The following is a 143506-nucleotide window of genomic DNA, read 5'->3' on the forward strand; positions in this document are numbered from 1 at the left end:
TGGGGGGGGGGGGCGGGGGACGCATTAAAGAATGTTGGTAACTTATCAATTTTTTCTATATATTGTAAACATTTATCAAATTATGCTCAACCACCTAGTGATAGCTGCTAAACAAAATTGAATCGATGTATTTACATCAAACAATGAAACAACATATGTTAATCCATAACACTAATGTAAGGAAAGATCAATTCAAGAATGAACAAAACTTTTGAATAATATTGTTCGGAGATGCAAAGGAAAGGGTGACATGACAAAAAATCTAGATACCAACAACAAGGATTATTTACCATTTGTTCTATTTAGGTACTGAAAAATGAAAATAAACTTCATTCGGTTTGCATTTCTTCTCTTAAGGCGAAGGGGCAAAGAGCAAAGCAAATATCATTCTTGAGTGCAAAAAATAGTTAATAATAGTAATGGAAAGAAGTAAAGAACTAACACAAGAAGATTAATAACCATTTGTATCTGGTGCAAAAGAATCGAAACACAAGTCGACCTAGCTATTGACGATGTTGGAAAACAGCAAAACACCATAAATATTAAATTAAGTACAGCATATCAAAAGTAGCAGCAGCAAACAAGAATTAAATAGCTGAAACTGCAAAAATCTCACCAAAACAAAAAATTGATAATGTTCATTCTGGTGATAGTAACACAAACACAACTTCTAAATACAGAATAATAGACATGTTACCTCTATCGCCTTGCTTGGCGCAACCCGTATTACATTGACAAGATTCCCTCTAAACAGGCCTTTCCACCCTTCGTTTTGCATGATATTCTGAAACACTTCCGTTGTCGAGTGCCCATAGTTACCCACCATCAAATGCGTCCTTATTGTCTCAAGAGGAGCAACTGCTGTCCTTGAAATTGCGCCCGCAATTGCCCCACTAATCAACCTTCTCAAAGATGGATTCCCAACCTTAATTTTCAACTTAAGACCAATCTTCTTCTTCTTTTTCTTTACCACCCCTTCCTCTTCCACCTCCAATACTTCACCCGAAACTAACTCGGGCAATCCACTCTCCTTAAACCCCATTTCAGGCAGCTTGTACGGACCAAATAAATTTGTGGGAGAAAGATTCAAACCAGTATTGGTGGAGTTTGGTGGATTAGGGGATATCCCATATCCCATTCCCATCTGCCCCACACTTGCAAATAAGCCACCTGGGTGATAACCTTCATCTTGAGGACACCAGAGAAACCCAATTCCAGAATTCAAGAATGGCACCTCCTCATTGTTTCCAGCCCCTTGTAACCTTCTCCTATCCATATCTAAACTAAACCTTTTGTTTTTCTCTCTCTATATATATAAAGGTGCAAAAATCTCTTCAATCTTGGGTAACCAAGACTATATCTTTATATTCCAACTCACTAAAAAAACGAAAGAAAAAATGAATTTCCGGAAATGGGTAATAGTAAAGTTGGCCAAAAATCGAATCTTTTTAACGAGCAAGGATTATATAAACGAAGATTTCAAAAAAAAAGGATTATATAAACGAATAATTTCTTAATCTACGCAAATGGCAAAGAGGATGCAGATTTTCCAGCAACTTTGACTACTGGAGATTAAATAACTCTGCTAAAAAATCAAATCTTTGTCGGATGAAAAGCACAAGAACCTGAAAGGATGAAAAATGAAAAAAACTATGACAACTTAAAACAAACGAACAAACATCTGAGATAAGGAGGAGAACACAAAGATGGGCGGAGATTACCTGGGAGCTTTTTCCTCTTCTTTATCTCTCTTTCCCTGCTTGTTCTCTTCTCCCCTTTCTTCTGGAGAGAAAGGGTTGAAGAGACAAACTAACTATGATTTCTCCTTTGCGTTACCTCGTCGTAAACTAGGCGAAAAAGGAGGCTCTTTCTCAGGGTAGGTGAGACTTGAGAGTTGAGAGAGGGTAGAGATTCGAAGACCTAACAGTCACCACTCACCAAAGTAGAATTTAACAGTGAAAAAAAGTAAATAATAATAATAATACCGAAAAATTATAATTTATGTCCCTCACAAATGTGTTAATTATCAATATTACTTTTGAATTATTAGTGTTGTATTGTTGCCCCTCAATTTTCAAAACGTAACATATATTTCTCTTCTTCTAAATTATTATTGGTGTAAGTGTGGTAAGATGTCATTTTCCTTGTTCAAAGACCACGTTTCTTTTCTTCTAGTTTTCTTTCTTCGTTTCTTCTCATTTCATCGACAACAATGTTTCTCCTTTTTCTTATTAGGGGAGGGCAATATATGTCAGTTTTGAAAATTGAGCTGCAACATTTACACCACTAATAATTCATAAGTAACATTGGTAATTGGCATATTTGTAAGGGCATAAATTATATTTTTCCCTAATAATAATAATAATAATAATAAGCAATTGATAATTAAGTTATTTTCAAATGAACATAAAGTACATTTTGCATTGCAATTCATATGTCTTTTATATTTGATTTTAGACAAAAACTTGTGTTAGACCGTCTCACCGTGTGAAGGGTCGGGTTGGGTCAAGATACAAATGTAATACTTATACGTATAAATGTCATACTTATATACTCAAATGTAATACTAATCAGAAATAAAATTTTTGTTACTTATAAGAATAATGTAATACTTTTGAGGGAAAATACAATACTTTTACATTTCGATTTAAAAGTATTACATTTTTCCTCAAAAGTATTATATTTTCTCTTATAAGTAAGGGACATTTGTCAACATTACTTATTATGAAAAATGTATTACTTTTTCTCTTATATGTAACAAAAATTGTATTCCTGATTAGTATAATATTTGAGCATATAAGTATGACATTTGCACGTTGCTTTGACCTGACCCGACCCGTCTCACAAATAAGGATTCGTGAGACGGTCTCACACAAGTGTGACCCATTAACAATATATCTAATAAAATGAATATAAAATTATTCGAGAGGAACACAAAAGGAAATTTATTAATTTTTGTATGGTATCAAGTATTATACTAAATCAGAAATTAGTAGGTGAGTAATGTTTAATTTTGGTCCGATCAATTTTTAAATTTTTTTAAAAAACTAGTATAGTTATTAAATTTGCTCAATTTTAGGTATAAATCCTAAAAATGGCATTTAACCAGTTTGATTGGCTGGGTGGCCGTGCACTTTGCCCTTTAATTGGGTCGGTCCTGTGCGAAAGATGATTAATCTGAGTGCCTCCTACAGTTAGGGTGTGAACGTGAATCAATATGAGTGCCTCCTACAATTAGAGTTTGTTCAAGACACCTCGTGGCCTTAAAAAAAAAAAGGATATAGTCATGTTATTGATAAAACTAATAAGTTATGATATAATATTATAATTATTAATTTCTTTAATTAAGTTATAATATTATAGTAGTAAAATTTCATTTTATATATTTTAGGAAAAAATTATAATAAGTAAATTAATTAATAATATTTATTATTAAGAATATATATAGATTTCAGCTCAAATACGGTCAAGCCTTAACGTGAGATCGCACCATTACGTATGCAAAAAAGCACCAATAGTGTTAGGAAACACACAACAAAGAAATGCACAAATGCATAAAAAAAATGCGCCATTAGGTACGCATCAACGCAAACGCGCCATTAGTTGCGCATAAACGCACCACACAGTGTTCAGAAACGCACCATTGGGTATGTGTGTGCGTGTGTTTTTTTTTTCTTGGATGTGTGGTGCACTTTTTGGTGCATTTCTTTGTTATGTGTTTTCTAACACTATTGGTGTTTTTCTACATACCTAATGGTGCAACCGCACGTTAAGGCCTGACGACACTGAAATTTGGCCATATATGTGTGTGTGTTCTAAAAAATAAAATATGGGAATTTAATAAAACAAAATACAGTTTTAAATGGGGTCAACTAGTCAATATATGTGGCAATTAAACCTCAAGAGCCAAAATATACCAAAAAAAAAAAAAATGGGACAAGGAGAAGTTAAAATTGACAAGTGTTGGTCGGCAATGATTAAATTTGTTTCAATGTGAATAATTCACCAACCCCTCTGAAACACTATTCTTTGAATTGTTAGGTGGCTTTCGTATCAAAACTACGGACTAAAGCATTAAACATAGATCGAACCAACAGAGCGAATTATAATTCAATAATCATTGGAACGTAGTCACGTGTTGTGTTTTTGATATTCCTTTTTCATAAGTAGCACATTAAACAAAGGGTCACACTTGTGTGAGACCGTCTCACGGATCCTTATTCGTGAGACAGGTCGGGTCGGGTTAAAGCACCATGCGAATGTCATATTTATATGTGCAAATCTCACACTTATATGCTTAAACATAACACTAATCAAAAATACAATTTTTGTTACTTATAAGAGAAAAAGTAATACATTTTTCATAATAAGTAATGTTGACAAATGCCTCTCACTTATAAGGGCAAATATAATACTTTTGAGGAAAAATGTAACACTTTTAAATTGAAATGTAAAAGTATTGTATTTTCCCTTAAAAGTATTACATTTACCCTAATAAGTAACAAAAATTTTATTTTTGATTAGTATTACATTTGAGCATATAAGTATGACATTTGTGCATATAAGTGTTACATTTGCACGTTGACCCGACCCGACCCGACTCGTCTCATGGTGAGACGGTCTCACACAAGTTTTTGCCTTAAACAAAACATAATTGGTGACACTCAAAATAGCATTCGATTTTATTTCATAATGTGTGGATACAAAAATTTAATAGGAAAAACATGTATAAGTTAGAGATATAACTAAGATTGAGACTTATTATCTTTTATTTAGTAATTAATATTCAATTCTTGCGGTAAAAATTTGACATGACGTTGATGATGTGGCAAAGTAAATATGAGATGATAATATTACAATTAATAATGACGCGACAAATGTATGTTGATCATGTTGTTTGACTTGGTAATTATAATATAACAAATTCAGTTCTCAGTGAAATTAAAGAAACATATTGACTCTTTTAAATAATAATAACAATAATACGGAGTATATTATTACATTGGACTCCGTAAGTTGACAGAAGTGTAAAAATAGATCTTTTATGTGAATAGTTAACAACATGGACTGACTAGGAGACTGTTTGAGCGACTTACAATTTACCATCTCTAACGACTCTTATACAGAGATTCTAAGGTTTAGAATTAGTTTAACGCAAGGTAGGAAACTTAAGGTGTAAAATAATAATAAATGATTAAGTAAATGATTCAAAACCTTACCAAGTTTTTTTGAAAGCAAAACCTTACCAAGTTATAAAAATTTGGAGTAATTTTTTAAAGAAAAGTTTCTTTGTATTGACGGCAGTCCCAAGACTCAAATTATTTTCTTGTTAATCCTTTTTTCTTTTTCTTTTAAATGTTGACTGCTATCTTTTCGATATTGCTAAAGGGTACGTGTAACTGTGTATATATATATATCTAAAAATCCTAGTCATTTTCTGTTGGACTCTTGTTTTTCAAGATTTTATGAGTAGTTTGAGTACCTCACAATCTGGATAAAATTGAACCTTATTCTCTTTTGGTCAAGAGACCACATAAAATTATCTTAAACTTTTTAATTTGCTCAACACACCACATTATCGATCCGTCAACTTTCATTTGTCACACACTACCTTTCTCCATCACTCATATAGTTAAACAAGTTGAGCATAATTCTTCATTTTCTACCATACTTTCTACATCTCTTTCTTGTTTCAAATTCAAAGCTGAGATCTCCCACTATTTTTTTATTTTTTTTTTGAAATTGATGGTCAAGGTTTATTCTCATTTCTCATACAAAGTACCATTTTCATGAGATTTTATCCTTTTATAATATATATATATATATATATATATATATATATATATATATATATATATATATAGCCAACTTCTAGTGTGGTCACCATCCGCAACATTAGTTATGCAAAAATGCATCAATAGTGTTAACAAATGCACAACAATGAAATGCACCAATGCACCATACACACACAAAAAAAAAAACTACACCATACCTCACCACACCTAATGGTGCATTTCCGAATACTGTATGGTGCGTTTATGCGTACCTAATAGTGCATTTTGTGGTGCATTAGATTGTTGTATGTTTCCTAACACTATTGGTGCATTTTTGCATACATAATGGTGCGGCATCAACGGCTGTACGTTAAGGTCTGATTGCACTAAAACTTGGTCATATATATGCCAAAGACCTTGTGGTCAAGTGACATCCGGTGTCCCAATTAACACTCTCACATGGATGATGGGAGTGGATTCGAGCCTCAGTAGAGGCAACTGTTGATAGTACTCAAAATATATATATATATATTATTACAAACATAAAAACTAAGTTAACAATTACTCATTTTAATATAAACTATGTGGTTTGCATTACTTATTTATTATTTTTTGAATTATTTTAATATAACCAAAATTTTATTACAAACATAAAAACTAAGTTAATAATTACTCATTTTAATATAAACTATGTGGTTTGCATTACTTATTTATTATTTTTTGAATTATTTTAATATAACCAAAATTTTAATATTAAGTATTAATATTGAACATCATTTACTTTTATGCATGGCGCATATAAATATTAGTTGATATATATGTGTGTGAATGTTTTCCAAACCAAATACACTATTGTCAATCTTGTTGGAGCCATAGAGGTAGCCCAAGCCCTAAAGATTTTGTTTGTTTGTTTGTTTTTTTTTTTAATATATTGTCCAAGCCCAAAAAATAGCAACTTAAAACAAAAGGCTTTTAGAATAACATATAAGTCAAAAGGCTAACAGCGCGCTGAGCAGCCTACTACATGCGATAGGTCACAGTCCAAAGACTATTTGGTTCCTTTAAGTGGATCATTTGATTCGATTCAAATGCTATCTCAAAAGCCTTTTCATTTTATTCTCTTTATCCAAAATTCAGATTCGTATTAGCTAAACTTTTAAAATTCTTTCTACTATTCCTAAATATGACGATACTCATATTTATCTTGAAAAAGGACAGTCCGTCAAAATATTCATCACGTATTCGCCTGTAGAGCTATGAGCTTTATATACGCACAAGCATACACACAACATATCATCCTCGTTCTACATATCTTTTTAGTTTTAATTTTTGTAAGATATATTAAATATAATATATCTAAATATATATATATATATATATATATATATATATATATATATATATATATAAACACACGTATATATAAATGAGAGAAAGAGGAATTGAAGAATGATACTTTGAATTGATGATTAGAACTGAAATGCATACACACTATTTATAGTGAATGGAAGACAACTTAAAAATGCTAAAATTAAGGCATGCTGCATGTTTCCTACAATCAAGGCCACATTCCATGATTTCACGTATTGCATGCATGACCTTTTCTAATTAACATATTAACAACCTAATTAACAAACTAATTACTTGGTTTAATACTATAATAATATTATTATTATAACATTGCCTCCTTTAAACCAAGTTGGATATATTGGTCATCCCAATATCCTTCTTTAATTTGAGAAATGTCTCCGTCTTCAGCGGCTTCGTAAAGATATCAGCAACTTGACATGCACTCGAACAATACTCAATGTTGATTTGCTTTTCAGCAACCAACTCTCTGATTTTGTGATACTTGATATCAATATGTTTGCTGCGACCATGAAAGACAGGATTCTTGGACAACGAAATTGCAGACTTGTTGTCACAAAAAATAGTTGTAGGTGCTTCCTGTCTGTGTTTTAAAAATTCCAAAATTCTTCTTAGCCAAATTGCCTGAGTAGCACAATTTGCTGCTGCAATATATTCTGCTTTTGCGGTTGAAAGTGCTACAATCTGCTGCTTCTTTGAAGACCAAGAAAATATAGCTGAACCAAGATAGAAGGCATATCCTGATGTGCTTTTTCTGGTCTCAACATCTCCAGCCCAATCACTGTCTGTGTATCACCATCCATCTGAACAACCTCAAGGCCAAGAAAGTAACACATAAGGCCCATATCAGTCATTTCAAATCTCTTAATGAGTGCCTCCCTGAATTCTGAGATTAGCTTCAAGTTAGTTCCAGTAAAAACCAAATCATCAACATACAGACAGATTATAACAACATCACCAGAATAAGTGCATTTGACATACAAAGTGTGTTCATGAGGACATCTCATAAAACCACTTTCAACAAAATAAGAGTCAATGCAACCATACCACGCCCTAGGCGCCTGCTTTAAGCCATATAAAGCTTTTCTCAACCTGTAAACTTTAGATTCATCCCCTTTCTTCACAAATCCTGCAGGTTGCTCAACATATATCTCTTCTTCAAGAAAACCATTCAAAAAAGCAGACTTGACATCCATTTGATGCAATTTCCAATTATTTTGAGCAGCAAGAGAAATAACCATTCGAACTGTATCAAGTCTACTTACTGGAGCAAAAACCTCAAAATAATCAATACCTGGTTTCTGCTTGTAGCCCTTTGCTACCAACCGTGCTTTAAAACGGTCAATATCTCCATTTGACTTGTATTTGGTTCTGTAGACCCACTTTACTCCAATTGGCTTCTTTCCAGGAGGTAAATCTGTTAACTCCAGGTACCATTCTTTTCAATGGCACGTATCTCCTCATCCATCGCCTTAAGCCAATGAGTTTCTGTAGCAGCCTCCTCAAAGGATAGAGGGTCACAATCTGCAAAAAGAGCAAATTGAACAATCTCTTCATCAGACAGGTCATTATCATGACCCACAACATAATCCTGCAAGCGAGCTGGTAATTGGCGCTCGCGTTGAGATCGTCGAACAGACGACTCTGGTTGCGAAGGAGACTGGACATTATCTGGAACCGGTTGCTCATCAACAACATTGTCAACAACAGGAACAACAGCGGACCTTTCATCTTTAGCTAACCAATCCCAAGCACTACATTCATCAAAAGTGACATCACGACTTATAACAACCTTTTTAGTTTCAGGGTTGTATAGTTTATAAGCCTTTGAACCATCACTATAACCAATGAATATACACTTCTCTCCTTTATCATCCAACTTCTTTCTCAATTGATCTGGCACATGTGCATATGCCAAACATCCAAAAACCTTGAGATTTCTGATAGAGGGTTTTCTTCCACTCCAAGCTTCTTCAGGTGTCTTATCACGAACACTTTTAGTTGGACACCTGTTCAATACATAGACAGCACAAGCAACAGCCTCTGCCCAAAAAGGCTTAGGCAGATTTTTAGATTTCAGCATGCACCTCACCATATCCATGATTGATCTATTCTTCCTCTCAGCCACTCCATTTTGTTGTGGAGTGTATCTAGCTGTCATCTGGTGCTGAATACCTTTCTCCTTCAAAAAATCATCACAAGCAATATATTCTGTACCTCTATCAGTTCTCAAGATTTTGATATCATAACCCCTTTGTTTTTCAACAAAAGTCTTAAATTGTTTGAAAACATCACATGCATCAGACTTTTGCTTCAGAAAGTAAACCCATGTTTTCCTACTAAAATCATCAATGAAAGTAACAAAGTACTTACAACCTCTATGTGAGGGAACCTCCAACGAACACAGGTCTGAGTGGATAATCTCCAATTGTGTTGTGGCTCTCCTTGACTTGCCCACGGGGAAGGGATATCTGTGCTTCTTCCCAATCAAACAAATCTCACAAATACGATCAGGGACATTCACAACAGGTAAATCAGAAACAAGCTTCTTTTTCGCTAGATAGTTTAATCCAGAGAAATGGAAATGTCCAAATCGCACGTGCCATAACCAATTATCATCACATATTTCAGAATTGAAGCAAGCAAGAAGTGCATGATTGATTTTCAAAGGAAATAGTCGATTTTGGGACATATTTACCTTTGCAATCAAAACTCCCTTAGCATCTACAATGGTACAACACCCCTGAGTAATATTTATCTTATATCCCTTTTCTGACAACTGCCCCATACTCAACAAATTTTGGTGCAGTTCAGGAACATAGAACACATCAGATATAAAATTGTGAGTACCATCTTTCAACTGAATAGAGATTTTACCTTTTCCCAAAATTGGCACTTTTGACTTGTTGCCAAATGTCACTTCAGACCTGACTGATTCATCTAGTTCGGAAAACAACTCTTTCTTCCCACACATATGGTTACTACACCCAGTATCCAAGAACCATATGTTTTCGTCTGCAGAAAAACTATTACTGGCCAAAAGTAAGGTTTCAGAACTCTCACCGGACTTTTCAGCAATATTTGCTTGATTTCCACGATTGTCTTCATTGTACCAGCAATCTGCAATCTTGTGCCCATACTTGCCACAATTATAGTAATGAAATGGAAATTTGCCTTGTTTGGCATTACCTCCACCTCTTCCTTGGTTGGAGTTACCTCGTCCTCCTCCTGTGTTGGAGTTACCACGTCCTCTTCCTCTAGATCCTCCTCTTTCTCTTCCACGACCTCTACCATATCCTCCACCTCTTTGATTAGGGCCAGACATATTCAAAGTGACTTGGCTCTTCAAAGCTTCTTCTGCAAGTGGTTCCGATTTTGACTCAATCCTGTCAATATGACTTTCTATCATACCTTTCAGCTCTGCAACTGATAAGAGCTCGGTTTTGTGTGACTCTGTAATTGAAGCCACCACATGGTCATACTTCATCGGCATAGTTCGAAGAACTTTTTCAACCACTGCACCTTCTTCAATCTTATCTCCATATAACCTCATCTTATTCACCTGATCAATAAGACGAGTGAAATATGCATCTACTGTTTCTGTAGAGGTCATCTCACATCGATCGTACAACCTTCTCAACGACTGCAACTTCGACTTTTGTGCCCGATCAACTCTTTTGTTTGACACCATTAGGATGTCCCAAGCTTGCTTTGCTGTTTGAACCCCAGCTAATTGGCCAAAAATTGAGTAATCAACACCTTGGTGAATTTGTCCCAAGGCTAATTGATCTCGCCGTATAGCGGATGCTTCAGCTCCTTCTTGTAGACCGGGATCAATAAAGCTCCAAAGATTTTGGGCTTTCAAATGAGTGGTCATCATAATTTGCCAATAATTGTAATCGAGTTTCCCGTCTAATTTGGGACCCGACCATACAATATTGAAATTTGTGGCCATATTTCACTACGGACAATATCACGGGGTTGGAAGGTTGACTGGCTCTGATACCAAATGTAAGATATATTAAATATAATATATCTAAATATATATATATATATATATATATATATATATATATAAACACACGTATATATAAATGAGAGAAAGAGGAATTGAAGAATGATACTTTGAATTGGTGATTAGAACTGAAATGCATACACACTATTTATAGTGAATGGAAGACAATTTAAAAATGCTAAAATTAAGGCATGCTGCATGTTTCCTACAATCAAGGCCACATTCCATGATTCCACGTATTGCATGCATGACCTTTTCTAATTAACATATTAACAAGCTAATTAACAAACTAATTAATTGGTTTAATACTATAATAATATTATTATTATAACAATTTTCATAATTAACATTACAATTGGCTTTATTGAAATTATTTATAATTAGACAAGAGTGACTTATCTCTTCTGATCCACTTTGTCAAGTATGCATTGCCATCCACAAGTTCCTTGGTTGATCCGGAATGCGGTTCGTCGTATTCAAGGTTTATTAATTTCGTGGTCTTTATCCATGTCTCATGTCTATCATGATACGAACTAAGTGGCCGATGCTCTAGCTGCTTTTAGTTTAAGCCGGTCTCCGCCTTTTATGTTTTTTGAATTTTTGTCTTCCGGCTTCTTCTGTGCAAGAAGATTTTATGTATGATTTATGGGGATTTGTTGCCTCGTCTTTTAAAACATTAATAAAGCTTCCTTTAGTTTTGATTAAAAAAAAAAAGAGTAAGAACTATGTCTTCGTCTAAAACTATAATTTTTGTTGTTTTCAAATGTAAATTCTCATTTTTCTAAATCTAAATGAAAAGGATGAAACCTCCTTTAATTTGATCGGGATGGGAGATTTAAGAAAAATACAATTAAGCCATCAAACTAAAAGAGTGTATCAAATCAACACTTATATGAATTTCTAAAAATTTTAAAATGATGAATTTTATATCTCTCTAACTTTTATAAACTATATAATATGACAAATATTTACAGACTTTTATTAACTATTAAAAGATTTTTTTCGTATTAAAAAGTTTACAAAAGTCATTAAAAACTTTGAACTGAATACATTTTTACAAACATTTCATAACTTCTATTAATACATTATTTACAATTTTCTTACAAAATTTTTTATATATAATTTTCTTTTATATAAATCATAACTAAATTTATGTGTTGCAAAAGAATCTAAAAAAATTTGATTGCCGCAAAACATGTACTTACAATATAACTATACATTGTTTTCAAAAAAAAAAAAACAACAATATAACTATACATAAAATAAAAAACATATATAATTGTATAAAAATAATTCAAAAGTGTACAAAATTTTGAAAAATAATTTAACTTAATATAACCAAGAAAGTTAAGTAATTTAAGTTAATTTCATTATATATTTTTATTTATTTCTGTTACGAACAGCAGCCTTGAGCTGCCTGTTTGCAAAACCCATGACACCATTCCTAATAATCTTTTTACTTTGCTTTGTTTCTCTCTCACACTTTCTACCATTCTCTGCAATTAAGCTCAAGATGGATCATGGATGATCAAACTGGGGAAGAGTGAAGTTGGCCTGTGCTAGTTGGGCAGGCCTCAACAATGGGTTTCAACTGTACGTGTGCGGCTCATATTGGCAACCTACATGTTCCCTCGTTACGCTAATATGACGGTTATTATATTCATTAATTTTTAAATACTAGTATACTTTTAAAAACTTTTTAAAAGTTTGAATTAAATACTATCAAACTTTAAAAAAATTTTAAAAGTCTATATTGAATTGAATACCACCCGACTCTTAAATCTTTAAAGGTTTTAAAAAGTCTTGATTGAACACACCCTTTTAACTTTCTTAAAAAAAAAATATCTGCATCAGGTTAAATTTAAAATATGATATAGTTTGTGGTCCTAGTCAACATTAACCTAAAACTTATAGGCCGGCAATAACAAGTTAAAAAAGGGTTGATTGTATGCTTTAATTTAAGTGTTTATTTGAAATGACTTAATTGCACTTTTCTTAATAGTTGGAGGGTTTTATTATTATTATTGTTGTTGTTGTTGTTATTGTTATTGTTGTTGACCTTAGTATTCTTTTGACAATTATATCTAATTATGCATACCAATTATATTAAAACTTTTAAAATGCGACAAATTAATATCAAACATCTATATTTTATAACCATTATCATTTTCAATTCAATAAAATATCAAATCTAGCTTGATTTTTTTGGGGATTTTGTGATGTGAAAACAAATGATACAATAGAGGATACTTTCACATATTGATTCAATGGAAGTATCAATCATTACAATTCTAACAGGATTTATGAATATGAAACCTTTTTAGCACGTTTATAGCACCATATATTCATATTCAAGATATGGACAAACTCCTAATAGTATTGCTTTGAGCGAGTGAGGCTCTAGAAAATAAAGGAAGAAGACAACAAATTAAATTAAAGAAGAAATCCCGATTCCTTTTCACATATAATAAAACTATTTATACTAATCAGCTAATGCCTGTAATAATTAAACTATCAAAATTATCACAACTATACAAGATATTAAAGGAAATCGGGCTAGCAGGTTCAAACTTACAACATCAAGCACAACAACACACTAACCTACCAACCAAGCTACTCAATTCTTGTTTATAAAGGCGTGACAGGCTGTATATGTTCACGTGAAGGGCAAAGTGACAAGTAGTGGAATGACACATGTATGACGAGGCCAATAATGAAAAATAACAAAAGTTATACACATCTCAAGCATGTAGAGGGTCATTTGCACTATATAAAGGTCCTGGTGTCTCCCTTTAAACATCATCCAGGCCATTAGCTTACTATAATCATCTTAGTTCAATGATGCTTGGTTTTCACTTTCTACAAGAATACTGGGTTTGATACACAATAACTATGTACAATATTATTTCTAGCTTATTAATACAGCTATAGCTTTTATTATTATTATTATTATTATTATTATTATTATTGTTATTCTTATTCTTTAGACTGTTATCTTCGATATTATACATACTCATTTGGGCCTGGCGCCCATAACAATAATACTACTCTTCTCATATTATCAACAAAAGTAAACCATCAATATCAATATACAACATCAATTAAAGTTTAGTAGAGTAAAATATAAAAATAGCTAGATTGTGATATAAAGAAGCGTAATTAACTAAAACTACCACTAATTAAACAATTCAAAAGATTATTATCACATCATTTGGGTGGACTTCTTTTCAAACTTCGTTTAATTTGTTTTACTCTTGTTTTAGTGCGTGTGTTCTTCTCCAGCTTTTTTGTGCACTAGCTAGATGCATTTCATCTTCAACTCATCGAAGTAGCACTCAAGAATAAAGAACATCTATCCCATAACAGCTAGCTCTCTCAAAAGTGAAGAAAATTCAAACATCACTCACAAGTCACAACTACCATGATTGATTGCTTTAATTTTATGCATTTTATTAGTTTAGTTTTGTATATGAAGACAAGCTTGTGGATCTTACATACTTTTACAAGATTTCTTTCAAACAATCTAAGTCCGTTCAAGAGCACAATAATTTCACTGCAAATCAAATCATCAAAAGATATCTTTATGTTTCGAAATGACTAAAGAGTGGTCGGGTGGGTAGAGCATTGTTTTCATTATTTGAAGATCATTATAGAGTTTGATTTTTGCTAGCAGTCTCTCGGTTAAGCCTATCACACATGATCGTCCTAATGCCTTTTAGCTTTTCTATTTGATTTGATTCCAATTACATCTAAGTGAAATTTATCACGTGTATATATAAAATAATGAATGCAAATTTCTCTCGGTCACAAAAAAAAAAAAAAAAAAAAAAAAAAAAAAAAAGAAAGAAGGGAATACATCTTTATAGTGGATCGATCGAGATCAGCTTAAAGAATGTTTTGTGAAAATCTTTTTCCAAAAACAAAGACCATATTAAACAAATTAAAAATGGGAAAAATCTTAGAATACATCATATGGTGCCGTAAGGGCTATGCCAACTCTGGGCAGCAAATGACAATTATAAGGTTAACTCAAGAGGATAATAATTAGTGCATTCTAATCATATATGTTTATGTAATTATAAGAAAAGAAATTGAGATTCATTAGGTTTTTTAGTTAATTTACGCACACCACATTTAAGGACAAACATACTTTAGTGGTTTACATTTTAGTTTTTAAAATAATAGGAAGTAATGTATAAAAAGAAAATCAAGAGATTGACACTGGGAACTTAGCATAGTTGGTTCGTTGTCATGACTGGAGGTGGCAGATGCTAGACGGTCTGGATTAGATCTCATGTTTTCATATAAAGACTAAGATCAAATCAATTAGCTGATTGCGCAATTCGTGATTTACTTTTGCAGCAACTCTAGGGACAATTTTGTAGGCTTAAGATTAATATAGGGGGTGTTTGGTTATTGGCTTATAAGCCAAATTTTAACTTATTTGACCAAGTTTAGCTGTTTGACCAACCAATAAGCTATTTTGAAGTGTTTGGTAAATGGCTTATTGGCCTTGGCTTATTGGGCCAATAAGCTGAAAATTGAAAAGCTAATGAATGTAGCTTTTTGTATTAGCTTGTTGAAAATAATGAGTATATTGACTATTTTATCATTTGATATCAATGGAATTTACTTTTAAATGGGTGGTGTGTTTGTTATTTTATAATAATAATAATAATAATAATAATAATAACCGGGTGATGAGTTTGTTATTTTTAATAATAATAATAATAATAATAGAAAATAAATATGTAATAAAAATTGTTTTAGAATACTCGTATAATTTAATAAGAGTTAAATAAACAAAAATAATTAACTTATGCCCTTAAAAAAGTATAGATGATATCCAAATTTTATAATTATTTATTAATAAGAATTTATTTTCTTGTTATATTTAAAGTTGAAATAATACAATACACTCATATCCTTAAATGCCATTTTACATTTAATCAGCTACTAGTAAACAGCTAATTTACCAAACAGTTTTTATAAACAACTAATACAACCAGCTGGTCAAACCAGTTAACGCAACCAGTCATCAACTACTAGCTAAACCAACCAGCTATCAGCTATAAGCTATCCGCCGTTTACCAAACACCATATAGTAAAATTGAGATTCCTAAATTTTTTAAAAAAGAACAAGAGATTTCATAGTACTCGGCAAAATCGTGGGTGACGAAAATTCCATGATAAATCAACATAGAATCGTCCTGGACTCTTGGCCATGTGATATGGTTGGTGAAAATGGGGTACAATATAATTAAAAGTGGCCATCCACCAACACCTTTTTTATGGCCACGTGGCAAAACGTCCATGCATGCTCACAGGCCAGCGCAACCTTTTTGGCAAATTTTAACGTGGACCGCGCATCAAAACAACGTCGTTTTGATTAATTAAAACAGACGGATAAAACGGCATCTGTTTCACGTCATTCACTTTCAGTTTATATACACTGCAATTACATTTCAACACAACTGCAGTTACATTTCAACACAACTTTTCGATATAACTGCAATTTCATTCGATATTATACACTCAAATATGTGAACATGTTATTTAGTTTACTTTTAACACAACTACAATTTCTTTTATATACACTGCAATTTCATTTCAACACAACTACAGTTACATTTTGATATAACTACAGTTTTATTTTATAATATAAAAATAAATGTGATGCAGTATCATTTGAAATAAACTATAGTATAATTACGGAGATTTACGACAACCGTTTCTCCCACTTATTGAAACGATGTCGACCATGGTCCATGATATAACGACCGAACCTTTTTGGCCTTTTCTCCCTTCGCTACACCCGTCCGCCGCAAGATCAATTCGATTATGTCTCATAAAATACATATAATTTGCCACTATCAGCAACACCCTTTTTTGATGGTCGATCAATTGGTAAAACGGGCTAACCGGCCGTGCATGCACGGGCCAGCGCCACCATTTTGGGTTTTTCTCCCACCCATCCCACCCACTCAACCCCCACAAACTAAAAGAAGAAGAAAAAGTGCTGAAGTTAGTTTCCAAACAACAAAAAGATAAACTCTCTATGTACTTTTAGATTAGATGGCACAAAATGAGAAAATAAAACCGCAATTGTAAAATATATATATAGGTCCGGTTTAGGTGAGAAGTCATTTTAACGTGAGAATATGCGGATTTCTTTAGTAATGCACAATACGTTCTTAAAAAATGCACAATAACTATATATTTGAGTTCCGTGACTACTACGTACATCAATGCACGGCATCTACTACAACGCTCCAAAAAGCAAAACGAGATAGCAAATAACGTTTTAATGATAGTATGTTTCGCGTGATTCGAACTAACCCTTACCTTTTGTTTTTTTGTGCTTGTTAATTTTTTGAAAATAGTATTTTTGTTGTATCATATCTCCAACAATATATATATACACGCTTAAGTGAGAACAAATGCCCAGGAGAGCATTGAGAAGAAATTGCACCTGTTCATCTATCCAAATCTTACAGACCATATATAATTTAAAAAAAAAAAACGGTGATATTTTTGTAACTAACTCAAACTTTGGTGCAAGTAACATGTATTAAAAGTGTAAGTAACTGGTACAAGTGTGCAAGTAAAATTACTTAAAAATGTAATCATTTTCACTTAATAGTACAAGTAATTTACCTTTTCACATGGTCCAAGTGAGAACCTGTGGACCAATCAAACCATTGATATAGGCATATAACTGACTGGTCCAAATTGAGAATTTCATAAATCAAGCTTGAAACTTTGTAGCTATCAAACCAACAAACCAACAAACTCGACTCTAGGTGTCCCAAATCTAATCAAGCCTAACTAAGATGGAATCATCAGCAGCTATAATTGCACGGAAATACTTGTTCCGTCGCACTTAATTAGGTGCCCACAACGTAACATGCAAAAGCGAGTCGTTGAATCCTCCTCGATCGGCTGAGGTTTTTAGGAATCCCGCCATGGCCGACGACTTTCGGTTCATTTGCGCGGTATCCATCAATATGTCAGAAAAGACCTTGAAAGGTTACATCTTTCTAAATTTTATTTTTTTGAGACGTTGTACGTTGAAAAGTATTTTTAATATTTTATTTGACATGCTTGTTAGTGTACGGTACTAAATTTGACATGCTTGTTAGTGTGCTGAAACTTTGTGGAATCTTTTTGACCTCTAGTGGAATAAAGGAAAATGCATGTTGAGGATAAGATATTTTTATGAAGTATTTAATTAATTTCATTACGTGTTTTTGAACAAGAGAGAAAAGAAAGAAAGAATATAAAAGAAACATGATGCCCTCTAGAAACCAATGAGGCAATGATCAATTGAGTAGACAGTAGGGGTGTGTATTATTGAGATTATCTAAATTAAAATGATAAAATCTAAAATATGAATCGAATATTGAATTTTTGATTGATGCACCTGATAAGTTATTGATTTAAAGGGAGTAGAGGGTGTTTGGAAATTGACTTATCAATTAAAGTTTAGTTTGCTGGATCCGTTACTGAAAAACACTCTGAGTCGTTATTGATATCAACATATTGTATTGTTATTTTAAATGTTGTGTCCGATAGGGGTGTAAACGAATCGAATCGAGTCAAATATCTAGCTATTCGATTCGAATTCGACTATATTTAATCTTATTCGTATTTGTATTCGATTACTATTCCAATCGAAAATGTTATTCGTATTCGATTCGATCACATTATTCGAATATATTCGATTCAACTCGAATATTCGAATTCGAAATGGTTAAATTTTTTTTTTTTCAATTTCTCTGATAAATTATGTTAAAATGTATAAAAATTTAAATTTAAACAGCATAAAAATTTCTATTAATATATACCTAATTATTACAATATATCTCATACTGTAAACCTATAATTGCAAACAATTGCAAGTACTACACCATTAAAATCGGTATCGAATATATTAATACAGACAATCTAAGTCTTTCAACTCCATAAGTCCATAATAGCTTGATTCACTGCTTGTTTATAGTCTTCCAATTTCAACTTGCAACTCGCTTTAAACACCATAATAGCTTGCTTCGAAGAATCATATTCAATGAAATTCACAGCCTGAGTAAATTGAAGGGGAAAAAATGCACAGCAACACATAAGTTACATTCAGGATTGGAATTCTCTGCAACAATAAGCTCAGTTAGAAACAAATCAAGAAAGGCAACTTTGCAATAACATCATACAAAATATCAACAACAAGAAACTAATATATAAAGAGTTCAAAGAAGATAAAAGAAAAAAGTAAGAAACTAAAAGCATTGATTTCAAAAAATAATACAAGGTCCGAAAGAAAATAGTTTACCTTTTGAAGCTCACCGTCGTCGCCAGATCTGTTGTTCCCTCCCAGTCGTCGTCTTCAGATCTGTTGTTCCCCCAGTCGTCGTCGCTAAGTAGTCGCCCGGCAGATGGTCTTCACTCAGAGACAGAAGCGAAGGGATGGGAGAACAGAGAAGGGGAAGAACTGACAAAGATATGGGAGGAGACTGTCAAACCGCCGCCGCTGCTGAAGCTTGTCGCCGTCGTTGGATCTGCTGTGCCCCTAGCTCGTCGCCGGCGAAGGATGAGAATGTCCGAAGATTGAGGATTTGAGGCGCGGAGGTCAGGACTCAGGACTCAGGAGGCGTATAGTTAGGGATTAGGGTTTGACAACTTTGATATAAATATATAAATAAATAAATAAATAATATATATATATATATATATATATATATTTTTTTTTTAATTTTTTTTTGAATATTCGAATAATATTCGAATCGAATACACTCAAATTCGTATTCGTATTCGAAAACAATTCGAATCGAAATACATATTCGAAAACAATTCGAATCGAAATACATATTCGAATTCGCACGAATCGAATTTTTAGTATTTGATTTGTTTACACCCTAGTGTCCGATCATATTTATTCAATTTTTATTTAAATTTATACTTTGAATATCATTAGAACCCGCATAAAGCTCGAATATATATATATATATATATATATATATATATATAATTGTGTTAAACGTTATGTTGAACTATTATTAACAACTTATGTTTATTCTATTTTCATTTGAATTTAGATTTTTAATATTGAATTATTATTAATTACAAAGTATTTCTTAATAATTATAACATTAATAATAATAAATAGAAGTAATTTATCATATACTTTTCTATAACTAGCTAATACTCTTATGGTCAAACAATACCACAATAATTATTATATGTTACAATGTAGTATATATGTTCATATATACTTGCTCAAAATATTGAATTATAAAGAGTTATTGCACCCACTAGGGTTTGAACTCCTATTTGAAGTAGTCACAAATGTGTCATTGAGCTACAAGCTACTTGGCTAAATTTAGTTAATATATGAAGTGATAAAACTAATCCATATCGTACCCAAATCCAAACTACCTCAAAATTAAAAAAGTATAATTATAAATTATATATTAAATATATTTCATAATAATAATATATATTATATTAATTTTTAAAAATATCTGATATAATTTGTTAGTGTTTAATGTTATTTTCAGTTTGATGCCATACAAAAATATTACTACATACTCAAATAATATGAATACTTAAAAAAGGTATACCAAACTCAGTCGTTATACCGTGGACCATGGTCATGACTGATACTGCAGTTGTGTTGAACTGATATTGCAGTTGTGTTGAACTGATACTGCAGTTGTGTTGAAAGGAAACTGCAGATGCACGAAACGGAGGTCATTTCATATGTCTGGAGCTGCAGTACAGTTGTGTTGAACTGATACTGCAGTTGTGTTGAGAGGGGACTGCAGTTACGCGGAACAGGTGTCGTTTAATCCGTCTGTTTTCATTAATCAAAACTACGTCATTTCGGCGCATCAGTAAAATTTGCATACCAAACTAATCCGAAATAAATTCAATGCGATTTTACTTAAACTGATCACATATCAAAATTAAATTATTATTTAGTTTAGATATTAGATCTTACAAATATCACTTAAATTTTTTGAATATTTTTTTTTTTCAAAAAAACCATCAATTTATTAATCTAATAATCAATATATACAACGCTAAGGAGAGTATCGAAGAGAAGTTCACCCAAAATCAACACGTACTTAGATAAAACAAGGATAAACTCCTAGACGTAAGTAAATTAAACCTAGTCTAATAAGAAAATGACATTGCCCAAGAAAATCAAACTAGAACTTTTTTTCGGTTTTGATACATTAAAATTTTCAGTTTACGCTAGATTAAATCTAAGTCTCTAGAATTGCTATCCAAGGGTGTTGGAGGAGGTAAATTGCAAGTTACCTAATCTGATCAGATTATGAGATTCAAAATAAAATTTGATCATCATTATATTCCAATTGAGCTTATGCATGTCCACCGGTACATAAGTTATGAGTAAAGTAGGAGGGTAAGTGTCGGAAAACAAATTCTGGCCATGCATCATCATGCTTCCGTGCAGGGAATTGATACTACTATTCTAATGTCAAAAAAATCCAGTTGCACATTCAATGTTTAATTAATTATTATGGCAATGCATCAGCGGCTTCAAATGTCAAATACAAGGAACCGATACTCTCAATCATGTCTGAAAAAGTCAAATCCAACAGCTCAAACACTCATAAATATGTCTAATAAATGTTAATTTCAAAGTTTATTAGTGTTGTAATAATGATATATATATAATATAATAATAATAACAACGAATATTTCACAACTTTTGGTGATGGATATGCATCACAAACATAATACATGTTCTGTTTTTGTTTTAAATTGAGAGTCAATAAGCATGATATGATGAGTCAGAGCGCATTCATGATAAAATAAAATTGTTAATCTTCGATTTTGGTGGCTCAAATAAAGGAGCATTATTCACTATAGCTTCCCACTTAATGATATAGAGGCCAGGTGATTCTAACATACAACCGATCTGTAAATGATGAGAAGTAATCAAGAATCAAATAAACTTTTTCTATATGTATATTCATTTTTATAATATATTATTAACCGTTTAACCCTCTTCTACAAATATTTAAATAATTTTTTTTATTGATACTTATTTTATTATATTATATATATACTTTTCTTGATGCGTACTCTCATTGCTCAGTTAACGCAAAACACACTATCTAAAGTTCTGAGTTAAGGTGTAGAACAAAACGTCTAACCCTCCTCTAACAATGTTACCATTTCAAAAGCAACACAAACAAGATGATACCAACTATCACAAAGGTAATTTATTTCTTCCACTGCTATGAGGTTAGACTACTCATACTTTATGTATTATTAGGTTTATGTTATTACTCCTTCCGATGTGTCAGCTCAGTTAACGAGACTTGACTGAAGTTATTTTTAATTCAATTTTTCATAATGTTAAGTTTAGTATTAGTATATAAAATTTATACATTTAGAAACTACACTAAAAGTACTACTCTCAATGCCCCATTTTATATATAATACTTATTCATTGGTCAAATCAACTTTTTTTTTTGGTTTATTTTCATTAGTATTTTTTAATAATTTTTAAATTTGATATTTTTGTGTTTAATAGTACTTTTAACATGCTTTCTAAATATATAAATTGAATTTTTAGCACTTTTAGTCCCACGACTATAGTGACTTTTGCAGGATTGGTCAACGACTTTCAAACTTTACAATTTTGGTCCACAACTATTATTTTTGTTGCAAAAATGGTCCTTCCGGCAGCTTTTCAGTCCAATACCTGTTGGAAAATAAAATCCGGCGAATTTTCTGGCAATTTTTCGCCGGAAAAAAAAATCACCAGATTTTCCGTCAATTTCTCCCCGGAAAAAAATTCATCTTTCAAGTAGGATTAAAATGGACATTTCTAAAAATCTAATTAAAGTTAAAACTAATTCGTTTCTATAAACATATGTAGCCAATTTAATTATTTTCATTTTAGTAAACTAATTAAAGTTAAAACTAATTCAGTTCTAAAAACATATGTAGCGAATTTAATCTTAGTAAAATTAAGTACCAATTCAAAATTATTTTTACTTTTTATTTTAAATTTAAATTATTTTTACTTTGTCTGCAAAAATTTTGGTTTAATTTGCTACAGGATTTCTTAAATAATATGCAGTAATTCCAAGGTTTTTAAATTTAATTTTATTGTATACATTTTGTATACAAATTTCTATACAAAATCACATAAAACTATTGGTAAGTCTCGTAAATTGAATTTTAAAATAAAAAGTAAAAATAATTTTGAATTTGTACTTAATTTTATTAAGATTAAATTAGCTACATATGTTTTTAGAAATGAATTAGTTTTAACTTTAATTAGTTTACTAAAATCAAAATAATTAAATTGACTACATATGTTTTTAGAAACGAATTAGTTTTAACTTTAATTAGTTTTTTTAGAAATGTCCATTTTAATCCTACTTAAAAGAGGAATTTTTTTCCGGCGAGAAATTGACGGAAATTCTGGTGGTTTTTTTTTTCCTACGAAAAATTGCCGGAAAATTCGCTGGATTTTATTTTCCGGCAAGTATTGGACTGAAAAGCTACCGGAAAGACTAGTTTTGCAACAAAAATAATAGTCGTAGACCAAAATTGTAAAGTTTGAAAGTCTTTGACCAATCCTGCAAAAGTCACTATAGTCGTGGGACTAAAAGTGCTAAAAATTCTATATAAATAATTGCGTAGCACATTCACATTCAACTATATGCTCTTAATAATAATTGCGAAACGTTTATGATTTTAAACGTTTTTTCTCCAGTGTAAAATAAATTCAAATAAAAAGATCAGACTTTGCTTTGATAGTTACTTCCATACACCATAGTAAGTCCAGGTGTCAATTTGATCTTCACATTTCAAGAGAACATGGCAATGGATTAAAAAGTGAGGTATACTTCTAGAATGAATATGGAAGATATGTGCCAGTCCATTAACATTCGTATCCCAATTTAAATAATACCAACGTGACAAATAAACTCTTATTGCCTTTACACCTTTTTGACAAGATAATAATCAATGCTCTCGAAGCGTTTCGTTGGAGTATCAGAATCCGAATTGAAACTAAAATTGTGACATGAGTCTCTCAAATGGGAGGTCATGAAATCGAATCTTAATGGAGACGGTATTGATTCTTTATTTCTTCAACACTTCAAGAAAGTATAGATGAACATATACTACAATGTAATCGAGTTAGTAGTATAAAAAAAATACTTAATAATCAAAATGAGATTTAGTAAAAGTAGATTTTTATTTGATAATTAATGGATATCAGAATTAGATAGAGAGAGACTCAAATGCAATCGTGGTGCAAATCCCGGATGCACACGTGTGCACCCTATCTAGCACCTATTGCAATCCGAAATATGAACAACATTATATATATATATATATATATATATATATATATATATATGATTGTGTTTAAATGAGAATACTTTCTTAGTTGAGAATGTGTGAACGGTATGAGTGCACAAAATCTATTACAAGGTCTGCAGCGCAATCCAGACATGCCCAAGGAAAAGATTGTGTACACTCATGTAGTAGATTTTGTGCACTCATGCATGTTTGCACATTTTCAGCTAAGGATCGGAACTAAGGAAGTGTTCTCATATGATTCTGAATATATATGTGCGTGCGCGCACATAGTGTTTGCATGGGAGCGAGAGATTTGAAACATGAGCGAATTTTCTTTTTCCTTTATCATTTTCCATTTAAAGAAACAAAAGTAGAATTTCATAAGGAATGACGCTTTTCATTCTTTTATGATTTGAATCCAAATCCAAGATTAAAAAAAATAGTGAAACAAATAAGATGACTGAATTTGAATCTAATATATAGTAGGGTTCAAAACTCATGAACCAAATACCCTCTTAATCTAATTGATAGAGTAAATTATACTAAAATCTATAAGAATACAACATACACGGACGACACACACACAAACATATATGTGTGTGTGAAAATTTTTCAATATATCGTATTTTGGTGCTTTCTACAAAAATTAGAAGGGATGTAGTGTTTTGGTCATATTAAGTAATTTAAGAATAAAGAAAGATTGTTTCTTTCAAAATGACCTAGACGCACATAAACTTTTATGTGTCGCTTACCTAATTATATCAAATGATAGAGGAAGAAATTTGAAAAAGAGACTGTTTCTTTCAAAATTAGTCATCTATTTTCTTTTTTAAAGTAGAAAATATTGAAATCATTCTTTCCACATATATATGCTTTATTATTGATATGCTATTATAATATACTCCGTAATATTTAATTTTATGTCTAATGAAAGAACTACATCCTAGGCGAGGACAACGTTCTACCTTATTGAAAAAGACATCACCATAAAGCTAAGAGAAGTTATTGCCTATCGGTAGGTAATAATAAGTCGGCCAGAAATGAGTGACGCATTGCCTTCATAATTTTTTTTTCTTTTTTCCTGTATACAATCAATTTGTTAAATTATAACTCAATGGCCGACTACATATATATACTTGCTAATGTTGACATATACTGACTATCAAATGCTGTAATTAATAGGGTATGCTAATAGTTGATAAATTCTTTGTGACAAAGGGTAGAATCGCCCAATTCAGCGTCCCACATCTCGGTCCGATAGGATTGTGAAAAGATAATTGACGGTGACTCTATTGATTAACATATGCTAGATTTTTATGCACTTTTTATTTTGAAAGATTGCTCTCACACTATTATTGGTGAGACTCGATCTTTGGTCTCTTGTGACAAATTTCAATTATTTTTGTGACTAACTGAGCTACCATGTAGCCTGCCGACAATAATTGATAAATTCATGTTGGATGATTTTACTGACTGACCTCCCTTGCTCACGAATCACGATGTAAAAATTTCTACTCCATAATTACTTTATAATGATTTTTTTTAGGTTAAACAAAGTAACTTATGATAAATATTACTCCGTATTATAAATTTTACTTGTAAATTAATTGATGATGAGTTAATCAAATAAAATTACATTAAATGGTACTCTATTCGTTCCATTTTATATGTCTATATTAGTTCAGTTAACAAGTCTTGGACTTGAGTCGTAATAAATTGAGACAGATGAAGTATAAGATCAATTATTTGGTGATTTTTATTTTTTATTTTACATCTTATAGATGATCGGAAAATGACATTTCAACATAAATTTGATACAAAACTCTAATATGAGTGGCATATATTGTTCTAAAAACCTATGCCACATCTTATATTATCAATTAATAAGGTTGAATTGTAGTTTCTGTAGATGAAATTTTTGTTGAGTTTGCATATTTGAGGCAATAAACATAAAGTGAGATGATTGATCCTTTGATCTTCATTAAGCGTAATTCTAAATGAGATAGTTTAATTTGGTCCCATGCATAAGAGTGGATATATATATCTATGAAGTATGGAAATTGGAAACGAAGAAACATCATATATATATATATATATATATATATTGCGGTTGTGTAGTTGTTTAAGTGCGAGGTTTTCCTTCTTAAGGTGCGTGGTACTATATACTTAAGGTGCATCAACTAAAGCTTTAGGTGTGTTTTTTTTAAGGTGCACCATTTTAAAACTTTAGGTGAATGGTTTGTGTTCTTAAGTGCTTTGTTTGTGTGCTTAAGGTACGCGGTTTGTGTACTTAAGGTGCGCCATTTTAAAACTTTCAGTGCGAGGTTTGTGTTCTTAAGGTGCTTTGTTTGTGTGCTTAAGGTGCATGATTTGTGTACTTAAAGTGCGCCATTTTAATGCTTAAGATGCATCAACCGCACAACCGCACGGGAAGTTATACCCGCACCTGAACCCTTATATATATATATACACACACACACACACACATACATATAGGATCATATGAGAACAAGTCCTTAGGAGCAAACTAAGAACCAATCTCAACCTTACATGTGAAAAAATCGAATGAACCAGATCAAATTTAAAAAAAATACAGTGAAATTTTCGTAATTATCACTAACTTCATTGTGTAAACTTGAACACTAAAATCTTCATTTCTCATAACTTTTCAAGTTTGCACATTTAGTATTAATATATTGACCAAAAGCATACATAGTTGATGTATCTAGTGCAAAATGACCATTATTGACTATTGATATTTATTAATTTTTATTCCCGACTTTCAATTGTACCATAAATAATATAATCCCTTACCCTTTAATTTGGTTCAAGTTATATAACATAACCAAGGGAATGTGAGATTTGGAATGTCACATTCCCATGTTTGGTTTAAGTTATCTTGTTTATCCAAGCAAATATAACATTCCTTAAGGAATGTAACATTCCATCCACATTGAATTTGAAGATCAGAGGATGTGATTCGCTTACATCTCTTAAGTTTTGTAACATTCCCTTGCATAATTTCTATTTTTGCCCTTTTAATTCTAATTAGTACGTATGAAATATATATTTTATGTTACTTTATTATACGTATCATATTTAATTATATTTATAATTATATATTTTATTTTATTTCTTATTACGTTATGTTAGCTTATGAAGTAATTTTTTTTCGAGTTCAAACTCATAATTATATATTTTTAAATCATGTACTTAATATATGCTACCTTTGTCTTATTTATTTTATTTAATTTTAAAATTTATTGAAATACACGAAAATATGTTAAGGGTATTAAAGGAAAAAAAAACATAACTCCTAAACCAAACATGATTATATCACATAAATCAATTTTAACTAAACACATGAATCTAACATTTAGTAACACTACTACAGAAAACACATTTAACGTCGCCTAAATAACGTCGGTTTTTTAAAAAACCGACGTCAAATATTTACGACGTCGGTTTTACTAAACAACCGACATTAAATAATTTTTAAAAAATTACGATAACTATACGACGTCGGTTTGAAACGGTTTGTTTCAAACCGACGTCGTACATATTTTATTTGTTTTTTTTTTTTTAAACAAAAGGCGTCGGTTGTAGCTACAACCGACGCCGTAGATCTTTTATAAAGTACCGTTCGCACAGCAGATTTTTAGATCTGCGTTTTTCTTTCTATCACTTTTCGTTCTTCTTCTTCGACTAAGGACCGCAGCCACCGGCCGGACTTCCATCCTCGCACAGCCACCGGCCGACGCACCTCCACCGCCGCTCCTCCATTGCCGCAGCTGCACCGCCCACCGCACCTCCACCGAGCCTCGCCATTGCGCAAGCGACCGCCCTTCGCCAACGCCGCCCCGCACGGCCACCGCCTCCCCGCCCAGCCATCACCCAGCTGCCGCTGCCAGCCACCGCCCCTGCCCGTGACTCCCCGGCGATAAGTTTCTTTTTTTATTTTTTTTTATTTTTTTATATTTCGAATTTCAAATTATTTTTTGATACATTATGAATTTTAGAAATTGTTATATATTTTTTTTTTGAGAAAAGAAATTGTTATATATTTTAGGAATAATAATGCATATTAGGGCTTATAAATTAATAATTTCGATTTTTAAGAAATTATTGTCTATTTTAGGAATAATAATGCATATTAGGGCTTATAAATTAATAATTTCGGATTTTAAGAAATTATTGTCTATTTTAGGAATTATAATGCATATTAGGGCTTATAAATTAATAATTTCGAATTTTAAGAAATTATTGTCTATTTTAGGAATTATAATGCATATTAGGGCTTATAAATTAATAATTTCAAATTTTAAGAAATTATTGTCTATTTTAGGAATTATTTATAGTATATTTCGAATTTTAGAAATTATATTGTATTTTAGGGCTTATAAATTAATAATTTTGAATTTTATGAAATTATTGTGTATTTTAGGCTTTATAAATTAATAATTTTGAATTTTAAGAAATTGTTGTGTACTTTAGAAATTATTTATAATATATTTCGAATTTTAAGAATTATAATGTATTTTAGGGCTTAAAAATTAATAATTATGAATTTTAAGAAATTTTTGTGTACTTTAGGAATTATTTATAATATATTTGGAATTTTAGAAATTATAATGTATTTTAGGGCTTATAAATTAATAATTTCGAAATTTATGAAATGAATGTTAATATACTTTGATATTTAGGAATTATTGTTAATGTTGTTTAAATTAATAATGTTTATTGTATTTTAGTATTTTAATAAATTGTAAATTATTTTGAGATTGTTTAGAATAGTAATTTTATAAAATAATATCAATTTACTATACTAATTTACAAATAATACTTGTAGGTAATTAGTTAGATTCGAGATTTGTTTACGGACGTGGATAACTCTGTGGTGAGGTAAGATTTTTTCCTATTTTTATTTATGCTTTGGCTTTATATATTGCATCCGGTGATTAGCCACACCGTGGTCTATGTTCATTTATGTTTTGGCTTTATATATTGCATCCGGTGATTTGCCACACCGTGGTCTATGTTTATTTATGTTTTGACTTTATATATTGCATCCGGTGATTAGCCACACCGTGGTCTATGTTCATTTATGTTTTGGCTTTATATATTGCATCCGGTGATTTGCCACACCGTGGTCTATGTTTATTTATGTTTTGACTTTATATATTGCATCCGGTGATTAGCCACACCGTGGTCTATGTTTATTTATGTTTTGACTTTATATATTGCATCCGGTGATTAGCCACACCGTGGTCTATGTTCATTTATGTTTTGGCTTTATATATTGCATCCGGTGATTTGCCACACCGTGGTCTATGTTTATTTATGTTTTGACTTTATATATTGCATCCGGTGATTAGCCACACCGTGATCTATCTCCATTTATACTTTGGCTTTATATATTGCATCCGGTGAGATTTATGTTAAATACTTGTTGTTTATTAGTGTTATTGAATTGTGAGATTTATGTTGAATATTCAATGTTTTATTAGTTATTGTAGTATACTTTATTAGTTTGATAAGTTGTGATGTTTATTAGCTTTGATTAATTGAGAACTTTATTAGTTTGATCAATAGTGAATTATAAATGTTAATTTGTTACACAGGTTCTGAAACTTATGTGTGAATTGGAAATATACTGTACAGGTTTTAGGCAGAATCGTAAAATATTTTTAATATTTAAAAAATAATAATAAACGACGTCGGTTATTTCATATTAACCGACGTCGTTTATTATTTTTTATTTTTTTTTTAAAGAAACGACGTCGGTTTTTTAAAAACACCGACGTCGTTTCATACTTTTTATTTTTTTTTTTAAAAAAAATAAACGACGTCGATTTTTTAAAAAAACCGACGTCGTTTCATATTTTTTTAAAAAAGAAACGACGTCGGTTTTGTTAAAAAACCGACGTCGTTTCTTCTTCTTTTTTTTTTTTAAATAAACGACGTCGGTTTTTTCAAAAAACCGACGTCGTTTATTTATTTTAAAAAATAAAAAATACATACGGCGTCGGTTTTTACAACCGACGCCATATCATTTATATACAACGTCGGCCAGATCAACGTCGATTTTTAACCGACGTTACAAGTGCTAAAAAACCGACGTTAAAGGTGTTTTCTGTAGTAGTGTAATCTAACATTCCTAGCAATCTAACATTCCCTGAACCAAACGCCCCCTTAAATTTAATGTTTACTAAATTGATATTTAACGGGAGGGTCAAATTTGAAACAAAATCAATAGTCAATGAACACTTATGATCAAAATTAAAAGTTAGAGATGAAAATTAGTAAACATCAATAGTCAATAAAGCATTATGGTCCAATTAAAATTCAGGGATAAAAATTACCAATAATGGATGGATCAATTCTGAAATTAACATACACCATCTATAAAAGAAAGTAAGGATAAAATTTTGGAAGATTAGAGAATCTCCACTTGAGCATGGGGTCCAACGTTGGTTCATAGTTGTGATCCATTTTCGAGCTATCAATTTTGAAGACTTTCTGTTTTGCACTCGAAAATTGCGATTGGAGCAAAACAAAAGGTGTTAGCTTTTTAGCAATGTTGTGGGGTCGCTAAAGCACTAGCAGAGGACACTAATCGCTCAATGGGGCATGTCCTCTATTGAGGTTCACATGTCCAGGGCATACCCATAGTATCGTCCATGGATTATAAACATTAATAGATCAGGTGATTACAGTGAATGATATTCTCTCAATCTTGATCTATCATTGTTAAGTGGACGCTAAGCGTTGAGAATACAATGGATTATATTCCATCAATCTTGATCATGGTTAGGAGGACAATAACGATTGTTTTGGCTGTCAAACTTGTGGTTAAGCCAATATGGAAAAATGCAATGACCTTTTTATAATTATGATAATACATTTATAAACTCTCAAAAGTGCATTCGTGTATAACTTAAAGTACATTTGAAAACTCTTTTCGAAATGTGACTCAAATGAAGCGAGTCTCTGCTAGAGCTGCGATTAGGAGGTCCATTATGAATTTTTTTTTGTAGTCAAACACTAAAGAACCAGGTGATGAATATTATGATGACATGGAAAAAGAAGGTGATGAGAATAAGGTAGTGTCTTTTTGTTCACTCAAAACATTTCCAAATGCATCCACAAATTTCTAAACTCACTGTCAAACATTTCTAAATGCACAATCATAATACAGAAATGCCATTGTGCTTGTTCGTGGTTTTATTTTTTATTTTTTTAATTTTCATCCTTTTGATCATCCTAGATAGCCAAACTTCTCACCTGAAAGTTATTCTCATGTGAACCTGGTCATATATACAATCTGAGTTTTGCGCAACCCGTTATGTTCTCGAAACTAGAGTTAATTCTATTTTTGATCCTAGATTTATAGGTGACAATCCACTTTTAGTCCTTTTTTATTAGAACATTCACTTTTGGTCCTAGTATTATTGTGGCATGACCAATTTTGGTCCTCCAACAACAAAATCGTTGAAATATCATTAAATACAAAGACATTTCAATCTCTTTTATACAAAGTATGTTGAACCGTTATATTTTTTATGTTTATTTTTTTTTGAAAACATTCATAATTGAAGAGCAAAATGTCATTGTATTTAACGATATTTAAACTGATTTGTTGATAAAGGACCAAAATTGGTCATGCTAGAATAATACTAGGACCAAAAGTGGATGTTTTAATAAAAAAGGACTAAAAGTGGATTGTCACCTATAAATCTAGGACAAAAAATGGAAGTAACTCTCGAAACTATTACTAGAGTAAGACCTTCCAATTTCCACCCACCAATGTAATCTCCAATTGGAAAAATTTTGAAGATAGAATTCTATATATACTGTTGCAAATTCACATCTCTTTTATACAATGTAGGATGAGTACACTTTGAGAATTAATTTTTCATTCACATATTATCTATTTTTGAGTATATAATATATCAAATTAAACATCTCACTTAAAAAAACTCGAATTCACTTTAATTTGACTTAACCTAAATTGAGAGTGAATTTCACTGAAAATTATAACGCAAAATTTAATGACTAATTTAAATGTTATTTTAAACAAATTTTTCTAACAATATATATACGTGCCACATCAGTCATTAGGCAGTGAGGACGGGCTTATGGGTCAACTTGGAAACACAAAAATACATAATGCAAAACTATGAAGTGAAAACTATGAAGTGAATCTTAAGATAGGTAAAAGTGAACTTAGGAAACATGCGAAATTATAAAAATGTATTATGCAAACCTATAAAGTGTAAATATCTTTGAATAATAATTTGTTATAATTTTCCATATTATTGGGTGAACTTTTAAATATATAGAATTCACATCGTAGTTTTGTGTGCACACATTTACACCTGAATTTACATTTTCTTCGGATCTGCATCATGTATATAGTCACGGTTTAGTAGTTGGTGAATTTGACTTGAAAGAATGGTAAAACATGAGCTATCACAAGGGTCCAAGTTCGATCCCTAACAATAGTCTATTAATATTCTTGGTTTGAACATGTGAACTATATGGGCAATTTAAACTGATCTATCTCATTGTGATCCTTTGTTAGTTAGAGTCACATGGCGAGATCACTCAATACACCTTCTGAGATAGTAATGACAGATTTCTCTCGTTAAACCAAAAAAGGAAAAACATAAACCTCACATTAATCTCAATTAGGCCATTCCTCTGGCATCAACCTTCACCGACATGTCACAAGACCTTCTAGGGAAACATGAAACATATGCAAACCAAGAAGTAGGTGGCTCCCATGAGTTGTCACCAATTCTCGAAATTATCAGACAAGTTAGCTTTCCTCTAAATATGTTTAAATTACTTTCATTGTTTAATAATAAAACCACAACCATGTGAAAGTGCGATCGATTTAGTTCCAATTCATTTTTATTTTTATTAGTCTATGGATAAAGTTACGGAGAACTAAATCAAGAAAAACTATAGTCCACACTTAAATTGGATATTAATTCTATTTTATATGTAATTAAAAAAAACATATACAAATAGTTATTGAGCATATAATATCAATAATATATGTATGCTGTTTACATAGACTTTTAATTGAGATGAAACATAATATTCAAGTCAAACTAACTCCACTTATTATTTTTTAAATAATTCCTTAAAATTTTTATAATTAACTTTTTCTTTTTAATAAACTCCTAATAACTTAGAAATTGAATTATTATAAAGAATTTGAATGAATTGAAGCATTATTATTCGCGAATAGGACGTACACTGAGGGAGGAATTTGATCTTTATCTCCTTAAATTCACTCTCTGATCTCCATTTAAAAAAAAATCAAATTCCGTTTGGATCAAAGTGTTTGGAAACCAGGAGAATGACTTCTGAAAATTCATTTTCAATATTTAGTTGCATTTCAGAAAACTGTCTTGGTGTGTTTGGTTCATTTTTCAGAAAATTAGTAAAATTGTATAATTAAATATTGATTTCATGTTTTCAAAAAAAAAATATTGATTTCATAAAAAATATTATTTATATAAAAAAATTTAAAAATGAACAATAGTTTCATTAAAAAAAAAAAAAAAACTAGTTTCTCCGCTTCGATCTGGTTTCCATTGAATTTTTCAAAAAACTAGAAGAAGTAATTTTTCAAAAAATTAACTTTGATATTTTTTCCATTGTCAAGAATTGAAAATTTGGAAAATAATTTTGGGTTTCCAAACACACCCAAAATGACAAATCAACCTCAGCTTTAGTTTGGCATTAAAAAATATTTCCGCCAAGGCGAAAGAAGTGAATATCTGTTTGTATTGGGAACCTAATGAAGCTATCTAGCTGTACTATGTTGCAGCCACTGTATTAGTGGAGTATCAATTCAAAGCCCGAAACCTTTGCCTATAAAAAGGCGAGCTTTTCAGGCATCATATCTAACTCAGGTTTTAGAGTATTTAATAACATATATCACCAAAGCTTCATTCCCCGCAGTTCTTTGGTACTCTCCACTCTCCTCCCCCACTCTTTGCATCTCTTTCACTTCCTACGTTAGACACAACAAAGGGTTTGTCCATTATTTTCCATATATACCCACCCATATATATCATTCAATTCATATGTATCTGATCTGCGGAGATTATGTTGACAGTTTATATATATCTTCTTGAATTGTTTCAAAGTATATATAGTTTTAATTTAAGGTTGTCTTTATTTTGTGTTTTGTGTTTTGTTGTGACAGGAGAGCAGGATGAGCTGTGTAGTTGCAGATGCGGTGGACTACCGGGGATTACCGGCTGATAAATCTAAAACTGGTGGCTGGGTGCCGGCTGCTCTTGCACTAGGTTTGTTTTTTCTCCTGCAAATTAAATTATCTCACGAGCCAAAACTCATAATCGTTACGGTCCAATTCTTGTTTTCTCTTTACTAGTATATTAAAAAAGATATAAATTCATGAGCAGAGGTTCTGGTGGCTTAGAGTTAGTCTGACTTAATTTGGAAATTAATATTAAGTGAATAAAGGTGTACAAGACATGTGCAGGCTATGATGCCAAAATTGATGGTTGGGTGTGTGGTGGGGGGCATGTCGCAGGGACACCATAGGTGTGTGTTTGGGGGTGGATAAGAATAGTTGGGTTCATGCAAAACAGCTCTGTATAAGGTGACAAATATAATGAAGGTCCACAAATATTTTTCTTCAGCATGCATAGTACAAACTAATGAACCATGGTGTCAGTGATTCATTATTGGAACACGTTATTCATAAGGGCTTTGCAGCCTTTGCTGGTCTTTGGTCTGCACTAATCAATTTAGAGGAAAATAAATTAATGGTACATATACATCCCTTTAAATTTTGACAAATCATGCTGCATGATTTCTCCGCTTAACTTTAAATTATCATTATACCTCAACAACCAAATATGCTTTATTTCACGTGTGTATAGTACGACGTTTGCATCATTTTCTGTTTGGAATCATTTATGTTAGTAATTAAACCTGACAAATGCAGACCACCAACTTTACTGCTCAAATGAATCTAACTGTATTCTTGTTGAGTAAGATTTCAAGTTTAATTCGAATATTTTGTAAAAAAATAGTAAATTTCGGAAGAATTATTCATCACTATGAAAGATTCCAAGATAATAGTTTGGTCTTATGTTATTTTCAATGTGATTGCTAGATACCTAGAATCATTTGCTAAAGTGCCAAAAAGCCTTTGCTAATATGGAATAATTCTTTGGCATGTACTATGCCCCCAAAAAAAAAAAAAAAAGAGAAAGAAAAGATAGTGACGCGATTGGTATTACGGGAGTAGCAAGGTTTTAAAGAAATTACACGTTACATAAGATTCTTATTTCTAACAAATAAATAATAATAATAGTTATGTTTTAGATTATTTATATAACATGACGTGATTCCTAAATACCCATAATCATTTACTAAAGTTTAAAAAAGAAAAAAAAAACTTTAGTAATAGAGAATGATACTTTGGTGCATGTATACAACTAAAATGGGTAGTGATGCCACTGCTGCTATTTTGGGAGAACAGTTTGCCAATTTACAACAAATAATAAAGATCACTACAATATATATATATATATATATATATATATATATATATATATAATCCCGCTTGTAAAAAAAAAAAGCGAGGACTAATCTCAACCGTCTATTAATGTTCATCAATGGCTGAAGATTTTAGTAAAAAAAAAATAAGAGATCAATTTTATAATTATTGAAATCAGCCGGGTTCATTTTATAATTGTTGCAAACTTGAAAATTTAGTAATGATAAGATCCCAACCTTTGATTTGGAGTGTGTAAATGTGTTCACACTTTTTACAATGAAAAGTGTTCTCACCTAAGCCCTCCCATATATACATATATATATATATATTATGGTGCATAACTACATGTGCCTCTGGTATAAATTCAAAGCCTTCACCATTTATTAAGATGATAGTGGGCATAAGATTTATGAGTGTGAACTTGCACCTTAGAATATATAATAGTAGTACTGTAATATTGCTCTGATCTAATCAATCCTCCTTTTCCATTGTTTTTGGAATGGGGAATCTACTTATCCTACCTTTAAGTGGGATCATATATTAGTGACACAAAGCCGTCCTCCATCATTTCATTAGAAAAAAATTAAAGCATACAAAATTGTCCACATAAATTTACATAAAGTTGATTGTATAATGGTCATTTCATGAGGTGTTGTAACTATGTAAACCGTTAGTTACATAAACTTTTTTTTTTTCAATTATTTATTTTTCTGTTTTTTTTTTGAAAACATAAACTGTTTATTTTTCTGTTGATATAAAACGAATTTAAATTTTGAAGTTGATGGGTGATATATCTGCTTTAAAATTTATTTTTATAGGAATTGAAATAGTTGAGAGGCTTTCTACCATGGGAATAGGAGTGAATCTTGTAACATACTTGGGTGGAACCATGCATCAGCCTAGTTCGACTTCAGCTAACGTTGTTACAGATTTCATGGGAACATCTTTTCTTCTTTGTTTGCTTGGAGGCTTCCTTGCAGATTCTTTCCTTGGCAGATTCAAAACCATTGCAATCTTTTCCACTATACAGGCAGTAGTATGTTTCTTGTCACCCCTCCTACTTCTACAGTTTTACCAAGTTTATCATCCTCAACCAAATCTAAAAATGGAAATGTTATAATTTTCGTATCACGTAATAAATACCAACAATTTATGTATCTCATATGTCACTTTTTTATCACTTTTTTATATATTCGATTGGTTTACTATTAGTTGGTCAAATTATTATTTTTTTCTTATTTTTGGGTCATTTTAAAACACTTATGTCTATACCCAATTTTTTAAAGAAAAATAAAAAAAAAATTATAAAAAGAGGCAAACGGCTTCTCATGTACTCCAAAAAACACTTAAAAAAAAAATCATAATTTTCCTAGCTTACAACTTGTTGGAATATAGCGACAAACTTTTGACCGAACAGGCACTAGCACTAGCACATGTTATCATCTTCTTCACGGAAGATGTTACAGTGTTTGCTAAGTCACTACGATTATACAGTAGAAATTTAACTAGAAGTCCTTAGTGGTGTTTGATTGTTTTGAGGAATATAATACTCATAATACCTTTGAACTACTTTTTGTTTTAGTCCTTTCATATATCTTATATTATACTATGTAAAAACTTGACTTTTAATTTTTTAATGGAGCTGAATATAGAATATTCTAATTAATGATATAATATTACAATTCCCCATGAATTAGGATTGCCTTGCATTGTTGATCTTAATTAAAAAATTATGTCTCACCCAACGAGTTAACATTGCCCCCACTAAGACTCCAACGCTTAACCTCTTTTTGCTTATAATTCATATGCTATCCCCCAAATTCAAATGAATTTGCTAACTCTTTCAGGGCACGGGGATCTTAGCAATAGCTACCAAACTACCACAACTGAGGCCACCACCATGCGAGGCTCACCAAAACTGCGAGCCAGCAAACGGATTTCAGATGGGAATTCTATACTTAGCATTATATCTCATAGCCTTAGGCACCGGCGGTCTAAAATCAAGCGTTTCAGGGTTCGGGACGGACCAATTCGACGAGAAAGACGACAAGGAAAAGGTTCAGATGAACTATTTCTTCCACAGATTCTTCTTCTTTGTTAGCATGGGGACTTTGGCTGCTGTCACGGTGCTTGTGTACATCCAAGACGAAGTTGGGAGAAGCTTGGGCTATGGGATCTGTTCAATTTCCATGGTTGTAGCCATGGTTTTGCTCCTCTCCGGGATTAAGAGGTATAGGTACAAGAAAAGCTTAGGAAGTCCCATTGTCCACATTCTCCAAGTTATCCAGTGTGCCATTAGGAAAAGGAAGATGGCCCTTCCTTATGATGTTACCCAGCTTTTTGACAACACCCCTCCAGCTTTTTCAAGAATCCATCACACTGACCAGTTTCTGTAAGTACCTTTTAGTTTATCTTTCATTTCTTAAATGAATATATTAGGGCAATACCTGTCAATTTGATAACCAGAAGGTTACAAGTTTGACTTTCAGCTAAGCAGTGTATTGGTTTTTTTAGTTTGACGCTGTTTTTGGGTTGAAACCCCTAGTGAATAGTCATAGGTTTATGTGGTGTTTATTTAAATCTTAAATGAATATATTATGGCAATCCGCTGTCGAGTTGATAATCAAAAGGTTACAAGTTCGACTTTCAGCTAGAGCAGTCTATTGATTTTCTTGGTTTGAAGCTGGTTTCTGGGTTAAAATCCATGGCCGGGTGAATAGTCATAGGTTTATGTGGTGTTTATTTAAATCTTAAATGAATATATTATGGCAACCCGCTGTCGATTTGGTAACTAGAAGGTTACAAGTTCGACTTTCAGCTAGAGCGGCCTATTGGTTTTCTTGGCTTGAGGCTGTTTTCTGGGTTGAAACTCCTGGTGAATAGTCATAGGTTTATTATGTGGTGTTTATTTAAAATGTAAGGTGTACTTTACTATATATGTACAGGGCTTTGGACAAGGCAGCTATAGTGGCAGAAGGGGACTTTGAGGAGGATAATAATGGTGGCACTGTTCCTAATCCTTGGAAGCTAAGCACAGTGACAAGAGTGGAGGAAGTGAAAATGATGGTGAGGCTACTTCCAATATGGGCCACCACCATCTTGTTCTGGACAACCTATGCTCAGATGATGACCTATTCAGTGATCCAAGCTTCCACCATGGAAAGATCAGTAGGAAATTTCCAAATTCCTGCAGGTTCCCTCACCGTCTTCTTTGTGGCTGCCATTCTCATTACCTTGGCTGTTTATGATCGTGTTGTCATGCCTATCTGGAAGAAATGGAAAGGAACCCCAGGTAAAAACTAAAATAATCAACAAAAAGTATTCGAAAATAAGGACCAGTACTCCAGTCAGGGCACCTGAATAGACGATTCTACTTTTTTGTCACAAGATAATGAGCAGTACTCCAGGATTGATAAAAGTCTAAACAGTGACAAACACTATTTGGTATGTTCGAAGTCCTATAGGCAACTCAATTAGTATGTTACTGAGAGTTGAGCTGCATATAAGACTTTGAACTAACATAACAATAATACTGCTCCTTATCTTCCAATAAAAAATCACATTTTTTTTCTCGAAATTGTGTATAACCTAACATTCATCGTCATTGACGTAGCAGGTTTCACCAACCTACAAAGAATGGCCATAGGCCTAGCGCTCTCCACCATGGGAATGGGAATAGCAGCAATAACAGAACACAAAAGGCTAAGCGTAGCAAAATCCGAGGGGCGCAACGTTTCAACGTTACACATGAGTGTTTTCAACCTCATCCCACAATTCTTCCTAATCGGTTCAGGCGAGGCCTTCATCTACACGGGCCAGCTCGATTTCTTCATCACCCAATCACCAAAGGGGATGAAAACAATGAGCACCGGCCTCTTCTTAACCACCCTCTCGCTCGGCTTCTTCGTCAGTAGCTTCCTCGTATCAATTGTCAAGAAGGTGACAGGACACGGGAACCAAGGTTGGCTAGCCGACAACATAAACTACGGACGCCTCGATTGCTTCTACGGACTTCTGGCTATCCTTGGCGTGGTCAACTTTGCTCTCTACGTGGTCTCCGCGGTTTGGTTTAAGCGGAAGACGAACAAGAAGGGGGGAATACAAATGGAGAGTATGGGAAATCTGAAAGGTGAGGAGAAGTGCTAGGCAGGTTTGTAAGTTAATAAACATATATATATATATATGTTTGCATGGCCAGCTCAGTTTAGTGTACAAAGGGTGCATGGGTTGGTTAGGTTGTGTTGTTTTGGGCTTTTATTATTGAGTGTCTTTGGAAAATTATGTTTCGTCAGTCCATGCACAGACTACACCAACGTGTAGTCTTGGAATAGTTTCGATTCCATGTGTAATAATGTTCTCAAAATATACTAATAGATTTTTTATGATATTGGGTGACATATATCTGTGCGGTACTATATATACATTAAAAAGAGAGATATATAATTGTTAGGCACTTGATTAGTATTATTTTTAATTCTTGAATATGTTAGTATGAGTGTTTTGACAAACTAATATGGTGCTTAATTGTATTAATTTAATTTTGTGATCGATATAAATCATATAATAAGGGAACATGACTTTATTTCAATTATATATGGAATTAATAACTCCAATGAGTACTCATGATCAATGACTATTTAATTTATGCTTCTAATTGCTTTGCCATGAGATTAAGTTATTCATTATTATATCCATTGTCAATTTACTATTCATAAGCCATGTGTGGAGTCTAAATTAGTTGACTTAGTTATGATGATCCCGATTTAGAAGAGGATAAACGTGAAGAGGGGGAGGGGTGAATATATTTTTAAATATTTTTTAAAAAAGATGATATAGTCATATAGGTACGGTAACGATGGGTTTGATTCTTAGCAAGTCCATTACTAGTCCTTGCTCATTATTTGGACTTTATTATTTATTGTATTTATTTCTTAGGTTGTTATCTTGCAGTTTTTATATCGTGGACCACGGTCCACAATGCATTGTGGACCGTGGTGTCAAAACGACGTCATTTCAGTAAGTGGGAGACGGAGCCCGTAATTGACACTACAGTTCATCTCAAAAGATACTGTCTTACATTTGTTTTGATATTATCGAATGAAACTATAGTTATATCGAAATGTAACTGTAGTTGTTTTGAAATGTAACTGCAGTGTATATGAACTAATACTGAATAACATTTCACATTTGTGTTTTATATTATCGAATGAAACTGTAGTTATATCGAAATGTAACTGTAGTTGTGTTGAAATGTAACTGCAGTGCATATGAACTGATACTGAATAACAGTTTCACATTTGTGTTTTTATATTATCGAATGAACTGTAGTTATATCAAAATGTAACTGCAGTTGTGTTGAAATGTAACTGAAGTTGTGTTGAAATGTAACTGCAGTGTATATGAACTGAAAGTGAGTGGCGCGAATTCATCCATCTGTTTTCATTAATCAAAACGATGTCGTTTTGATGCGCGGTCCACAATGCATTGTGGACCACGGTCCACGATATTATTTGCGATTATCTTGGGGCTTTGTGTACTCTTTTGGACCTAGTATCCAAGCAATATTAATATTAATATTATTTTCTACCCCCATTTCTTACATTTATACTTGATTTATTATGGACTCGGGTTCCATAAAACCATCAAATACTAACTATAGAAAGGTTCAGAAATAAATTCCTAAACTTAAGCCTAAGATCATGATATAATATTCAATAATTTGTTTCTTAATTAATTATTTATTCATGGAGTTTCTAAATAAATTCTTTTTTTTTCTTAGGATTTTATAATTATGTCTTCTAGAAAATATTCATTTGGGTTTGAGAAGCGTAAGAATAAAATAATAATTGAGCAACTAACTTAATCTTAAAAGGGAACTCTTGAAAAATTCATTATAAAAGAAACTCAAATAGATGTGCAAAAAGATAATACCCAGGAAAAATTGTTAGATGCTAATCTTCATTTCGAAGATCAGATGATTGTGAGATTGGAAAAAATTTAAATGATAGTGTGCACAACGATGATAGGTATCATTGTGACATTGAAAATAATAAGAATGTTGATAGTTGTTTAGATGATGCTGGTCACAATGATAAACCAAATGATTCGCTTTTATTTGACATATATGATCCAAGAAATTGGGATACCCTTGATTCTAAATTAATAGATATTCTTATGAAAGATGATCCTAAAAGAGATTTATCAATAAATAAAGGTCCTAAAGATAAATTCTCTAGAAGATTTTTGTCAGCATTTTACACAAAACATTTGCCAAGTGGAGAGAAATGTGATCGAGATTGGCTTGCATATTCAAAAGAACTTGACAAGGTGTTTTGTTTCTGTTGCAAGATTTTTAAAAAAGTATAGAAAAGGTGTTTTGGTCAATGAAGGTTTTAGGTACTGGACACATCTTGGTGTTAGACTTAAAGAGCATGAAACGAGTGAAGATCATATGACTAATATGACAACTTGGATGGAGTTGCGTCTTAGATTACAAAAACATGAGACAATTGATAAATCGGCTCAAGAACAACTGTACTTTTGGAAGAAAAAGAATATTGGAGGAAAGTACTATTTAGGATTATTGCAGCTGCGAAGTATCTTTCTAAATATAACTTGGCATTTCATGGAACAAGTGAGAAATTGTATGAGAATAACAATGGAAATTTTTCGGGTCTAATTGAAATGTTGGCTGAGTTTGATCCAATCATTCAAGAACATGTTTTACGTGCTAGAAATCATGATATTCATCATCATTATCTTGGTCATAGGATTCAAAACGAATTGATACTTATGCTTACTACTGCAGTTAAACCAAAGAATATTATTGCATATCGAATATTATTGACTATCCCAAATACGGTTGCCTTTGCAGAAAGGAGTTTTTTAAAGTTGAAATTGTTGAAATCTTACTTACGATCAAGTATGTTGCAAGAGAGACTCAATAGATTAGCTTTAATCTCTCTATTGAAAATGAGATTTTGGGAGGAGTTGATATCAAAAGTTTAGTGGATGATTTTGCATCTAAATGTATACTACGCATGTCACTTTTTAAATGAAATTTAGATGTATTTTTTTATACAATATTTATATTTTGAATTTTTGGCACAACTTTTAGAAAAACTATTAAATATAAAAATCACTTGAACAAAAGTGTCCAATTTAAGATATTGAACAGGGCCCGAATTTTTATTCGAACGGCCCTGACTGCGGCATCAACATGAATTTGTATGGTGTGTTCGAGAAGTGACCGGCATTAGTAATTTCATTAATTTATTATTTAGACAAAGAATTGTAACATGCACCTAATTGACAAAGTCATGGATCAAACCTATAATTAAAACAAGGTAATAAGATGCGAATATAATTAAAACAAGGCTTGTGAATCTTGCAATATGCGTACCGTCGAGTAACGCAAGTTTAACACAAAATTAAATAAAAATTAATAACATTATCAAAACCCTAGGAAAACTATAGGAAATGATATCTTAATTCAAAATAAAATATTAAAATTATAAAAATTACTACAACTAAGTAAGAGTTGAAAATAATTTAAACACCACTTGGTCCAGCGCCATCATTGGCTCCAAAGCGAGTTTCCATGGCTTGAGATTGTGCCTTCATTATGGAAAACATATTTAATTTCTCCATTACTTGATCACGGAGTGTTTCCATGCGGTGTTTCATGGGTTGTAGCTCAGGCAATTGAAGATCTGAATTGGATGGTCTACCTTTTTTAGCCTCTCTCAGAGCTCGATTGACCAACATTTCTTCATCGATTTGAGCTTCAAGGATGTTGATTTGAGAGGTCATCGCTCTCATTTTTGCCTCCTGGTGAGCACGGATAATAGGTTCAGCGATGTTGGCTTCTGTTGTGGGGATTTCACCAAAGTACTTGGTAAGGACGGTATTCATATCAGCGTTGCTAAAGGTAAAAGGTTTGCCAGATGGTGAGAATACCACCATCGCAATTTCGGTGCCACATAAAGTGGACATCTCACTGGCTTTTTTAAATAAAATAGTGCGCCGTTTTGAAAATGTTACAAGACCATGAACCTCATTTTCTATTCTAGCAAGGGGAACCCTGTGCTGACCTCTTGTCACTCCTCTAGAAGTATTTCTACGAGACATTTTCAAGAAAATTGAATTTACTCATTAGTACGATGAGACAATGTAAATTGATAATGTAGAATGAATGTCGTATTTATAGCCAAGACTTTTCACTCAGCGGAATTTTTATATGGTTAAAAATAAATATAAATCAATTTCTAAATTTATGACTTGGGCTTGGATAGAGATTTTTACAATGTTAGTAAGTAATATCTAGAATTACGAGTAATATCTAGAATTACGAATATTTTAAGAGAAATTTTTTATTTTATCGAATTTGTTTTGTGGCATAAAGAGTAATATGATTTAATTTCCAAATTTACAAAGATTTTGCTGAAACTAGCTTAATACATTACTAAATTTGATTCCCAAAAATTAAAGTGTAAATTTTTATTTTAGAAAATTTGTAAAGGCAAAAGTTCTTGATAATGGAACAAATTTTGCAAAGTTAATAAATGCGTAAATACACAAAAATAGAAGAAATGTCATACCGACAAATGTAGTTTGTCAAAAGATTTAGGTTAAAAGAATGGGCTTTGAACCAGTCGAATAAGTTTGATTGTTACATTGATTGCTTAGAAGATATGACAGAACAAAAGATTCAATTTATATGGAACACTTGGCAACGATGGGAAGAATAAGATGTCTAGGCAAAAGAGTCGAAAGTCAAACTCTTGACATATGTTTGAAGATGTTCACACACATAAAAGACTTCTAATTATAAGAGTTATATCTTCGAAGGGCATTAATCAATAGAAGATAATCTTATAGCATGTTTGGTTCATGGAATATGTCAGGAATAAAATAATATTCTTAGAAATAGACTTATTACATTGTTTGTTTTAACATTTTTTTTCTTGAGATTAGCATTATTCCTAGGAATGAGCTATTCTCTCCTGATAAGTGCAAAAGATGCCATCTTTATAAGGTCATTCTTGGATCATCTAGTGCACAATTCATTGCTTTTATGATTAATTTGGTCCTAAATTGCATTTAAATGCTCTATGTTGTCATCGGACCCCGTTCCACACTTTACCAATCGTTTTGTAGGTAAAAAGGAGTGTTTAAAGACAGGAAATGGCAATATTTTGGAGAAGAATTCACAAGCCAAAGTTGGAGGACGAAATAGGCCTTGGACGCGGGTTGGACACGCGTCCAGGCCGGTGTCCAAAAATCCACCCTCTGAAGATTTGAAAACAGAACAAAGGCCGGTCTTGGACGCACCCATGGACGCGCGTCCAGGCCGGCGTCCAAAATATCCCTCTCTGAAGTTTCCACAGCAGAGCAGACGCTTGTCTTGGACGCGGCATGGACGCGCGTCCAGGCTTGCGTCCAAAAACACCCTCTCTGAAGTTTGCACAATAGAACAGCAGCCTACCTTGGACGCACCTCTGGACGCGAGTCTAAGGTGGCGTCCAAAAATGTACTCTCTGAAGTTTTGAAGACAGAACAGCAGGAGGCCTTGGACACGCCAGTGGACGCGCGTCCATCGCGGGATTTTGGCGGTTATTCACTTGTTTAAAAGGATGAGGGAACCAATTTTCAGGGAGATTCAACACTTCCAATCATAGATCATCACTCCACTTTAGAATATTTCTCTCTCTAGGTTTTAGCTCTCAATTCTCTCCATTCCATAGCTCAGTTTTAGCTCTCAATTCTCTCCATTCCATAGCTCAATTGCAATCCAAATTCATGTTACATAGCTAGATTTAGAGAGGAATTCACACTTCAAGTTTGTATTGATCAAGTTTACTCAAGAATTCTACTTGAAATTCAGAGAGGAATTCACACTTCAAGTTTGTATTTATCAAGTTTACTCAAGAATTCTACTTGAAATTCAAGTAAAGTTTCAATTCCTATTCTTGCATTTCAATTCTTAATTGTTGATTTGATTGCTTTGATTAGTTCAATTGCTTTTTGATTTCAATTCTAGATATGAGTAGCTAGATCTTTTTGAAGATTTGAATCAATTAATCTTGCATAATCTCCCTTGAGTTCTAGAGTTCTTAAACCTAGGATTGGACAATGCTTGTTAGATGTTTGATTGTGGATTGGGATGATTGTTTGGACTCTATGCCAACTAGGATCCGGTTGCCCTAGAGGATTAGGATAAGAACACTCACCTACAAGAGTAGGGAGTGTGCTAACCTCACCATTCACATTTCCCTCTCACCTTTGAGAAAAGGGAGAGTGGAAGGCATGCAAGAGGCACATCAAGTGTTTGATGAATTGCCTCTTCTAGCCTAGCTCTTATGAGAATAAGGCTAAGGCATGGGAGAGAGGCTATTGTCCACGAGAGTGGCCTTGGCACTTGTGATCTTGTCTCATTCGTGTCCAATGACCGTTGCCAAATCCTAGGACCATAGGAAATCGAGGGTGAGCATGCTTGATAAGTGATACGGCACTCAAGCCAAGACCCTAACTCCACCACAAAAGCTAGCTCATGAGTGGAGGTTTGGCCCCAACTTAAGTACCACTCCACAATCTCTTGTGGAGCCGATGTGGGATCGTATCATTGCTCACCCCTTGAGAAGCCGACGTCCGCGGCGGCTTACTCTAGACGGCTCACACTCCGGATTCTTCTCGGCACCAGGTAGCCCTTTTTCCCCTTTGGATGTGAGTACATGCGCAGGCTCCCAAGTAGCATCATCACGACCACCATCGCTCCATTGAACCAACACTTGGTTTTCCATGATGCCATTGCGAAGCACCTGTCTTGAGTCCAACACAGCTACTGGTGTGGAGACTGGTTTCCCTCCCTCAAATTCCTTTGGTAAAGCAGCAATGAATTTATTGTCCATACCTTTAAAGGGTTTAAGTAGAGAAATATGAAAGACAAGGTGTATCTTCGCTTGATCTGGCAGCTGTAATTTATAAGCAACTTTCCCGATGCGTTCCAGTATCTCATAAGGACCATAATAGCGGCGACTGAGTTTGTGATTGGATCGGTGAGCCACCGAATGCTGCCGATACGGTTGAAGGCGCAACAAAACTTTCTCACCCACCTTAAACTCCACATCACGCCGCTTTTTGTTAGCAATCTGGACCATGCGCTGTTGTGCCTCTCTCAAGTTATTGCGTAAAAAGTCAGCAGTACCCTCCGTTCGCTAAGTAATTCATCCACCAAATGCACCTGTGAGGAACCTGCAATATACAAGGGAATATGAGGAGGAACCCTGCCATATAATGCCTGAAACGGGGACATCTTCAACCCCTCATGTACTGCAGTGTTTAGAGAATATTCTGCCCAACATAGATAGAGTCTCCAACGAGAAGGCTTGGCATGGGTGAAAGCACGAAGATATTGCTCCACACCTCTGTTTGTGACCTCAGATTGTCCATCCGTTTGAGGATGATAAGATGTACTTCTTTTAAGCATCGTGCCACTCAAACGAAAAAGCTCCTTCCAGAAGTTGCTTAAAAAAATCTTATCACGGTCTGACACAATTGAAGCAGGAAAACCATGCAATTTGACAACAATATCAATGAATAGAGAAGCTGCCGTTAGAGCATCAAATGAAGGTGGTAGACTGCCTAGGTGAGTGTATTTAGTAAACCTGTCAACCACAACCATGATTACAGTGAAACCGTGCGAGGAAGGAAGACCAGTAATGAAGTCCATAGCAATATGCTCCCACACTTGGGATGGGATCGGCAACGGTTGAAGAGTACCTGCCGGGGGTTGCGTTGAGTACTTCGTAGTTTGACAGGTTGAGCAAGAATTCACAAAGGTTTCCACATCCTTGCGCATTTTAGTCCAAAAAAAATTTGAGCATAATCGAGCTAGTGTCCGCTTAATACCAGCATGCCCCGCCATGGGTGTGTTGTGGAATTCATGAAGTAAAGTCTGCTTCAAGGGTGAGTAAGAGCTAATGTAAATACGGTTTTTATAGAAAATTATACCATCCTTGGCAGATATGTTTGGCAGCAATTCACCCTTCGCCAACTTATTGTGTATGTCAACTAAATCTTTTAAGTTGGAGTTTTCACGCTTAATATCCTCCAAAAGTGTGGGTTGCGGCTGGCTCACACTAAAAAATAGAGAATGGACAGTTGGTTGATCTTTCTCGCTATCATCCCGGCGTGATAATGCACTGGGGTCTGGATAACTTGTTGCATAAGTTCTCGAAGACTGCTATGGTCTGTCCTTATTATAAACCTGCGTCCTAAAAGATATTGACGCCACTTTGCAACTGCTTCAACAATGGCATACAGCTCACGAACATAGGTTGATGCTTGCTGAAGACGAGGTCCCAACTTCTTGCTGAAAAAAGCTAGGGGATGTTCATCTTGGATTAAGACAGCTCCAACACCACTTGAGGATGCATCTGTCTCTACAACAAAAACCTTTGAAAAATCAGGTAAAAACAAAACCGGGGCATTAGTCATTGCTGTTTTCAGTGCAACAAAAGCTTGAGAGGCTTTCGGAGTCCAGTGAAAGGCATCTTTCTTGAGAAGATCAGTTAAAGGGGCAGCAATAGAAGCATATTGTGGAACAAAGCGTCTATAATATCCAGTTAAACCCAAGAAACCTCGGAGCTGCTTCACAGATTGTGGTTGAGGCCACTCAACCATTGTTGAAATTTTCTCGGGGTCAGCATGTATTTCACCACTAGTGATAATGTGGCCAAGATAATCAACAGAGCTCCTGCAAAATGAACACTTGGTAAGTTTGATAAAAAACTTCTCAGCTGCTAGTGTTTCTAGCACCAGTTTAATGTGTTGAATATGGAGTTCCAATGATGGGCTATAAATCAAGATATCGTCGAAGAACACCACAACAAACCGCCTCAAGTATGAATGAAATAAGCGATTCATGGTCGCTTGGAATGTGGATGGCGCATTCGTCAACCCAAACGGCATCACAAGGAACTCATAATGGCCTTCGTGAGTTCGAAAAGCTGTTTTGTACACATCATGGTCACTCATTCGAATTTGGTGATACCCGGACCTCAGGTCAAGTTTTGTGAAAAAACGTGCCATCCCCAATTCGTCAAATAGTTCATCAATAGTAGGTATAGGAAAATGGTCGCGTACAGCACTTTGTTCAATGCACGGTAATCCACACAAAATCGGAATGAACCATCTCGCTTCTTAACCAACAAAACCGGAGATGAGAACGGACTAGTGCTAGGCCGAATAATGCCTTCGGCACCAGGTAGCCCTTTTCCCCTTTGGATGGCTTCACTCTGGACCTTATCAAGCACCAGGTAGCCCTTTTCTAGGTCGCCCCCTCCGCTAGGCCGGCACCGGAAGAGTGGATGGCTTCACTCTGGATAGCTTTCACTCTGGACTCTTCTCGGTTCCCTTTGAACCTTATCAAGCACCGGGTAGCCCTCTTCCAGGTAGCCCTTTCCCACCACACTCCGGCCTCTCAACGAGAGCACCAATGGTACGGCACTCAAGCCAATACCCTAACTCCACCACAAAAGCTAGCTCATGAGTGGAGGTTTGGCCCCAACTTAAGTACCACTCCACAATCTCTTGTGGAGCCGATGTGGGATCGTATCAATAAGTTGATTCGAATCCCCCTTCCCTTTGATTGTTTCACACTCTTTTGCATTAGTTGTTTTGTTCTTAGCATGATTCACACACACAATTGCTTAGAACTAGCTTTCAAACACTTGTAGCCCTTGTGCTTAGTCCACTTGCTTGCCGATTCCCTTACGCCTTCCTAGAGGACGACATCCCTTCATTCACCACTTCACTCACATCCATCACACACGTTGAGAAATCATACTTTTCACCTCCCTTAGTATAAGTGTATGGTAATAATGATGGAGTGATCATTGTTAGAATTAAATAGGAACGGAATTATAACGGTGTAAGGGTAGTTTTGTTTAACAAAATATAGTAGCGACAATTTTATCCGATAAAAGTGAAGTGTACAACATTTAAAGTAAAATGTATACATTTATTAGCATATAAAAAATGCACATAAATCAAAAATATAACTTGGATTGAGACTTATTATTATTATTATTATTATTATTATTATTATTATTATTACACATGCATAATAATTTTTTCTTGGGAATAGCATTCCTAGGAATGAGTTATTCCCTTTGCGGGGAATAATCATTCCTATGGGAGCCTTGGTATTAGCTATTCACATGCTCTCATGAATAGCTTTTGTATTACAATACCAAAAATATTCTTTACACACATGCTTTTATGTGTGTGTGTGTGTATGTACACATATCATAATCATAATCATCGTCATTATTATTATTATTATTATTATTATTATATTTTGTATAAGGGTATTATACTTTAGGAATTGTATTCAAGTGTTTGGTTACTTAAAGGAATAGAAATGGAATAGGTTTTTAATATTCCTTACCAATTCCATTCACTATGGATTAATATTTTTATTCTTTCAAAATTCATTCCGTGAATCAAACGTGAATCAAACGTGCACTTGAGAAGTATAAATTGTGGAACTTAGTTGCACAGGAGGAGGGTTTTTTTTTTTTTTTTGAGTTTTGGTTTTAATTTTTTATCTAGGATATTTTTATTATAAAATTTCTCTCAGCCTAAGTTCCTACTAATTTTATCAAGATTATTTATCTGGATTGGTTACTGGATCAGATACAAATAAATAAATTAATAAATAAATAACAAGTAAAGAAAAAAGGAACCAGACATCGAAAGAAGTGTTTACGCAGTTCGAAGCTAAATTCCTACGTCTGCGGGACAACTCATGTTAGTCCAATCCACTAGAGGATCAAAAAGGGGTTATAAGGAGCAACACAAAAATCATGCACACTATACTTTAAAAAAATACTCCAACAATAGCCTGCATCATCTTCGTAGTTGACCATGTGCATGCCAATATCAATTACCAATAACACAGCATCCTCAAACACTCATATAAAACTGATAAATCACTGGAAATAATAATAGGGAAATTTTGAGAGCTTTAGCCGAACTGCTGGATCGGATTTCGCAAATTAATTCAACAAAAATCCAAGCTTTTGCATTGTTTATATAGTAGAAATCACCAACTGAATTAATCTGAAATAATGCAGCTTAAATCCCCTCAAATAACGCTGCTGGATTCATTCAAAAGTCAGCAGAAATAATATATCAAAAATCAGATTCGGTTAGAGAGAAACCAGCCCACTGTTTTGCGCACTGACTCTATTCCAGATGGCCTGAAGTAGTAAACTACCTTATGTCCAGAAACTGATACAGATTAATAAAATTAACCAATAAAAAACCGATTTGACTAATAATTAACAAAATTAACAATCAACAAAATTGCTACAAAGGTAATAAGACGCGAATAGAACCATCCTTAATTGCTATCGCTTCTGCAAGGTGCAGATCATCTAGGCAACCATCCTTAGCAGCTAGAAAGTCCCCATTTCCCCTATGTGCAATATAATTGCCGAGATATAGCTTTTATAATCACCAGGGAAGACTGCCGCATCAACATGAATTTGTATGGTGTGTTACGTTCGAGAAGTGAGCATGTACTACAGGCTGTACAACGCTAATAGAAGAAGACTGCAATTCCAACCACTCATTAAAAAGAGACGTAGCTGAGCGTAGAACATCACCACCATGCCAAGGTTTCTGGTTCCAAATTAAATAAAATTGCTCCTATGCTTCCAGATGGTCCAACACAACTAACTTTGCAGTAGTAATTCCATTAATTTATTATTTAGACAAAGAATTGTAACATGCACCTACCTAATTGACAGAGCCATGCATCCAACCTCATAAGAAATAAAATAAAAAAAATTTACAATCAACAAATTAAAATTGCTACAAGGTAATAATATAAGACGCAAATATCATTAAAACAAAGCTTGTGAACCTTACAATATGCGTACCGTTGAGTAATGCAAGTTTAACCCAAACTTAAATAACATTATCAAAACGTACCCTAGGAGACCTAGAGGAAATGATATCTTAATTCAAAATAAAATATTAAAATTGTAAAAAGTACTAGAACAAAGTAAGAGAAGAAAATAATTTAAACACCACTTGGTCCAGCGCCATCATTGGCTCCAAAGCGAGTCTCCATGGCTTGAGATTGTGCCTCCATTATGGAAAACATATTTAATTTCTCAGTTACTTGAATAATGAGTGTTTTCGTTTTCTGTTTCATCAATTGTAGCTCAGGCAATTGAAGATCAGATATGGATGGTCTACCATTTTCAGCCTCTCTCAGAGCTTGATCGACCATCTTTTCTTCATCAATTTGAGCTTCAAGGACGTTGATTTGAGAGGTCATCGCTCTCATTTTTGCCTCCTGGTGAGCACGGATAATATGTTCAGGTATGTTGGCTTCTCTGTTGGGGATTTCACCAAAGTACTTGGTAAGGACTCTATTCATATCAGGGTTGCTAAAGGAGAAAGCTTTTCCAGATGGTGAGAATACCACCATCGCAATCTCGGTGCCACATAAAGTGGACATCTCACTTGCTTTTTTAAATAAACCAGTGCGCCGTTTTGAAAATGTTACAAGACGTTGAACCTCATTTCCTATTCTAGAAAGGGGAACCCTTTGCCGACCTCTTGCCACTCCTCTAGAAGTATTTCTACTAGACATTTTCAAGAAATTTGAATTTACTCACTAGTATGCTGAGACAATGTATATTGATAATGGAGAACGAAGGTTGTATTTATAGCCTAGACTTTTCACTTTGTGGAATTTTTTTATGGTTAAAGTTAAATAAATATAAATTTCCAAATTTATTACTTGGGTCTGGATAGAGATTTTTACCATGTTAGTCAGTAATGTCTAGAATTACGAATATTTTAAGGGAAATTTTAATTTTATCGAATTTGTTTTGTGACATAAAGAGTAATATGATTTAATTTCAAAATTTACAAAGATTTTGGTGACACTAGCTTAATACATTACTAAATTTGATTCCCAAAAATTAAAGTGTAAATTTTTATCCTTAGAAAATTTGTAAAGGCAAAAATTCAATGGAACAAATTTTGCAAAGTTAATAAATTAGTAAATACACAAAAATAGTACGGAGTAACATTAATTATAAGAATTTGCCAAAAGATTTAGGTTAAAAGAATGGGCTTTGAACCAGACGAATAATTTTGATTGTAACGTTAATTGATTGGACGATATGATAGAACAAAAGATTCAATTTTTATGGAACTCTTTGGCAATGATGGGTATTGAAGAATGAGATGTCTTGGTAAATGAGTCGAAACTTGAACCCTTGACATCTATTTGAAGATGTTCACACGCCTAAGAGACTTCTAATTATAAGAGTTATATCTTCGAAGGGCATAATCAATAGAAGATACTCTTTGGGGTCCTTTCATCACATTAATTCTTTGTTTTTTTTTTTTTCAATTTTCATTCTCCATATCTCCAGTTTTTCATTTATCTAATTTTCTGATTTCATTTTTCAAATTCAACATTAAGATAAAAAATAAATTCAATACACTAATACTAAATTTGTAAAATGTAACAAAAGTCAATAAAAACATATTACTAAATAAATTGCAATTATTTCAGTCATATGAGAGCTTAGTTTGGTTACAAAAAAAAAATATGTAAAACCTCTTTTGAGTACAATCCTCATATAGCTTTTGTACATTTCTACAACAAAGATGATGATAATGATAATGATAATGATAATGATAATAACAACAATAACAACAATAACAACAATAATAACAATAATAATAATAATAATAATAATAATAATAATATATTATTATTATTATTATTATTATTATTATTATTATTATTATAGGGAAAATGTTGTATGCGTAGGTGCAGGGAAATAGAAGGAAAAAAGGATAGTAATAGTAATATGTTGTGAAACGGGATGTATCCTTATGTGAACAGTGTATGGTTACAATTGCAGTAAAGTAATAAGGTTGAGAGGGAGGCAGAGAATATGGAAAGAATAATAGATTCTCTTATTAGTCATCTTTCAGTTAATATATACAGGATATACAAAAGTTCTAATATGACTACACAACTAATAAAGATGAAGAAGTATTATAGTAGTAAAATACCTCTAGTAATGTCCACATATAATTATTTACAACATTCCTCCTTGGACATTACTATATCATACTCTTAAAAACCTCACTAGAAAAACCCAATGAGCAAAAGAATACATGATATATGTGTATTCGTTTGTCACACTAGCTGCCTCGTTTAAAAACATTTAATTAATAAATTATATATAAAAAATCTCAATCAAAAGAAAAATAGTACAACTCTTGGTCTTCAAGACTTAATCTTCTGGATTGATTTAAGTAAATGACACTCCTCCTGAAAGTAACAACCTTCAAATCCCACACATAAAAATATTTTTCTTAAAATAAGTGTAGAATGGGATTTTCTGAACAAATCTGATATTCTAGATTGACACTAGAGTGAATATCTCGTAGAATAATCTTGCAACTCTTCTAGAGCTAATATGGGTTGAATTTTAATTTCATGCTATATATACTTTGTCAAATATTCATAAAATACTCATTAATTAATCATTTGTGCAACACAAGCTTTATTCTATTGTCCTTATATAGGATGCACAACCAGTTCGGAATGACATCATGAAGATCAAATAAGATAGCGAGTGCCCAAGTGTCCTATCAAAATTATATATTGGGTTCTCACATAAAATTAAGTCAAGATATTTGTATCTCTAAGATACTAGGGGATATGTTAAGTACTATTCCAATATTTCATTATAGGAGGAGCGCTAAATGTTGCTAGCAATTTGATCGCGAATACAATATCAGGCCTGATGTGATTACGGAACTTCTTATCATAATGTAGTGCTCCAACAACAATGAAATAATGGACTTTTGGTCTTAAGTTATCCTCATTATCTTCTCCGTTTTAAACAGTTCTTTAACTACGTACTTCAAGAGAATAATAGGCAACCATTAGTATGATAAGAAAATAATACTTATCCATATAAAACATCTTCAAGACGTATTTGAAGATAGATTGAGTGTGACTTTTAACAACAAAGGTTTCAACAACATATTTTTTATCTAGTAGACAATGGTTAAAAACCGTTGTCTTTGTGCATATTTCTTGTAGTGATAATAGAAGATACTAGAAGTGCAGCACAATATTGATGTGATGCGTGTAGAAAAGATTGTGAGTGGTGATCTTGTTAAACTCTTCTAAACATAAAAGGTAAGACCAAATTTAGAGTCAAAGCTAGATTAAATTTTGTCGATATTTTGAGCTTCATTAGCTCTACGCACTAGGGATAAGAAAACATATTTGGCCATAGCTTAACATACGTTATAAAAAAATGGAGAGAATAAAATTTTGTTAGTTTTTACTCTGAATTAAGGTACCCCATGGTATTTATCAAATATCAAAAAGCTTGTGAACGTACAAGATCTAAATTAAAGTTGTTTGGGTTGAAGCATCATGAATTACATGTCTTAATGCTACAACTATTGCTATTGGCTAAGAGAGAAATATTGACTAAAAATTTGAGATGCACTATTATAAGAATGAAACCAACTACCAGGACCAGACTGTGAACTCACTGCCAAAGCATGAACTACCTTATTCTCTGTTCTATTAACAAAACCAAAATACACCTTATCAAAGTGTCTTTTTATCATTTGACACGTACTGCTTAATGACACGACCAGCGTAGGAGTAATTTTTAGGGGAAACTTCAAGCATCAAGCAAACCATTTGTCGTTTTATCATTTGACATGTCCATGAGAGAGCCTCCTTAATTGCTATCGCATCTGCAAGGTGCGGATCATCTAGGCAACGAACAGAACCATTCTTAGCAGCTAGAAAGTCCCCATTTCCCTTATGTGCAATTGAGCCTTTATCATCACCAGGGAAGACTGCCGCATCAACATGAATTTGTATGGTGTGCATTAGTAGCATGTACTACAGGCTGTACAACGCTAATAGAAGAAGACTGCAATTCCAACCACTCATTAAAAAGAGACGTAGCTGAGCGTAGAACATCACCACCATGCCAAGGTTTCTGGTTCCAAATTAAATAAAATTGCTCCTATGCTTCCAGATGGTCCAACACAACTAACTTTGCAGTAGTAATTCCATTAATTTATTATTTAGACAAAGAATTGTAACATGAACCTACCTAATTGACAGAGCCATGCATCCAACCTCATAAGAAATAAAATAAAAAAATTGACAATCAACAAAATTGCTACAAGGTAATAATTTAAGAGGCAAATATCATTAAAACAAGGCTTGTGAACCTTACAATATGCGTACCATCGAGTAACGCAAGTTTAACCCAAACTTAAATAACATTATCAAAACGTACCCTAGGAGACCTAGAGGAAATGATATCTTAATTCAAAATAAATATTAAAATTGTAAAAAGTACTAGAACAAAGTAAGAGAAGAAAATAATTTAAACACCACTTGGTCCAGCGCCATCATTGGCTCCAAAGCGAGTTTCCATGGCTTGAGATTGTGCCTCCGTTATGGAAAACATATTTAATTTCTCAGTTACTTGAATAAGGAGTGTTTCCATTTTCTGTTTCATCAATTGTAGCTCAGGCAATTGAAGATCAGATATGGATGGTCTACCTTTTTCAGCCTCTCTCAGAGCTTGATCGACCATCTTTTCTTCATCAATTTGAGCTTCAAGGACGTTGATTTGAGAGGTCATCGCTCTCATTTTTGCCTCCTGGTGAGCACGGATAATATGTTCAGGTATGTTGGCTTCTCTGTTGGGGATTTCACCAAAGTACTTGGTAAGGACTCTATTCATATCAGGGTTGCTAAAGGAGAAAGCTTTGCCAGATGGTGAGAATACCACCATCGCAATCTCGGTGCCACATAAAGTGGACATCTCACTTGCTTTTTTAAATAAACCAGTGCGCCGTTTTGAAAATGTTACAAGACGTTGAACCTCATTTTCTATTCTAGCAAGGGGAACCCTTTGCCGACCTCTTGTCACTCCTCTAGAAGTATTTCTACCAGACATTTTCAAGAAAATTGAATTTACTCACTAGTACGGTGAGACAATGTATATCGATAATGTAGAATGAAGGTTGTATTTATAGCCTAGACTTTTCACTTTGTGGAATTCTTTTATGGTTAAAGTAAAATAAAAATCAATTTCTAAATTTGTGACTTGGGTTTCGATAGAGATTTTTACCATGTTAGTCAGTAATATCTAGAATTACGAATATTTTAAGGGAAAATTTTAATTTTATCGAATTTGTTTTGTGGTATAAAGAGTAATATGATTTAATTTCCGAATTTACAAAGATTTTGGTGACACTAGCTTAATACATTATTAAATTTGATTCCCAAAAATTAAAGTGTACATTTTTATATTTAGAAAATTTGTAAAGGCAAAAGTTCTTGATAATGGAACAAATTTTGCAAAGTTAATAAATTAGTAAATACACAAAAATAGTACGGAGTAACATTAATTATAAGAATTTGTCAAAAGATTTAGGTTAAAAGAATGGGCTTTGAACCAGGCGAATAATTTTGATTGTAACGTTAATTGATTGGAAGATATGATAGAACAAAAGATTCAATGTACACGGAACTCTTGGCAATGATGGGAATTGAAGAATAAGATGTCTAGGTAAAAGAGTCGAAAGTTGAACCCTTAACATCTATTTGAAGATGTTTACACGCCTAAGAGACTTCTAATTATAAGAGTTATATCTTCGAAGGGCATAATCAATAAAAATTACTCTTATGGTTCGTTTCATCATATTAATTCTTTATTTTTTCTTTTTTTTTTTTGTTTTTAAATTTTCATTCTCCATATCACCCGTTTTTCATTTATCTAATTTTCTGACTTCATTTTTCAAATTCAACTTTAAGATTAAAAAAAATGTATTCAATACAATAATACTAAATGTGTAAAATGTATCAAAACTCAATAAATACATATTACTAAATAAATTGCAATTATTTCAGTCATATTAGAGCTTAGTTTGACAACAACAAAAAAATATGCAAACCACAATGAGTACAATCCTCATATAGCTTTTGTACATTTCTATAACAAAGATGATAATAATGATAATAATAATAATAATTGATGGATAATACACTAGGTCTGGGCCACATGGACCAGCCCAAAAGAGCAAGAATACTTTTCAAGGACTTCGTATCCACAAAATCTCAAGAAAGTGGGAAACTGGATGATGTATAATACACTAGGCCTAAGCCACATGGACCGGCCCAAGAGATCAACTAGATCAATAAAACCCAAGAAGGAGACCCAACACAGAGCTACCAAAGAGTTCGATAAGGATTAGACTTAGCACTTATAATATTAGCAAGATTAGAGTTTATTAGTTATAATGTAACACGGACTCCCAATATGAGGTAGTCCAGGATTCTTACTCCCTGTAGGGCTCTAGACTCAAAATATGTATCAATAGACCCTCCATACACGGAGAAAAGGACAAACAATTCTGACCAATACAATACCTATATTCTCTCCATATATTTTTACTACATTTTTCCTATATTCTCGCTATTCTAACGGGTAATGTTGGCATGCCTTTGACTACCTAAAAGTCATAAAGAAAAATACATGATATATGTGTATTTGTTTGTTACACTAGCTGCCTCGTTTAAAAACCTTTAATTAATAAATTACATATATAAAAAAAGAATATAATAGTACTAACTCTTGATCTTCAAGACCCAATCTTCAGAACTGATTTAAGTAAATGGCTCCTCCTGAAAAAATATCTTTCTAAAAGTAAGTATAGAAACGAATTGTTTGAACAAATCTGATCTTCTAGATTGTCGTACTAGAGTGAATATCTCGTATAATAATCTTGTAACTCTTCTATAGCTCATATGTGTTGAATTTTAATTTGAAGCTATATATACTTTGTCAAATTCATAAAATACTCATTTATCATTTATGCATCACAAGCTGTATTGTGTTGTCCTTATATAGGACAGTGGGAGGTAAAACAAAGCACAACCAGTTTGGGAATGACATCATGGATATCAAATAAGATAGCCAGTGCCCAAGTAGCCTATCAAGATCATATATTATTGGGTTCTCACGTAAAAGTCAAGATCTTTGTATCTCTAAGATACTAGGGGATATATGTTAAGTACTATTCCAATATTTCAGATACTAGGGGATATATGTTAAGTACTATTCCAATATTTCATTAAGCGCTAAATGTTGCTAGCAATTTGATCGCGAATACAATATCAGGCCTGATGTGATTATATATGGAACTTCTTATGATAATGTACTGCTCCAACAACAATGAAATAATGGACTTTAATTTTGGTCTTAAGTTATCCTCATTATCTTTTTCGATTTTAAACAGTTCTTTAACTGTACTACTTCAAGAGATTAATAGGTAACCATTAGTATGATAAGAAAATAATATAAAACATCTTCAAGACGTTTTTCAAGATAGACTGAGCGTGACTTTTAACAACATTGATTTCAACAACATATTTTTTACTTAGTAGACAATGGTTAAATTTTTATTTACATGAATTGAATACGTTTCTGAAGATATCCAGTATGATGGATGGAAAGAAACTAAATTGTCAACGGATATAGATTAATAAAAATTCCATTCTTTTTTTCTTTTTATTTGAAAACAAAAGCAGCATTAATATTAAGCTCCAAAAATAAAATGTTGAATACAAGTAGGGTAAGAATGAAACCAACTACGAGGACCAGACTATGAGGTAAAGCATGAACAGCTTATTCTCTAATCTACTGACATAACGAAAGGCCACCTTATCAAAGTTTCGTTTTATCATTTGACACGTACTGCCTAATGACACAACCAGCGTAGGAGTAATTTGTAGGGGAAGCTTCAAGCATCAAGCAAACCATTTGTGGTTTTATAATTTGACATATATGTCCATGAGAGAGCCTCCTTAATTGCTATCGCTTCTGAAAGGTGCAGATCATCTAGGCAACCATTCTTAGCAGCTAGAAAGTCCCCATTTCCCCTATGTGCAATATAATTGCCGAGATATAGCTTTTATAATCACCAGGGAAGACTGCCGCATCAACATGAATTTGTATGGTGTGCATTAGTAGCATGTACTACAGGCTGTACAACGCTAATAGAAGAAGACTGCAATTCCAACCACTCATTAAAAAGAGACGTAGCTGAGCGTAGAACATCACCACCATGCCAAGGTTTCTGGTTCCAAATTAAATAAAATTGCTCCTATGCTTCCAGATGGTCCAACACAACTAACTTTGCAGTAGTAATTCCATTAATTTATTATTTAGACAAAGAATTGTAACATGAACCTACCTAATTGACAGAGCCATGCATCCAACCTCATAAGAAATAAAATAAAAAAAAAATTGACAATCAACAAAATTGATACAAGGTAATAATATAAGACACAAATATCATTAAAACAAGGCTTGTGAACCTTACAATATGCGTACCATCGAGTAACGCAAGTTTAACCCAAACTTAAATAACATTATCAAAACGTACCCTAGGAGACCGAGAGGAAATGATATCTTAATTCAAAATAAAATATTAAAATTGTAAAAAGTACTAGAACAAAGTAAGAGATGAAAATAATTTAAACACCACTTGGTCCAGGGCCATCATTGGCTCCAAAGCGAGTTTCCATGGCTTGAGATTGTGCCTCCAATATGGAAAACATATTTAATTTCTCAGTTACTTGAATAAGGAGTGTTTCCATTTTCTGTTTCATCAATTGTAGCTCAGGCAATTGAAGATCAGATATGGATGGTCTACCTTTTTCAGCCTCTCTCAGAGCTTGATCGACCATCTTTTCTTCATCAATTTGAGCTTCAAGGACGTTGATTTGAGAGGTCATCGCTCTCATTTTTGCCTCCTGGTGAGCACGGATAATATGTTCAGGTATGTTGGCTTCTCTGTTGGGGATTTCACCAAAGTACTTGGTAAGGACTCTATTCATATCAGGGTTGCTAAAGGAGAAAGCTTTGCCAGATGGTGAGAATACCACCATCGCAATCTCGGGGCCACATAAAGTGGACATCTCACTGGCTTTTTTAAATAAACCAGTGCGCCGTTTTGAAAATGTTACAAGACGTTGAACCTCATTTCCTATTCTAGAAAGGGGAACCCTTTGCCGACCTCTTGCCACTCCTCTAGAAGTATTTCTACCAGACATTTTCAAGAAAGTTGAATTTACTCACTAGTATGCTGAGATCATGTATATTGATAATGGAGAACGAAGGTTGTATTTATAGCCTAGACTTTTCACTTTGTGGAATTTTTTTATGGTTAAAGTTAAATGAATATAAATTTCCAAATTTGTGACTTGGGTTTCGATAGAGATTTTTACCATGTTAGTCAGTAATGTCTAGAATTACGAATATTTTAAGGGAAATTTTAATTTTATCGAATTAGTTTTGTGACATAAAGAGTAATATGATTTAATTTCCAAATTTATAAAGATTTTGGTGACACTAGCTTAATACATTACTAAATTTGATTCCCAAAAATTAAAGTGTAAATTTTTATCCTTAGAAAATTTGTAAAGGCAAAAATTCAATGGAACAAATTTTGCAAAGTTAATAAATTAGTAAATACATAAAAATAGTACGGAGTAACATTAATTATAAGAATTTTCCAAAAGATTTAGGTTAAAAGAATGGGCTTTGAACCAGGCGAATAATTTTTATTGTAACGTTAATTTATTGGAAGATATGATAGAACAAAAGATTCAATTTACACGGAATTCTTGGCAATGATGGGAATTGAAGAATAAGATGTCTAGGTAAAAGAGTCGAAAGTTGAACCCTTGACATGTATTTGAAGATGTTCGCACGCCTAAGAGACTTCTAATTATAAGAGTTATATCTTCAAAGGGCATAATCAATAGAAGATACTCTTAGGGGTCGTTTCATCATATTAATTCTTTATTTTTTCTTTTTTTGTTTTTCAATTTTCATTCTCCATATCTCCACTTTTTCATTTATCTAATGTTATGATTTTATTTTTTAAATTCAACTTTAAAATATAAAAAAATATATTCAATACACTAATACTAAATGTGTAAAATGTATCAAAAGTCAATAAATACATATCTAAAATCTAAAAACATAATAAGTCTCAATCAAGGTTATATCCTTGATTTATGTCCATCTTTTTGGATGCTAATAAATGTGTACATTTTACTTTAAATGTTGTACACTTCAATGTTATTAGACAAAATTGTCCTTACTACATTATTGTTATACAAAACTACCCTTACACGGTTATAACACCGTTACTTTTAACTCCATCATTATTACCATACACCTATATCTATCATATCTTTTTCCTATTCTTTAATTGTCATTTATTAAAATTATTATATAATTAATTTAATGGTTGATTATATTTTAATTAAATTTCTATGAATGGTAAATCATATATGTGTGTATAAAATACATATATTATTTGTGTATATAATTTGAATTATACATTTTAATTATTTGTATTTATTAATATTTTAATATTGGGCATAAGTTTTCGCGCATCGCGCGTATAAAATACTAGTTACTAAATAAATTGCAATTATTTCAGTCATATTAGAGCTTATTTTGACTACCCAAAAAAAATGCAAAACCTCATTGAGTACAATCCTCATATATCATCATCATCATCATCATCATCATCATCATCATAATAATAATAATAATAATAATAATAATAATAACAATAACAACAACAACAACAATAACAACAATAACAACAACAACAACAACAACAACAACAATAATAATAATAATAATAATAATAATAGTAGTAGTAGTAGGGTAAATGTTGTATGCGTAGGGGGGAGGGAAATAGAAGGAAAAAAGGATAGTAATAAGTTAGTTCTAAGTATAAAAGTGATAAATATTGTTTTATTTAAAAGCATTAGATTTTTGTATTATAGTTACATTAAAAGTATTAATTTATTACTACATTAAAAAAAAATGGTATTAAAGTGATAGGTTTTATATTAAATTTTGATGAATTCAAATTTTGTTTAGGTGGTGAAGTTCAGATTTCAAGTTCCTTTAATGCCACTAGGTTATTGTTTAATCACAAGTGTCCAGAATTTGCTGATTTTGTTAAAAGGTAAATTCTATGTTCCATTTTCTATTTGTTTCCTCTTTCTTTGTAGTGATTGTAACTTATAATCTACATTCTTTGATTTGCAGCTTACCATCTGTGTGCACTCCTATCAGGTGAATTCAATCAGAATCAAAGCTCTCTGTGTTAAAGAATGAGCGTGGATCTACAAGTACTAAGTTTGAGGTGACTACGATTCAAGATATTTATTCAAGAAAGGAGGTCAAGTTAAATTTTTTTATTCTAAGTTCTACAGTTTATGTTCTACAGCTAACCTATTATTAATCCTTACAGTAATGTAGATATCTGATTTCTGGAGTGCTGCAAAGATCCTTGGGTGATTGGGTTTGTACTACTTATGTGTGGCTGTTTTGGTTTTAAGTGTAAAATGTGTCTAAGTTTGTGTACTTACTGCTATCCAAGTAAGCTATTTTGTAATCTTAGGCGTATATCTTATGTAATGCAGTTAAACTGTACCTATATGTAGCCTATTTTGTAAAACACTTATGTATGCATACTTTATGGAATATCAAATATGTAATGGCGGAAGTATTTATAAAGATTGGATTAGGTTTACCTTTGTGCCTTTTTTTTTTTTTTTTGAGTCTTTGTTTTGGTATTGTTCACCAAATTCAGTTAGCTCTCTTATTGCCTTTGTAATGATCTTCTAATGGCTAAAGTCTTCTGGTTTTTGACAGGAAAAATAAAAAACTGTTGGCAAATGCTTATCATCAATTTTATCTGAGGACAATATTCAAACCAAAATATGTACGGACTAAACTATATGTACTTTTTTTTCTAATCTATTTTTTTTAAAGAGACCTCATGGTTGGGTTCCACCTGAGTTGCAATCTATTAGTGGGAAAGCCTGTATTGTTTAGGATTTCAATGAAGAAATAAAGAGCAGATGAACATTCTGCTCTCTGCATTTGTGGTGTTAGGGGTGTGTAAGGATGCAGATGTTATTTCAAAATATTGTGGGAATATGGAACCTGAAGTGCATATCACAAATCAAAACCAGGAGGTTTAGATACTTACAGATTTATATTGTTTTTTTTTTTAAAGTTGAATAACAATATGCCTATTATTCAATTATTGTTTTCTTATTTATAGGATTGGTATGGCTGACTTTGAAATGGTTGGGTTTGATGAGGTGGTTTATCTGGAAGTGTTGGGAGCACGCTAAAGAGGTCAGTAATGGATGAGTTCAATCAGTCTGGAGATCCTAAAAGAATTAAGATTTCAGTGATCAAGTTAGAAAAAATATGATGCTAGCTCTAATTCTATGTTATCTTACTCTAATATAACTAGACTTTGTTCTATGTACAAAGTATGTATTCTGTTTTGGGACTTTATGGTCAATATATATGAATATTGTCTTTTGCTACTTTTTCTTTCCCTATTTCTATTTCCAATTTTTATCTATTCATGTTTCTATTTAAACAGTACTATGAGGATTTTTATCTATTCATGTTTCTATTTAAACAGTACTATGAGGTGGTTTTAGGGATACATACCCTTTTCCTGTGATTATACTTGAGAATGCACATCTTCAATTCAGAACCTTATCTGCAATCATTGAGAATGCACATCTTCAATTCAGAACCTTATCTGCAATCAGAAAATTAAGTATTAATTGAGAATGTGATAACTGTAATTAATTTTCAAAAGCTTTTGTGCTATATGAAATTAAATTTACCTATTTAATCTTGCTTTGCATCTGGTATCAATTGTTGGATTAGAATCAGTTCTAGCACCAGTTTTATTTCTTCTTAAAAAAAGAGTGAAACTATCACTATGTGGCTAAATATAGAGTGAAACTATCACTATGTGGCTAATTATAATATAGTTTAATAAATGCTATGTATTCAAACGGAGAACTTATTAAATTACTAATGTCTATTAGTAAATCATTAAATAAAAAGAGTAATCAATAAATAAATGTAGTTCTAATTAATAACTAAATTAACCTGGCATGAACTTATAAACTGGGAAAAAAAGAATACAAGTCAAAGAACAATTTGTAAATAATGATCTCTACTCACAATGTTAGTATATGTTGTGATTTCAAACTTAATCATCTATGAAAATGTAATTGTGTAATTACAACTTATGAAGTTATTAATAAGTAATTTGATTGGGGATGAAATTATCAGTTAAGAATATATTAGAATACAAGGCAGATATGAATTCGTTCTAATGTAGTATTTCAGTATTACAAATTTTTGTGAATCTTTAATAGTGTGTATTTAACAAAAACTAGGACATATACTTTACTTTCAAAGTGAGGCATATGTCGAAAAAAATTTATAAACTTTTAAAAATATATATATATAGAATTTAGATGGAAAAAATAGGACTATGTTAGATTTTGTTAATTCATGAATTTAGTTCAGAGAAGAGGTTGATCATACAAAATATTAACTAATTAACAAATATGAAGAATCCGAGATTGAATATCAGTAAACTTTTGCATTCCTAATAGAGAGGAAATTCAATTTCAAGCAAAATCTATAAAATACATGTCATTTACTTGAATCATTACTGTTTGAAGAGATATACTTTCTCCCTATCTACCACCGTTGTTGTTGTTGTTGTTGCGGTTGCTGTTAATATTATACTTTTTATTTTTAGCTTTTGTTATTAGTATTAGTATTATTATTATTTTATTTTTAGGGTTATGGTTACACTTTATTATTATTATTATTATTATTATTATTATTATTGGTATGAGAATGATCATTACTAAATTGGGAAATCATATTGTTGAAGATAAAGTGATGTCAGGAAGTCGAGTTTTGGTCATTACTATATGAGTCCTTGAGTTTTGATTCCAAGATTATCAATGACACCTTCTGATCCTCGATTGCCTTTTAAGTTTGAAATGAGACAATTCAACTCATGTTGTCTTATGCAATGATGATAAATAAAAGTCATGGCCAAAGTCTATCTACCGTTGGACTATTTTTAAAGAAACGTGTTTTTGTTCATGGTCAACTTTATGTGGTGCTATCGAGAGTGAACAACCTCATTGGTCTCAATGTTGTTATTCTTAATGAGAATGGAGATTATTGTTCTTCAACGTCAAATGTTGTATACAAGGAAATTTTTAAGAATTTGTAAGTTTAATATATAATGGACAAGGAAATTTTTAAGAATTTGTAAGTTTAATATATAATGGAATATTATCATCTTAATTATTTGTAAGTTTAATATATAATGGAATATTATCATCTTAATTGTAGTCAATAATGTGTTTAAATGGAATATTATCATCTTAATTGTAGTCAATAATGTGTTTAAATATTGTGATATAAATATCATTATCCACCTTTATTATTGTGTGTTATTTTATTGATTATGGTCATAATGCCATTGTAATACTAAATAAACAACAATAACATTTGTTAATTAACCTCATTCTTCCTTATATTGTAAAATATATATAACAAATTTAATTCTTTGCAATAATACAACATTAAATATATGTTTTTAAATTTTAGTCCGTGCATCGCACGGGTGGCATACTAGTTTGATATAAAAGTGATAAGTATTATTAAGTATAACTGAATAATCTTTAACATTTTATTAAGAGGGGATTGGTGCTTAGCTCGTGGATTAACAATACAATTGACTGCTCTACTAGGAGTGAAATTTGAAACTTTGTGATTACCAAGCTGACAATCCAACAAACTTGGTTACATTGGGTTCTCCCTTAAGATAACATTATTATATTTACTTATTTAGTAAACATGTATCTCCGGTACAAAATTGCGTACCCACCCAATAAAATTACCTCTTTGGGCATAGCATTCATATTTTGTTTTCATAGCAAACTAGCAAAGGAAATATTGTAAACTCAACGAATCCAAAACAGGAAATTAAAATTGATAGCTAAAACAAATACTTATAAACAGATACTACATTGTAACAGAATGAGTAATACTCAAAAAAAAATACTGAATGCAACATCTCATCTTTCACGTTACCAATCTTTTACAAGGTGTTTGGTTGAAGGGAATTCCATTCCCACTTATTTTTGGGGTGACAAGAGAAATCTGAGATGGGGTGCATTGAATAAATTAAATCGTGTTATGTATATTAGTTTATGAATCATACATATATTAGAGGTAAATCACACACATTAGTAAAACCTTGAACAATAAATTCATTTAAGATGTTGTTTACAAGAATCGAGCTCGTAATCTTCTGGTTAACAAGAATCATGTTATATTCACTCATCCACCTTTTTTGAGACATGTTACCAACCATTTTGTCTCTGCTAAGTTTTAAGTCAGATTTTCCGCAATTCTGCACTCATCAATCATCATTTGGATCATCCGTCTTCCTATCTCAAAACAATTTTTAACACTTTCTAGCCCAATGGATCATCCCTTCCTATCTCAAAACAATTTTTAACACTATTTCTAGCCCAACTGTATTTTTTTAAAAAAAAAATATTATATAAAAGTTATTTTTGTTGGAGTTGGGTCATCCCTTCCTATGTAAAACATGTCATCAATTTAGGTCATATCTAGAAGCCTATTTATTTATTCCACATATTTGTTATCCTATTTCTGTTAGGATTGGGAAAATAATAATAATAATAATCCTTGTCATAATATGATAATATATATCTGTTCATAACTACTTTCTCAACCTACAGAAGCACAAAGAGTCAACAATTGCCTCTGAGGCTCTAACCCACTCCCATCATCCATGTGGGAGTGTAAATCGGGACACCGTGTACTACTAAACCACAAGGTCTTTGGCTATTATTATTATTATTATTATTATTATATGGAATCAGGCCCGGTCCTGAGCACGGGCGGGATGGGCGACCGCCCATGGCCCATGATAGAAGCGGCCCATCCATATATATGTATATGTATACATATATCTATTATAGGGTTATAATTAGTGTTATAATTATATTAGAAAATAAAAAATTAGTGTTATATATATATCTGTAATTTTAGAATATATATATGTATATATATACATATATATATATATAATTTTTGAATTATAATTACCCTGAGTTACTGAGTTCTGTCTAATCCATTATATTTATAGGGATAGAAAGTGAAAGAAGAAATGAACAAAAAGTGGTAGTTGTGGAGTTGTTTGTGTTACTGATACAACTGAAGACTGATGAGAACTTTTTAAAAATATTCAGGTGCTTTTGTTCTTTTCTTATATACTGCTTTTAAAATTATTTTATATAAAGTTACCTAAAAAGTATTTATGTGATGGTGAAAAAAATAAAAATAAAAACAAGTAAAGTAGCTAATAGAATCACAAAGAGGAGCTATAAATAAATTTTTCAAAAAATCAGAATCATTTAATGAAAATTTGAAACAATCTAAAGAAAATTTAAATTACTAATGCCATGTTAATGACGATTTTGTGTATTGAGAAGGATATGCTAGAAAACATTAATCTTAATGCAATTGTTGATGATTTCTCATAGCACGTAGCATTTTTTTGTCATGATTACTTTTGTATTTAAAAAATGTTGAAAATTTTCTAATAGTATATCATGTTATTTGATATTATTATTTTTTAGTATTATTACATTTAAATTTTAGTTTTTCATATAAGGGTCTTTTTTTTAATTTCGTCCAGGACCTCTACAATGTTTGGACCGACCTGTATGGAGTAGTGTGGGGTTAAACCAATCAATAAGGAGGAAGAGAAATAATTCTCTGTGTCAGCGGTCTGCCTTCGTTGATTACTCCTTTAGTCTTTTTGAGGCGATTTAATTTTAGTCAAGTCATTTTATATATGATTTTGTAGATTGTTCTAGGTTTGTTGAATTTCAACATTATATAGCAGAGTTTTTTGGCAGGTTTGAAGAGACATTAAATTATACTAAGAGCATGACCATCAGTAAATCATATGGAGTTTTTGTCAGTAAACATAATGTAAATGTTAGACCAACGTTAAAACACATTAGTCAATTCACTATATATGCTTACAGTGTGCCCCAATCAGATGAATGAATACCCTGAAATGATCATATGGAATCAAACTATTCAGTGTTGTTTCTCTTGTTACATCCCCCTCCTCTACTCGAAATCACTGAGATAATGCACTCGAAATCACTCTCATCCAATTATGAATAAACTATATTAAGCGTGCTTGACTTACAGATAGGTGACCTACCGAGAAGTAAGCATAATTGTAACATATCATGTCATGATTGACTACTTCAAATTGTTTTACATTTACCTCATACTCTTTCACATTGCAACATCTATATACAACAACTAAAAGGTCATCAATAAATATTACAATTAGTCTCTAGACTACATCATCATGCATGCTTCTACTCTTATTTGTATAAATATACTTTGTTTTCTAAATGGAACTATACTATCACTTTCGGACTCATAGGTATGAGGTCAATCTCAATTACGATCGTTGAGTATTAATTTTATCAACTGAAGTGCATCTGCATGACTTTTAAATTTATATCAATATATTGGTTCTTTTGGCCAAATCAATGTACAAAACTCACTAGAAGATATGATACGTGTGACACATATTATATTTTCAAGATCAATATAATATTGTCGGTCCAACCGTCTCCTTCTTAAAGTTTAAAAAATGCATAAATAAATAAAACCCATAACCCTTTGTTAACGAGTTCCCAAAATCCTATTTCCAATTCCTCAAAGAAATGCCCTCAATTCGAAGCAAGGGCTAGCTAGGTTGCCAAGCCAATATTTCACTTATAAATACATGTTCCACATGTGTGATATCTTCCAATGAGTTTTACATGATGATGCCTAATGGGCCAAAATTGATATTCTAAAAAAAAAATCTAAAATCATGCATTTCAATTAACAAAATTAATAGTCAAGGATGATTTATCTTGTCACCTAAAAAAAATTATTAGTCATGAACCACAATTTAGACAATTTAGAGTGGCCTCAAACAAATACTCTAATAGAACCATAAGTGATAATAATTAAATTCTTTCTAAATATTAACAAACAAAATTGAATTAGGGTGTGTTTGGTTCGCACATGGGAATTGAAATCGAAATGAGAATCAAATACTTTTTTTTTGAAAAGGAGAATCAAATACTTAGTAATGGTAATAAGTTTTGGTGAAAGTGTGTTGTTTGTTTGATAATAGGGTGGAATTTGAATGATTACCAATATTGATGTTTGGTTATGTATAACCCTATAATGGAAATAAAAGTTTTAAAAAAATCAAGACAATTGATCCTAATATAATGGCATCCAAAGCACCAATATAAACAAAAAAATTAAAACAAAAATCTAAAAGCACTCATCCAAACTTAAAAATATATTACCAATTACCAATAAGATGGAATGATACCCGTTTTCAATTAGGGAATGTAATTTGTAATTGAATGTGTAATCAAATCTCATAGTTGTGTTTTAAAAAGTTGTCAACCAAACACTAACTATGATTTTAAATTTTGATTCTCATTCCTGGTGTGTAAACCCATAAACCAAACACACCCTCAAATTTCAAGAAATGTGTTAGCATACATACAAGGAGGCATCTATACTTACCACATAGAAGAGTTTTAACTTTTAATATAAATACATATGGAGTAATCCTGACATCATGTGATTGAAACCAATATATATGTCATTGGTTGGTTTAATACAAAATTTACAGCAACACTATGAGACAATGCAATTTAGGGGCTCCAACCAAGATTAGGGTCAGTATTCAGTCAATTAAATCAACTTAATTAACTGATAATTAGTAATCAAACCAGTTGAAATTTGACTTTCAATTGGTTATTGGTTATAAGATAATGATTGATTATATACTACAAGTGGTCTGGAGCAGTTAAAGAGTTCCAAAAATGACAGTTTTTTTTGTTTGTTTTATATATTTGATTGATTTTTAAGTAAAGTGGCCAAATACCCACCCCTACTCAAAATCAGTTAGTACACCCTCTCCCCACGGCAGAGTTGTTAAGACTGAAGAGTCATGACAGAAAAGGGATTGGAAAGCAATGCAATTTTGAGCACTAAAAAAACAGTTTGGATATCATTTAGGGTAACAATATAAGATGATCATAATACCAAAGTACCAATACAAACAAGTAGTTAGCTATCAAAAACTAAAGAAAGTGACTTTCTTTAGAGGGGAAAAAACCTTGTGCTAACCGCTAACGCAAAGCAATCAAAGTTCAGCATCAGGTGGCTAAGGAATTGTTGGGCAGAGACAGAAGGGCCAAGTCCATATATATATATATAAATTGTGTCTTCGCTATGAGCTATAGCTTTTAGCGTAATGGTAACTGGTAAACGCTTAATCCTAACAACTTCTAACCTCATCATATTACATCACATACTCACCATTACAATGCCAAGTTTCATAAGATGTAAGAAATAGTGACTCTGGACCTTGCAGAAAAGTAAGCCATTCTTGCATTCAACTCGGACCAATGTCTCAAGTCTCACGTCTCAAAAGACTATTCTGCAGAGTTTCAAATAAAGGGTCCCGAACAAGTACAATACAGATCGACAATCCTCCTTTGATACACAACTTTAACGAAGAAACAGAAATCATCCTAACCAAATGCAAGCAACCACGACAGAACTTGTTACCTGGGGCTACTAGTAAAGATCACATCAAACCTCATGTTCAAATAACACTAATCAAATTTACAAGATTTATCCACGGTTCCATATATAATAGTAGATCATACTAATGCATTTTAGTAGATATACAAGAGACAGAAAAAACTTGTTGGAAAACAGTTTTAGCACTTTGGGGAGAACTAATGGGGCATTTGGTAGACTGGAATTGGAATTCCATTCCTACATAATTCCTAAACATACAAAATTCCTACATTTGGTAGGAAGGAATTAGATGTCCATGGAATTTCAATTCCTTCATTCCATGGAATTACAAATCCCAACCCTCCCCATGGGATTTTTAATTCCATGAATTGTATGAGAAAAGGCCGGAGTGATTGGACAAAAACACCCTTCCCTTTCTAAATTGGAGTGATTGGACCAAGGACACTTTTGTGAGTTTTGTCCTTACACTACTTATTCTCTTTCTGGAAGCTACAATTCTTTTCCCCCTAATTCCCTCCTTGCTACTAGACGCCCCGCAATAGAGTTATCTAGCAGTTCCATATGATAATATCCATAGATCATGCCAAATATATGACCATTCAGTAATAGTAACAATATGCATCAAATTATCAAGCTTGAACAGCTGGAACCAGAGATTGCCTCAAACCAACAATATAACAATACAGAAATGAAAGGAAACTAACAACACAAAAGAAAAACGTTTTAATGATATAAGAGCTCCAATAATAAATACTCTGTATTATATGATAACAAAGATGGCGAGCCTCAAGTCTTGCTCAACGCACACATACATGATGTGGCAATATGAGCAACGAATAAGTCAGATCCCTGGTATAGCATGAGCTGAGAATGACTATAACCAACATAACACGAAATAGATAACAAAGAACACGACAAAAAGATTATAGAATCCAATATCTAATAAAGCCTAAAGTCTTTAACCAACAAATAACCATATCCCATCATATCATTCTCCCATCATATTTCTATGGATAAAGTTTCAGCCTTGAGATTCATTCTTCCTAACACTCTCCGCTTCCCTCGCCTCCAACAATCGGCCAGACTCCTCGTCGGGCTGTGCAGCCTTCTTCTGAGCTTCCTTAGCCTTAAGGGCCTGCAACTTGGAGTGATTGTAGTATCCCACACCCAAGAAAGCCAGGCCATATCCAAACAAATTGATAGCAGTCACAGTATCCTTAATCACAGACCAGGAAAATGCAATCAACAACCAATCCTTAACCACTCCAGCCACATTCATGGTCAAAGCCGAGGTCTTGCCCACGAGCAAGAAAACCGCGAGATTCAGGGCAAATGCACATAGAGAATTGGTGCCAAATATCAAATAATCGAAATGGAAACTGGAATTCTCTTTCAAAACCGGGAACTCAACGAAAATCCAGGGCACAGACAGGAAAACCAAGCAACAGGGAGCCACATAATAAAGAGAAGTAATGGGATTAAGCGTAATACCCTTAGAAGTGAGCAAAATCTGAATCATAACCAACCTGGTGGCTTCAAAGGCCACAGCTCCAAGCTGAAGAATCACCCCCCAGGAATCAAATTTCGCCTCCCCGTAAGCCGCAATAGCAACCCCGACAGAGATCGAGACCATATTAGCCATAGTATCCGACTTGAAATTCTCCTTCTTGAAAACAACCCCAATCGAGTAAACCGCAACGGGCATCAGGGCTTTCAGCATCTGAATGAACGAAACCGAGAGATAAATGTAAGCGGAATTTGAGAGCCAGAGCGAGAGGGAGTACAGGAGCCCGATTGGGACAACGGATTTGAGGTAAAGCTCCCACGACATCGAAACGGGCTCGACAACCTTAAAAACCCGGACGAGGAGATAGGCCAAGGAAGAGCAGAAACCCATGTGAATCATGGTGAGGGAGATCGGGTAGGGCCAGTTGTAGAGCTTGCGGTCGAGGATGTACTTGTTGTAGACGATGACGGTGAAGGAGAGGAAGATCCAGACGGCGACATAGGAGTAGGATAACAAGATCTTCTTGAGAACACCCTCGCTCAAAGCCCCGCCTTTGCCCATGGTGGAGTGTGAACTAGCAGATCAGAAAATGAAAACCCAGATCTTGGATCTCCTTGGCTCTGCAGCAGAAGCAATGTATAGAGAAGGGGAGAAGCGTTACAGTAATGGACTTGAGAGTTGAGAGTTGCGAGAGAAGGGATATATGGGTCGTATGAAGTATTGTGTTGACTAGGTAAATAAATTGTTGTTTAAAAAAAAAATGGTAAATAAATTGTCTATATAGCGTATTAGTTGGGTTAGAATCCAATTTGTCTTTCAACTTGTAGACTACTACCAACTACCCAGTTTTTTTTTCTTCTTTTCTATTTCCTTGTGGGGAAGTTAGAAACTTATGGCGTATTTAATTGGATGGAAAATGTTTTTCAAAAAGAAAATACTTGGTAGATTCTCGTTTTATATTTTTAATTTTTACTTTATTTCACAAGTTCTCGACGTAGACACTTTTCTGATCTGTGGATTCACAGGATGAAAATAACTCGTCCTTGTTTGTCATATCAGGGAGAATTTTGAGAATATGTATACTATAACTCTTTTTAAAAAGTCTTTTTTTTTTTAAATCAAACTCTGTTATAATTTAGTAAATCGGGACACCGGGTGCCACCAGACCATAAGGTCTTTGGCTTATTTCGTATTATTTAGTTCCATAGAATTTAAATTTCATTCCTCCTCAAATATTTTTCACAAACCAAAATCTTAATTTCCTTTGTTTGTTTTATGGAATTCATTTCCAAAGGAATTACAATTCCTCACATTTGATGAAAATGTTTTCTTTGTTAAATATAGGTATTTTATTTTTCATGTAAAAACTTTTGCTCTCTTGATAGGACAATATTGTCCTCATAAAATTTTCATAATTGACATGTTATTATTATTTTATTGAGGTATATTAGCCTTTTAAACATTATTCTTTACAATTCCAAGCATAACCAATTAATAATATAATCAATATGTCCAGTAATTTATTTTCATCAAATCAAACAATAGTATTGATCTTCAAGATCATTTATTTACAATGAAATTTCGATTTCATTCTTCTTCAAATATTTTCCACGAATCAAATAGGTCGTTAGAGTACACAGAAAAATCTTGTTTTTATTTATTTTAGCATTGTTTGTTTAAATTTTTATTATTTTAATTTTCATACTATAAATGATTAGAAAAATCAAGTACAAAAGTTGCAAATTTTAGAGCAATTATTAACTCCTTTGATATGATTGTGGTATCTTACTAAACTTGATGCCATATTCCCATATCATTTTTAAATAGTTTAATGATTTGTCTAAGAAAATAAATAAATATCAAGAGAAAGAGAAAGGCATGTGTGCCCAACTGCCCAAGATCATGTGATCAATTTGCATTAGTTTTTTTTTTTTTTTTTTTTTTTTGTCACTATGGTGCATACTCATGTGAAATAGCGGCCATAAATCATGTAAAAGAAATAAACTATATTAGGAAGGTTCCGTGTGACGGTCTCGACCAAGAAAGTGATCACAAAACTTGAACTCGTAACATTTAAATACGAGAATTATGCATCATCCACTTAAGCACCCTTTTTAAGCAATGACACTAATTTTTTTTTACATTATATTAAGATGTAAGCTAAGGTTTGACCTACAGTATCTTATTAAAAAAAAATCAATTTTATCAATAAAAAAAAAATCAAGAATACAAATTCAGAAACTAACAATATAAGTCGAATTATAGCATCAAGGACATTTTGTTGTGGGACAATATTGATAAAGTGCATTCACCAAAAGAACTTAGGGCCCAATCACAATTTTTATCAATAATGGCAAGGTTCAAAGTTTGCCAGTACATAATTTAATTTCCATAATAATCGAGTACATAATTTGTTTACATTATAGTTATTAGTTATTAAATATAAAAGTACCACAATAGTTAATGTATCAAAATGAAATGTAGTTAGGGAAAAAAAAAATCTTTTATGTACACTTAAGATCCGTTTAGAAACACCAAATTAAAAATGTTTTCTGCAACTATTTTTCAGAAAAGTATTCAATTTTTGAAAATAATTTTTTTTTCTAGTGTTCCGCTAAAATCCATAAAATAGTATTTTATTGTTTGGCTAGAAGTCATAATGTTTTTTTCTGTTTGATTCATTTTTTAAAACATTAAAAAAAATTATTACAAAGTTATTTCTTATAAAATATTATTTATTTTAATAACGATAATAATTATTATTTATATTAAAATAATATACTAAATCAAAATTAATAATAAGTATACATGTTAATAATAATTACAATAATAATAAGTAAATAGGTCGTTTTAACTTCTTATTCATTATAATAAAAATAAATACATAAATTGATAAATATATAATTTCGAACTGAACAAACAAAATTGAAATAATTTTTTTTAGATGTGGATATGGTCAAGCTTAGACTTTTATTGTTTGGATTGGCTCAATCAAGTCTGACGCATATTTAATAAGACATTGATAAATATAATAACTCTGAACAAGAAATTGGTCAATATTTTTATTATTTGGTATGACCTACTCCAATCCATATTGTAACCATCTATTAATAAATGTAATAAGTCTAAACTAAGGAAATTAAAGAATATTTTTTAAAAAAATAAAAATAAAAAATCTATTGGTTATGGAGCGAGTAGCAACATGCTAAGAATTTTTTTTATTTTTTATTTTTGGAGACCCATAGTTTAACTAGAGAGTTAATTCCAGCAATGGTTCTCCGACTATGTTGATTTTCTAAAATTAGCCCCCGACTTTTAACTTGGACAATTTGAGTCCCTTGACTTTCAAATTCTTTCCAATGTTGGTCCTTTAGTCAAATTTTGGTTAAGTTGAAGTCAAATAAAGGGGTAAAATTGTCCGTTCACCTATATAGTGTATTATTACTCGTATTTCTCCTGTCTTATACGCTATATATATAAACATAATCTCAGTCGAAGTCTCTTCGACTGAGATTAATGGCTTCGATTGAGACTTCGACTGAGATTATATTCATATATACAGCGTATAGGACAGAAGAAATACGAGTAATAATACACTAAACATGTTAAAGGACAATTTTACCCCTTCATTTGACCTCAACTTAACCAAAATTTGACGAAAGGACCAACATTGGAAAAAATTTGAAAGTCAATGTACCTAAATTGTCCAAATAAAAACTCGGGGGCTAATTTTGAAAAATCAATATAGTCAGAGGACCATTGCTGGAATTAACCCTTTAACTAGACATTCCCAATTCAATTCAAATAGTAATCATACAAATGGCGGGTCAACCCATCCATTTGCCACCAGCTAGAGGAGAAAAGGAATTGAGCTTGAGATAGTAATTCATAAAATGTATGTCGAGTAAAAATCTTAAAAGATATTTTCCATTAAAATGTATTATTTTTCTTTGACCATAATGAATATTTTTCATATCCCAAATTTTGTAATTTTTATATATAATATTATATTATTTATTTGTATTAAAACATATACTACACATGCATATATATATATATATATATATATATATATATATATATATATATAGAATATTAATCAAATGCGGCTGTGTTGTTAGGTGCGGTCGTGTGGCCAAGCGTGCGCCATTCGATTGTGCTGATCCGACGGTGGTTGTGATATATTAGGATTTAGGAAGTTTAATTCGCGTAACTTAAGTGGGTGCTTTATGGTAATTGTAAGTGGGGAAAGTAATGTTAGGATACAAAATGCACCAACAAACGTATTATTAAAACACACCATTCTACGGTATAAAATGCACCACTGAACAAATTAAAACACACCATTCCCCACCATACCGAAATACACCACTCAATTCAAATACACCAACAAAATTAAAACACACCATTATACATTATAAAATACACCAATTCTCATATTAAAACACACCACTTAACCACCACACACGAAATGCAAATACTCGTAAAATTCACCACCATATGTATTAAAACACACCATTTTACGTTATAAAATGCACTACTGAACAAATTAAAACACACAATTCCCCACCATACCGAAATACACCACTCAATTCAAATGCACCAACAAAATTAAAACACACCATTATACGTTATAAAATGCACCAGTTCTCAAATTAAAACACACCACTTAACCACCACACACCAAATACACAAACTATTGTGAATTATACCAATATTATCTCAAATATGAACCAGATTAATACTGATAATGCATAGACTATTGCGAATTACTCCATTCTCGTTCCTCTGTTGAAGTGTCTTGCTTGGAAAGCTTCGCGGTTAATAGAGCGCCTTGGAATCGTGAACGAGCATGTCGTGGTGAGTTGAGTGGGGTCTTGAATCATAGTAAACTAACAAGTATACCCCTCCTTCGCGTTAATAATGTTCAGCGCTCTTTTTTGTTTTGGATCAACCTGATGCGTTGGATTAAATAATTTAATGGTGTAGAACAGACCACATGACCGCACACAAGACCAAGGCCGCACCCGGATGCCTCCTCTCTTTCTCTCTCTCTCTCTCTCTCTCTCTCTCTCTCTCTCTATATATATATATATATATATATATATATATATATATATATATATAAGAGGGGGGGTGCTCCCGCAGGAGTGAAGTATGCCTTTAGTAAAGGGTTTGTAAAGAGTATAAAGAGAAAATTTTAGTCTGTCTCTGGTCCACTGGAATAATTCCAGTTTCTTCTATCCCAATCATCAGTTTCATGATGATTATTATAAGTGGGAAAGTTGAATATTTGGAGTTTATTACCAAGATGGTAAGTGGCGTTTACCTCAAAAGGTCTAAGGAAACCTCTGAAGTCGGATATGTGATTTGAAGTAATTACAAAGTGAGATAACTCTTTGAGTTTAAGTTCTAGTTCGTGTTTTTCAAAAAGTTGACCAGTAGATTCTGTAATTGAATCTAAACATAAAGTTTCTTGAAAAGTTTGAAATTCTAACTTTGAAAGTATAGTATTTGAGATTTCTGTAGGGAAAGTTTTGTCTAATCCTTGTTTGATTAAGTTATGATTTGGTATAGTGATGTTGTAGTCAAAGTATGTTTCTGAATTCAGGTCTTGGTAAAAAGTATGAATTTCATCAGTTTCCTGATGTATCTTCTCAGTTAAAAAGTTTTTAGTACTTCCAAAGTATTGTTGAATAAGTTTTTTATCCATGATGATAAATAAGTTTTTTAAGAAGTTTAAGTTTTATAAAAACCTTCTGGTTTGAAGATTCTTCTTCTCTCTTGCATCACAGGTTGCTGTACTAAGAGTTTTATTACTTATCTAGATCTTTTTAGTTTATGTTTGTTCTTACTCTTATTGCTTTATTATCAGATTTGTTCTTTTTATTTTCACCTTATCACCCCTAACCTACTAACCAAAGGATCCCATGACCCTCCGTCTACAACCTTAACAACATCTAAGTATTCAGACTCAGGTTTCTCTTTTCCCCACCTGGGTACTTTCTCTACCTGACATCCAAACTTAGACTACACAGGTTGCTTCGGCTCAAACAGGACTTACGTCTTTTAAATATGAACAATAAGAACAATAAAGCATAATAATAAGAACAAACACAAAGTAAAGAGATCTGGTTTAAGTAATATTACCTCTTAGTAGCAATCTGTTTTGCAGAGAAAAGAAGAAAGTTTTTAGAAGTGAAGTGTTTTTTGGAAAGGGTTTTTCATTGAAAATTCTCTGGTATATTGCTTGTGTGTTTTTTTACAAATATACAAACTTCTCCTTATATAGAAGGGAGAAGAAGAACCTAGAACTACCTTTACATCTGTCTACTACTATTTACATTATTGACATACCGAAGATAAGATGTAATCTTATCTCATATCTTCGGTTGAAGTAACATAAAGATAAGGAATCTTATCTCCTTACCCCATAGTCAAAACGTGTACAGCAAAAGTAGTACAGTTAAAGAGAAGTTGAAAGGGACAGGCCCCCTTATCTTGGCCAAAGTAAAGTAGTGCTGTCTTCTCAAGATATATTCATATCTTCTGATTCGGAAGAAGACAAAGTTCTTGGCAGTACTCTCCTGATCCTTCTCTTGTAGGAGTTGACAAGTCTTGGATTGGAGTGAGTGACTTCAAATGGAAAAAAGTATCTTGATCCTATGCTTGGATCACAGTAGATTTTCCCTTGGGAATCTTCTCTAAGTATGTTTTTGTTGGCAAATCTGTATTTTGTCCAGTTGAAGTTTTCAGCAAGTATCTTGGCTCTGGCCTGGTCAAGTTGTATTTCCATTGTTTCTTCCAGTTTCAAGGCCTTGGNTGAAGGAATCTCCTTTTCCTTAAGTTTCGAGGAAGTTTTCATTACTTCTGAGAAAGTGTTCTCAAGTTTCTTTCTGGGAGTTTGAGGTTCAAACCTCTGAAGTTTCATTGAGCTGGAAGCTCCAGTTTCTAAGTTTTTCAGAAGTTCCTGATCAGAGAACTGATCCAAGTGTTTTAGGTATTCTTTATACCTAAGTACCTGTTCAGAAACCACAAAATCATTTCCAAACCTTTGAGTTAGCATAGAAGTGGCTTCCTCAATACTGTAATATCCTTTATAAGAAGGATTTCCAGATTTTAGATCCTTCTTAAGTTCCTCAAGTTCAGTGATCATTTCTTCCCAAGTCAAGTATAAACCAGCATTCTTACCAGTATAAAGTGCATAACAAGTAAATGATTTCTTGGTCTTATGTCTTCCAGAGACCAAAAGTTGAATTAAGTAGTTTACGCAAGTAGCCTTCCTTCCGGAGGATTGGGCTATAGTTGACAAGCTCCAAATATTGTCAACCAAGGATTGGGCTATAGTTGACAAGCTCCAAATATTGTCAACCAAGGATTGGGCTATAGTTGACAAGCTCCAAATATTGTCAACCAAGCATTGCTCTTCTTTTGACAAGCTCCAAATATTGTCAACCAAGCATTGCTCTTCTTCAGTAAGTTTCCAAATATTGTCAACCAAGCATTGCTCTTCTTCAGTAAGTTTCTCACGAAGTGGAACCAAGCATTGCTCTTCTTCAGTAAGTTTCTCACGAAGTGGTGTTTTGAATTGATTCCTTTCAGGAATAACAGCAAGTTCATACCTGTCCACCTTGAAAGTTTTCTCCATAGTAAAGTCTAGAAAAGTTCTGCAAAACTTTAGACAAACCATAGTAAAGTCTAGAAAAGTTCTGCAAAACTTTAGACAAATTGTTAAAATGATTTATGGAGTTCTGCAAAACTTTAGACAAATTGTTAAAATGATTTATGGAGTTCTGCAAAACTTTAGACAAATTGTTAAAATGATTTATGGAGAATCATACAGTTTATAGTCTAAAATGTTTCTGGAAAGGATATCAGCAAGTCTATTATCTTTTCCTTTAGTATGTTCCCATTTAATATGAAAACCTCTAGTCAGCACAAATTCTCTGAATTTGAGCCATCTGTTTGCAGTAAGTTTCCTTTCATTTTTAGTATCCGCGAATTTTACTATAGACTCGCAATCTGTCCTTATAGTAAAAAATTTTCTTGAAAGTATAAAAAGTGCAAATTTTTCTAAGACGTAAATAATAGCAAGTAATTCATAATCCATAGAAGTTAAGTATCCTTTTTCCTTAAATACACCAGAAGTGTATCTACAGAGTTTTTCAGTAGATTTAGGAGAGTATTCAGTTGGTTTCTTAATAAGTATTCCTCCCCATCCATCTTTGCTTCCATCAGTTTGTACTATTAAGTAGTCTGAATCTAATGGCAAAGCCATAGGTTCAAGTTGTTGGATTTTTTCTTTTATTTGTTGAACAATTTTAATGTCTTGGTCATTAAAGTTTCTATATCCTTTAGTTTGTGATTTATTGTAAAGTGGTGTAGTGAGTTTTGCAAGATCTTTAAAATAAGGTCTAGTGTAATTTACTAATCCTAGAAAGGATTGTAATTGTTTTAAGTTTTCAAGTTTATCTGGGAATTCAAGTATTTTCCTAGAAATATGTGGTTGAAGTTTAATAGTGCCTTCTCCTATCTCAGCTCCTAAAAAAGAAATATGGTTTTTGCAAAGTTCCATTTTCTTTTTAGAAACAATAAGTCCATATTTTTCAAAAATAGTAAAGATAGTGTAAAGATGAGCTCTATGCTCTTCTTTAGTTTTTGAAAAAACAAGTATATCGTCTATATAGATGCAAGTAAAGTCATAGCAATCCTTAAAAAATTCATCCATCATTCTTTGAAATTTTTGAGGAGCGTTTTTAAGTCCAAATGGCATTACTTTCCATTCAAAAAGTCCTAATGGACATGAAAAGGCTGTCCATTCTATACTCTCTGGATGCATTTTAACTTGCCAAAATCCAGATTTCAAGTCGAATTTTGAAAACCAGTTTCTATTTTGTATTTTGTTAATCAAAGTATCTTTGTCAGGGATACAATACCCATCTTCATAAGTGTTGTCATTAAGTCTCCTGTAGTCGAATACCATTCTGGATTGACCACGTTTCTTTTCTGCTTCTTTCTGGACAATAAAAGCAGGAGTTCTGTGTCTAGAAGTTGATCTTGCTATAATACCAAGTTTTAAAAGTTGGTCGATGTGCATTTTAAACTCATCTTGTTCCCAAGGTCCATATTTAAAGTTTTGGGATTTAATAGTTATGTCTGGGTTAATGATTTCAAGTTTACATTCAGTTTTGTTCTTTTCCCAGAATTTTACAGGATTTTCTCCTATAATTTCCATTTTTTCAAGTCTTTTAACTAAGTTTTCTAAGTCATTTTCTCTTAATTCTTTTTTGAAGTTAGTAGTTTCTACTAAATGTAAGTTTAATTCAATTCCCTCAAGATTCTCTAGATGTTCTGGAAAATCTTGTAATTCTTCAGTATTTATACAGTTACAATCTTTATTGTTACTGCATTTACAAGAGTCTAATATTTTAGTTTCAAATATTTTAGCAGGGAAGTTTGAAATAATAGGAATTTGGAAACAATTCCTACTAATAGTTAAGTAGTCTTTGTTAATGGTCATTTGGCCATTATTATAAAGTATGAAATCTAATCCCATAATTACAGGAACATTATGGTTTTTAAGTGTTCTTACCCAAAGTTTTGGCCAATAAAAAGATTCTGACCAAGTATTGCAGTTGGTTTGAAATTTGGCTTGTATATTTTTAAGTTGAGTATCTATGGATACTTGTGTACCATCAAATTGGGTAGATTTAACAGGAGTAACTTTAACAGTTTTTTGTTTAATTGTTTCTGGTAATATTCCAGAATCAATCGTTGAAGAAGTAGCTCCAGTATCAACCAGTATTGGTACAAGTAAATCTATTCCATGTATTGAAAGTTTGGATGGAATAATTACTTGGGTTATTCTTGTATTATTACATACCAAAGGTATATTGGCTTGGGTTATTCTTGTATTATTACATACCAAAGGTATATTGGTTTGGGTTATTCTTGTATTATTACATACCAAAGGTATATTGGTGTGGGTTATTCTTGTATTATTACATACCAAAGGTATATTGGTGCTACAAGTTTTTTCAGTTTGGGTATTAATTATGTTTTGTTCTTCAGTAGTTATCTCAGTTATTTTGAGATCAGTTTCAGTTATGACTTGTTTTCTTTTTTCTAAGAGTTCAAGTATTTTTTCCAGTTTTTCTTCAATTTTAGCCATTTTGTTTTCTAAAGTAGTTACTTGGTTTTCCAAGGTTCTTATTTTTTGGTTTTCCCATTGAGTATTATTAGTTATAGTATTTTCTGGGATAGGTATATTGAAGTTTTTTGTAATACAATTATTACAAATTTGTTTAAGGCAAGTCTGGCATTTCCATCTTCTGTCAAAGGCTGGATACCATTTACAGATATGACAACAAATGTTGTCGCTACCTGACCTATGTTTCCAGGAATGTTTACATTCCATAGTTCCAATTATTTAGTCTATCCATAAGGATATTAAGTGAGTCTTCTTCTTCAGGAATTTCAACCTCTTTGGTTTCAAATCCTTCTAAAGAACATATACTCCAGATTTCTGAAGTATCTGAAATATCAGAAGTAATTTCAAGTATATCTTCATTAATGGTGTTTACTAAGTTTGCTTCTTCATTAAATAAGTTATTTCTGTTTGGACAGACAGAGGATAAGTGTCCAGGTTTTTGACAAGCATAACAAGTTATTGTTTTCTTGTAGTTTTTGTTTGGATTGTATTTAGTAACATGTTTGTCTTTATTAAGATAAGGTTTTTTAGCAGTTGATTTTCTTATGTATTTTCTTTTGACATAGTTTCTTTTAGGTTTTGCAGGTTGTCTTCTGGGAGTTGGATCATCAGGATGTCTCCCATATTGTTGTGGAGTGTAGATATTTTTACAAAAACCTACATTCTTTTGTTTTAAGTCTCTTTGGATTTGTATATAAGTACATCTGGTTTTAAGTTCACTAATAACATGTTGAATCCTAGTTCCCATGTTATCAAAAAGTTCTTCTTTAGGTATTAAATTCCAGGAATCATGGATTTCTTTTCCTAAAGGTCCAGGTAATTTTGAAAAAAGTCTTTCTCCTAAGTCTTTAGAGAAATAGTTTCCAGAGGTGCAAGCTAGTGATAAGAAGTCTATTAAGAAATCTATAACCTTATGCCAATCATACAATTGGATTTGTTCTAGATCTCTCATGGCTTCAGCTTGTCTTATAGTTAAGCCAGTATTTGCTTCTCTTCCAGTAAGAAGTGTGTGTATTTGGTAAGCAAAGTTGTGTATACTATTTCCTTGCATTGCTAATTCTGCAAGCTTATCAGGAAATTTTAGTTTAAAGGCTTCCCATGCTGCTCTAGCAGTTCCGCCTAAATAGTTTTCAGCTATTTTAATCATTTCTTCTCCGTCATTGACGTAAGGGTGTTTTGATTCAAAGTCTCTTATTATAAGTGCAGTCCATTGTTCAATATAGTTATCGAAAAGTTGTGGATGAACCCTAGTTATGTTAAGTATAGTTGGTTCATTACTAAGTATCTGTACTTCATGAGGCATTTGTTTTCCTAAAGTTCTTCTGTTTGGATTATTTTGGTCATAAATAGTTACAGCTCTTCTGGGAGGATGTCCCAAATTATAGCTCATTTGTTCAGGATTAGTTCTGGGATATGAAGTAGTAGGATGTGATGAAGCAGTTGCTTCGTTTTGTCTAGAGTTTATTGTTTCAATATCTGCAAAGTTTTTGACAGACATTGGTTCAGTTTCTGATTTTGTTTCCTCAACAAAATCTTTTTTGAATTGTTCTATATCTATAAGATATTGGTGAAGTATTTCTTTCTTTGCTAAGTTTTGGTTCAGTTTTTCAATTATGTTTGTATCTATTTTGTTTTCTAGTTCTTCATTAAGTAAGTTCATTAAGTGTTCACTATGTTTAATCTTTTGTTGGATTTGTTCTTCTGTTAAGTCCATTAGTTCTCTTCTTCTAAATCTTTTTGGTCAGAAGCTTCATAGTTTCCAAATCTTAAACATAGAGGTCCATTTTTTCCCTCTGAGTAAGAAGTTATTTCAGTAGGTTTTAAAGTTTCAGGTTTAGTTACAAAAGTTTCAATCTTCCACTCTTCTCCAGCTAAAAGAGAAGATGAGATTGGTTTTGGTCCAAAGAATTTTATCCCTTTGGACTCAATAGTTTTGACAATACTGTCAATTTTGATTTTGTATTTAGGACAGACTTGAGTAGATAATTTTCCAATGAAAATTATATCTACTGACAAGTTTGCTCCTTGGAAGTTTCCGAATCCTTTAGTTTGGATTTGGAAAAGGAATTTGTGAATGTCTTTTAAAGCTATAGTGTAGTCAGGAAGTAAATAATGTACTCCTACATTATTGTTCATGTCTACCTCAATTGCTCCTATCATTTGAGCTTGAGTTGAATCTTGAATTCTAGTATCTAAAGCAGTTATGAGTACTTTAGCTCCGTACTCTTTCCTGATCAATCCTTTGATCACAACAGTTATCATTCCAAGATGAACGTAATTCATCTTTTTAAGTTTAAGTTGCTTAATACTCTCTTCAGTCATTAAGCTAAAAGTTTCTGCTCTTCCGTCTGGAATTTCGAGCATTTCTGATCTATGAGTTTTGATTAAACTAGAGTCATTCTGCATGAATCCAGTTCTGTACAAAGTAGAAGGTCTCAAAGTATTGATGAAGTCATTTGACATCACCTCAGTATCTCTGTCAATATTAACAATTTGTTCTATAATCTGAGTATTTCTACTCTGATTAGGTCTAAAAAGTCTTCCTACCCATGTAGAACTAGTAGTTTGNGTCATTTGACATTACCTCAGTATCTCTGTCAATATTAACAATTTGTTCTATAATCTGAGTATTTCTACTCTGATTAGGTCTAAAAAGTCTTCCTACCCATGTAGAACTAGTAGTTTGGTCTAAAGTTGTGGTTCTCGAAGAACTCGGTTCTTCAGAAATAGTTCTTGGTGTTCCAGTAAAGGGTCTCATTTCTTATTTAGTTCTTCTTTATAATCTTTAAGATTATATACTAAGAAGTTTGTTTGTTTCTTTTTTGTAAGTTGCCTAGTTTCTGTTGACACTTTAATTTGTGAAAACTTCTGGGAAAGTTGGTCTATTGTTTTGTTTAAGTTATCAAACTCTTTTGGAGTTTGTTGTGGTTGTTTTCCTTTAAGTATTAAGTCTATTTTTTCTATCATAGTGTTTACTTGTAAAGTTAAGTTTTTTATTCTTTCTTCTATTTTATCAAAAGAAGTTTTTAAGTATTGGATTTTGTTGTTTAAGTCTTCCATTAACAAGTGATAATAGAAAATATTTTTTCTATCCTTTTTGCCATATAAGAATGGTAGTGGAATTCTAAGAAGTGTTCTTTATAAAAGTCATCTGTGTAATCATCATAATCTTTTATGATAAAGTTGTATATTTTTGCAAAGTTTCTATGGTGATACAGCTGTGATTTAAGTTCTTTGATTGCTTTCAAATAGCTTAAATTTAAGTGTTCTAGTTGTAGTTCAGCTATTAGTTCTTTTAAGTTCATGTTAACAGATAAGAGTTGACATAAGATTTACTGAAATTTTGTACATCCAGTTGTGAAAGTTATATTCATGTAAACAAGCATAGTAATAGTCGTCATGTGGTATATCAATAGTTATTTCTCTGTATATTAAAGTTTGGGCTCTATGATGGTTAATACGAAATTTTATTGTTTCTATTAACTCAAAATAGTTTAAGTTTTCTAACTGTATTGTTTCTATTAACTCAAAATAGTTTAAGTTTTCTAACTGCAAAGTATCTATTAACTCAAAATAGTTTAAGTTTTCTAACTGCAAAGTAGCTATTAACTCAAAATAGTTTAAGTTTTCTAACTGCAAAGTAGCTACCATTTCTGCGTAATTCATTTTAGCATATTATTTTTGAAAGAAGATCTTCAATTTCTTTCACAGTTTTTTTTGTCTCAGTATAATAAAGCAAAGTTTGTATATAATAAGGATCTAACTTCTTGTTTGGAATAGAGTCAAAGTTTTTTAGAACTTGTTTGTGTTGTTTCATTTGAGAAGTAAAATATTTGTGGTAAAGTTTCAAGTTTGATTTTCTTTCGAAAAAGTTCATAAGAAAGTCTTATCAATCTGTAAATTCAGTTATAAGGCTTCTAGTAGCTCTTATAGATCTTACCAAAGCTTTTTGGTAAGGGTGTTGTCTAAAAGCAATTGGGTCTTGTATCTCAAGTTCAAAATTTCTAAGTTGTCTATATAAATAATCAAGGCTTGCCTTGGCATGCTTGATATTTACAAGAAAAGTGTTTCCAGAATACCTAGGAGTATTCATATTAATGAGTTACTTTTGCAAAAAGTTTTTCAAAATAAGTTTTTTCTTTAAGTAAATGTTTGTAAGCATAATAACAGTGTCTATAGTAAAGGTTTTTCTTGTTAAAGTTTGGATTTTCTTCAACAAGAGGTCTATATATTTTAAGTTGTCTTATGACTTCTCTATATTGTCTTTTCATGATAATAAAGGTATCAAAATAAGTATATTCCATTAAAGTTTTGTCTCAGAAATCGTAAAAGCTCTGATACCAAATAAGAGGGGGGGTGCTCCCGCAGGAGTGAAGTATGCCTTTAGTAAAGGGTTTGTAAAGAGTATAAAGAGAAAATTTTAGTCTGTCTCTGGTCCACTGGAATAATTCCAGTTTCTTCTATCCCAATCATCAGTTTCATGATGATTATTATAAGTGGGAAAGTTGAATATTTGGAGTTTATTACCAAGATGGTAAGTGGCGTTTACCTCAAAAGGTCTAAGGAAACCTCTGAAGTCGGATATGTGATTTGAAGTAATTACAAAGTGTGTCCTTAATCAGGTGAGAACCATTGATATAGTAAATCTAACGGTTGAAATAAACAAAATTTTGTAATATTTATGAAAATGACCCCGCTCATTTTAAAAGTTTATAATATTTATGAAAATGACCCCGCTCAATTTTTACTTGATTTCTCATCCGTCAGATATTGCAGATCAAAGATTTAAATTTATCCTCACCTTCTCACTTGGGGGCATAGTTCTCATATGATTAAGATTATATATATATATATATATTCAAATGAAGACACATATAAGGAAGATGATTAGGACAATTATAGTTCATTGCATTTTAATAATGAATGGTTTAGATTAATTGTAATTTTTAGATTATTGGGTTGGGGGTATTTAGGTAACTTTAGTTTTATTCTTATTTTTAGTGTGTTTTATTTTAGGTGACTATTAATCTATTACTATTCCATTACTCCACACCATAACCGTGTGTCTCTCTCATTTTTCAGCCCCTCTCGTCGTCTCTCGATCGGTTCCTTCGGCAATGAGATCTAAGGAGGAAAGCTTCGCGGGCATGTTGAACACAATATAATCACAAATGGCTCACGAGATTTAAATGCATGTTAAAAACTACTTTCTGCACTAATTAAACTATTAAAATTCGTTGTACCCACTCTCGAACTAGATGACTACTTTTTCGGTTAAATTTTTAAAACACTTACAAAGTCATTTTTTATTGAACTAATTATACATACACAAAGCTAACATTTTTCAAAATAGAATACTAGAAATTGTTTATCACACTGTCAGTTATATTAGCCTTATAGTACTTAGTAGCATTTTGAACTTTGAATTGCTATTTTGTTATATAATGTTTAGATTTTGGATATGAATTATGTGATTATGTGATAGTATGTTTCGAAAAATTAGGAAATGTTGACATTTGGAGCTCTTAAATCAAACAGAATACTGAACCGAATTAAATCCGAACTGAAACCGAATCAAAATCTAATGTTAAACAGAACGATTTAATTTTTTTAAACTGAAAAATCAAAACCGAAATTGAAAAATCGAACCGGAGCCCAAAACGTCCACCCCTAATAAAAAATGTCTACATCAAGGATTTGAGAGTGAGAATAAAATTTAGGAGTAAAATTTGAGAGTCAGATAATAATTTCCTAAAAAAATATAATTTACTGTTCGTAGCTACTTTCTCAAGTAGCTAGGCTCAAACCTACTCCCTTCCATGTAAAAGTGTAAATCGGGTGCCACGAGACCATAAGGTCTTTGTCAATTTACAACTTGATAAAACATGCAATATTGTAAACTTTTCCAAACATATAATTCTAATAACGTAAAACTCGGCGTATACAACGTTACAATTTGGCGTGTTATTGCCTCTCGTCAAAAAGTGGAGTAATTGCAAAAAGAAGGAAAGGAGATAGTAATGTGGGGTGTCCAGATCACTGATCAGATCCATAAAAGACAATCCACGTGTGACATATCAAAGTCAAACGTCGGACGAATCAAGGGCGGAGAGGAGTTGACTGGAAAATATTTCACATGCCGAGCCGACCAGACCGATGTAGATTGAGATTCGCCATTAATTAAGTTATATGAATTAAAAGTCATTAGCCTTGTGCTCAAATGACATGTAGTGGCTCTCTTATATGAAAGGTTACAAGATTGAGCCTCAGTAGAAATATGTATGAACAACAGATACTACAATGTAATAGGGTTAGTTGTATTCAAAAAAAAAAGTTATATGAATTAATAACCGTTTTGATTCATCGACTACACCGTAATTATTAAATTGATTCTCGATTATTAATTTTGATCAACTAAATCTTCAATTATTGATTTCATAATAAATTTGGTTCTCTGTAATTATTAAATTGATTTTCGATCATTTTGACAATTGAGAACCAATTTATTAATTACAGCATAGGCCAAAGACCTTGTGGTCTAGTGGCACTCGGTGTCCCGAAAAACACTCTCACATGGATGATGAGGGTGGGTTCGAATCTCAGTGGAGGCTGGGTTCGAACCTCAGTGGAGACAACTGTTGACTCTTTATGCTTCAGTAGCTATGAACAGATACTACATTGTCATAGAGTCAGTAGCACTAAAAATCGAGGACCAAAACGGTCAATAATTCTTAAGTAAACGACTAATGAGGTTAGGCAAGTTCTGTCCAACCTTTTAAGGACTTGAGGGATTGTTTGGTTAGCCCGATAGGGACAAGGGATCAATTAACTTTTGGAATATGAATAGCCAAGTTTTTCTCATTAATTTGAATACTCCATATTATTTAATTAGGTGATGAGTAATTAATAGAGTAAAAACAATTATACTTTCTAAGTTTTATGTCAAGACCTTGTCTTCTAGTGGCACCAAGTTGTACTTCTATATGGGTGATTGTGGGTTCGAGCCGCAATATTGATTCTTTGTGCTTCAGTAGGTTACGTTAAAATACTAAAAAAATACTTTCTAAGATTTATATTGTTAAATTAATTCATTTTATTTATTTTTAATCATTTTTATAATTTTTAAATTTAATGTTTTTACTTTTTATGTTTAATATAATTTTAAAATGAATAAATTATATTCACTAATACTGTATTTAAAAGTAAAAAATAAATAAATTGTAAATAATTACATTCAAGACAAGTTATTTGTGTCATGTAACTGTTTATGGTCGTTTATGATTTGTGTTGAAGATCTTATATTAAATTTTATTTTTTTCAACAATTGTTCCACATCTTTGTGCGTCCAGTGCGCATTTTTGCCTTCTAGTGCACATTTTTCCTTATTTCAGTGCACATTGTTGAAGTTCATAGGTGGGGAATTTTTTTAATCTCTGGCTGAGATTCTATCTCACTTCTCACCTGGAACTTTTATCTCACCCGAACCCCTTCATATATATAGTAGACTTGCGGAGCGGATTAAAACATAATGAATTTTTATAAGTCACATCCGCATCCAATCTACTAGTGACAGATTTCCATTAAATGAATCGGCACTCCATCTACTTTAAGTGAATGTGGATGATATAAACGCAGATTAGGCGAATTTGACAAATTGGAACGAATTTGGTGAATCCTTGCTCCCCCTATATATATATTGCAATGGAAAAGTTACATTTTTTGTCATTCAATTATGCCAATGGTACAATCTTAGTTCCTGAATTAACGTGTAACCATCTTTCATCTTTCAGTTATTTGCATAGTAACAATTTTAGCCCCTAAAGGACCAAATCACTCACTTTATTAAGTGACATTAGTTGCAAAAATAATCTTCAAGAAACTAAAATTATCACAATTAAAGATGGTCATGCATATAATCCAGGCACTAAGTTCATATCACGGATATAACTGAATGACCAAAAACATTATTTTTCCTATTGCGATAGATTTGATATATATAACAAGACAACCTCCAGATATCCTGAACATGTACTTAAAATATACTCTGTAATAAACACTCCGTCAATAAACATATAGACCACAAAAAACAAGAGCATTAGAATCGATTGTAAGGATCAAAACTCAAAATTGCAATAAAGAATTGTTTTGGGTTCACAATGCATGATTTCCTGAGCATCAAATACATGAAGTTGTGAATGTGAATGTGTGATGCTCACGATAACAGGTAAGATACAATTACCCACTAGTCATGCAAATATGTAAACCAATAGTTTCTTCACATATTCATCCTCAGGCAAGATTTTTCATACCCACATTGTTTGAAACCTTGTTTGCATGCACCATATGTATTATGCATTCAATAAGGATCAATAAGGAAATGTACCAAATATTGGCAGGAAGCTGTTGAATGAGATATGTAAAACAGCATAAGAAACCCCTTCTCAATCTTCCTTCTTTGCTTTCCCTTTTTTCTTGGCCTGAGATCCCCTATACTTCTTGGGCTTTCCACCCTGTGTCTCAGTAAAGAGATCCTTGTACTTCTCCAATAAGCATTCTTTATCTTTAGATAATCCCAACGTTTCATATGCATCGGCTACTCTCTGCACAATAGATTTCTCGGGTGGTATTCGCCCATATGCTTCCAAGCCCTTGAACAGCTTTACAAGATCCTCCAGCATATCATTCCGATAATAGATAGAAATAATAAGGCTGCACAATGACCATGGAACCGAATGTAGGTCATAGCCAAGTTTCTTCCTCCAAATCTCCCGTGCTTCTTTTGCCCTATGGTCCATATCTAATGCTTGAATTAACTGCCCATAAGTCCCTCTTGTGTTGCCTTGCCCCTTGCTTAACATCCATTTTATAACTTGGATAACTCTATGCCATTGATGCTCCTTCTCAAGTTTGAGTATAACCTGCTTCACCGACGCAATTGGGAAGTTCTGCTCCCATGCAACCCAGGCATCCAGGGCATTGTATATACCTTCTTTACTATCCTTGAGGTCAAGAAGCGTCTTTACTAGAAAGCTGATCTTATCCTTTCTCGAAACATTTGCTCCTATTTGGCGCTTCATTTCAACTTCACTATCTTTCCCTGAAAACTTAGGTGATACTTCATAATCAACCCGATGATCTGCAGATCCCATCGTCTTCACACTGCCTTGGCTGGGGATTTGAGGAGATCGAACAACTGTACTATAAGAGCGTGCAAACATACGATTTCTAACCAATATAAGTTGACTGATATGTCTAGCAAACTTTCCAATTGAAGTAGGATTTGACATTTTCTCAGACTGGCACACCTATACAGATTAGAAAGATCAGTGCATAATCATTACAAGCGGTAATTAAGAAATTTAAAAGATTTCATTACCATTGTCAAGAATAAATAAATCAAAATTGAGCAGTTAAACAGGAGCATTCAATAGCCACAAAGTGAGAAGATTCTATTCAAAGGCCTCTGCCCTGCTTCCTATGATCAGTTTCAGCATATGAACTGTTATCAGATGGTATTTCAATTTGAAAGAGGCATCCATGGAAAAAAAAAATTATTTAAGCATTTTCACAAACACCTTGCAGGCATTTCACAACTTACCCGTCCGCAGCTTTAAACCTCAAATTTAGTAGTTTCATATAGTTCTCCAATAAAACCAACATAAATACATTCTTATTTCCACGAAATTAAAACTGCACGTACTTGTACAAATTTGTAACACAAATAGGAGGAAGTAGTACCTTATATTATCTGCCTTGAATATCTTTTCTTCCTCCTGTGTGTGAAGAAGTGACCGAGCTTAGCAGAGCGGCCGGAAGTGACGGAGGCGCAGTGGCGGTGGCTCAACGGACAACAGTCAAAAGAACGCAGGCTAACCTTTGCTTAGGTTGTTTGTTGTGGTTAAGTAAATAACCAGCATGACCTTGCCTAGGGAAACCACTTTCTTTCCTCTTTGTTATGCTAAATACTAAATAGCATGTACATAATTTGTGTTCACCAAACAAAAATAAAATTTAAAGAAGATGAAATATTATTTCATAATTTGATTAGCGGGAAAAAAAAAAAAAACACATGTGCACACACAGAGTACAACGTCTCAACTACCGGGATTCGAATCTATGATCACCCATTTGAATTGGTAATCGGCTATTAATATCCTATAGGCCTATATTCGATCAATTTATCTTTGAAAATTTGAAAAAACTTTCTAAAACGCTCTCGCCTTAGCTGATGACTTAAGCATGTTTTGACAGCTTTATTCATCAGCTTGTTTTGACAACTTTAATAATAGGTAGAACAGATGGAGTAATATTTATAAAAACCTTATCTATTCTACAGATGAGAATATGTGAAACTATCTCATCATAAATTTTGCCAATGAAAATCTTAAATTTCATATTTTACCTCATAAAATAATTTGATGACCATTCTCAAAAAAAAATAAAAATTGATGACCTAATTACCAACAAGAATTTTAACCACAGTAACAACTAACAATGACATTAAGGCTTCTTTATTTTTTTTTTTCCTTTGTAAAATTATTTTTGGGCTGTTTTTATATCCCAAAGCAAAGCAAAATTGAATCTTGGATTTACATGTGTAAACACAATAGTCCAAAAAAAAGAAAAAAAAACCTCAACCATCTATTTTATTACTATCACAAAATGGAGTGCATATGAAAGGAAACATAAATATTGAAGTTTCATCCCTTCCTTGCAACTCCGGTTTCCAAGTTCTAAAAGTTACTTCAGTCTTCCTCATTCTGTTCGCAAGGCTTTGATCCAATCAATTTCCACATGAAAATCGCCCGCCCCAGACTTTGCGCCTGGTACTCCGCCTTCTGCATTCACAGATAGAGACATGCCAAGAACTCGAGAAGGATTCATCTCCAGCTCTGCATTTATTAAGTTCCCTCTCCACGTTGGCACATACCTGGAAAGGGGTATCTGTAGCCAAATACAAGAGCTTAAATTGGCTGGAAATATCCTATTTTCTTATCATGAATAAGTCTTCCTTTCTCAATTATCGACGGGGTAGAAAGTACAAGGAATGAAGATCGTAAGGAACTTACTTTAGCTATGTACCAGTTGTCTTTAGGTACAAACACAAAGGCTTGCCATGAGTTATCTTCCTCTTGCCCAGGAGAATTCACCCAATTCTGTGTGTAAATCTGCAGTTACATATAAGATGATTAAATTATTGTGACAATTTATAATACATCTGACCAAAAAAAAAAGTTCAACGCTAATATTTGGTGCTTTATAGAAATGAAAGTTTCATAATTTATTAATTGTTGATGTATGTATTCTAGCAGGGAACTCACAGTAGAGATGTAGCACCTCCCATCTCCTTTGAGTTTGAGTGCTATTGTGTCATATGCGTCCAAATCAATGAAGCCATCAAACTGTTAAACAAAAATTAAGTACAACAAAGACTAAGAAAAACAAAATTAAACACTTCCGTAGATTATGCATTATGATTGCACATCAAGGAAAACTTGTAATATAATAACATGGCTTAGAGTTGACCTACTAAGAGTAAGAATTGCTCGTCGACAATAATGAAATGAGATAATTTCTTGAGGATCAAGTGTGATTAGTAAAGTTTTGGTTCTTAGATAACTAAAGAGATAAGCATTGCATAGATTAGAATCAGTTTATCAATTGAATGCACAAAGCATCAACATAATAGTCACAGCAGTCTTGAGCTGCACCTCTAAAGAACTGGTTGAAATAATATGTACCTTTTTAGACCGCATTCCACAAAAGCCACTTCTAGTCATATTCCATGTTGAACCCTCGGCAACATCCAAAGAGAGGTTCCCAGAAAATACCCCTATCACAGTCACCAAAATAACCAGCTTTGAAGAAACAAGAACTTCACTTTTTTCGTCAATATATCAGGCTGTGCTTAACTTCACACACAAGGTTTAGTGTAAGCCACAACAAATTATGAGAATTGATGTCTATGACTTTATTGGTTTACATTATTGATTATTCTGTATACATTACAAGTACTGTGCATTTTTATTAATTAGTATATTCTTTAATTGTTTAAATTGTATAGTTAATTTAACTAGATTGATGAATGGATTACAATTGAAGTGAATATATTTTTTAATTATTATTTTTCAATTTTCATAATGAAATTTGATTTTAGCAAAATTTCATTTCAAAAATTGGGTTGGATACATGCACACAAGCAAAGTAAAGAAACTTCCCTATCACTCTCACCCACAACCCCCTTCCCCAAACTCAAAATCCTGTTTCTGCCACTAGTTTTTATGTGGCTATCAGCAAAATGTTCAAACTGATTATGACAGAACAAAGTAGCATCTAGTGTATGAAATAGAGTCCAAAGGAGAAAACCATACATTCCACATTTCACTCTGAAAAAGATTTTAAAAATTGAAACACTTTTGTCTTTGGGAAAGAGATGTATCATGTGTGCTTACCAACAGTGCTAGATCCCTCAGTAGTATCTTTAATCTCCAGAGATGCAGATGAAAGACCTGACAAATCATAAATAACTGAAGTATCGATCACATAATTCTTGAGGAACAATGACATGGCATATAGTACAATAGTAAAGATACAACTGCTCATCCAAAAAGTAATGGGGCATTTGGTTCAAATATTGGAATCGGAAATTGCAATAGGAATCAAATACTTGGTAATGTTAATGGGTTTAAGAGAAGGGAATCTTTTTTTTTTTTGGGTTAGACCACGAGGTATCATGGGTAGACCCTAACTATAGGAGGCACCTTTAAGCTTGTACCATACTCATACTTAGAAGAAATCTCTTTATTTGGTAGTAAATAGGAATTGGAATCAAAATAATTAATTAATTGAAATAAAAATAAAGAAATATATAAAAATATATACTCCATATACATATACATAAATATGTATATATATTAAAGTTCCATATTTAATGCATGAACAATGACCTTTTTATTTTTTTTCATCATTGTTTATTCCATTGTTCAAAAGTAGGGGAAGAGAAGGGTAATGAGCTTTATAATTACTAAAGGATTTGAATACAATAGTAGGATAGCAAAAGGTAGGGTGCAAAAGTCCCAACCAAACACCACCTAAAAGTATTGGGAAAATTGAAGGTAGCACATTTGGTAATCTAAACTAGTAAAATTCAATAAAACAAAATTACCGAAAGTTGTTGGTAAAACTGAGCATGAAACAAGAAGCTCTATTTATGCTCAAATACATTTATATACTTGACAAAAATAGATTTCAAAAACATAACACAATAGGAGAAATATTCAAGAGAGAATACTCCTCTTGCCTACCAGGCCATCATATGTATTTCATGCAATATAGAACCTAAGAGAAAATCACCCAAGTAAACACACCTCCATATTCAGAATCTGAATACAAATGCCACTTTTTTAGTTCATCCTTCGAATTGAAATTGAAAATATATCTTTCACTCGGAGGAATTAAGTCTTCAAGGTTCCATGTAAGTGCTGCAAGTTGTAAGATTAAACAACAAAATTAAGCCCACCAATAAAGAAGGATTAGAAAAGTATATTTGTTCGCATGTGCCAACTAATAATTGATTCAAGACACAATCAAATTTGTGTATATTCTCCCCAACTTGAGAATGAGACCACACGAGCACTAAGGTTACCCTAAGTGATACCACAACATATGCCCAAGCACTAGAAGATACAGAAATCACCCTCATTGATAATAAGAAGCACAAGCTCAATAGAAATTCCAAAGATAAACCATTAAATACAATCCCTTCTCAAGACTATTTTCCTTGTGAAGTGTACTTCTTCAAACTGTATTTAGGACTATTTCTCTATGCCTTGGTTTAAAAACCATAACCAGATGCGAAAATATGCGAAGGGGCTTACTAAAAAAAAAATATAGAGTAACAAAAGATGAACATTGCATCTAAAAAAGAATAGGAACCAGTTGTTAACCAGGTGCATGAAGTGAACAAGTAAAACTCGCAATAGATCGAGTGAGAATATAACCTTACCTCTTTTTGTTGCAGTAAGGGAAGCTTGCAATAGTGAACGAAACCTAGACATCTTTATTTCCCCAGTGAATTCCTATAATGATAAATCTTTCAAATATCTAGTTAGCTGAAGGTATCACACAGATCTTGGGAATGCATCAACCGATTGCACTAAATATTCAGAAAAGTAACCAATTCCAAACTTCATTTGTAGTTTTACAAGATTTTGAGGTATTATGAAAATATAGAGGGAGCAATAAATGTCCAAATTTATTTAGTACTAAGCAGTTGTACTTCTAAGCATTTGCAGAGTAACATTATGCAGCTATGAACCATCTACAATAAGAATTCAAAGAAAAAAAAAAGATTTTCTCAACATTATCATCTTTTCTTGTTCATCCACCAGGAAAGCATGAATTTGCAAATACAAAAAAAAAAAAAAAAAAAGGTGATATGAACTGTAAAACCCATTATTATTATAGCAGAAATTTTCACAAATTTATGAGAATTTTCAGAAATGCCAAAATGGAAGTGCAAAGACTGGAAATTTTTTTGCATATGATAGCCACAAAAATGCTCACCAATCAAATCCAAAGTCAACACAAGATGAAAATTAGCAGAAAAATCTTTACTTTTTTGGGCAGAAGAAAAGGGGGCGAGCAGTAAAGAGTGAGTGAGCACAGCAACTTATGGTGGAATGCAAAGAAGGGAAGGGAAAGAGCAAGAATAGAGAAGTTAAAGAGATATAAACAATCAACATTTAGCATGAGCAGAAGTGGTTTTCATTTCTCAAGAGTCAAGAGCATTTGCTTTGAGGTAATCTCGTAAAGTTATTGGGAATTCTAAACGTGGGCATCTAGATTCCCACATTTTCTTCGGAATTTTTGAAACAATCCGGATTACCTCGTTGCCCAAGATTCCCATATACTCCAGGGAATCCAGACTAGCACCATGGAAAGAAACATACAAATAGGAAGCAGTAGTACCTTATATTCTCCACCTTCGATAATATCAGCTTCTTAGCAACAGAAAAGCCCAGAGGCCAGAGGTGACGGCATCATATAGTCAATAGACAACAGATGAAAATTTGCCCAGAAATCGTTGCAGAATGGAGGCAGCTTTCGTCTGTCTGTGGGTAGGGGTGAGCATGGGTAGTTAATAACCTACTGATAACCAAAATTTTTTTAGTCATCATAGCCGTCCGAAACCTACCGAACATATTCTTATAATCTACCAAAAGTTATTTCAGTAACCCAAAAACAGAAGCAGTGTAGCATCCAAATAGCAATATAGGATTATAATTTATATAACTGTAGTGTGTACTGGATTACTGGAACAATCAAACAAATAGCAATATAGCATTATAATTTATATAACTGTAGTGTGTACTGGATTACTAGAACAATCAAACAAAGCTAGAAAGTCTGCAATTTTTTATAAAAATTAACAAATCAATGTGAACAAATCCTGCAGTTGTACTGCCTGTACGCAACTTACCAGAGATCTGAGGGGCGGAGACGAGCTGAGACTGCGAGAGGGAGAGTGGGAGACTCTGAGAGTCTGAGTAGAGAGATCTGAGAGGCACGAAGCAGAGAGCCAGAGAGTGAGCAGTGAAGTCGTGAGGTTAGGGTTTCCTGAGGGATGTAAACGACGTCGTAGTATCCTCACATTGTGAATTCCGATCTGATGGGGTAAAATTAAGTTAGTAATTTGAACAATTTTTTTCTTGATAACGTTTTTAGATTTAGTTTTTCATTATGAATATCTCATTTCTGTGGAATTTAAAATTTAATACGGAGTAAATGATTATCCAACACTTTTAAATGAATTTTGATATTATTTTAAGATTGCATTTTTTTTTGTCCCTGATTAATGAGCTTATTTGACAATTAGCGGTAGTGAATTGTGTTAACGGATTGTATTAGCGAGTTATAAAAAAATATTTAATAAAATTAGCGTTTTACATGTAAAATAACTTATAAGGGTATACATAATACCGGAGTAAATGTTAAACACCACTCCATATGAACATATATATTATATTATTAATAACCACAAATTCTTTTGCTTGTATAAATACAAAAAAATTATATTCTGTCATATTACACTCCAAATCTCTCAAAACAAGAGACAATAGTTCAGCCATGATTTCAGTGAATACACACGACACACAGCACACTAAAAGCTTCAAAATGAGAAAACAATGGTGAAAACTTCAACAAAAAAATGAAGCTTTGTAAAACAATGGAGAATTATAAATGTAAATGAAAAAAAAATACATGGGTAAAAATAAGCAGGTATTCTTGTTGAGTATGACAGCTAAAAACCAAGAGAAACTGATAGATGCTGGTAATCATGGCCCAAAATCTCACTTCAGCAATAGGAAATTTCAGTGTACTTCCATGGCATATACTGTAATATTGGCATTATAAGGAACAAATTGAATCAGTCTTGTTTTAGACAAGGCCCGGGCTCCACGCTAGTTTCCTCGCCATGTGCATTGCTACAACAAGCTGCAACTGGCACCGAGGGTGTCTGTGGCGTTATGTCTATGGAATCCAGTTTTATTCCTAAGCACGGCACTGCCTTACTGCAGTTGAGGCTTATGGCTGCCTCTGAAGTTGCTGTCCCATTTATTCTTTGGAAAACTACATCACTGATTTGAACCCCAGTGTCCTGTTATCACAGACCAACAACTAACTAATCAACTTTTTTTGAGCAAATTATCATGGATTAAGAGCTATCCTGAACCGGAGGTTTGCTATTCTTTCATTCCCACTAATAATAATAATAATAATAATAATAAAATTAAAAAAATAAAAAAAATAATAATAATAAAAAAGGGATAGCAGGAATAAGTAGGATTACCTGTTCCATGCATGTCCCAGGAACGGAGCAATAGTTTTGGTCTATGATGATGGGGTTATATACCGAAAAGATTTGTAGATCTTCAAACGTTATGTTCCGTGCATATCCTTTGCCAGTCTTTTAACAGGGGAAAAGAGTTCATGAAAATTAGCCAAAGTTATTGATAACAAGAGAAATATTATTGACAGGCTAATCTGTTACTCAAGATTTTGGTATATAATGATAAATGCACAAACATACCTGCCATGTCTTGATCCGAGCTCCATTTGTTGTCCCATAAAAGGTAGATTTGCTGACATGAATGTCTTTCACTTCAACATAATTGCCACTCTTTCCTAAGCTTCCAACACTAGTACATAAAAAACAGTAAGTATGCACAATTACTGATCAACATGATAAACGGTAACTTAGAAATCACAGTTGTTGATCACACTTGAGTAGTTAAAGTTATTACTTTCTATTTTTCACTTTTTCTTAAGAATAAACTGTATACATACAAGCACATGAGAAAAACTCTGAAGCGAAAACAACTGGAATACATGCGAGAGAACTCAAAGGAGATAGATGATCGAAATAAGACTAGCTTAGCTGTATTGTAATTTACCTTATACCATGGCCTGGACCACATTGGACATTATTTATTTCAACATCATGAGTGAAGTCTCCAATGGAAATGCAATCATCTCCTGTTGATCACAAGGATACAATGAAAAGCAGAACTCAAACTATAATGGTAAACTGGTATAGGATGAATGCTATATACCGCAACTTATTTTAGAATAGGTGATGACCACATGCTCAGAAGCATGGATGTGAATGCCATCGGTATTTGGACTATCTCCAGGAGATTGAACAGTCAAATTGTTAATGTTGAAGCCACTGCATACAAAAAGTTGCATATGCGTTTGAGGGCTATTGACAAAATGGATGTTGTTGAGAGTGGTGTTATTGCAGTACATGAACTTCATTGCCTGTATATAAAAATAAAATAAAAAGAATTCAAAAGCTTTTCGTCTTGTTGATGAGCTTAATCTTTATGCAGCCAGCGAGATGCACTTACAGATGGAGCCAAGCATGTGCATCCTTCCTGGGAACCAGTCCAAATGAACAATAAAAGTTAATTAAATGATATTCCTTTGTCAAATACAGGATAGATATCCAAATTTTTACCATATTGGGATGATCTCTACATGATTGATCCCACCATTTCTTCCCTTGTCCATCAATTATCCCTCCACCATCAACAATCAGCCCATTTACACCATTGAAACTTAGCCACTGACTTGTGTCGAGCCCATTCCAATCCGGTGGTGAGCCCGGTGCAACAACCGTACCTGACACCTAAGTATTGAAACAACAATAACATTTGAGAAAACACCATCAAGTTTTAATTTGTAGGATTGAGGGGGGGCTTGTATTAGAACATGAATTTCAGAGCTTTGCTTCATATTAATCTTAGTCTTGCATACCAGGAAAACAGTATGTTTAGACATGCAGGGGCCATTAAATTGAACTGGTTTAACCAGAAATGTTGAGCCTGCAGGAATGATCACTTGAGGAGACCTATGCGTATTCGAAGAACATGCATCCTTCCATGCATTCAGAAAAGCCTGCAAACATCAAAAAGAAATTAAAAGAGAAAACGCCAAAAAGAGATTGCAGGGAAAATGAACATAAAGAATAGCCCAGATTAGTTAAGTACTTGGGAATCATCTGTCATTCCATCCCCTTTGGCTCCATAGTCTACCACATTAAAGCTTTTGCAGGAAACTCTTGATGATAATGATGATATCAAGCCAAGAATGAACAAAAAAGCAAAAATATCCTAGAAAAGGCAAAAGGAATAATTCATCAAGTTGCAATGCAAACTGAATAAGAAACTTTTCATAAATAAATTGCAGCAGAAAAAGATATGAATAAGGTGTTAGGAACTCAATCCTCACCATGCTATATTGCTATAGAAGCAGCAGTAAAGGGCAAATATAGTGTAAATCAATGCAGAAATGATTAATCATGGGTGAATAGTACAATACAGTGTAGTCTATACAAAAAAAGCTCTAAGCAATGCATTATATACCACTCAAATCCACCAAAGAAGATATGAAGATTCATAAATTGAAGCCCGCCCCGGTATTTGGCCCAGGACAAACGACGTATTTCTAAATTCACAAACAAATAATGCTCAAATCTGCCCCACTTGACGTGACATTTCCAACCCTAGATTCACAAACGCACATGACAAAATGTGAAATTTTTGTTTAGCTCTTCCTCCTCCTCCACTCATTCACTAACGTATGTGTTAGTTTATGCACACTAAAACTCACAATACCAAATCGCGCCACGCCATTGATGATGCAGTTGCGATCATCACCAAACCCCCCCACCCCCACTCTACTCTTAAGTTATCCCCACCAAACCCATCCCTAAATATGCAACACCACGGCAAGTGGGAAAACTGGTCCCTCCTCGTACTGGTACTGCGTAGTACCTCCTCCTCCACCACTCGGATCCAAATCATATCGGAGTAACTAGCTTTTTTAGATTTGGGTAGACAAAAATAATTCTAATAGAGACCCCGATGCCCGAAAGCGTTAGCCGCATAAAATTGTAACTTACGTATCTCCATATCAATTATCAATATGACAACTGAATTATTAGTGGTATAAATGTTGCCTCTCAATTTTTAAAAATTTGTCTCTTCCGTATTATATGAGAGGGGCAATATATGTACCATTTTGAAAATTGAAGGATAATATTTACACTACGAAAGAGTAATATATGTACAGTTTTAAAAATTGATAGGCAACATTTATGCTTCTAATAATTCAGGAGGTGACATTAATAATTGTCATATTATAGAGGGACATAAATTACAATTTTTCTTAAAAGAAATTATGACTGTAAATTTTTCTGGACCAAAAAAAATTATTAGAGGTAAGACGGTAACAGTTATGTTTTTTTTTTTTTTTAGGAGAAACTTTCAAATTATATTATAAAATTATAAAAGATGTTCAATACAGGTCAAAAACTTTTAAGCTATATTATAACAGTTATGTTTTGTTTTTATTTTTAACAGTTATGTTTTGTTAACCATCACAAAATTTTAAAAAGTAAATTCAACTTTTATCTGAAATTAGTATGCATTTGGTCTTATTGTGGTCACAAGAGAAATTTTCACTTTTGATCCTATAATTGTAAGTGTCTGGTTAATTACAGTTTACGAGTTTGTAAAATTTCAATTTATTACCCTAACTATTTAATTGTTCTCAATTTCAGTTACTCCGGTTAAATTATTGACTAAAACTCTCCAAAAAATTTTAATGAACAAAATAATGAGGACATTTTAGTCTTTTGATTCTTCTCTTTTCTTTTCTTTTCTCCTTCATTGGGTCTTCATTAGACTAGCTACGAGCATAAATCGCGAAATTGCTTAGACTCGTCCTCTGAATTGAACATGGCGGATAGGATGGCATCTAAAAGCAGAGACTTAGAAGCGGTGATATGCCTCTGCGAAGGCACTTGAACTCTGGAGCCTTCATTGCAAAGAGCGGAATCTCAAGCACCGCCGAGCTGTCCCGTACGGAATCTCATCTCCAATTTCCTATCTTCCCACCAAATACTTCATCAGATCAAGAAATGATAGACTGATGAAGACCCAATGGAGAAGAAAGAAAAGAGATGAAGCAAAAGACTAAAATGTCATTATTATTTTACCCATTAAAATATTTTCGTGAGTTTTAGCGGGTAATTTGACATGAGTGACCGAAAGTTTTTGAAATTGATAAAAAATGAATAGTTAAGATATTAAATTAATAGTTTTAAAACTCGTGAAGTGCAATTAACAATACCCCAATAATTATAAGATCAAAAATAAAATTTTCTCTCATCACGGTATCTAAACCCTTCTAAGTATTTGTAAATCCTTAAAGATAATGGAGAAAAGGTGAAGACCCAAATTAGGAGACATTTGGTTCAAACATTAGATCGGGAATTGATATGGTAATTAAAATCAAATATTGGGTAATGATTATAAGTTTAAGTGGGAGAAATATCTTTATTTTTTTTGAAAAGAGAAATATCTTTATTTAATAGTACATAAGAATATAAGTTTAAGTAGGAGAAATATCTTTATTTGATAGTACATAAGAATCGGAATCAAATATATATATATATATATATATATATATATATATATATATATATATATATATATATATATATAAGTTTCATATTAATACTTGGAAAATGACATTTTTAAAATTTTTATTCTTTATTTTTTATTTCATTGTTCAAATGTAAGAAATGAGTTCATAATTACTAAAAAACTTGAATTTAATAATACAACATATAGTAAAGTAGACAAATAAATATAAGAATAAATTTTAAATTTAAATATATAATAATAGAATATAAAAGTCTTATACCAAACGCTACATTATTATCTTTCTTGGGTTCGTTGATAGGTAAAATAAGTATTGAGGAATTGAGTGGAGAAATGGGAAGAGGAAATATTATTTTTGTCTTTTGTATCAACTTTATGCACATTGATAGAATGACGAGACAAATTCCTCGGAACTAATTGAGACAGCACGTAGCCACGTAGATGAGAGCTATGTGGCTGGTGTCACTGACACCATTAATTTTTTTTAAGTGATAAAAGATCAAATATACTCTCAAATTATATTGTAACAGAGTTAATAGTATTAAAAAAAAAAAAACTGAATTTCAAAATCTTCGCTGGACTGTGAGCATGGCCATTGGCTTTATTTGTCTGATTATTTGTTAGGTCAATTGGAAAAAGAAATTAATTAGTATAAAACTTCTAAAATTCGTTCTTTCAAAAAAAAAACTTCTAAAATTCGAGTGTGCATAACTAAGTTTAAATTAAATGTGTAATAGTTTACATCAAACCATTTTTATATAAAAACTTTTATTTTTATTTTCTACATATATGTCAACAAATTTAAAATGTTGGGACATTTTAATTAGCAACATAATATTTTTGTGGGTTATTTTCATATATTATTACATAGCGTACGTTTTGTAAATGATTAAGTTCAATTGATTAAATATTTATTTGATTCTTTAAAAATAGGATGGTAAAAACGTGTGAATATCTTTAGTCTTAAATTTTGTTCTCTTTTCAAAAGGTTGAATTTTTAGCCCCATAATCCAACTCGACACAGTATATGAGAGGATGCGAATGCCTTTAATCCCAAACCTAGACCTAATCCCATCCCAAACCTACTTCTTTAAGACCTAAGCATCATCGCTCAAAATGTCACAATTGCATCACTTTCGAGAATAAATGTGGTTGGACAACGTGGAATATGTGGAAGAACTAATTAATCGAAATATAGGCTTTCCAGCCACCTCTTGCTCTAAAATGGACAACATTTATGAGTATTCGCTTTCGTTAATTGAATTTATAGATAAAAATTTTACTAATAATATATATATATATATATATATGGCTTGGTTCCTGTACGGTTATGTTCTCTAGTGTGAACGTACGGTCGTGTCACCAAGATGTGTGTGTGTATATATATATATATATTCACACGCCGCATAAGTAAAAATGAGATATTGAAAAAATCAACCATTCCGATCCATATTGGGTACGATCATAAAAATTTCATAATTAAATGACTAAAGTTAATATATATATATATATATATATATATATATATATATATATATATATATATATATATATATATATATATGGTATAACTTGATAATTTAAACATAATTTGTGAATAAAAATTTATTTCAAATTTTAGAATTATTATAATTTTATTAATTTGTACATATACTCTAAAAAAATTAATTTGTACATATATAAATTTTTATTATTATTATGATTATTATTTAAAAATTAATTAACTGGTATTTAAATATAAAACTGTATTAAATATTTACTTTTCAATGAATAAAAATTGATACTTGAAAATAATCGCATTAGTACTAAAATAATAATAATAATAATAATAACTCAACAAATATACCAAGGATTATGAAAAAACTCAAGGTTAAGGAAAATTGATTGTCACATATGTTTCTAAATCTTTCTTTTTTTTTGTTTTTAATACAACTGACGGTATTACATTGTAGTATCTGTTCATCTATACTTTCTCAACCTGTTAAAGCACAAAGAGTCAATTCATCTTCACTGAGGCTCGATCTTATAACTTTTCATATAGAAGAATCACTACCTGTTATCTGAGCAGAAAGTGTTTGGCATGTGTATAAATTTTTAGTTATTAAGAAAAATTGATTGATTGAGTTGTTGGGAACAGTGAATTAATTGGTCATCTGATTGCAGTATTCTGAGTATTTAGCATGGTAAAGTACTATAAATTTTCTAGTTTCACGAAAATCCAAAACAAACAGTCGGTGATGATTTTTTTTTTTTTTTAAAGCAGTGATGAAAATTGTTTGAGTCATTATCATGCCTTGTTTTAAATAATTTTATCATGCCTTTTTTAAAGCCTTTTTTAAAAAATAATTTTATCATGCCTTAAAAAAAAAATCCAAAAGGCTATCATTTTACAATGCCCATGTGGTAGGCTAAATTTGATGTTAATTTTATATATTAGGATACGGTTGTTGTGCGAACTGAAAGAATGCACGACAATTAATACACGAATGTACCGTATTCCCCCAGCTTCCTCAAGGAATGCACCGTATAGAATTCGCGAGTCTTCCAAGTATGTCTGGGACCGTTGCAGTGCATTCATTTAATAGTTCTCAAGTTCGCACGGGAAGGACAATTCACATATGATCTTGATTCTATGTGTGTGTGAATTATACCAATCTCAACTATCCATCGTGATCTATCAATAGTTAAAAAGTTTAATAAAAATTTTACCAAATTAATATATTAGATCAGTTTTCATTGACAATGACCTTGTGGTTAGTGGCACAAAATGGTTTGAGCCTTATAGGGAGCGTAGTACTAAAAAAAAAAAAAAAAAAAAAAAAAANAAAAAAAAAAAAAAAAAAAAAAAAAAAAAACAAACAAACAAAAGCAAAAAATTGGATAATGCACGGAATGAAAGAAGGTCAAGCTGTAATATTTTATGGACATGTAGTGGTAGTTTTATGAATCCAATATAGTAATTTTATAAACATGAGTAGTGAATTTATGTACATACAATAATAAATTTATATATCTACACTCTACAGTTGCAACTTTATAAAATAAACCAACAACAATGTAATGATTTATATAGCTAAAGTAATGATTTTATGTAACAAAAGATTTAATTAAAAAATTGAAAAAAAAAGAGTAATGTTTGTGGCATTTAAAATATCTTAATTAAATTTTATTTTTTTTGTCAAAGGTCTTGTGGTCAAGTGGCATGAAGTGATTCTCCCAAGTGGGAGGTCATGGGTTTGAACCTCAGATACTACATGTCACAGGGTGGTATTCAAAAAAAAAATTAAATCTTTTTGTTATTTTTATACATTACTTTAATTTGTAAAAAAAAGGAGAAAAATAAATTTGAATTAGAGAAAAATTGAGGAAAAAAAGTGCATTGGGTGCATGTTGATACATGCACGTTAGTCCATGATATAGCTATGAGAGAAAATAGGGAAGTGATTGCAAATATAATGATATGAACACTTTTGAAAATCAAAGAGTACGTATTGTAGGAATTTAGTCATTCGGATAGCCTTTGTTTTTCTCATTTTCAACCAGTTGAACTTGTTTTCAAAAAAAAAAAAAACCAGTTGAACTGCTCATGCGGACATTTTCACCATCATCTAGTTATATAGCTAGTAATAGTAGCAAGAAAGCCTCATTCAATTAAGGAAAAACTGCACTTTTGAATTATGTAATAAAAAATTGTGAATTTTTTTCTCAAATTTAAGATTATAATGCTTTATAATCTTATTTATCAAAATACGATAATTATATATTTTTCTTTTAAAATAACCATGGAGTCTTCTCTTCAAAGACAACCATAGTTGTAATGAACTACTTCAAAAAAAAAAAAAGAAAAAAAACATAATGGTTGTCTTGCTAATTAAACATACAAATTCACATAAAAATTAATTATTACCAAGTTAGTGTCATATACTTAATTAGTGATTAGAGAGTAAACCAATAAAGGTACCTGCTAAAAAGGTGTATTGCATAATTTTTTTTTTTATAACTTTAATGGGCGAATTACTTTGCATGATTCTTTTAATTTTAATTTTAATATTTTAATAATACTTCTTTTAATTTAAATGTAGTGATTCAACAGTACTTTTACTATAAGTAAAAAGGCACGATTTACTCGATTTATCTCTCGAGTTCAAAGACAAATTTATAGAGTCTAAAATATAGTCTAACAAATGAAGAAATCTGAATTATTTAAAAAAAAAAAAAAAAAAAAACCTTCACATTGGCATATAGCATCTTTGTCATTCCAATTAATTACCTCCAAAGATATTTAAAAAAAATTGAGTTAATACCTAAAATGGTCAATCGACTATAGGAAAATTCACAAATTGGTCATCGACTATCAAGTTTAGCAAATTAAACCCTCAATTATCCAATCTTTACTAATTAGGTCCTCAACTATTCAATTCTTATTCAATAAAGTCCTAAACTATTCAATTCTTACTCAATAAGGTCCTCAACAAAGGATTGATTTGTGAATTATTGAGTAAGAATTGAATAGTTGAGGACTTTATTGGTAAAATTGATAGTCGGGGACTAATTTGTGAATTATGACATATTCAAGGGACCATTTTGAGTATTTATCCAAAAAAAATTATCTTATTTTACCGTGAGTGCAATCGGGTGCTACTAGACCACAAGGTCTTGTCTTATTTTACCTATCTTATTTAGTATTTATTAGTTAAACCAAATCTTTTATTTCTTTGATTATTTTCTTTAGTATTTTATTATCTTTTAAATTTGGCTTCTTTTTGTGTTTACTAATATGTTTAATGTAATTTATTAATATATTAATTTTATATACTAATACTAAACTTAATATTATGAAATTGAATTGTAAATATATTCCATCAAGTTTTGTTAATCAAATTAGACATAAAATAAAATTGTGAGTAAAAATAGTATTGTAATTAATAATAGTTTCTTTCCTTGAGATTTTCTTGATTTCTCGATATAATAGAAAAAAAAAAGGGGGGGGGGGGGATAATAGAAATTGACGTGACATTAATAGTGGTTGGTGTTATTTAAAAAAAATGGTTGTGACATTCATAATGGTTCACTTCATACTTGTAAATTAAATAGTTATTTTTTTGAAGGATGTAAATTAAATAGTTATTATGTATATAATAGAAAGAAAAAAAAAGGTGAAATACTAGAAATAATCATGACATTAATGGTTGGTGTTATTCTAAAAAATGGTTGTGAAAATCAACCATTTCCATCTATATTGTGTACAATCATAAAATTTTATAATTAAATGACTATAGTTAAACAAAATATATGGTATAACTTTTATTATTTAAACATAATTTGTGAATAAATATTCATTTAGAATTTTTAGAATTATTCTAATTTTATTAATTTTTACTTAAATAAATATTTGTTATTACTATTACTATTATTTAAAAATTAAATAATTGGTATTTAAATATACAACTGTATTAAATATTTACTTTTCAATGAATCAAAATGGATACTTCATTCGAAAATAACCGTATAAAGTAGTACTAAAATAATTTAAAAAAATACCCAACAAATATACCAAGGATTTATGAGTTGGCAAGATTAAGGAAAATTGATTGTCACATCTTGTGTCTAAATCTTCATTAAGTAAGAAGAATTGATTGATTGAGTTGTTGGGAATAGTGATTGATTGATTTTGAATTATTCTCCAAATATTGGACTGTATTAGAGCATCCATAGGAGCATAACAGTAGATATCTGGGGTCTTTGGGACCATACTTGTATACATGGAGGGAAAAGAAATGAAGAGAGATAAAATTTTGGTGCTGCTGCAAAATAAAGGTTATTAAAACAGTGCAAAGTACTCACGGAAGATGATGCAACTCGCGCCACACGTGTGTGGGCTACAACTAGTGCGCCCAGCGGGCGCAATATATATATATATATATCAGATTTGTTTTTTTTTTTTCCTTCCATCTCATTTTATCTTTTCTAATTACACTTACAAAAATTTCTCAAAAATCATAAAAAAAAGTCTTCAATATTAAGGATGCTCTTATATTGAGTAATTGATTATCATCTGATTGTAGTATACGGAGTATTACTTAGAATGTTAAAGTAGTAGAAATTTTTTCGTTTCATGAAAATCCAAAACAAACAGTTGGTGATGAAAATTATATTATTGGAGTCTTTATCATGCCTTATTAAAAAAAAGAAAAAAAAAGGCTATCATTTTACAATGCCCATGTGGTAGCCTAAATTTGATGTTAATTTTATATATTAGGACCCGGTTCAGGATAAATCGAAAAAATACATTACAATTAATACACGAATGCATCACATTTTCCTAGTTTTGTCAAGGAATGCACCTCAACTTCTACAAGAATGCACGGCAAAGAAGTTGCGCGTCCTCCGGGCATGTCTGAGACCGTTGCGATGCATTCATTCAATAGTTCGCAGGTTTGCACGGAAATGACAGTTCACATATGATCCTGATTCTATATATATGTACATGAGTTATACCGATCTTAACTATCCATAATGATTTATCAATGGTATAAAAATTTAATAAAAAAATTTACCAAATTAATAGATTAGGCCAGTCCTCACATTGCTCGCAATGCGAAGATAAAGCAAGAAAATGACTAATGCATGAAATGACTAATTATATATTTTTCTTTAAAATAATCATGGTGTCGTCTCTTCAAAGACAACCATAGTTGTGATGAATTACTTCAAAAAAGAAAAAAAAAGAAAAAAAAAAGCATAATTTGTCTTGCTAGTTAAACATACAAATTCACATAAACATTGATTATTATATTACCACGTTAGTGTCATTTACTTATTAGTAATTAGTAATTAGAGAGTATACCAATGATGGTACCTCCAAAAGAAAAAAATATGTATTACTTTACCTATCTTATTTAGTATTCAGTATTCATTAATTAAACTAACTCTTTTTTCTTTGTTTATTTTCGTTAGTATTTTTTTATCTTTTAAATTTGATTTGTTTTTGTATTTAATAATATGTTTAATGTAATTTCTTAATTATATACTAAAATTAATATTATGAAATTGAATTGTAAATGTATTTCATTAAGTTCCGTTAATTAAATTAGACATAAAATAAAATTGTGAGTTCAAATAGTATTGCAATTAATAATAATTTCTTTTCTTGAGATCATTCTTCATTTCTCGCGATATAATAAAAAGAACAAGAAAAACGTGAACAATAGATGTGGTCGTGACATTAATAGTCGTTGGTATTATTCTAAAAAAATGGTTGTGGCATTCATAATGGTTCACTTCATACTTGTAAATTAAATACTTATTATTGTGTGGCCAAAATAGTGTGAATCACACAATTATATATGGCACGTTCTGTTCCTTTGTCTTAGGCAATTGGATAATAAATAGCTCTCAGCCTCTATGTTAAACTTGAAATCTCGTGGTTACTAAATCAAGTATCCATATTGTTTTAATATATTATGCAATAAAAAACAGAATAATTTAATTTTGTTAAATGGTAAACTGTTTATATTATTTATATTTTTTATTTATTTATATAATGAGATATTATTATCAATTAATCTTTTTTTACAATTATATATATGTGTGCGCGCGTCCACCTTCCAAAGTAAAAAGTGAAGACTGATCTCATATGCCTATTAGAGTTCATCAATAGTTTAAGGTTTTAATAAAAATAACACAGTGTCAATTTTATAATTATTGCAAACTTTCAAGCTTGTAATACTTATAAAACTAATAACCTTACCATTTTTTCTATTATTTTCAACAACCATCACTATTGATCTACCCATATATATATATATATATATATATATATATATATATATATATATATATATATATATATATATATATATATATATATAGAGAGAGAGAGAGAGAGAGAGAGAGAGAGAGAGGGGGATATTTGATCATATGAGAAAAAGTACATAAAGAAAAAACTAAGAACCAATCTCAGTCTTGCATCTGAAAAAATTCGACGGATCTTATAAGATTTTTAAAAAAAAATGCGGTGACATTTTTGTAATTATCATTAACTCACTATGTAAACTTGAACACTTAAATACATATTAGTTCTTGACATGGATGATTTGTATTTTATTTTAATTGGATTTATTATTTTAGGTGTTATTTTTAGAATTTTATATTTTAGGTTTAAAATTTTCGGTTGATCAGTTAACCGACCGATTAATCGAAAAAAATTTTGGTTCGGTTAATTCGGTAACACAAATTTCGATTCGATTAACGGTTAATGGTTTTAAAATTCCGGTTAATTCGGTTCGGTTAACCGAATGTACACCCGTAGTTCTTGTCACAAAGCACAAACAATTTCATCGCCTCTAACCGATCGAACCAACTAAACTAACCACGTGAGATTCTATGCATTATTAAAACGGTAGATCTAGATCATATAAAAAATATTTTGAAAAAGTAACTTACAATACTAAAAGTGAATTTGCCAGCTATAAATATATGACAGAAAATGAAATTAACTCTTTATTTATGTACTAGAATGACATAGTAGGTGTACATACAATACAGTTACATGGTACAATTTAATCAGAGTTGTTGGAGACAAGGCCCAGGCTCCACAACACTTTCCTGTCCACGAGCATTGCTACAATAAGCAGCCACCGTCCCTGAGGCTGCCTGTGCTGTTATGTCTATGGACTCCATTCTTATTCCAGTGCACGCTACAGATCTACTGCAGTTTAGGTTTATGGCTGTTTCTCTTCTTGCTGTTCCAGTTATGTTTTGATACACTACATCGCTGATTTCAACCCCACTTGCCTAACACCGATATCTCGATCAGAATTATTTTGGATGACGAGAAGAATCGAATTTTGGTTTAATGTAACGAGGCATATGGTATTAATATTATATATGATTTAAACTGCGAAGGTCTTTCGATTAATAAAAATGTAACGATATATAGTGAGAATTACCAATTTTTTGCATGCCCCGCGAACATCGCAGTAGTTTTGGTCTATGATGATGGGGTTATCTACTGAAAAGAGTTGCAGATTTTCGAATGTTATGTTCCGGACGTATCCTCTGCCAGTCTTTAATTTTCATGGGGAAAAACATGCATGAATTGAAGTTCAATAAAATTATCCAACAAACATTATATTGTAGATAATGCGCATGGGAGAGAGAAGGGAAAGAAGTAGAAGAAGAAAAAAAGAAACTGCAAATGAAATGACGTGCCCGGTTGGGCGCTCTTGATGCCCATAACGCGCACTAGGAAGTTGTTTCACTGATTTGGTAGAGACCACAAACTTAACAAAAATTAAAGTTTTACTGCAAAGACCTTACTTACTATTTCCTTCCTCTCTCTTTCACATAAAATTACATTTCCTCAAAAGCCACCTCAAAGTCTCTATTGGAAATGAAGGCAGAATTCTGGCAGAGACAAATTAAACGTTAACGTACCTGCCATGTCTTGATCCGAGCTCCGTTTGTTGTCCCATTGAAGGTACAGTTGTAGACATGAATGTCTTCCACTTGTACAAAATTCCCACTCTTTCCTAAGCTTCCAATACTAGTATATCAAACAAAACCCACTCAACTTCCTAATTTTACTACTCAAACTTATTGTTTCTACTTTAATTGTGTTATTAAACTCTTTATTTTTCTGAATCACTAAATATTAGATGAACCTAAATTAATTATTAAAAATTATATTATTGTATGTACCTTATACCATGGCCTGGCCCACATTGAACATTGTTTATTTCAATATTGGAAGTGTAGTCTCCAATAGAAATGCAATCATCCCCTGTTTTATCAATCCAAATTAAATGCCAATCAAATTACTTTTACAAATTATATAAGGATGATGATAAAGAGCAATATATCTCTCACCACAACTTATATTGGAATAGGTAATGCTCAAATGGTGCGAGGCATGAATGTGAATCCCATCAGTATTTGGACTATCTCCAGGAGACTCAACACTCACATGGCTAACATTGAAGCCATTGCACCCAAATATAAGTGCGTGTGTTTGAGGGCTGCTGCTAAAATGAATGTTGCTCACACTGCTGTTATTGCATGAAAGAAACTTCATTGCCTGCATATATACCCCCAAAAAAATTACAGATACCGGTGGTGTTTGGTAAATAGCTGTTAGCTGATTGGGTTTGTGGATTTGAGTAGTTGATACCATTAGTTGACTGTAGAAATATGTTTGGTAAATTAGCTGTTAGCTGATAGCTTATTACATGCAAAATGACTTTCTCAAAAAAACTAACTGAGAAAGCTGCTTTGAGTAGTTTTTTGAATTTTAGCGTTTTGGAGCAATAAGCTATTACAAAAAAACTAATTAACCAAATATTTATATTGACTGTTTAGCCAAGTTAAACAACAAATAGTGGTGAAATAAATCAAAATTGACTGATAAGCTAACTATGTTACCAAGTAGGGTCATAATAAAAATGCCAAAAAAATGAGAAAGAATTTTAAATACATTGGCAGATCAGATAGATAGAAACACTTACTGTTGGAGCCAACTTTGTGCAGCCTTTCTGTAAATGAGAATTAAGTTATTAATTGATTAAGCAATATTCCTATGGTCAATTATATATATATATATATATATATACACACACACATACACATACATACCAGATCAGGATGATATCTACAAGATTGATCCCACCATTTCTTTCCTTGTCCATCAATTATCCCTCCACCCTCAGCCTTTAGCCCATTGACACCCCTAAATGCTAGCCACTGGCTTGCGTCGCGCCCGTCCCAACTCTCGGGTGAGCTTGGTGCTTTAATTGTCCCTAATATCTAAATGTTAAAAAATAAATAGAAAATTAAAAAAAAAATATTAATATGTGTGCTAGCTTAGCTTGTAAATTAAGAAATGATAAAGAATATAATTTATCACCATATATATATATATATATACCTGGAAATAGATATATTCAGACTTGCAGGGGCCATTAAAAGTAAGTGGATTAACCAGAAATGTTGAGTTTTCAGGAATGATCACTTGTGGATAGGGAAGTGAGGATGAAGAACAAGCATCATTCCATGCATTCAAAAATGCCTGCAAAGAAAGAAAGAAAGAAAAAAAAATCTCAACCCTTCTAAAAAGTTGCAATAATTAACAATTAGAAATTGGTGTGACAACAAAATATGGTGACATTAGTACTAGAATAATTACTAGATATCAGATCATTCAAAAGTGGTCGGAAACATGCTTCCGAACAATTTTTAAAATTTGTAAAAATAGTTGAGATTTTGTGATATCCAACATTGCATATTTAAGGTTAAAAGAAAAAACTTTAAAAAAAAATATGAAGAAAATGAGGAGGATTAGTTAAGTACTTGTGAATCATCTTCCACTTCATCACCTTTGGCTCCATAGTCCATCACATTAAAGCTTGTGCATGAAACTCTTGATGATGATATCAAGCTAAAAATGAACAAGAAACAAAATAACTCCTAAAAAAATACAAAATATCAAATTTAGTCGAATTGTAATGTAATTAAATTGTTAAGAAACTTCTAGAAGTAAATTATAGATGTTGTGGGGTTTAGCAACTCCTCACCATGTTATTCAAGCAATCAAGAAGAGAAGGATTAGTATGAATCAATGTATGCACAATTATTCATGATGAGGAGTATAGTATATATAGGAATAAGTTGTCATGTCCAACGTATGCTTAATTAGTGGTACACATTTGTTCACAATTAATTTTGTTTGCTGACATTCTTTTAATTAGTAAATAATAATAATAATGGGTGGGATAAGAATAGTGGAGTTCAGTAGTTGGCTCCGACGATCCAACAATTCATGACACACTAGTAACAATTATTAATTTATGAGCAGCATTAAAGTGTGGGTGGCCGTGCATTCTTATCCCTTAAGAGAGATCGAGGTTTAAGCTGAGTATAGTACAAGCTTAAAGTGACAGTTAGGGCATGCTCAGGACACCTGACCTGACCAAAAAGTTATGAGCAATATTTGATCAACATTTGTCTTTTTTAGTGTATTTAAAACTTTTCCTAATGAAAATTTCAAATGCAAATAATAATTTTTTTCATATTTTAATATTTAGGAGCAAAATATTTTCTATTAGAAATTTTCGTAGATAATTTTTTTTTCTTTTTTGTGTACTGATATTTATCATTTTTCGTTTATTAATCAGCACAATTAGTTGTTGACCATTGCTTCTCTTGGAGTCGGGATTTGATTGTTTAATCGAAGTGCAAGTCAACCTGGTGGCAACCAATTGAACTAAATTATGCAATTTATGTGTGGAAAGTGAGCACTAAGTACACATTGGTTTACATAAAGTGGCATAAGGGCATTATTGGTTTATTCTAACCCAAAAAAAATATAAAAAAAAAATCCTCTAATTATAGTCAATCAATTACGACCACGAGTGAAGTGTACCTTGTGAATGATCAATGTTGAGGACAATCAAAGACTTGAAGATCCACTTCAAATAAGAGAAAACTACAATAACTCGTTCAAGAATAAAAAAAAAATTGCAAGAAGTCACGAACAGACTAATCCATACATTTCAGCAAAAAGATAACACCAATACACTTGATGGGCTTCACAAGGAAGATGCCAAGTTGGTCATTTGCTTAACCTTGCATTTGGAGCATCTGGAGGCCTTAGACATTGCCATTTAAATACAAAAAGAATAATAATAATAATAATAATAATAATAATAATAATAATAATAATAATAATAATAATAATAATAATAAGGCTCAACTAGAGTTTTTGAAGACCAATTTGGTGAAGGGATGCACTGGACTGGTTGTGCATGAATTGGAACAATAAGTTGGCCTAAAAAATAAGTGGGAAAATAATTTAAAGTGATCCAATTTAATGGCTTGGCTTTGGAGAAATAAAAAGAAATTGAAATGAAGTTACATAGGCAAATTAAGTATATTTACTTCAAATTTAATAGTTGAAACTCCTTATTTTAATTTTATTTAATTTCTATTACAAGTTTAGGAGTTTAACTCTTGTTTTTTTTAAAAAAAAAAACATGTATAGCCTATTTTAAAGGGCTAAAGACCTCATTTTTATAGAGAGTATTGAAGTCGAATTGGATATGTGCTTTGCATTTTCATGTCCTTTCTAGCATTCTAGGAGGAATTTTTTACTTATCAATTCAAGGATATCACCCTGGCCTCCTTGAATTGTGGCGTCCCAATTGATCTTATCACCTTTCAACTCAATGTGGCGGCTTCCCTACTCATCCATACATGTCTGCTAGCCATTTCCCAAACCCCACTTCAACCAAAATCCACCGTAAACAACCCATACTTTTCAAGAAATAAATTGGACAAAAAACTGGAAAACGGAGTGAGACTTGTATTGTGGAGTTCGATCTTGATCGTGAATCCAATATCAAGCCGAGAAATTCACATCAGATCACATAATGAAATTAATCATATTTATGCTAGGTAATACCTCAACTAAAATATTTAATCCTTTTGAATTACATATGATTTATACTTTTTTTAAATTTAAACAAAATGTGCTAGCTAGCTTAGTGCATACATAACAATTTATGTTTTTGAATTGAATGACGATTGAAACTTATTGAAGTCATATGAGTTGACTATTGATTGATATACTCCATATATCCATCATTCCATCCTATCATCACATCCAAATAACACCAATTTTCATTCACAAAGGAATCATAATTCATAATCATAATTAACAACGTAGAAAATGCAATCCTAAAAAGTAACTACACATGCATGCATACATACATGTTCTAATATTGTAAATTAAATTAGATACAGAAAATTCAAGATTGAAGCAAGCAAGAAGTAGGCCCCACCCCATATTCTTGGCCATAAGCATTTTCACAATCGGCACTAACAATTTTCCCAGGAGTAGCAGACGACAATTGCACAAACTGCATTACTATGTTAGTACATGGTACAGATTTGCTGCAGTTGAGGTTTATTGCCACATCTGTGCTTGATGTTCCGAATATGTCGCGGTACACAATATTGCTAATATTAACCCCACTCCCCTATCATCAAAGGGTAAATTAATCTATCAAATTCTTGAAAAATATATAAATTGGTAAAAGTAAAAAAGAAATTTTACAGTGTCATATGTAACGATATCACATATATGTAATAAACCGGATCATGATGACTAAAGTTTTATTAGTAATGTAAAAATGTTACCGTGTCCTTGCAGGCATCTGGAACGTTGCAGTAGTGTTGATCGATGATTATCGGGTTCTCGACGTAGTTAAATAAAAGATTCTCAAATATTACGTCTCTGACGATTCCTCTGCCAACCTTTGAAACAAAAACATGAGGGATTTAAGGAAAGGTTTTATAATTCAGTTTGAGGTGAAGAGAATTGAATTGAAGGAAAAAAAAAAATTAAAGTGTCAATTAGTTGAAGTTTGGAACGTACCTGCCATGTCTTGATTCGAGCTCCATTTGTAGTTCCAGAGAAGAAAACATTGCTGACGTTTATGCTTTCCACTTGCACAATATTTCCTGATTTCCCTAAGCTTCCAATACTGTATTTTCAACCAAACCAAAATGAATTAATACCCAATTTAGTTATCAACTATAATGATTTTTCCCAATTTAGTCCTAAACGACTTGTTGTAATTAATTAAGTTCTCAATTTTGATGATTTTACCCAATTAGGTCCTCAACTGTTAGACTCAATAACTAAATTGAAAACATCACTATAGTCGAGGAAACGACGAGTAATATATGTTGGATAAGTTGTTAATTACCTTATGCCATGACCAGGACCACATGCAATATTGTTAATCTCAACATTTGAAGTGTAATCTCCAATTGAAACGCAGTCATCCCCTGTATATTTGTCACAAATTAAAAGAGTGGTACGACTTTTTATTTTCAAAGTTTTTAAGTATAAATTAAAGTAAGAATACCAGTGCTTATTTTGGAATGAGTAATAGAAAAATTGTGAGAGGATTGAATGTGAATGCCATCAGTGTTGGCAGAATCTGCAGGGGAGTTTATGAAGATGTTGTGAAGGTTGAAGCCATGGCAGTCCAGTACAAGTATATGAGTTTGGGGGCTGTTGTTCACGTACATGTTACTCACTGAGGTTTCGTTGCATGAAACAAACTTCAATGCCTAAAGAAACAAATAAATAAATAAATTATATATTTTCAAGAAAGTAAAATTAAAGATCAGAGTAAATTAATTATGTACAACACTGGGACTCTAAATGTCCTGACAGTTACAGCTTTGTCTAAATCTTTGCAACTTTTCGTAACCCATGAACTAGTTTAAGTGGATATATAGTTAGATTGGGCATTTATATATTATACGGCTTAATTGCTTATAATACTAATATGGAATTTAAACTTTTTTTGAAAAAAGTACACAGAACGTCTGAACTTACAGTTGGAGCCAATGTTGTGCATCCTTTCTGATAAAAAAAAAATAGTAGTCACACTCATGTAATTATATAAGAAATGTTTAACAACAAAGAATTTTATATATCTTGTGAATCAATAATATAATCAGTTGGGATAAACATAATATATATATATATACACACACACACAGATACATACCAAGGATGGGTGGTATCTACATGAATTATCCCACCAAGCCTTCCCCTGCCCATCAATTGTTCCAGACCCATCAATGGTGAGACCCTTCACATCTCTAAACACCACCCACTCACTTGCATCTCTACCCTTCCATGTGCCCAGGGAAGAAGGTGCAATTATCTCCCCAGATATCTATAAACAAATATTTTGGCACAAATTAAACATGATGATATCATCAACTTAAGTAAAGTAGACCAGAATTTAATTTATTAGTTTGCTATATATACCATAAAATATATTTTCTGGGAATTGCAGGGACCCCAAAAGGTGACTGGGTAGACCAGAAATATGAAGTTTTGAGGAATGATAAGCAGAGGAGATTCAACTCTGGACCCACATGCATCTCTCCACGCATTCAAAAATGCCTGTGGGCCACACACAAATCATATATTTTCATTGAACTTGAATTCTTATTATGTTTTGACTGGTTCAAATTAAAGATCAAAATTCAAGGAAGAATAATAATATCATAATGTACTTGGGTATCATTTGTTGTGCCATCTCCAATAGCTCCATAGTCCAGAACATTGAAGCTCTCCCCATGACCAAAAATAATCTGGCAATCAATTCTTGAAGAAGCTAAGCCCAGAATGAGTATCAGTAAAAACAGTTCCTGGAAAATATGAAGATTGAAGAGATCGAAATTTTAATTTGGAATGAAATGATAAGAAAAATGAGGAGTTAAATTAAAGGGGATCTGGAATCATGCCATGGGATATAAAGACTTCCTAGAGAGACACATCGGAAACGGCAGATATCTGCACAACAAAATTAAAGGACAAACTAACAATTAATGTCAAGAGTTACAGTGAAGTGTGTATTATATATAGTGGGAAGGAAGAAATAATGGAAGAAGAAAACTTTAATTTAGTTCTTAATTATCTTGTAAATGGGAGCTTTAATTTCAATTTCAATACATGAAAAATGAAAAAGCCAAATTAAAATCCATTTTTTATTGTGAAAAAGTACACCGCCGAGCCTAGTATAATAATGTATAAGTCTTTCTTGAAATCGATCTCGAATAACATTGCCAATTAGTTAATTCAGGGTGAAAATTATGAAAAGCGAAATAAAGTGTTTTGTTGTTCTCTGCACTCCAAATTAAAATCTATCATAAAATTTTAAAAATATAAGAGAGAGAAAAAATAAAACCTACCTGTAAAGTAAAATTGACCCAGTGGTAGAATAGCACTCAAATCTCTCTTAAAACCTCTAATTTAAGTTCCACTTTAATTTATTGTCAGCTACTTAACTCATGCCGTTACCCGCTCCTATCTAACCTTCTATATCTATACACTAGTCTAACTATATACACAAGTAACAAATAGGGAAATTATATATTTATAATTGAGAAGTTGCTTTCCAAAGGGAATGTCTTCTTAATTAGGTTGAAAAGCATGTGGAGAGATGGGTATACTTATAGCATGATTGGAAAGAATTTAGAAGCAAGCTACTAAGGTGCAAATTGCATGTTTGGAAGCAAAGGGAATATAATCATTGAAGATTATGTGTAGAAACAATAAATAAATATGGTATGCAGAATTTTGATACGAAATTTAGTCATGGAGGAAACAGTCTGATCTGATGCATGCATGCTTAATTGAGATCGAATCAATGCTTGCAAGGGAAGTTACTTATTACCTTTAAGTAATTATATATTAATCAACAAACCTCATATTAGATTGCAAGTCCATCATTATTCAATGTGGGATAACAAGGATCTCCCATGTGATGAGAGAAAGGAGAATAAATGTGTTAATATTCTTGTCAATCTGTGTCAAATGGGCAATTGAAAAACCGTTGTATTAAATAAATTTCTAGGAAAAGTTAAGGTTCTTCTTTCGTTGGACGTAGCTGGAACAATTAGGATTAGAATGTAATCTTTAGTACTGTCAAAGCGGGTCGGCCCGCCCCGTTAGGCCCACCCCACCGCGGGCCAAATTTCTAGCGGGCTTTTGCGGGCCGACCCGTTAGGTCCGCGGGCTAAAATTTGTGTAACCCTAACTCGCCCCGCGCGGGTTCACGGGCCCCGCGGGCCGGCTCGCGGGCTTTTCATTTTCTTTTTTATTTTTTTACTTTAAATATACATTCACAGTGTATTACTGTGAATATATATATATTCACGTACTGTGAATATATATACTGTGAATATATATATATTCACGTACTGTGGATATATATATTCACAGTACATATTGTGAATATATATATATATATATATATATATATATATATATATATAAAATAATATATATATTTTATTTTTTTTACTTAGCCCGCGGATTGGCCCGCGGCCCGCACGGGTTAGCCCGCGCGGGTGGCGGGTCAAAATTAGGCCCGCGTTTTCGCGGGCTTATTTTTTCATGACCCTAATCCGCCTCACCGCGGGCTTTGGCCCACTTTGACAGCCATAGTAATCTTAGGCCGTCTAGGGCCTTCCAACCCATCAAAAAATTATAGTATGAATATCTTGAGTTGTATTTGTTACACGAGATTTCAGTTGTATTTGTTATATTTTAGTAAAAATGTATTATAATTAATAAATGAGAAAATATTAAAGAATTATAAATATAATGATATAATAATATGACCTATTTTTTTTAAGGTGAGAGTATTTTAAGAATATAAATAGTCTTAATTAATTAATTATAATTATAGTGATTATAAAAAGATGATTTGATATGGAGAAAAACAAGGGACGGAACGTGGAAAATGGATGAGATTTGGGATGACTTCGACTTGTTTGCAAAGCGATTGTTGCTTCAAAGATTCAGAAAACTCTCCGCTAATGACTTTTCTATCCCTTGATTATTATTTAATTTTGATTTTTGAGCTCTCCTATATATTCTGTCCCTACTCCCTAGCCCTAAATTGAAACTTTTTTTTTTTTTTTTTTTGAAGAAAGCCCTAAATTGAAACTTAAACTAAGACAAGAGTGGAAGATACCTAGCTTCCTTTATCTTAATTCAAACATGATTATGGTTTTGGTTAGAATATTAATTTAAAACTAAATATGGGTAACTCAAAATAATTAACTTACTAAAATTGAATATGTAATATATTAAAGATAAACTTGTGTTATGGTCTATTTTATAATATATATCTCGTTGCACCATATAATTTACTCCCAAAACTACTACCGGGCAAACTCTTGGCAGATTATATTGTGACCGTGGACCATAGTCCATCTTGCATGATGGACTATGATCTAAAACGACGTTTTATATTAAGTATCAGCTAATGCATCATATTTAATAGCATTATTTTATACTATGCTCATAATATTTGCTCTATATGTCTAAAACCTAAACTTTAATTTAATGTACATAAACATTAAACTAAATATACATGATAAGTATTTTCATTTACTTTATAGTACGTAGATTCATAATATTCTTAGCTTCTGTATGTTCATAAAATCAAAGTTTAATATACATAAACATTATACTGCAACGCATTATGTTTAATAACATTCATCATGTACTATATTCATAATATTTGTTCTAAATGTCAAAACTTTAATGTACATAAACACTAATAAACTTTTTTGAAATTAAAAAAAAAAAAAACTAAATGTACATCATATGTATTTTCATTCACTTTATAGTATGTTCGTAATGTTGTTTTATATGTTAATAAAACCACATCTTAAGCATGGTTGAAAAAATCGCTAGGCGCTCCTCGGGGCGCCCGTGTATTTTTTATTTTTAAATATTTGTTTTATTTATTTTTTCATTTTTAAGACTAATAATTATAAACTATTTAATACTTTAACAGTTAATACTAAAATATTAAATATTAACGTAAAAAATATATAGAGTTTGAACAATTTAGGTTTATTTCTCTCAAAACGATGTCGTTTTGAGTAAAATAACCCATTTAAAAAGAAAAAAGAAAAAAGAACAATAGCTAATTGGCCGACTAGGTGACATAGTCGGTGCTTAGGAAGCCTAGTTAGCGCCTAAGAGGTCTAGGCGATCAGAGCCTAAGTTGGCTAGGTGGCGCTTAAGCGGTCTAGTCGGTCACCTAGATCACCGATTATGGTGATACGCTAGGCGGTCGGTAACATAGCGCCTAAGGGCTAATTAATCAAAGCCTAAGCGAGATTTTTACAACACTGAATATACATAAACATTATACTATAGACGTATCATGTTTAATAAAATTTATCTTATAGTATTTCATTTTGATTTAATGGGCTGTGAAGCATGCCCATTGGGCATGAATGTTAAAGCCCATAAACATAGTGTAGTGTGTAGATCATCAGCTCTCCCTCCTGCAATCAATCCCACTCAAGATCCAAGTTTCTCGAATTCCAGATTTGATTCAATCTCCATGGCTAATGCCTGGAGAAGAAACCAACCGACAAAGATTCTCACCTCCAGGAATCTCCTCCTCTTCATCTCCTCATCTCTACTCCTCCTCATCTTCTTCTACCTCACCTCTCAGTCTCAGTCCCAGTCCCAGACCAATAATACCCCATACCTCAACTCCCTCAAAACCCCCATCTTTCACCGCGCTATAAACCCTTTCGATTGCTACGCTTCACCCCAAGCTCACCCCGTTTTCGCCAATGTCGTGGAGGGTCTTAAACACCCATTCCTCTACTCCCTTTCCGACTTTGGGAATTTGCCAGAGAAGCCCCACAAGAATATCAACAGGACTCTCAAGGGAAAGGCGTTTAGGAAGCCTGATATATCTGAGACTGTGCAGGAATTGCTGGAGAAGATGAAAAATGAGGACCGGAATGGGATTTTTGTGGATGTTGGGGCTAATGTAGGAATGGCTAGTTTTGCAGCTGCTGTGATGGGGTTTAAAGTTTTGGCCTTTGAGCCTGTTTTTGAGAATTTGCAGAAGATTTGTGAAGGCATATACTTCAATAGAGTTAGGGATTTGGTGGAGGTGTATGAAGCCGCTGCCTCAGATCATTTGGGGAATATTACATTCCACAAGGTATCCATCCCTTGAACTAATGTTGTTTCATGATTTTTTATATAGATATTATTGGTTATGAATTAACTCTAAGTAACCCCTTCTTGCCTACAATAAGGATTTGGTTGTGTTTCTATGCATGTCTAAATTGCTCATGGTTCTATTTTTCTTGTAGTGTGAGTATGAAGGAACTTGTTTGGATATTGTGAGAGTAGGGGATAAATTATGGAGTAACAATTTTAGTATTAGTGTTGGAATTTTATGTATTGCTTCTGACCATGGGGGACAGCATTGTTAGTGTTAGCTAAGCTCCATAAGCTTGGACCTTTGAGGTTTTGGTTCACTAGAGAAACCCGCAGCCACTACCGAGAGGTGTGCATTAGGTAAATCTTGCCTTGTGTCTCTAGCCGGTAAAGTACCACAAGTAAACCGGGGGCTAATGACTGGAATAGGAAAAAGTTAGAACTGAATGAAAAAAATAGGAAGGTTTTAAAAAATTTACAATTTTGGAAAAAACTCATTTGAGACATGCGTTTCGGGACGTTGCGTTTCACTTCTAACTGTACATTTTTTAAAACCTTCCTGTTTTTGTCATTCACTTCTAACTTCTTCCTATTTCAGTCATTAGCCCGTAAACCAGCTTAGATTGCCCATAGCAAACTGGCTCAAACCAAGAAGGCTAATAGGCCGCTCCCGCTAGGAGTCGAACTTGTAACCTTGTAATTACCAAGTCACCAGTTTGACCAATTTGACCTTTGAGGCTTTGAATATATGATGGGGTGGGGGGATCTTGCATTTAAGAATATGTATCCTTTTTTATCTTAGTATTGACACAGTTTTAGTTGCTCATTTGTGAAGTGTTACTTTGACACCATTGAGGTGAGTTCAATTGGGTAGATTTCTTGTTACAGTTCTGCAATAGTTTTGATGCAATTATGCTGCCTAATTGAACTCCAAGGCGTGGAGGATCAACCGAACAATTGAGTGTTCTTGATGTTTGAAATTATTTTTCTTGCTTTCCATTATGTTTTCTATATCTGCTAAAACCAAAACTGATAGTTTTTGTCTTGTTGCTGGGTGGCATTTGTTATCAGTTGGTTGGTCGGCTTGACAATAGTGCGATCTCCGCCACTGGTGCCAAGTTGGCATTCCAGTCTAATGAAGAGATCGCTGTTCAAGTAAAGACAATTCCTCTTGATGATGTGATTCACGAGTCGGAGCCAGTACTGCTGCTTAAAATAGATGTCCAAGGATGGGAGTATCATGTACTTAAGGGCGCTTCAAAGTTACTGTCGAGAAAGAAAGGCGAAGCCCCATACGTGATATACGAGGAAGACGAGCGTTTGTTGCAAGCCAGCAATAGCAGCGCAAAACAGATTAGGGAGTTTCTCCAAACCGTGGGGTACACCCATTGCACTCAACATGGAACAGATGCACACTGCACGAAAATAAATTGATGAAATTATTATTCTGTCTAGGATGAAAATTCAGATGGAGCCGAACGAGGGAGCACTCGACCAAAATGGCCAACTTTCCATCAAGTATGGATTACGATTACCTCGTTGACAATAATAACAGGTTTTTGAGATTTGATTAGGAGAATGTTTTGGAGGCCTCAGCTCGTTAGTTGATACCGATTGTGCAGCATCGAAAGCGAATGAGGAGGATTCAGCTGTTAACGATCAACTGTGATCCAGAGACGAGAATAGTACAACAAGATATTTGCGGGTTTAGGGTGGAGGCAACACCTTCTTGATCTCCCCAGATCAATTAAAAACCGGAGAAAAGTCAGTCAAGTTGTGGAGAAATAGGTTGGTTTTGCAACTTTCATAAGATTGAAGCAATACTGTACCTTTTCCCCATTGCTGATTTCTCCCTGTTCTTGAAGGTGTTCAGCTGTAAAATATTTACACTTAAATTCTTTCAGAACTCATAATTCTTGTTTCTTTTTGGGGATTGAAATATTGCATTGGTAGAGTAATACAGAGATTCTGATTTTTGTCAGTAAATATCTACTACTACGTACAAGAATTCTTTGATTATAGCGAATGCAAAAGGACCACAAGAAAGAATCAGATCAAGAAAAGAATAACAAGAGCAATGTGGAATAGCCAACTACAAAAGGAAACAGATTGTATACAGTTTCACATAGAAACTACCCCAATCAAAATGCTATTTTCAAATTTTGTATATATTCTTTACACATAATTTCCAGAGAACAAGTGTTATCTAAAAGAAATGTTAATGCCACTATATCCATGAAACTATAACCTGGAAGTTAGTGAGCAGGAGATATGATTAGAGCCATAGCTAATCGACTGCAAGCTTGAATCTGACAGATTTGTCACCCATGCACGAGGGCCATTAGACTCCCCGGCTAAATTATAAGCAAACGATGGCCAATGTGTGTCCACGCCACACATGTTTGCATCACCTGTTTCGATCATTTTTTGAGTTCTGTCAAGAACCACAAGGCTAGAAAATGTTGAGAAACTGTTTCCTACGAAGATATCAGACCTTAGGCAGACCAAATAGTCTATAGCGGATTGAATAAGGTATGGATGCTTCTTGTAAATTTCAACAACGCCCAATTTTTTCTTTTCACATGGAAGCAAACCTTCATTCCAGCCATTCAAAATAGAATTGTCTTCGAGAAGACTATCAGCAACCGCGAGATAAATAACCATTGGGATTTTGAGGCCTATAATGTTACGGACTCTATCCATGATCTCTTCCTTACTGCTGCAAATTTCGCTGATATTTAATCTCTGCTCCAGCTTCTTACAGTGAATCATCCAATCTTTCTCTATTCTCATGTGAACGGCTACATAAGGCACGGGCTGAGACAACCCCATCTGTTGCCTTGCCTCTCGGCCAACATCTCTGATCTTAGAAACAACTTTATCGGCTTCTTTTGATATCTGTTCTACAAAAACTAAGCATTCAAAGACCCTAGCGTAGTCCTTAGCTGGCCAGTGATCATGCCACAAAAACGGGTTCTTTCCAACTACCTTGACAATTTCATACTGATCATATGGTTGCTTGCTGAACTGCACTAATTGCTCGAAATCTTTCTCCACTGTCCACCTCCTCCCAAGTCCCTTTTGAAGCTCAACTACATCACTTTGATTAGAAATCTCCGAATAATGCCCCAATTGGACAAACTCAGAACAGCGCGAATTAAAGCTTCCGAATTGAAAGACCTTATCAAATGAGATAGGCTGCAAGAGGTCAACTTCTTTGTAGAAAAGTGAAGCACTCAAGCTCGGCATCAACAGTTTCCTTTTCAGCATTCTTGCAGTCAAACAAGCTCTTGCAAAAGCAATTTTTTGATTGTTCAATCCCCATATGATCTGTGGTACCTCCAAAAATTTCGATTTTTCCATCAAAGACTCAGAATCTGATAGAAGAGAGACGTTAGGGGCAACTAAAAACTTGCTCTGTTCAAAGAGCCCACCAAGTTCATATAATCTGGGTAGCAAAACAGCTCTAAGGACCAAAGCAATCACAACCAGAGCTACACATTTGCATGCCAGAGAATTGAGAGGGAGCCCCAAGAATCTCAAATGTTTACGATTTGATATGTCCATTTGAGATTCAAACTTGACTTCTCAAAAACCAAATCATTCAAAACAATTTTTCCATCTTAAGCACAATATAGCACCGAAATCCCACATTTCAAATCAATTCAAAACTTCTTGTTCCTCCACAATTCCATCCCTGAAATCAAGTCCAACAGAAAAGCGGAACAAAGTTAAAAACAAAAGAAAATAAAATAGGACTCACTCAATCAAAAACATCAAATCTGAATTATCTGAAGCTCCAAGGAAAATTCTCATTGATGCATATACAAATAGGCAATACAAATATACATATAAAAACGTTGCAATTCAAACACAGTTAACATCCTCGATTATATCGCAACAGTAAACATAACAAATAAAATGAAAGTCAACATTCAAAATTCACAAGAGAAAGCTTTGATAGTAGAGAAAGTTGATGCATGCAATCCCCAAGAAACAAGAAAAGAAAAAAGGAGTGAAATTAAACGAAAAAATCTGACCTTTTTTCTCTGAGTGTACAATACTAACACTCAAAGAACCACCGAGGAAGAAAAGGGTTGATTCCAAGAAAACAAAAACGATGTTTCCTTTTTCTCTATATCCTTTCAATTCTAATCCCTTACTCTGAGAAAAAGGAAAACTGGGGAAGGATGAGAACGATGATTATGCATGGAAGGAAAAGCAAAGGAGGGGTGAGATTATTGTGAGATGAAAGCAAAGAGGCATCGCAATCATGACACCTTGCAAGCAAGAAGTAATGAAGTCCCTTCTTGAATTAGCGTACCTGGGGAATTAGGAATGGCATAATTAGTTGTTTATGCGCTGCATTTTATGATAATTTTCATATTTGCCCATGGACTCCTAACATTCTAAACTCATTACTAAATTAACAATAATTTTGGATAACACAATCAACTTGTCGAAAACTTTGGAAAGTAAAATGGGTAGGAGAAAACTACAACTAATCTTTTTAATACACAAAAAGTTTTATAAAATGAAAAATAATACATCATTCTCTTTACATGATCCATTTGTTTGACAATTAATAAAATATGCTTTATATTTAACTTTTACATTAATTAATTTATTTTAGAAAGTAAAATTATTTACGTTTTATATTACATTAAAAATTTTATCAAATAAAGAATTTGTTTTTGGTACACTTTAACCTATTAATAGTATCTTTCCTTATGGAAAGTAACAGTGATGCTATCAAACCATAATGTACTTGGTATAAAGAATTTTTTTTTTAAAAAACATACCAAAATAAGGAAAGAAAAATAATTTTATCTTACAATAATAAACAAAGATATGAAGAAATACTAAAAACAAAAATTCGTTAGGAGGTATTTGGGAGGTCCTACTGTCCTAGGAAGTAGTAAAATTTGAACTCTTAGTCATTTGGTTTGAGAGTTTACCATGTGCATTGCCCACATTATAACAACTCCTACATTGACATTGACTCTTTAAAAATCCCACAAGACTACAACATTGAGGTTAGTTTTACTGTTTACCCAATGTAGGTAGAAATATTTTACAATTTAAAACCCTTGAATTAATCTAACTTCATCCTTAACCACCTCCAACCACCCTAAGCCTAAACCCTGAGCTCTTAATTTTATTCTGCAAACCAAACCTATTCTGACTATTTGCTTTGATTAACCTTATCGATTTTATTTTTCGAGAAATATGATAAACTCAACACTTTGGATCAGTTGGTAAGCTAGACTCCAATGCAATGTAATTTGTAAAGTGATTAAGTTAGAGCCAAACTCCACGTCAGACTTTAATGCAACTGTAAAGTCATCAAATAAGAGCCAAACCTCGCACAGTGTACTGACTAAATGACAATTGGATTTGAACTTAACCTCTATGTGATTAATGGCAACTAGTTTTGAGGACTTACAGTTTACTCTCTATGTGATTGAAGTCCCTCCTAATGGATTACCAATTTACCACAGCTATTGAATGTGGATAGTGTTAGTGTGATCTTACTACGTTTTTATGTAAGTTTTTCTGTTTCTTTGTTGTATAGAAAAGAAAAAAAAAATAGAGATATGAAAGACATAAAAATGAAATGGAAAGAGAGGATGCGTATTTTGTAATTCAATGATTCAACATACAAATTAAAGAATAAAGCAATTTTTACTAGCTTACTTTCAAAAACAATAAAAAAAGCCATTTTAACTATATTATTTCTATTAATTAGAATGGGAAACAGCAAGATTTTCACAAGCCTCCGGTACCTACAGTTAGCCGGCAAAAAAAAACCCAACTTACACTAGAGCTCATAAGAAAATATACCTAATTTGATCATCCAATCACCCACCGAATTCTCACAATCTCACCCAAAACAAATAAATCTAATTAAACCCTAAACAAATAAACCTAATTAAGTAAATAAAATAAGGATTTTAAAAAGAATTACTTGTTGTCGAAATCTGAAATACCGATGGCTGCGAAGACCGGGGTGTGAGCAACGGCAGCAGGGCCGGTTTTTTTTATTTGCGTGAATAAGTGAGGCCCTAACAAAGTATAAATAAATTGCGAATTGAAGGAAAATTGCAGAAAATGTAAAAAAACTAAAACAAATTCAAACTTTGTTTAATATAAAGAAAATTCTAACATAATGCAAACTAGAGATCTTTTATTTAAAAAGAGATGTCCTTCTAGGATTCTTTGACAGGCAGGTGAAGTAGCATTCTAACACATTGCAACCTACAAAACAGAAGTGCTCCAACAATTTTGGTGTCCAGATGCACATTTGGAATTATGATCCAAATGAAGAAATGTATCATTGCATTTGTTTGTAGCACAAACTATCCATAAAAAGGTCACCACAATTCCTCAATGAATTCAATTAGAAAAATCTAAAACAAATTTAACTCAGATAAAGAAATGAAATTTAATCCCAAGCAATAAAATGCTACAGGTTGATTATGGTTTACTATTCCCAAGCATAGTTAAGTGCAAAACTTACTCAATACAAAAACCACATTTCCACAAGAATCACAGTGAAATCTGATCCAAAATAACACTGAACACAACTGCACATTCATGTGCACAATCTAACTTCTCTATTCATCAAAATCAAAACCTTCAAAGATAATCACACAATTTAGACAACCTTATGTAAATATGTAATTGACAATCGAAAATTGAAACCTGACCGGAATCCGGAATCGCTAATCGGAAATTGAAATCTGAAAAGCCTGTGCTCTGTGCCTCCGTGCTCCGTCGCCCGTCGGCTTCCTCGCGTCTGCCGTCTCGCCGGTCAGCAGTCAGCTCAGCGCCTCAGCTGCTCTCGCCTCTCGCCGTCGCTCGCACGCCTCGCAGCCAGTCGCCAGTCGGCGTCCGCGATATGGGATGAAAGCTTGGAACTAGCGTTGGCTGTCTTGAGCTAAAATGTTTTGTGATTTAGATTTTTAGAAGAGCTTGCTAACTTTTTTCTTTTTCCAGTTAATCATTTCTCACCATTAATATTTTATTTATTAATACCTTTCTAAAATAAGTTTAAAATTAATCCTATCTAAATATATAGAAATAGTATTGTATCCATGCATATTTAAAATTTAAATATTTCTTGATAAGTCTTTAAAAAAATACGAGTAAATTTAACAGAAATACAACTCAAAACATACAATATTTATATACTATTAAAGAAGAATTTTAAAATAAAATAAAAAAATAAAAATATGCACCGTATTGTTAATGTTTTAATCATATCTCCCTTATATGATGTCCAGTTGAGGTGATTCAAGCAGCTACAGAAAGCTAAGATATTAAGTGAGTGTCCTATAACTTGTCATGATAAAAGTTTTCTCAAATTTGAAAAGCAACACGTCCAAAATTTAACCCGAAGTCCGATGCGCCAAGCTAGTGACAGGATGGTGACGCGTCCATGTCGCATGAGCGCCTTTTCTATGCAGAAGTAGACAGGTCCATGACACAATCATGTTTTGTGGACATGTCGCGGTCAGTGTTATGACGGCATGAATGAAGTATTTAAGCTCGTTTTTGGGATCTTTTTAAGGACTTTTCGATCGTAGACTGCAAGAAACGTTACAAAACACTTTTGGAAGCTTCAATCACTCTTTCGAATGCATTTTTAAATCATGGCAAAGCTTAGAATCAAAATTTCTTCATCGATTAAAGGGGTTTTCAAGCTTCAATCATTCTTTTATCGTTTCTTTAATTTCATTCGTGTTTGCCTCCATGTTTAGAGGCTAACCCTTGTAGTACTTTGATTTATGGTGCCATAGATGGAGACCATGCTCTTATTTATCCCTTGCTAATTTATAAATGTTTGTCATTTTATTCAATTGTGTTTCTTTTTTTGAAAACCAAACAGTATGTTATATTAAAACAAATCAGAAATAAAGTTTGGTGGGACAGAATCCCAGTACATCAGTTCCTCCTGAGCAATTGTGTTTCTTGATTGTTCTTGAATCAATAATTGTCAATTTATTGGATTCTTGATCGGTGCATGAACTTTGAGATAGAGATATCCTTGTTTTTTTTTTTTTTTTTTTTTTTTGAAGGAAAAGGCATTCATTAATTCAAATCATTCCAAAGAACATCCACAAGAAAAGAAGGAGGAATAGAAGATCATTCCGAACAAGCAGACTTGAGTATGGCTTCCTTAGCAAGGATATAGACCTTCGCACCTATTTAGCAAAAACAAAACTTAGGCTATAGATAGGGTGACATCAATCATCTGTGTTTGAGTCAAATTGTTCATAAATCATTAATGCAATCTTTAGGAAAATGTTGATTCATAAGTGGTTTTGGCAATCAACCTATGATTAGTTGTTAATACTCAGTTCTTATATCGTGGACCGCGGTTCCAAAACGACGTCGTTTTAGTAAGTGGGAAACGGAGCCCCGTAATTGACACTATAGTTCATTCCAAAAGATACTGCCTTACATTTGTTTTGATATTATCGAATGAAACTGTAGTTATATCAAAATGTAACTGTAGTTGTGTTGAAATGTAACTGCAGTGTATATGAAAAGATACAATAACAGTTTCACACCCACGTTCGCTCCGAGAGGCACGGGAGCTGGCCCAAGAAGAATCGTCGCTCGTGGAGATCGAACCCGGGTTCTCCCGGAATTCTTCCCCACAAAGAGAGCTCACTTGCCACTTGAGTTACCCCATTGGGTTACATTTGTGTTTGATATTATCGAATGAAACTGTAGTTATATCAAAATATAACTGTAGACTGTAGTTGTGTTGAAATGTAACTGCAGTGTATATGAACAGATACTGAATAACAGTTTCACTTTTGTGTTTTTATATTATCGAATGAAACTGTAGTTATATCAAAATGTAACTGCAGTTGTGTTGAAAGGTAACTGCAGTTGTGTTGAAATGTAACTGAAGTTGTGTTGAAATGTAACTGCAGTATATATGAAAAGAAAGTGAGTGGCGCAAATTCATCAGTCTGTTTTCATTAATCAAAACGACGTCGTTTTGGGACCGCGGTCCACAATGCATTGTGGACCACGGTCCACGATATAATTTGCGGTTAATACTATTGGGAAAGATATTAACATAAATTAGAAGGTTTCGAGATCTCATGTATAAACAATTGTTATTAACATCCTTATTTATGGTCAATGATATCTTAGGGGTGCATAGATCCGAAGTATCTTTTTTCTCATTAATTGACTTTCCAAACTAAATTGGTTTTGTTCCCCGTCTCATGCTTTTAGTTCTTGATTTCTTCAATTATTTTTCTTTCTCTCAATTATTTTCCCGCGTCAATCATGCCGCATAATAGTACAACATGTAGCACTAGTATTTGTAATCCTTGTGGATGCAACACTCGTTACTCCCACATCCATACTCATAAATGATAGGTGCACTTGCCTAACATATATTTATATAGTGCAATTTGAGTATCACTCCCTCCATTATAACATATTAAGCAAATTGAACTAATTAGTGTAGCCAAGACTCCTTAATATAGAGGAGCATCACCTCCACTATTGAGGAGACTTGAGGTTCCTTAAATGAGCCACGACAATAGAATCACATGACAATAGTAGTAGTAGTAATAATAATAATAGTAATAATAGGAAGAAGTATTTCATTTTTTGTTCTAAATTTATAAGTCGCATTCCACTTTTAATTTCTTTTTATCAGAACATTCACATTTGATCCTAGTATTATATTGACATGATTTTTGGTCATCCGTCAACAAAATCTTTGAAATGTCGTTAAATACCAAGGCATTCGACCATTTTTATACAAAGTGAGTTGACTTCGACACTTCGCTATGTTTTTATGTTTATTTTTTTTGAAAAAAATCCGTAACTGAAGACCGAAATGACTTTGTATTTAACGGCTTTAAACCTTTTTTGTTGATAGAGGATAAAAATTGATCATTCCAAAATAATACTACGATCAAATGCGGATGTTATGATAAAAAAGATTAAAAGCGGCCTGCCACCTAGACCAAAATTGAAATTAACTCTTATTATTATTATTATTAAATAATGTTTTAATTTATATTAAATTTAAAATAGTTTAAAGTTAGCTAATTAAATAAGGAAAAAGTGTCAAATAAGCCACTGAACTTATCACTTTTGTGCAATTGAGCCATTGAACTTAAAAAGTGTGCAATTCAACCATCAAACAAGCAAAATTTGTGCAATTGGACAATTTTTACAAAATTTTTTAATTCAATTTGAGTTAAAAACATTTCAATATTGACTCCAACTAGTATGGTAGAAGAAAATGCTACTCTCAATACATATATGTTAGTAAAATAATTGAATTTTACCAGAAATTTTTTGTAAAAATGGTCCAATTGCACAAATTTTGTTGGTTTGATGGTTGAATTGCACACTTTTTAAGTTCAATGGCCCAATTGCACAAAAGCAATAAGTTCAGTGACCTATTTGACATTTTTTCCATTAAATAAACTCATGCCTTTATAAGTTATTTTACTTGTGATCAATTAGTTGTAGATATTTAATTTACTAAACACTTTTTTCCTACAATTAGCTAATACTATTAATTACTCAAAACAACTAATACAATAAGCTATCAACTAATTACCAAACACTCCAATTTGTTACCAGTTACCAGCTAAAGTAATATTAGTAGAGTTAATTTTGGAGAACGAAATGTTTGAGTGACCAGAGAAGAAAGTAGCCGATAGCCTTATCTATCTAGTCGCAGTATCTACTAGCCAGTGGGCTATCGCTGCTGCTTTTTCGTTACTACCAACATCTTTTCCAAGTAGAACTGCTCAGCAAATGGCGTCTTCTTTATGCTTTACACCTCTCACCTCCTTCAATAAACCCATTACCAAACCTGGTATCTTCCTTCTATACTCTGCTTTTAGATACTAATTCTCTGTATATGACCGTGTTGTTTATTGTGCCAATGGGTACTCTCCTGTGAAACCAATGTTTCTGTATAGAACCGTGTTGAATTTGTGACGGGTTTGTTCTAAAGCTAATATTTTTGGATGATTGGAATGCCCTTTCAAGATTCTTGTATTTTCTAATCCAGTTTATTATGTATGTATAGTTATATGTAGATGTAGAGGGTATGGTGGCTTTAATTTCTTAAAGTTTGAAGTGAAATTGATGTTAAAATGGATTCCTGATTTTGGTTTTAGGGGCTGTTACTTGCACCCACGCTGGAAGAAAGATTGATTGGATCTCTGATATTAGCCGTGGCTCTAGAGTTCAAACCATTAGAGCTTTGGAGGTGAAGGTAGATTCCACATTCATTGCATATATATAAGATAAAAAGGAAAGAAAGAAAGAAGGGAGAGAAAGCTTATTTTGCAAATTTGTGTGGTTAAAGATTTTAAACATTTTACCTAAATATTCATTTAATATTTGGTATTACACACTTCAACTGCTTGCTTGTGAGGCTTGAGAGAATTCTTTTCTAGCTTCTCTGAAATTATAATATCTTTTAAGAAAGAGCTTGCTGAAAAAGTTTTTCAGTATGTTTGGTTGAATACTCAAGAACGTTCTTAAAATGAAACAAATTATTTGGATATTTGACTATTAAAACTCTTCTTATGTTAAAGATGGTCAAAGTTACACTATACTGCATAAATTTATTAGGTTAAAAGTTGAATTATTTAATGCTGGGAGATATTTGGAATTCCAGAAGTGCCATTAATGCCTTCTCAAGTTTCCCTGACTTATTAGAAGAGGGGTTACTTGTGAAAAGCTCCAATTTGAATCTTTTGGCTTACATGAGGTTTTCTCCTCTTATTCAAAAAGTTGTGTTTTTTTTTTAAAGATTAATGTTTGCCCCAGCTTATAGGTTTATGGAGTGGATAAGCTCCAATAAGCCGTGGCCAAAGAAGTACTATTTGGTTAACTGGGAACACCAATGAGTATTGTGCTCAATTTTGACTGTAAGGAAGAGGGATTGAAGTACTGACTTTGCCATTTAGGTCATGTTTGCTACCCTACCGAAAATGAAAAGAAAGTGCATAAATTTTAGGTAAAGAAAATCTGGTGTGAACTGTGAAGTGTTTTTCAAATGTTAAAGAAAGAAGAAGAAGCTGTTTTTGGCTTATTTTAAACCAAAACCAAAGTCAAAGCATGTCTCCCACCCTTGGCGTCTAATATGGTTTACACCTAAAAGAACGTATGACTAACATTTCAATGACTATACAAACAAAAGCTATGAACTAAAATAAGAAGTCATACAGTTTAACGTTTCAAAGGAAGAAGAGGATAAATTTATAGGTTTAGAAGTCATGGGGCGGCATGTTAGATATATACAGTTGTTCTAACCCTACTACAACTATAATAGGCTTTATGCTTGTACATGATCATTGATTGAAGGCAATGTATGGAAAATTTTCTGTTAAAACTTAAGAGTGTTGTTGGGGTTTCTGAATGATGAAATGGTGATCCAAGTGAAGTTCATTGAATATTTATACCACAATGATGATGTGGCAGTAGTGTCAACAAGAACCAAAGAATTGAACCAATTTCTATTGGTTGTGCAGGGGAAGTATATTAATAACAAGGATATTTTGGTATTTGGTAAAGAATATTCAATCTTATTATTAGAAGTATCATAGATAGAGTAATCTACCTTTTACGTGTTTGGCAAAATATGTGGATTGTATAAGACTTCATAGCTCTTTAAACCAATTCTCTGTAAGTAATTTGAAGTTGATTGTAGATTAGCTTTGTTGGTTTGATTTCTATTCAGCTGCATTTTTTACATATGTATTCCTTAGACCCCCTTTTTACCCTTTTTCTTCTGTTGGTTCTGTCGTGTTTAGCCAAAAACTCATATTATGTTTTTCTTTTACAGGCCACAGACGATAATAAAAGCACTAAAGTAAACAGCATCGTATGTGCTGATTGTGAGGGAAATGGTAAGTGAATTGACGGGATTTTGGTTGCTTATGTAGATTGGATCTCTAACCCTTTATTTCAAAGTTTCATTTTTCTCGTATTGAATTATCCATCAGGTGCAATATTGTGCTCACAATGCAAAGGCACCGGTGTCAACTCTGTCGACCATTTCAATGGACAGTTCAAAGCCGGGCAACTATGCTGGCTTTGCAGGTACGAGCACTATAACTCACTCATTGCTCCCGCAATGATAATCTGCTGCTGGTGATATTGAATTAAGAAAATAATCGCTTCGCTTTCAGTAACTCTATCTGTGCTTTATCTGCAGAGGTAAGAAGGACATTCTATGTGGCAGCTGCAATGGAGCGGGCTTTATTGGTGGATTTATGAGCACTTTTGATGACTAGAGAGAGTTCTGAATAATGCAATGCATCTACTGTTGTTGTATGCCACCAAAATGTTGTGCATTATTGTATTTTTGTTCTAGTCTTTGTTTAGATGCCTAATAGATGATACCTTTTCAATTTTGCATAAAAATATGCTCTGGTATTTTTATTTTTAAATTTTTATTTGTGTTGGAGAAGGCTAGTTGTGTAATTGCCTTGGACAAATGAAAGTGAGGGTCCATAAACTTAAAGTTGAATACCATTGTGGTTGATGTTAACAAGTGTTTTTGTGGTATAAATATGGCTACAATACAATCTCCAATGAAATAGAAGTGAACTAAGCCTAAGCAAAAAACACAGCTCTTGAACAAGGTACCAAATAGTAAAAATAAGGGGCTCAAAATATATTCGCGTCAGGTAGGGGTCGAACCTACGACTTTCTGCTTAGGAAACAGACGCTCTATCCACTGAGCTACAGACGCTTGTTGATTTTTTTTATCTTTTTTTATATAAGACTGGTAATATGTAATATATATTCACGGTGTGAACATAAAGGAGTTGCAATATAATTTTTTTTACGTTCTCGTTCTTTCACACGGTTGGATAAACCGTGATCTTTTAATTAGAATTCGGTGGTAATAAAATGGCTTCATGACAATAATCGAGAACCACATGACGATCAACTTATCTTATGTTGAGTTTTGGGTTTAGATTCATAATCACTAATAGTATTCTTGTCCAAAAGGGTAGCAAAGCTTATTGGGTTGCATGTAAGGACTTAATTGACATGTAATTAAGTGCTGTTTTGATTGGAGATGATGGTTGAATTTGTGGGTGAAAAGTGCATAAATTAAAGTTATTTTACTATGTTTTGGGAATAAGGAGATATTGAGACAAATGTAGAGAAAGAAAGAAATGGTGGGTAATTTTGGTGAATTTATTACACTAACTTTAGAGGACAGAAAATTTTAAACCAATAGAGTATCTATTGTATCCTTTGGGCACATAGAGGTGGTAGGTTCATGTCTACAGGGTGGGTCCTCCATTGAAAGATAATATAGTATTCATCTCGCCTAGAAAGACGTATTTATCAAATATTGCAAAGCCATAAGTGTTCGGGAACAATGAACTTGAAAAATGCTGGTTGCCATAAACCAATTTCGCGTCAGGTAGGGGTCGAACCTACGACTTTCTACTTAGGAAAAAAACACTTTATCCACTGAGCTAAAGACGCTTATTGATTGTTATTTCTCGTTTTAACTATAAGTATAAATATCACATATATAATGTCGAGCAGGCGAGCAGCTACGCTGTTTTCCCTAATTATAAAAAAAAAAAAAAAGAACAAAAAAAACCGTACCTAAACTTCTTTTCTTATTTTCATAAGTTTCTTTTGAAGGTAAATTAGGTAATAGAAGAATTGTTTAGTAAAAATTGACATTATTCAGTTAATCATATTTATCAACTATCGTAAAGCCAACACTTAATATTAGTGGGTTGAAAGTTAAGAGTTATAAAATTATTTCTTTTTGTTTGGCGGAAAGTTAATAAATTATATTTTTTGTTTTGTTTATTTTTGTTTTTGAAAATGAAGACATTATTTTTTATATAATAATAATAATACAAAAATATGGTGGTTGTGGTGGTAATTGACAGAGTAATCAGGGTACCCGACTCGGAACCACTAGCACAACCCGGAACCACTTGCAGGATAGTTGTCGTTCAAAGATACCTCACTCCTCAGCATCAATGCTCAACGGTCCAACTCCTCAGCATTGATGACCAACGTTCAGCTCCTCAACGTTGATGACCAACGTTCAGCTCCTCAGCATTGATGTCCAACGTTCACTCCTCAACAGTGATGACCATCGTTCAGCTCCTCAACATTAATGCTCCATTACTGAGCTGAACAAGATAAAAGGCTCACAAAACACTTGTAGAGAGACGACACTTCTTACTGGACAAGACTACACTCAACTCACCTTGTACACTGAGCACTGCACTCAATATTGTACTCAAATACCAAAACACTGTACTCAACGCTATTCAAATACTCAATAATACTCAAATACATACCGGTAACATTATTACCGTCATTGGTGCTTTCATTGAGAGCCGAGATCAGATCTCAAGCTAAATTTACAAAAATCTCAAACCACTCAGTCCATCTCATCACTATCAATGGCATCCGGATCCAGCAGCTCGCATACCCCTCGTCAGTTGAACAAGGGTCACCCCTCAGGCGATCTTCGTGAGCAGCTCTTGAACAAGGGTCACCCCTCAGGCGATCTTCGTGAGCAGCTCAATAGTAACCGCGGTGGTGACCTTCGTAGCCAGCTCAACCTCAATAGTAACCGCGGTGGTGACCTTCGTAGCCAGCTCAACGACAATCATAACCGCGGTGGTGACCTTCGTAGCCAGCTCAACGACAATCACCAGCGCGGTGGTGACCTTCGTAGCCAGCTCAACGACAATCACCAGCACAGAGAAGGTGACCTCCGTAGCCAACTCAACAATAACCATGGTGATGGCCACACTCCATGCCCAGCGACTGCTGTTCCCCACCCGGCGACTACTGCTCCCCACCCAGCGATTGCTGCTCCCACCCAGGCGGTGGACCTTCAGGCAGCAGCGCAGGTCATCCAACAGGCGGCGGCGACAATGGCCCAGCTAGTCGCAGGAATGCAAGGCCAGACTCTACCGCCACCACCCCCTCTGGAGGAGGAAGTGCAATCTCCAAGGCGAGACAGAACTCAACGACAGGAAGGCGNAGGCGAGACAGAACTCAACGACAGGAAGGCGGACCTCAACCAATTTCCAGATCTACTCAAGAACGGCCGATGGCTTCTAGATCTGTCCGAGATCGGCTGGGGGTACAAGGATCCTCCAATAGAGGTCCTCATCAACAAGCAAGCAAAGCAATAACCAAGCGACCGCCCAGAGAAAGGATGGGCGAATCTGGTGGACTGGCTTCGCGTCACTCCACTAGACATAGAACACCACAAGAAGACCTAGTTGAAATACTCCAAAGGCAGATAGACGACTTGGAGAAGAAAGTAGAAGCAAGAGAACACTCACCAGAACCTGAAGTAAGAATGGCTGCTCCATTCTCTCCTGACATAATGGAAGTTCCTCTTCCAAAAGACTTTCGACTACCCACCATCAAGGCCTATACTGGCACTTCGGATCCACGTACCCATATGACAAGATACAAGGCAGCCATGGTCATGATTGGGGCAAGAGATGCCATCATGTGCAGAGCATTCTTGTCCACTTTGGACGGAACGGCTCAAGATTGGTTTAACACAATCCCGGACGGATCAATTCAAACTTTTGCAGAGCTATCTAAGAGTTTCTTGTCCTATTTCTCAGGAAGTATACAACATAAGAAATCATTCTCACATCTCGGCGGGGTAAAGCAGGATAAGGGGGAAAGCCTGCGAGACTTCTTAAGCAAATGGAAAAAAGAAGTCAACAGCGTATATGACTTCGACTCGAAGGCAGCAATTCTCACCTTCATCCAAGCACTGAGGTCAGGCGATTTCCACAAACAACTGAACACCCACCACCCACGCTCTTATGAGGAACTCATGAGAACGGCCAACCGGTACGCAGACGCAGAGGAGGCTGACAGGAGAAAAAAGGATGATGAGGAAGGACGAAAGAGTGGGCGACCTGATAAAGCTGGTCCGCCCAGCCAGGCACCACGACCAAACCAACCACCCTCAACGAAGGGAAGAAATGAGCGACCTCGTCTCGCCTCACCGCGGTACTTAACACCGCTTACTCACCCGATTAGCGTGATTCTAAGTCACGCTGAGGAAATGGGAATGGTGCATTTTCCCTCAGAGTGTATGGCAGTTTCTACGGGTGAGGACCAAACTAAGTACTGTCGGTTCCACCGGCAAGTTGGACATGATACTGACGAGTGTCATACTTTAAAAGGACAAATAGAGGAACTGGTGCAGAGAGGATATTTTACCCAATTCGTTGAGTATCCGGGACAGTACCAGCATCAACAAAGCCTACCCGACAATGTGTGGCGAAAGGAAGAAGATCATGAGCCTTCAGCTTCCAACACCAAGAAGAGGAGGTGCGACCTGGGCGAGGAAGCAAGAAAAAGTGAGCTAGAGGAAAAAAGAAATAGTGAGCTAGAGGAAAAGTCTGCGCAACGCAAAAAACATGTAATTCGCTGATGGCCCGTCAAAAAACTCTCCAACTTGGCCGAGGTCAGTCCTCGGCCAATCTTGCGCTCAAAAAAAAAAAATCAGTCCTCGGCCAAGTTTTCGGTTAAGTTTGGCCGAGGTCAGTCCTCGTCAAAAATTAAAAAAAAAACAAAAAAAAAAACAAAACAAAACAATAATAATAATATAATTGGCCGAGGTCAGCCCTTGGCCAACACTTGGTCGAGGCCCGACCTCGACCAACACTTGGTTTGAAGTCGGCCACCTCATCAAGTGGCGCTGTTCCTCAAGCAGAGTCACCTCATCAAGTGGGTGTCACCTCATCAAGTGGCGCTCCTCAAGCAGCGTCACCTCATCAAGTGGCGCTACTACTCAAGCAGCCTCAAGCGCTGCGTCACCTCATCTAGTGCATCCGCCCTTTTCAAGTGGCGTTGCTCCTCAAGCAGAGTCACCTCATCAAGTGGCGCTGCTCCTCAAGCAGCGTCAAGCGCTGTGTCACCTCCTCGAGCAGCGCCGCCTCCTCCTTCCTCCTCAAGTGCGTTTGCTTCCTCCTCAAGTGCTTTTGCTTCCTCCACGTTCACCTCCATAAGCAAAAGGACTCAGTAGTTGGTCATGGTCTGCCCTGATCAATTTTGTTAAAAAACAAAATAATAATAAAAAATCTAAGCTCTAATCCCTTAGGGCCGGCACGAGATCCGATCTCGCTAGCTACCTAACGGAAGAGTGTTTTTCTGAGCCCAGCCAATGGCTTGGATTCAAAAAACACCATACTCTAATCCCTTAAGGCCAGCACGAGATATGATCTCGCTAGCTACCTGACGGGAGAGCTGACCTCGGAGGGTGTTTTCTAGGTAAAGCTTAAGGCTTTGCTACGAAAACACCACACTCTAGTCCCTTAGGGCCGGCACGAGATCCGATCTCGCTAGCTACCTGACGG

General features: G+C 33.0%; 14 protein-coding genes, 2 long non-coding RNA genes and 1 other non-coding gene across 26 annotated transcripts in view; 4 read left to right on the forward strand and 13 right to left on the reverse strand.

The window, feature by feature from the left end:
• The window catches only part of LOC116013315 (adenine nucleotide transporter BT1, chloroplastic/mitochondrial-like), a 3938-nt gene extending 2055 nt beyond the window's left edge, over window positions 1–1883 (reverse strand). Inside the window, exons 1-2 of the mRNA XM_031252997.1 lie at window positions 1722–1883; window positions 698–1625 (exon numbers count right to left, since the gene is read on the reverse strand). Coding sequence (XP_031108857.1) covers window positions 698–1276 — 579 coding nt within the window. The 5' untranslated portion in view covers window positions 1277–1625; window positions 1722–1883. The remainder of the gene's footprint in view (window positions 1–697; window positions 1626–1721) is intronic.
• A 17081-nt stretch (window positions 1884–18964) lies between these two features.
• LOC116013948 lies at window positions 18965–19822 on the reverse strand. Its single transcript, XR_004097311.1, has 2 exons — window positions 19484–19822; window positions 18965–19303 (listed from the first exon to the last, which is right to left on the reverse strand). It is a non-coding gene; the product is annotated as an uncharacterized LOC116013948 (long non-coding RNA).
• A 14524-nt stretch (window positions 19823–34346) lies between these two features.
• LOC116013628 (protein NRT1/ PTR FAMILY 6.2-like) lies at window positions 34347–40455 on the forward strand. Of its 2 annotated transcripts, none has more exons than XM_031253490.1 (6): window positions 34347–34492; window positions 34733–34835; window positions 36877–37094; window positions 37906–38450; window positions 39004–39350; window positions 39675–40455. In XM_031253490.1, the coding sequence occupies exons 2-6, from the start codon at window positions 34742–34744 to the stop codon at window positions 40202–40204; spliced, it is 1734 nt and encodes a 577-aa protein (XP_031109350.1). In that variant the 5' UTR covers window positions 34347–34492; window positions 34733–34741; the 3' UTR covers window positions 40205–40455. The 2 variants fall into 2 exon arrangements, with proteins under 2 accessions (XP_031109350.1, XP_031109349.1); XM_031253489.1 differs by having other exon boundaries at window positions 34373–34558.
• Window positions 40456–43609: 3154 nt separating this feature from the next.
• LOC116013024 (agamous-like MADS-box protein AGL61) lies at window positions 43610–44188 on the reverse strand. Its single transcript, XM_031252686.1, has one exon. The coding sequence runs from the start codon at window positions 44186–44188 to the stop codon at window positions 43610–43612; it is 579 nt and encodes a 192-aa protein (XP_031108546.1).
• A 7963-nt stretch (window positions 44189–52151) lies between these two features.
• LOC116013025 (agamous-like MADS-box protein AGL29) lies at window positions 52152–52730 on the reverse strand. The gene has a single exon (XM_031252687.1). It carries the CDS (start codon window positions 52728–52730, stop codon window positions 52152–52154), a length of 579 nt encoding a protein of 192 aa, XP_031108547.1.
• Window positions 52731–56538: 3808 nt separating this feature from the next.
• On the reverse strand, window positions 56539–57117 carry LOC116013026 (agamous-like MADS-box protein AGL29). Its single transcript, XM_031252688.1, has one exon. The coding sequence runs from the start codon at window positions 57115–57117 to the stop codon at window positions 56539–56541; it is 579 nt and encodes a 192-aa protein (XP_031108548.1).
• A 3584-nt stretch (window positions 57118–60701) lies between these two features.
• LOC116013027 (agamous-like MADS-box protein AGL29) lies at window positions 60702–61280 on the reverse strand. The gene has a single exon (XM_031252689.1). The coding sequence runs from the start codon at window positions 61278–61280 to the stop codon at window positions 60702–60704; it is 579 nt and encodes a 192-aa protein (XP_031108549.1).
• Window positions 61281–63132: 1852 nt separating this feature from the next.
• LOC116014043 lies at window positions 63133–63728 on the forward strand. Its single transcript, XR_004097338.1, has 3 exons — window positions 63133–63220; window positions 63304–63400; window positions 63517–63728. It is a non-coding gene; the product is annotated as an uncharacterized LOC116014043 (long non-coding RNA).
• An 8780-nt stretch (window positions 63729–72508) lies between these two features.
• LOC116014198 (probable sugar phosphate/phosphate translocator At2g25520) lies at window positions 72509–74012 on the reverse strand. The gene has a single exon (XM_031254199.1). The coding sequence runs from the start codon at window positions 73862–73864 to the stop codon at window positions 72818–72820; it is 1047 nt and encodes a 348-aa protein (XP_031110059.1). The 5' UTR covers window positions 73865–74012; the 3' UTR covers window positions 72509–72817.
• A 17602-nt stretch (window positions 74013–91614) lies between these two features.
• On the reverse strand, window positions 91615–93488 carry LOC116012409 (pentatricopeptide repeat-containing protein At4g18975, chloroplastic). The gene is made up of 2 exons (XM_031251941.1): window positions 93252–93488; window positions 91615–92818 (listed from the first exon to the last, which is right to left on the reverse strand). Exon 2 carries the CDS (start codon window positions 92798–92800, stop codon window positions 91955–91957), a length of 846 nt encoding a protein of 281 aa, XP_031107801.1. The 5' UTR covers window positions 92801–92818; window positions 93252–93488; the 3' UTR covers window positions 91615–91954.
• A 495-nt stretch (window positions 93489–93983) lies between these two features.
• LOC116012207 (probable complex I intermediate-associated protein 30) lies at window positions 93984–99160 on the reverse strand. Of its 4 annotated transcripts, none has more exons than XM_031251695.1 (9): window positions 98995–99160; window positions 98484–98663; window positions 97519–97591; window positions 96881–96994; window positions 95966–96022; window positions 95255–95346; window positions 94835–94915; window positions 94583–94681; window positions 93984–94457 (listed from the first exon to the last, which is right to left on the reverse strand). In XM_031251695.1, exons 3-9 carry the CDS (start codon window positions 97568–97570, stop codon window positions 94269–94271), a joined length of 684 nt encoding a protein of 227 aa, XP_031107555.1. In that variant the 5' UTR covers window positions 97571–97591; window positions 98484–98663; window positions 98995–99160; the 3' UTR covers window positions 93984–94268. The 4 variants fall into 4 exon arrangements, with proteins under 4 accessions (XP_031107555.1, XP_031107556.1, XP_031107554.1 ...); XM_031251696.1 differs by having other exon boundaries at window positions 97519–97605; window positions 98484–98626; window positions 98995–99159; XM_031251694.1 differs by having other exon boundaries at window positions 97519–97605; window positions 98484–98660; window positions 98995–99159.
• Window positions 99161–99546: 386 nt separating this feature from the next.
• On the reverse strand, window positions 99547–102740 carry LOC116012300 (probable polygalacturonase At1g80170). Of its 2 annotated transcripts, none has more exons than XM_031251815.1 (10): window positions 102443–102740; window positions 102068–102190; window positions 101835–101975; window positions 101536–101706; window positions 101426–101452; window positions 101129–101336; window positions 100970–101051; window positions 100606–100714; window positions 100366–100482; window positions 99547–100173 (listed from the first exon to the last, which is right to left on the reverse strand). In XM_031251815.1, exons 2-10 carry the CDS (start codon window positions 102083–102085, stop codon window positions 99943–99945), a joined length of 1104 nt encoding a protein of 367 aa, XP_031107675.1. In that variant the 5' UTR covers window positions 102086–102190; window positions 102443–102740; the 3' UTR covers window positions 99547–99942. The 2 variants fall into 2 exon arrangements, with proteins under 2 accessions (XP_031107675.1, XP_031107674.1); XM_031251814.1 differs by lacking the exon at window positions 102443–102740 and adding an exon at window positions 102309–102415.
• A 10334-nt stretch (window positions 102741–113074) lies between these two features.
• Window positions 113075–121509, reverse strand: LOC116013028 (polygalacturonase ADPG1-like). Its single transcript, XM_031252690.1, has 20 exons — window positions 121304–121509; window positions 120857–120905; window positions 120626–120760; window positions 120375–120512; window positions 120109–120279; window positions 119934–119960; window positions 119455–119662; window positions 119293–119374; window positions 118959–119067; window positions 118721–118837; window positions 118334–118560; window positions 115874–115961; window positions 115452–115592; window positions 115160–115330; window positions 115033–115059; window positions 114398–114605; window positions 114230–114311; window positions 113966–114074; window positions 113479–113595; window positions 113075–113323 (listed from the first exon to the last, which is right to left on the reverse strand). The coding sequence occupies exons 2-20, from the start codon at window positions 120887–120889 to the stop codon at window positions 113093–113095; spliced, it is 2421 nt and encodes an 806-aa protein (XP_031108550.1). The 5' UTR covers window positions 120890–120905; window positions 121304–121509; the 3' UTR covers window positions 113075–113092.
• A 2908-nt stretch (window positions 121510–124417) lies between these two features.
• Window positions 124418–127083, forward strand: LOC116012598. The gene is made up of 3 exons (XM_031252174.1): window positions 124418–125100; window positions 126174–126481; window positions 126558–127083. Exons 1-3 carry the CDS (start codon window positions 124483–124485, stop codon window positions 126643–126645), a joined length of 1014 nt encoding a protein of 337 aa, XP_031108034.1. The 5' UTR covers window positions 124418–124482; the 3' UTR covers window positions 126646–127083.
• A 99-nt stretch (window positions 127084–127182) lies between these two features.
• LOC116012597 (O-fucosyltransferase 23) lies at window positions 127183–132073 on the reverse strand. 5 transcript variants are annotated; one of them, XM_031252170.1, is made up of 5 exons: window positions 131813–132073; window positions 131071–131167; window positions 129383–129426; window positions 129143–129266; window positions 127183–128799 (listed from the first exon to the last, which is right to left on the reverse strand). In XM_031252170.1, the coding sequence occupies exon 5, from the start codon at window positions 128667–128669 to the stop codon at window positions 127344–127346; it is 1326 nt and encodes a 441-aa protein (XP_031108030.1). In that variant the 5' UTR covers window positions 128670–128799; window positions 129143–129266; window positions 129383–129426; window positions 131071–131167; window positions 131813–132073; the 3' UTR covers window positions 127183–127343. The 5 variants fall into 5 exon arrangements, with proteins under 5 accessions (XP_031108030.1, XP_031108032.1, XP_031108029.1 ...); XM_031252172.1 differs by lacking the exon at window positions 131071–131167; XM_031252169.1 differs by having other exon boundaries at window positions 129143–129426.
• A 3722-nt stretch (window positions 132074–135795) lies between these two features.
• LOC116012352 (protein BUNDLE SHEATH DEFECTIVE 2, chloroplastic) lies at window positions 135796–138663 on the forward strand. Its single transcript, XM_031251872.1, has 5 exons — window positions 135796–135972; window positions 136280–136377; window positions 137956–138019; window positions 138116–138212; window positions 138328–138663. The coding sequence occupies exons 1-5, from the start codon at window positions 135912–135914 to the stop codon at window positions 138404–138406; spliced, it is 399 nt and encodes a 132-aa protein (XP_031107732.1). The 5' UTR covers window positions 135796–135911; the 3' UTR covers window positions 138407–138663.
• Window positions 138664–138794: 131 nt separating this feature from the next.
• TRNAR-CCU lies at window positions 138795–138867 on the reverse strand. Its single transcript has one exon. It is a non-coding gene; the product is annotated as a tRNA-Arg (tRNA).
• Window positions 138868–143506: the final 4639 nt, after the last annotated feature.

Source organism: Ipomoea triloba, chromosome 3 (assembly GCF_003576645.1).
Source record: "Ipomoea triloba cultivar NCNSP0323 chromosome 3, ASM357664v1".
NCBI lineage: Eukaryota > Viridiplantae > Streptophyta > Magnoliopsida > Solanales > Convolvulaceae > Ipomoea > Ipomoea triloba.

What these genes read in the sequence shown, in the direction of transcription:
- LOC116013026 (XM_031252688.1), bottom strand. Translation starts at nt 57,117, where the DNA reads ATGTCTGGTAGAAATACTTCTAGAGGAGTGACAAGAGGTCGGCAAAGG.
- LOC116013028 (XM_031252690.1), bottom strand. Translation starts at nt 120,889, where the DNA reads ATGTGTCTCTCTAGGAAGTCTTTATATCCCATG. An exon ending in CTGAATATATCTATTTCCAG is followed by an intron (nt 115,331 to 115,451) that starts GTATATATATAT and finishes TTTAACATTTAG; the next exon opens with ATATTAGGGACAATTAAAGC. An exon ending in GCACAAAGTTGGCTCCAACA is followed by an intron (nt 114,606 to 115,032) that starts GTAAGTGTTTCT and finishes GTATATATGCAG; the next exon opens with GCAATGAAGTTTCTTTCATG.
- LOC116012409 (XM_031251941.1), bottom strand. Translation starts at nt 92,800, where the DNA reads ATGTCAAATCCTACTTCAATTGGAAAGTTTGCTAGACATATCAGTCAA.
- LOC116013628 (XM_031253490.1), top strand. Translation starts at nt 34,742, where the DNA reads ATGAGCTGTGTAGTTGCAGATGCGGTGGACTACCGGGGATTACCGGCT. An exon ending in GCCGGCTGCTCTTGCACTAG is followed by an intron (nt 34,836 to 36,876) that starts GTTTGTTTTTTC and finishes TTATTTTTATAG; the next exon opens with GAATTGAAATAGTTGAGAGG. An exon ending in CATCACACTGACCAGTTTCT is followed by an intron (nt 38,451 to 39,003) that starts GTAAGTACCTTT and finishes ATATATGTACAG; the next exon opens with GGCTTTGGACAAGGCAGCTA.
- LOC116014198 (XM_031254199.1), bottom strand. Translation starts at nt 73,864, where the DNA reads ATGGGCAAAGGCGGGGCTTTGAGCGAGGGTGTTCTCAAGAAGATCTTG.
- LOC116013025 (XM_031252687.1), bottom strand. Translation starts at nt 52,730, where the DNA reads ATGTCTAGTAGAAATACTTCTAGAGGAGTGGCAAGAGGTCGGCAAAGG.
- LOC116012352 (XM_031251872.1), top strand. Translation starts at nt 135,912, where the DNA reads ATGGCGTCTTCTTTATGCTTTACACCTCTCACCTCCTTCAATAAACCC. An exon ending in TTAGAGCTTTGGAGGTGAAG is followed by an intron (nt 136,378 to 137,955) that starts GTAGATTCCACA and finishes TTTCTTTTACAG; the next exon opens with GCCACAGACGATAATAAAAG. An exon ending in TGCTGATTGTGAGGGAAATG is followed by an intron (nt 138,020 to 138,115) that starts GTAAGTGAATTG and finishes ATTATCCATCAG; the next exon opens with GTGCAATATTGTGCTCACAA.
- LOC116012598 (XM_031252174.1), top strand. Translation starts at nt 124,483, where the DNA reads ATGGCTAATGCCTGGAGAAGAAACCAACCGACAAAGATTCTCACCTCC. An exon ending in GGAATATTACATTCCACAAG is followed by an intron (nt 125,101 to 126,173) that starts GTATCCATCCCT and finishes ATTTGTTATCAG; the next exon opens with TTGGTTGGTCGGCTTGACAA. An exon ending in GAGTTTCTCCAAACCGTGGG is followed by an intron (nt 126,482 to 126,557) that starts GTACACCCATTG and finishes TATTCTGTCTAG; the next exon opens with GATGAAAATTCAGATGGAGC.
- LOC116012300 (XM_031251814.1), bottom strand. An exon ending in CTAAACATACTGTTTTCCTG is followed by an intron (nt 101,707 to 101,834) that starts GTATGCAAGACT and finishes TTCAATACTTAG; the next exon opens with GTGTCAGGTACGGTTGTTGC. An exon ending in CTCGGATCAAGACATGGCAG is followed by an intron (nt 100,483 to 100,605) that starts GTATGTTTGTGC and finishes CCCTGTTAAAAG; the next exon opens with ACTGGCAAAGGATATGCACG.
- LOC116013027 (XM_031252689.1), bottom strand. Translation starts at nt 61,280, where the DNA reads ATGTCTGGTAGAAATACTTCTAGAGGAGTGGCAAGAGGTCGGCAAAGG.
- LOC116012207 (XM_031251695.1), bottom strand. Translation starts at nt 97,570, where the DNA reads ATGTCTAGGTTTCGTTCACTATTGCAAGCTTCCCTTACTGCAACAAAA. An exon ending in TTCAGATTCTGAATATGGAG is followed by an intron (nt 96,023 to 96,880) that starts GTGTGTTTACTT and finishes ATGATTTGTCAG; the next exon opens with GTCTTTCATCTGCATCTCTG. An exon ending in GGAGGTGCTACATCTCTACT is followed by an intron (nt 94,682 to 94,834) that starts GTGAGTTCCCTG and finishes ATGTAACTGCAG; the next exon opens with ATTTACACACAGAATTGGGT.
- LOC116012597 (XM_031252173.1), bottom strand. Translation starts at nt 128,669, where the DNA reads ATGGACATATCAAATCGTAAACATTTGAGATTCTTGGGGCTCCCTCTC.
- LOC116013024 (XM_031252686.1), bottom strand. Translation starts at nt 44,188, where the DNA reads ATGTCTCGTAGAAATACTTCTAGAGGAGTGACAAGAGGTCAGCACAGG.